This window comes from Polyodon spathula, chromosome 5, assembly GCF_017654505.1.
Source record: "Polyodon spathula isolate WHYD16114869_AA chromosome 5, ASM1765450v1, whole genome shotgun sequence".
NCBI classification, from domain to species: Eukaryota; Metazoa; Chordata; class Actinopteri; order Acipenseriformes; family Polyodontidae; genus Polyodon; species Polyodon spathula.
This window is the reverse complement of record NC_054538.1, coordinates 67,247,658-67,391,836: the sequence shown is the minus strand read 5'-3', so window position 1 is coordinate 67,391,836 and position 144,179 is coordinate 67,247,658. Positions and strand designations below refer to the sequence as shown.

Genomic DNA, 144,179 nt, shown 5'->3' with positions numbered 1-144,179 from the left:
TTACTGTGACTGTGTTCTCGTGTCAGTCATTCCTGATGGCTATGTACCCACCCACCCACAAATAATTTTTCCACAGCACTGGGCTACACCTTCAGCTTCCTTTCCTCCTCTGTGTACCACTGAGAAGTTAAATTATTAATATTGCACTCCAATCAAACAAAAAATGGATGAAAATTGATTTTTTTTTAAATGTGTTTGGATAGCAGAGTTTTGCTGTATTTGGGATTTAATATTGAATTTGTTAAATAAATACATTGTGGGGGGGGGGGGAGACAATGCATCTGACTGTCTTATTTGATGTTTCATTTATCCCAATAAAAAATGTGTTCCACCACTGAATGACAAATGAGAACACCAGCTATAAATACACTCCTGATAGCTTTGAAAAGTAAACTGCAGAGTTCTTTCTACTGCGCAAAATGCAAACGATTAGCTGACAGAGGACTATCGAAACAGCTGCACTGTCCAGGAAGAGGGTTTGTAAAGAGCACCGCACTGAGGTAGAGTTCCGTTAACTGCCGAATAAACTACAAAGTAGATAGGGTTCATGGTTTTTTTACCAGGTGTGACCTTACGTTACTCTTTTGGGTCGATGTAATATGTGAGGAATATCGAACCCTTTTATTACGTCTCTCCGTACTCAAGAAAATGACGCGTTTTACGTTACAGCCAGGGGATCAATAGATGCTATTACTCACACTTCATTGTAGTGCCGTCATCTTTGGGGAAATAGTTCAATCACAAATAGACCTGAGAGTGATTCCTATGAAGCCTGCAAACAAACAGGTCCATTGACAGCACAGCGACAGCGTCCTGTCGCCAAGACGAATGGCTTGGATAGTCAGGATTCATTAAAAAAACACAAGACCTCAATGTACTTGGGGGTGAGGGTGGAAACTACTTGGAAGTCTCCCATGCTAGTGTAACATCCTCGATTTCATCTTAGAAGACTCTTCTCCTCATTATCTAGATGTTCGCTGTAGTTAGTGCATAAGAAATTGCTCATTTCCAACAGAAGTGGGTTGACATGCTAGACCACTCACACCAATCAGTAAAAAGGTGCAGGAAATGCAACAAAATCAAGAATTAAAATCTTTAAGAAATAACTGCCTGTGGGTTGCTCGTAGAAAAGTGAAAGCCTGGAGGGGAGGAAGGAAACAAAAGACCAAATGTAGGTGCAGTTTGTGAGAGAATAATGTTGTTTTAAAGCCCTCCATGCCTACTCTTAACTTGATCAAAACAGCAGACAAAACAAGTGTGCTTTGTGTGCTGTGATGTAAGCCAGGGAGATCTTATGCCACACTGCACTGCCCCCTGGTGTAACAACTTGCAAATGCACTGCAGTTAAAAGCACTTAACCAGAATTCTAAAGAAAGAAAATTAATAAAATAAAAAGCAATGCTAATGTCTGAATGCTTTGCATTAAATACTAATCTAAAATATATATTTTTTCTCCACAAAAATAATTCCCAAATTAGTGCTAAAACCTGCACCTGATCTATTTTTCCCTACCCACTGTAATTCAGCCAATTTTTGCCAGTCTGCTTTCAGCCTCCAATTGCCTCCTGCAGCACTGCTTAAAAGTAGCGTCTAAGTTTCCAGCTCAGAAGTGGCTACAACAAGAAAACTCACAGCAGATCTACAGGAAAAAAAAAATGTATTTTTTAAAGTGATTAAATTAATTCTAGATGACCAGATGCAAGTTTGAAATGACCAGAAAGGGTACCAGGGTACCTGTTCTTTTTATTCTCTGCCATGCTGACCTCTACTAGATGTAGAAGTATGCAAGGATGCCTGTGTTTTGGGTGTTAAATATACCAGAAACCCCAATGTGTGTGGTGAGTTTCAATGATCGACTGGTTTTTACAACAAATGAGTGCACTGTTTGATCTTGCTATCAGTTTAATGTGACTAATACTAAACGTGTTTTGCTAATCGCACACTAAATCGATTCCCCTTCCTTCCAATAGGAACTGTTTTCACTCATATACTGATTACACAATTGAATTCTCTTTTTTCTTCTTTTTTTAGGCTATTATTCGGTTCACTGCCTCTCCAAGAGGTCTGCCGTTTCAATGGCTGCGCTGATAACAACGAGTGCATTATATTTTGTTCTGCCTGCTAGCTAAAGGACACCTCAGAGGGCTATTACCTGTTGTGTCATTAGAGAACACCTGGACTTTGTAATGAAATAGCATAAACCTCCAATATTAAAATCACCACTGCAGTACCAAGGGCCCATGAGTATCAAAGACACATGTATTTCATTTAAAGAAATCACATAGAACAAGCGCCTCTGGAAATAAAATACAGACGGAAAGTAGGATATCCTGTGTATGAACTGTATAAAATTACATACAAGTATTTTTCAGGTCAGGAGCAAATCAGAAAACCTCCATGTGAGAATTACATTTAGCGTAACAATATTGAATTTAGTGTAAACATGAAATGCAAATACATTCTATTGCCAACATACTGTTTATCAGTTATAACAAATTATTTACAAAAACATCAAATATTTGAAGATGAAATTAAACTTTGATCTAAGTTTTGAATAAGAGTACCTTCAAAAGAGTTGGGTGAGCTACTGTATGTTCTTTTTTTTCTTTTTTTTTTCTTTTTTTTTTTTAATGTTCATATTCTTAAACACCGTTTTTGGTTTTAAAACAAAATAAAAAAAAGATTTAAAAAAAACCATGACATGCAACATTTTTGTCATTGGCTGGGCACGGCAGTAACAACAGAAATATTTACCCTGCAGGCCGATTTGGCCCCGTGTTCAAGCAGACACTTCACAGCTGGTACACACAAGTTAGAAGCAGCAATGTGCATGACCGTGCCGAAATCAAAGTCACTGCAGGGACCATCAGCATCTGTTACATCAAAGAAACCAAAGAGCAAGCTGTACATGACACATGGCTCCTCCATGCACTTTATCTTTAAATGTAAAACAATGCACCATTCTCCCGATAACCTTTCTGCTTCAGCACAAAGTTTTAAACCCTCCTTTCAATTTGTACACCTCTATACTGTAATAGTCCCCAACTCTCCCTTAATCTGCACCTCTATATACTACAACTCTCCCTCAATCTGCACCTCTCTATACTACAACTCTCCCTCAATCTGAACCCCCCCCATACTGTAATAGTCCCCAGCTTTGCCTCAATCTACATCCCTCTATACTGTAATGGAGACCTTTATTCATGCTGCAATAAATGCAATCAGTTCAGTACAGATTTAGCAGGGGCCTGATTACTCGAGTATCTGGTACCTGGTAATTTCAGTTATATACTTATAAACGAAGGGGTATTCTCAAACCCAGAACTGGCTGCAAAACAGCTATGTTTTTAATCCTAATTTATGATAACTGTAATTTATGACAGTTTATTTATAAATATCATTATGACATCTAACCCCTGTAACCCCTCACCCATAAACCCTCTTTACCCTCTTTGTTTTTTGTTTTTTTTCGTAAGGCACTGTGACAGTGCTTTGCAGTGCAGTGATTCCATGACTTCCTACAGAGTCCTTTGACCCCCCTCAGTGATATCACTAAATCTGTATAGCAAATTAGACTGTATAAAGTAAATGGTATGACAACACTAATTAAACAGATTCCTCTAAGTATCAATCAAATAAACACGCAATAAAATCGCAGAGGTTCCACTTTCAAACATAGCAGGTTCAGTGAGAACGTCAAACTAAAAGGACACTACTGGTAGCCATGGAATTTCACGAATCAGTGAGGAAGTGCAACAGAAATGTGAAGTTTCTATGAGTTCCTGGGCTTTTCAGACCAGTTAAAAGCATGACCCCAGGTCATATGCAAAAAATAATAATAATATTCGAGCAGCTGCACTTTGAACGACCCAGAACGACTGTAAGAAATATGAAACTGTTAAAGTCGTTCAAAACTGCTTGCCCTTTTTTAATGTTCTTATGTAATACTAATCAGGATCAGGTAACTGGCTTATGAAACTAGCCCTGGTGAAGATTGTAGCAGTTTCTTATTATGAAGCTAGCCCTGGTGTAGATCATAGTGGTTTCTTATTATGGATTACATGGTAATCTTAACTCGGTGAGACCTACATTTTACTATTTGCTGCAGAAAAGGAATAATTCTACTGTGTCCCACAGTTTGCAGCAATCCACAAGCATGTTCCTCGGGGCAATGTTTGTTCCATATTTTTTTCGCCTGCATGTATATGCAGCTCTTAAGTCTTTGTTTCATTCCTGTAAGGCTTAACTAGAAGTATAAAGACATCAAACGTTTCAAGTTTGTGTCATGCATGACTTTTTCTTTATTCTTTTTCTGTGTTATCATGAATACCTCTGGCTATCACATATCAACAAGGATTCAAATCCATGTTCAATCTTAAATAGGTTAACTAACCATGTTTAAAAGGGCTCAGGCCTCAGGCCTCTGTGACTTCAAGATTTTTATTTTTTTTTTTCCTTTGAACACAATATCAGTAAAATGCTGACACCAAGTGGATACAAGGTGAAATGAAACCCTTTAACTGGCCACATTACAGCATGTGGAAATGCATTTCCAAATTTCAAAAGAATTTCAACACTGGCAGAGAACAAAAAAGACAACTTCAGTTATTGGATGGTTTAAATAAAGAGCACGTCAAGAACGTCAAACTGCAGAAAGGTTATCAGAAAAAACAGAGCTGAATGGAACAACAAACATTATTACTTCTCTTTCCTTCTGACAAGGGCCTAGAAGATGGGAATTTTGCCTAAAACAGACAGACAAAAATGAAAATACTTACTATTTTACTATTTACTTATTGCATAAATTAACTGACACATTGTTATGTTTTCTATACTGGATCCATCTTTTGATATTTACCACATTTCCTGCTAAACAACATTTTTGTCCGTCACTTGTAGGCAATGTTCTCATCTTACAACCCTTTGTTTTGTGTTTTTCCCCCGAGCCCCGAGCACTGCAGTCTGTTCTCATCGATCCCCTGTGCTCCAGCCTTGCAGGTGTAATGAATCAGGCTCATGTCGGTCAGCCCATCGCGATCGTTAAAATTGCAGCCGCACTTCAGGATCTCTGAAGAGAAGGAGCGACCCTAGCTCACTCATTGAAACATGCATTGTTTGAGTATACCTTTGATACTCCCATCGCATAGCAGATTGAGCCTTTCGAATGCTCAAGTAGTGATGAGACACAGCTATTGTACGGGTATCAATTAGGACTTGCGCTAGAACATGGATTGGCTTAAACTGCCACACAATGGGAGTCTTTATTATAACTTAAAACATAAATCCTTTTGAGTCTGTTGACTAAAATGTTCACAGTTTAGCCTCCTAACGATAGTCCAATTTTTTCACATTCCCCAAAGGTGATTTTCCCTCTATGCACACAAGCTTCCAATACATCAACCTGAGCCAAATGTGAATTCCACTGCAACTATTAACTACTGTATTAATTCGAGAAAAAAATTAATTCTGCCAATGGGAATGTGTTTGCTGCTGTTTTTTTTTTTTTTTTTTTTTTTTTTTTTCAAAACTTCAAGACTCCTGTGAAGCCCATGTACTGTAACAGTGCCAGGAGTTCACTCCCTGGGTTACAGGATATTGGACCACACCCCCTGATCTCACAGTTTTCTATGGGCAGTATGTAATTATTGTAACATAGTAAGTTAACCTAAAGCGCTGTACCAGAAATAAGATGCTTCAACAGAATAGAGGAAAACAAGATCAACAGGAAAAACACTGTTAATACCCATTTAACAAAAAGAAACGGAGCACAACTGAAAGGTAACTTTAACGTCTAAACATTAATTGCTAAACATTTAAAAGCCCTGTCTAAACAAATCAAAGCAACCTGTTCAAACAAAGACACATTTCAATGCAAAGGTAGACTCCATTTAGTATTTCTAGTCATCTGAAAATTTATTTTGTATTTACTACGTTTGTTTATTATGATTTTTACACCAGTATTAAAGTACAGTGGTTTACAATGCATCAAGACACTATAAATGATAAAGCTTTTTGAATAAAATGGAAATCAAAGCAGGATGTTTTTAGCTACATGTTTATCTAGGGGTGGTTCAACCTTTTCAGTTTCAGCTTTTTGTTTTATGTGTAATAAAAAATAAACACATATTTACCAGGCATATGTTATGAATTTTCGCATACTGTACTGTGAAAAAGGTACAAAAAGTGAAAACGGAGGAGAACTCTGAAATGAAAAGAGCAGTGGTTACCATGCAGCATTGCAGTTCTTTACACCGGCGACGTTAGAGGTACTTTCATTTCCCAAACGATTCAACTTTTAACATATTGTTTTTGTTTGCAGCTTATCAAACAAGTCATCATGATGAGATGACCTTCTTCTGTGCGAGACTACAGTACATGAAGACTACAGAGGGAAGGACACACAGAGAGTGGTGATGGTATGGAAGGAGCTACAGTACCTAGTCATGCTGTTAAGGCAGAATCACTTGGATCAACCCCCTTAACAGCATTTTGAGATTATCCAGCTACTAGGAACTGGATAGTTCAATCGATCCTAACAAGCACTACCATGTGTTATCAACGTCACTCAAAAGCCTGAAGAAATCCAGCTTCAAAAATAATAATACCGATTCCTGAGGTAACTTCAGGGCAATCATACAGCAACCTACCCGAGCAACCAATTATTATCATTAAATACCAGGACCAGAACATGAGGTCTGTTCAGTATGGGAGCCTTTGCAGTACAGTAACAAGATAACATAGAAAGTGGTCTAAACTACAGTAAATACAGCCCTTGTTTAAAGCATCAATACAATCTCTGACAGTGTGTGTGAGAGACTTTCTTTCTTTGTATTTAAAAAACAGTAAAATGACAGGTTTATCCCTATTTTAATTGCAGGTATTTTGGTCACTGTTTAGGTCAACGCAAGACGTCCCAACAGTAGCGGCCACCAATTCAGCTCATAAAATATATTATAAACCTGTTTGGAAAAATCCTGCTCTCTGAGCCAAAAGTACATGTAATTCAAAATTTCTTTAAAAGAAAAACGGCACAGTGAAATAACGGAACCAGAACTGAATCTACTCGAACTTGATCGAAACAAGAAAATAATTTTAAAAAAATGTAAAAAAAAAACACAATAAAAAACTTCTATGAGGGCTGTGAATATTCTACAAAACTGTCCCCAAGAAAAAGGTAGACTAACATTGAATGTACTTTCTAAGGACAAGTTGAACAGTCTCCCCTGTGAATTGTATGTCAGGTCCGTGAGGAATAAACATGGAGCATATCAAGCTTTATAAGTCTGCGAGCTGGTAGAGGTATCAATCGCTTTTTCAATGACCCACAATCCAGCACAAAAGTTCATTTAGCTAAAGACGTAGAAGTTAACAATGCTAAAAACATATCGTGGCGATCTGGGTTCCCGCAAGCAGGCGAATCACACAAGGTAAAGCAATGCACATACAGGCAGAGAGCGGGAGCGAACCCGGTTCCTTTTCCACTACACAGCATAGCTGCCGATACCGCTATACAAAACAGCGAGCTCCGCTGTAAGGAGTGTATATCGGGCTTATGTCTGTATGTGATTACGTCACCTACCATATATAAAAAAACAGAGACGGAGACCGGACACAAAACTACTTTATTAATTAAACGGTGTCCGTGTTTGGGTCAGGACCACACCATTAAATCAAGGACAGACAGGTGAAAGAGCGAGCGAGACAAGGTATGTGTCCGAGGTCGAGAAGTTAGGGGAGTGTGCGTCTCCTCGCCGGGCGATGACAGGTTCTCACCGTCTCGTTCCCGTAGATCGCTTAGCAGGCATCTTAGCTGACAAGGGTTGTAGCCGCACATCACACACACACACACACACACACACACACACACACACACACACACACACACACACCCTAAACTAGTGGTACGGTCCCACCCCCAAACAATACAGATAACGTGAATACACAGGACCAAATGAAACAAGTCGCTACAATATATTCAACTTATATTCATGAAGAGATATTATTTACATTTTTTTCGATAGCGAGCATGCCATTCCTGAGCTGTGTTCCTTGGCAATAATGGTAGTCCCTCGACCCTATTTAGTTCCATTAATACCTCAGTACACCACAGCAATGCCCTTATCACTTAAACATTACACAATTAATCCAAAAGCAATGTTATAAACAGGGGGCAGACAACTGGGCAGCAATGAGGAAGGAGTTTAATAAATCAGCCAAACCAGTCCAGTATATTGGCAATCTTCTATGGGATAGATATCATTTCTTTATTAACCACTATGTGGAAATATCTATAGTAGATTCATGTTTCTGATGATTGGGTTTTATGTAAGATTAACAGGGATTACACTTTTTCTGTGAAGTTTTTCAACCATAGACCTACAAGCTAGGATCTTCAAACTATTTAAATACAGTAATACCTTGCAATAGGAATTTAAAGCACTTTCCGTGAAACATTCCAGCGCTGTACATAATAAGAGATAAACAACGGGAAAGGTTGAAATGGCAAAAAAAAAAAAATCACATTGAGTTGTTTGCCAGTTTAAACATTTCTTCCTAATTGATACTTATTTGATAATGAGATTCAATTAATTGTTAATTTGGTAATTGGATTTGGTTTTTGCTCTGAGTACACTCAGTTCAAAACAGTTAAAATGTCAAATTCTCATACTGTGGGAATTTTGCTTCAAATTCCTCAGCGCTTGAGATTGAAATCTCACTTACACAGACAAAAGCATTTGATTAAGTGAATATAGTAGCAAGGACTATGTTTTATATGTAGATCATGAGCAAAATAAAAATGCAAAAAAACAAAAGAATGTGAAGCAGGAACAGAGACTAAAGTTATTGGTCGTGTCGCCAAAAGTGTAACAGATGAAGTTCTAAATATCACTGTTTTTAATCTAGATTTTTTTAAAAAATTGGCCCAGGTATGTTTCAGCAGAGAATGGTACAGTAACTCGCTACACAATCACAAATTATTTTGCATAGTTGCTTTGGTGATGATTTACAGAATAACAGATTCCTTTGAAAGCCCATCCTCTCATTTTGAGATTTTAGGCTCTGAGCACCCAAATAACACAAGAAGCCGACTAGGATCCACATTTATTTTCTGTTGAATGCTTTCTGTTCAAAAACCTTTTATATATATAATATATATTTATATTATATAGCTATGATATATGATATATATTTAGTAATATCTATATATATATATATATATATATATATATATATTCACTGGTTTGGAACACCCCAACAGGTGGTTTTGTAATTTCAGGGCAGAAAGCCAAAGCCTTTTGAATAGAAGCCTTCTGTCTGAATAGAAGCCTGATGGGATTTTTTTTCATTGTGTGGCAAATCCCCTTTCTTAATCATTATAGCTTTGGTATTGTACCTCAATTATTTAACACTTTGCTTTCTAGACTTCTACAGCAAGTGTTACACTATTCCTTTTTCACGGTTATGTTATAAAATTATATATATTACACAGGCTAACTTCACTATAACAAACCCTTCTTGTAACGAAAACCCTTTTTTAACGAACACAACAGCAAGAACCGATTTTTTTTTAATGCAAATTAGACCTATTAGAACGACCACGTACAGGAACAACCCCGACACAACAATGTCAGTCCTGGACGAGGTCAAGCATGTTAGTCTCACAGTGAAAACTACGGAGCGTCATTTGTGCCAAAACTATCCGGCCGTTAGTTTGTCAATTTTTTTGTAAATTCGTTTGTTAAGTCGTGAAGATGATAGACAAAGAGAAGGAGAAGTGATACATTTTATTGGTCTAACTACATAATAATTATTCACAAGCTTTCAAGACCTCACAGGTCTCTTCTCTTTGTCTATCATCTCTGGACTAATACGGCTACCATCTCATCAATTTGTTTGTCAATTTGTGAATTGGTCGATTTGTCAGGCAAATTCATCCATACATTTCTCAGTTCATATTGTAATTCATAAAAGTATTTGTTAATTCATCTAATAATTAATTAATTAATTTGTCAATTGATTAATTTTGTCAGTTGATTAATACCGTTTAAATGTAGATTAATGTGAATGAATCTTCATAAAAAATACTATATATTGATGTTCAATTCAAATTTGCCATTTTGTCATTACTCTCATACATAATAATGCCAAACCCTATAGTGAACACCCTGATATAACGAACATTACTCCAGGTCCCATAGGGGTTGGTTACAGTGAAGTTAGCCTGTGTGCAATATATATACAGCTCTGGAAAAAATTAACAGACCACTGCAAAATTATCAGTTTCTCTGGTTTTACTATTTATAGGTATGTGTTTGGGTAAAATGAACATTTTTGTTTTATTCTATAAACTACTGACAACATTTCTACCAAATTCCAAATAAAAATATTGTCATTTAGAGCATTTATTTGCAGAAAATGACAACTGGTCAAATAACAAAAAAGATGCAGTGTTGTCAGACCTCGAATAACGCAAAGAAAATAAGTTCATATTCATTTTTAAAAAACACAATACTAATGTTTTAACTTAGGAAGAGTTCAGAAATCAATATTTGGTGGAATAACCCTGATTTTCAATCATAGCTTTCATGCGTCTTGGCATGCTCTCCACCAGTCTTTCACATTGATGTTGAGTGACTTTATGCCACTCCTGGCGCAAAAATTCAAGCAGCTTGGCTTTGTTTGATGGCTTGTGACCATCCATCTTCCTCTTGATCACATTCCAGAGTTTTTCAATGGGGTTCAGGTCTGAAGATTGGGCTGGCCATGACAGGGTCTTGATCTGGTGATCCTCCATCCACACCTTGATTGACCTGGCTGTGTGGCATGGAGCATTGTCCTGCTGGAAAAATCAATCCTCAGAGTTGGGGAACATTGTCAGAGCAGAAGGAAGCAAGTTTTCTTCCAGGACAACCTTGTACTTGGCTTTCCAGCAGGACAATGCTCCATGCCACACAGCCAGGTCAATCAAGGTGTGGATGGAGGATCACCAGATCAAGACCCTGGTGGTCTCTTAATTTTTTCCAGAGCTGTATATATATATATATATATATAAGACTGAGTTTCATCGTTAACACTTAAAAAAATAGAAACAACATCCTCAAGCACACAAATGCCACCAGAAGAGGCTCCAGGACCTCCCAGCCAGGGCACTCACTCACCGCAGTCTGCAGGCATGGGAGGAGAAGCTACCTGGTGAACCACGGGTCTCTCAGAACCAGGGGACAGGCTCCTGTAACTATCCAGCACTGAATCTCCTTCTGAAACGAAGGAACAGATTACTTCGTTTCGACCCCTATTTATACCGTCACTCATGACCCCTTAGTAAACGGGTCGATGAGTTGAAGACTGAGAAGTGTCCCTTTTAATTATTTCTTAAGATATGTTAAGAGCTGTTCTTCTCATATTAACTGTCTTATTGTTCATTTATTTTTTAACTGCAGGACACAAAGAGTTGCAACAACTGAACACCAACACCTTGCAACATTTACAAGAAGGGTGTCAGCTAACCTCTGTGGAATGTCGATTGCTTAGATATTGTTATTCACAAATCAGGGCTCAGAAAATCAGCTGGGGAATAACATTGAAAAACACATTCCTCAACTATTACTCTAAACATAAACATTCCCTTCTGCAACAAAGCCGATTCTCGTGCTAGAACGAATGGCTATTGTGGGAAACTCATCTAAAAACAACAAGGAAGGAAATAAGATTCCTACTGCAGAGCGCTTTCACCCATTCCAGGTCAGTTTTAATACAAGCTTGATTCATCACAGTGTGCAATGGGAGTCTTATTTCCATCCCTGAACAATACAGTTAGTGATTTTCCAATGGCCTAGATTAATTACATAATTATCACAGACAGTATAATTAGTTGATAATAATAGACTACCAAGTTATTGATAAATCATAATTCTTTTTTCAACCGCATTAACTGGTTCTTTGAAAATAACAAGGAAGTACTCACTGGTTTCGTGACCCAGATTTGTTGAAAAGGACTCTGTAAATCCTCCATTCAAATAAACAAATGCTTCAAGTTTACCACCAGCAGCACTAACCTGGTTATACAATTTCCTGTACAATGCTTTCCTTGTTGCCTCCTAAATGAATTAGTTACTTAAACAAAAACAAAAAAACACAACAACATAAAACCTCAAGCTCATTCGCTCCTGGATTGTAATGCTGTGTCCCGAGACCCTGTCAGTCTATTTACAGAAACAGATCCTGCCAAAGCATTCAGGTGACTTCTCACTGCCTGCATTCACACAGGCCATGCAACTACAGTGTGACAGAGGACACCCCCCCTGTCTTCACTCCAAACTGCACTGAACATACATAACAAACTAAACACAATAGCATCTTGTCCTACATGTTAAACACTCATATCTACTCCACGAGAGGTCAGACGGGATACCCAGGAATGGCTATGCCACATGTGGGCTCACTTGCCATTGACCTTAAGTGGGTGAAAATTAGCTTGTAACTTACACAGCTCCATACTATTTGTGTATAATATATAGTAAAATAAGCATTATTAAATAGTGTAGCTGATCTTAGTGTGATATCATTTCCAGCTCATATGAAACTAGTATCCATAAAGAACTATTATCTATAAAAAAATCTATTCATAGATTTTATCATTTTTTAATAGAAAAAAGTGTGATAAACCATGTTATCCACCCATGTAAAAAGTCATCATATGAAAAAGTTACCATACCAATTTATAACGGTATAGTCTCACCTTATAAAGGGGAGACCTGTGTACAGTTATGGGGAGCCAGTTCAGATTTTATTAAATGATCATTTAAGAGTGGATTTTGCCATTTTTGCACCACCACTTAAATGGTTCTCTTTTCAAACACTATCGACCACCTTTTATGATAGAACACAATTCCCCCTGCCATTCCAGATTTCTTTGTTACACGTATAAATAATATTGTGTGGGTACAAAGGAAAGAAAAGTATTCAAAAGGCAGTATTTCAGGCATCAAATAGAAATGAAGGAAGGAGGAAGATAGTGTGCAACATGACTTGCTCTTATAGCATGATGTATAATACATGGCACCATTTTCATTTTCTGTTACTGTATGCATTTTTTTTTATTATACTGCTACAGCATGCTTTCGTATTTGTGGTTGCAGAGAACTTTGTAAAGCAAGGTTATGTGTTTTTTTTTTTTAAATAACATTTTTGGTTGCTTTTATTTCTATTGATTTTTTTTTATATTAATAAAAAAATCTAACAGTGTGACATTAATCTAAGTTGCAGTGCACTCCAAGTGATTGCAGTTAATTTGGAATGCTAATCTTTGAACTGGGAAATCGGGGCTGGGACATGTTACTTATTGTGTCTAATGTTCTGCAAACTGGCACTCTACACTGTTTCGTTTCCCCAGACTGAATTCCCCTGGTAGTGTAATTGCTGTGCATGTGTAGTGCAGACAGACCGGTTCAGAACTCACCCTGGCAGATTCATGGAAAAAGAATGCTTACAATGCACCTGCTGCAGAGCTTTACTCACACATTCTAAAACAAGGGGACTGCAACTACAGGACAGGAAGAATTTTCCACTGCAAAGAAAATGAATCAGGACACATATATTATACCAATAATAACCAACTGAACTCTGTACCATATTCATAAAGCATTTGCACAAGTTAACATCAGTTTCTTTTTTAACACTGATATTACAAAGCTTCAAATAAATACCTCAGTCAGTTCAATTAGAAGCGCCAGCATGCATCTTGGTTGTTTTATAATCCAAGATGTTTGATTTTTGCTTCACAAAAAAAATATATATATACAATCGTGCAGACCTTTGCTACGGTAGTTGTTTTATGAAACTGGCCCTTTTTCACAGTGCACTTTGAAATGCTAAATCCCTGCAAAACTACTTGTGGCAATGTTGCCTGCCCCTGTGTGTATTTCAATGTTATATGTTGCATGTTGTGTGTTAATGTTGGTGTATAGTCATTGGTACATGGGGATAGACACGAGGATTGCACATCACTTCATGTGCAGGTAAAATGTAACACTATGTAACACAATTTTTGTTCCTGGGTAGTAAGTGTTATTTTCTAATTGCTTATGCCTCAAAAGTATAGAAAATGGTGATTATTCCCCACAAACTTTGCTTTTGTGACCAGGACAGTGATATTTCACAATATCACTATTTCCAATGGGAAAATGGGCAAATGTGTGTCTTTTCGTTCACATAAAGTCAGAAAAAAACAACATATGAATCCAAATTAACATGTATTTATACTAAAGTAATACAAAAATGACTATAAAAGATTTAGAAGTGAGTAGTTTTTCGAGATTTATGATTATACTGTGTGGACTTTCCCCCTCTCTGAATGGCTGAGAGGCGAGTCTTGGGAGATTGTTAGCCCTATAAAATAATGATCTGCTGTTTCCTCAGGTCTGCCCTGTTAAACGTACCGAGAGTGCGGAAGCGCTGGTCCACGACGGAGAACCAGTCGGAGAGAACGAAACGGAGTTTCAGAGCGAGACAGTGAGGGCGGGGAACCTTTAGGCAGACCGCTGAATATTATAGCTGAGCAGGCTAGATAGCCGGCAGTGTAGGACGGTGATCCGGGTCGCACGAGTAGCGGCGACTGGGATATAGCTGTAGTGTGCCGGTATTGTGTACCACCGCTTGGTATTCCCGTGGTGCTGTTTACCATCGTTGGTAATCAGACCATGGAGCAACAGCGCAATCTGCGCGCTAAACGAAAAATAGCAACCCAAAATAAGTGGGCACCTGTGCAGTGTTGCCAAATCCATCTGTCTGTCTCCTGTGTCAGTGAATTATCCACCACCCTTCCACAGGGGGATACATCTATTATATGATAATGTATATGATCAATGTCACACACACCAGACAGGTGTAGTAAAATCAAGTATATACAGCCCCACCCCAGTCAAGGAATCTCATCTGGTCAGCATGTTTTCAAGAGAGCTTTCTTGTCAGTGGGTAAAGTGGGCTGGTATACACCAGTATGCATACTGGTAAGAAAAAAAACAATCTTGAACAAAAAAGAAATGACTTTAGTGTGCTGGACAACATGTAGTATATTCCCGTTTGGAAGCACCCCAAAATTTGAAAGCAGTTGACAGTAAAACATGTTTTCATTGTTTAACACTAAAACACTAACAAGTCATATAAAAAAGCTTAATAGTAACATATTGTAGATGGCATTTAAAAACGATACATAATCCATAGCTGGCTGAATGTGGTAAAATCATCCAGCCCCTATCATGGATGCCTTGGTGGTGACGTCACAGACCAGGAAATACACACGACAAGTACTGCAGGTGAGTCGCAAATGTGCTCATATTTATTAAATAATAAAACAAATAAACAAAAGACTTTCACAAACAAACGAAATAAAAGGGTATACAAAAACACACTAATACAGCATGAGACATGGACGTAAATACACCACAGCACAGAACACGAAACAAAGACCTTCACCAACGTTTTACTTTCACACCTGTGATCACCCTATACACACCTGTGGATGGGGCCTTAATTAATCATGTATTCAATTCCCAGCTCCAGCCACATTCCCATGTGTTTTTGCACGGAGGATTTTATCTCCCTCCCAGTACCCTAATACCACCCCCACACCCCCCCCCCCCCCCCCACACACACACACACCCCCATGCTTCAGCAGAGCTTTCACACTGCCACATCCACCCACATTTTTCTTTTTTTTTTGTGCATACTGGCTCCTTTTTCAAACCACTTAAAACGTAATTTTTGTAACATTATTAATACTCAATTCCCAATCAAGAAATAATTACAATAAAAATATTGATGTTAAATTCCCAATACCAATACTGGGAAACCCTGTAAATGAGAGGTTGGAAAGACCTCTGAGGCTTGACCTGTCAGTCCAAGCTACCAGCTACCGCGTCTTTTCCTGAGACTCTCATGCCACCTCTTTCTATCCCTAAGTAAAGTCTGAGCTGTGGCCATGGCTGCTTCCACTGAAAACACAGACCCCATGGACTGCCGAACCCTGTGCATGTATTTTTGTTCGTTGTTTGCCTCTTTTTTGAACAGCATGATGTAACATTTAGGGATGAGGTGGCAGCAAATGATCCCGTAATCCGAGGCCAAAATGGCAGATGCCTGAACCGCAGACCGCTGTTCGCTTTTGGTAACGTAGATCGGAATGAAGCAAATCCACACAAACAGGTAGACCAGCATGCTGAATATAATGTATCCAGTCTCGTTGTAAGCGTGAGGGATCTTCCTGCCTTTGAAAGCTAACACAAAGCAGATGAAGGCCAGCAGGCCTATATAGCTCAGCATGATCCCGAATCCCACATTCGAACCCTCGCTACACTGAATCAAAACCTCCATGGTCTGGCTGGTTGAAATCTCATCAACCTGCGGAGAATCAAAGATTAACCACATGGTGCAGATAACCCCTTGAATTACAGTGAAAAACAATATAATTAGGAGAGGCTTGTATATTTTCCTTAGTTTGGCCTGAACCTGTGAATTGTGTACAAATGCCAGAAAGGTCCTGAAAGATTTCACCAGGATACAGGAGACACAGACAGTGAAGCTAATGCCATACAAAGGCTGTCGTATCTGGCAGGTGTATTTATTGGGCTTTCCAATAAAGAGTCCGATGCTGCAGAAGCTGAGCATCAGAGAAGCGACAATGAGGTAACACAAGTTCCCACCTGCAGCTTTTACTGCCGGTGTTTTTAGGTTTACTGTGTAAATCACAGCTATGATGAAAAGCAATACAATCCCAAGGCTGCCAAAAGTAACTAGGACAATTGCATAGCCTTGATCCCACTGTAAATACATGTCTGTCTTGTTTCGGCACTGCGTTGATCCTGACAGAGACCAGGTCTTTCCAGAGCAGGATACACAGTCAGCCATGTCTACAGAAAAGAAAAGAAACATGGAAGAACATAAGGTATGTTACACGAATGCATGAACTGCTAAACTAAAACATCATGTATACTGTAAAAGCTATGGACTGGGTTATGGATTATGACACATTTCAGATGAGGGTAAAAGGTCTACAGCTTGTGCAAATAAATCTCTTGTGCAGTGGTTAGAGAGCAACTCAGTTCTGCTACTGCAGGGTTCAACATTAACCATGGCCCCGGCGGCCAGGGGCTGGTAGAAATCACAGTTTGGCTGGTAGTTATAAAGCACCACAGGCCCAACTGGGCCTGTAAATTGTTTTAACTGTATAATGTATAATATGGTGCACATGGCTTCCGTTTCATGAACGCAGGGAAATTTCCCGCCACATTTGCTGTACAGTCAGCATCTGAGACTAAAGTGCTGTTGGTTCTACTCGTTACCTCTTCATTACAGTTTTTTACAATTTGTTTGTTTGTTTGTTTTAACAACTAAGCAACCAACTGCACCAATAAGCCAAAAGTAAAGTGTTTAAATCAGTAATGATAAAGAAAGAAAAAAATTAAGACAAATATAGAGTGGAGTGGAAGAAAGACAATCTGGCTTCATGTTGACAGTGAAACAAATGTCAGTTACCCAGACTTGCAGATAAAACAGCAACTTCTTTGTTAGCAATTCAACATTTAGTTGCCCTCATATCCAGTCTCACAGTAATAGTTAACAGGTATAACAGGTGTTTGTCTGCTGCTGTGACTGCAGCGAAAAAAGATGCACCGATAAATACCCAGATACGCGCATGGAAGCTGAACAATGGGATCGAATTGTCAAACTTTTTGATTTGGGATACAATGTGTTCAGGTCAGAAATGCCATTCACAATCTTTACAGGATTTGTTCATATCAGCAGTAAGACTGGGGGTGACTTGGGAGAGGCTACAAGCGACAACAATCTGAGAACGATTATTTTTATTATGATTATTGTTTGAATAGTGTTTATTATTAGCATTAGTATAAATCTGTTAGCCTTTTAGCGTTGCTGTTACCATGGTAACAGCTCAGTTGCAGGTTTGCTTGTAAAAAAAAAAAAAAACGAGTGTCATTTGTACATATACATTTTCAAACCTTGAATACAGTATTTTCATTTTCAGACAAGCACACCAATGTGTGTATGTTAAATGGCTGAAATAATACAGTAGCATATATTGAAAGGCTTCGCTTAGCCGCTTTTTTATATTTAAGACGCGGGCTCTCTTTGGCTACCGTACACATTACTAAGCATATGGAAATGAAAAACCATTATGAAAGAATAAGCGTTCGAGCTAAAGGTTTATGTTTTTTATTTATTTATTCCCCCTTTCCATTTTTTTCAGGACCGAGTCTGTTGGTGTTCATTATGCAGTGTGCAAGTGCACTGGGCTCGTTTTTATGGTGTGTGAACCGGATGTTTACACTATCCTGCAAGGCATATTGAAAGATGGCAACTACTGATGTATTGTTCTGGTTTTCAGTGTAGCGTGTTTTAGAATCTTACGTATTGCTGTGGAAGAAAGCACTGGGGAACACTTCACTAATTTAATACAGTATCTGAATGCCTACAGTAGGAGAATGCACTTTACGAAATTGTGCTCGGTTCTCCTAATGTCGGCATTAAACAAATTAATTTGAGAAGATTGAATATAGTTTACTATTTTGTGAGTTTTGTCGAGTTCGGCAAGAATTTGGGGCCTGACCAAAATTTCGACCAGAACCTTTCATTTACTGATGCCGTAGCAACTCTGAAGCCAAAAATAACACTAGATAAAATAACACAATAATAGTTTAAAAATTAAATATTGTGTGAATTTATTTCAGATGATTACTCATTATTGTATTAATATATTGTCATATCATCAAAACATGTTAAATGTACAAAAAGGCAGATTTAAAAAAAAATAGATCAGCTATTATCAATTAAACATACTGTATGGTATACACATAATCATATTGGTTAAACAAATAATCCATAAGATTATTTTTTTTTATTTTTGAATGTCGTTAACATACAACCTAATACATTCCTCTGCTATTAACTTGGTGAGCAGGGTAATACAGTTTTGGGCCAGTTAAAATTGTATCCGGGCCAGTAAAAACACTACCTCAGTGGCCCAAGGGGCCAGTAGTAAAAAATCTAAATGTAGAGCCCTGTGTGAAATATCTTAATAAATATATTCTTCTTGTGATTTTAAATAATTTTGTATATCACTTTCTGTTCTAGTCATCTTGGTGACTAAGTTATAAAAGCTCGCTCCAGTGTCCTCAGCATGTCTCGTCTCTAAGTGTAGCTGGTAGACCAGAGTGTAACCATGACCTGTCCCCCTGCAACACTCTGCCCCTAGTGGAACTAAGAAATCTGTCCACAAGGAAACATCACTAGGGTGTTGCAGGGGAACAGGTTGATAATTACACTGTGGTGTACCTGATGTACTTTGAGATTAGACATTTCTGATAGCTCTGTTAATGTCACTGGGGTGCTTTAAAGATCTGTTTTAAAAAGCAGAATGTGGTCATCGGTTGGCGTCCAGCCTCCATCTCTACATACCAGGAGCATATTGAACAATCTTCAATATTTGAAGCTGTGCTGTACATGAAATACTCACCCCACTTATCGGAGTAGGTTCCCTCCAAACAATTTATGCAACTGTAGCAACAGGAGATGTTTGAGACCTTCTTTATTGTGCCTGGTTTACAGGACTCTGAACATCTGGACTCTGGAATCTACAGAGATAATTCAAAATAAATAACACTACAGGTAATGTTTAGTGCAATTAACTTTTCAGAATTGTTTTTTTTAAAGAATTTTAAAAAAATATATAAGCCTGTATATTTAATGATATGGTATTTAAAGAGTAATTAGATTCAAATGTCATTTGTACTGCTTATTTACGTTTCCCTTACTACAGTACATTATGGTATTTGCAGTCAGGCTTGGCAGTTGTGGGTTCTGTTGCTCACATACAGAGTTATTATCATGTTTCTTTAAATCTTCCTTTACTTGGCTTTGAGTTTGTCTGGAGAATCCAATGTGCCAAGACCGAACAACCTTCCTTATTCCATTCAAATCATGTGACAGTGTCACCTTTCAAGTCTGCCAAGCCCCACCTACTGTCCTATCTATATGAATGTAAATTCAACCCTGAATGTACATACAATGTGTTAAACTTACCACATCAGGGATAAACGATTCATCAACCTCCATACCGGGTTTATTTAGTTTGTATTTCCCAACAACTTTGAACTTGATCTGACCATTGACCATCGTCCAGTAGATCAAATCATACCCATTGGCAGAGTCGCCGTTCTTATCAAAATAAAACAGGCTATCATCTTGGGAAAAGTTGACCTCTTTAATTTCCTTCAGGAGCTGCAAAAAATAGTGTATTTAATGATTGTGGGTCCACTGATGAAGAAAGAACATAATTACAGAACATTTACGTACGAGAGGAGCCCATTCAGCCCATCTAAACTCGTCTGGTTCCTAGTAGCTGATTGAAGTCAAAATTTTGTCAAGGTGGGTCTTAAATTATCCAAGTGATTCTGCCTCAACTACAGGACTATGTAACCAAATTCCATACCCTCATCACTCTGTGTGAAGAAATGTCTCCTTTCCTCTGTCATAAGTCTATATCTACTTAATTTCCAACTGTGTCCTCTGGTCCTGGTTTCTGTACTGCTCTTAAAGTATTGGTTAGGTTTAACTGTGTCAACTTCTTTAGATTTTAAATACATCAATTGTGTCCCAACTAGTTCTTCTTTGTTCTATGCTAAATAGATTCAGCTCTTTCACCATATCTTTGTAGCTCTCTCCTTTAAGTACAAATTAAGTTTACAGGTACAACTTTTTTAAAAGTATTTTTGACAGCTAATTCACTCCATAAATCCAGCCTATTTTTGTAGTTCTGTCCTTTAAGCCCTGGGATTAGTCTAGTTGCTCTCTGTTGGGCTCTGTTCAGGGCCACAATGTCCCTTTAACACTGTGGTGACCAGAATTGGACACCGCACTCTAAGTTCAGTCTCATCGATGCATTCTACAACCTAATCATAACCTCACTGGATTTGTACTCAACACTTGGCTATAAACCCAAGCATTCTGCTTGCCTTTTCATAGAACAATACCCAAAACTGATTATATTTGGTAACTGCAATATTTGGTAGCATAACAAGCTTAGTTCACGTGATCATAATGTTAGGCTTTTCTTTCTGTCTCAAAGTGACTAATTCAACAGTCTGAATTATATTAGGAATTTGACAGTATTTACCTGCCATGGGGGAAAATCAACATCACCTTCACAAGCAGTATCGTTGCACTTTAGAAGTTTCCTCAAAGCATGTGCTACCACCCTCACTGCTAGGTGTGAACTGTATGTAACATCAATGTTTGAGAGCAGAAAGTCATCATTGGCTGAGGATGGATCTGTGTAATTACAAGCCATGGGGGACTTCAGCTTCAGCGAATCTGTGAGGGTGCAAGCTTCTTCTGAAGATGCAGTCACACATTGTGTGTAATTGACAAATTCATCTGTACATTCAAAGCGGAGTCTTTTGTATTCTTCAATAAAGTTATTTATCGCTGTGGGTCCTGGTCGCAGGTTTTTTAAGTACTCATCAAAACCCTGTATGTTGCCCAATTGAAAACTAATTCCGAAGATATTGCCCACTTTGTTAATATTGTACATTGAGGCCACATCTCTGGCAGCAGACCAACTGTCGCTGGCGATCCAGGTCTTAGAGACATTGCGTTCCAGCAGTTCTGTGAACAGTTTGATGACCAGTTCACTTTTCAGGAATCCAACAATAACATTTGCACTCGAATTTTGGATTTTATCAGCAACATTCTTGATTTTGTTAATGATGTCTGCGAGGCCGATGTACGCTGGAATTAGTTCTTGAAAGGCTATGCATATACCCAGCTTCTCCGCATTCGCCACAAAGCTTTGCACAGCAGACTTTCCATAATCATCATCGTTGGCGATCACTCCAACCCAATTCCACTTGAATCTGGCGACAAGTTCAGCTACAGCTTTAGTCTGGTGAACATCACTGGGAATGGTGCGCAAAAAAGAAGGATATCTTACTTTGTCGCTAAGAACTGAAGCAGATGACGTTGGGCTTATCTGTAAGAAAGAAAACCTTGTAAACATTTACCATAATGAAAGCAGAGCGGTGTAACAAAGCATGGTGAAAGCATGGTAAATCATAGGCATGCATTGTAAAGCCCGGAGAGGTATGGCAAAGCATTTTTAAAACATGGGAAACTATTCTAAACTGTTAGATGCATTGTATAACCACGGGGAAAAGCATGGGAAAACTGCAAAATGTATAAGGAGAAACATGTTCCAGCTTTTCTGATTTTTTGTGTGAAATAAAAAAATTAAAAAAAAATCCCCTCATGTGGTAATAAGTTATTCAACAAGATTATTAAACAGTTCTGTTCGTGTATTTGTGGTGAATTAAAACGAGAATCCACATCCAGTAGGAGCAAAAGGGAATTCCCTGGTTGTGGGTGTAAATATTCTGGAACACAAACAAAAAGGTTTTACTGTTCTTACCTGTGGGATCAAATGCAGATTGAAGAGTTTTGCAACTGCTATTGACTCTTCTGAGTACTGAGCTCCTATAACTGCCTTAACTGTTGGCACGCTGCGAGTGTAGCTGCATTTCACCTCTCTACTGCCGTTCTTGGAAAGGAGCAGGTCAGCGGACTGAATGGCTTTGGTGGCGTCAGAACATGTGTCACAGATCATGTACCCCAGCTTGATTCCTGGCAACACATTAGACTCGTTGATGGTCTCAATGGTGTAGATCATAGCAAGCATCCTAACAAACGACCGGACTCCAAATCTAAAAGGAGCAGAACATATCAGAAAATAAGAACTTTACAAACAAGAGGGGCCATTTAGCCTTTCAATGCCCCTCCAGTAACTGATTAATCTCAAAACTATGTTGGGTTGGTTCTTTAAAGGATCATAATGATTCAGCATCAACAACATGACTAGCAAACCCATTCTATACCTTCACCTCTCTCTGCATAAAGAAGTCTCTCTCCTACCTTCTGGTCGTGATATCTGTACTGTGCATAAAAGTTTGTCCTGTTCCTAACAGCTGATCGATCTCAAAAGTTTATAAATTTCGATCCCAAAAAGGATCCCAATGATTCAGCATCAACCAGGGGTGAAATTCTGTTGGCTCTCACCAGTACTTAATTGAATGCCGGTACTAGGTACTGTGGCTTATTATCTGCTTATCTACAGTCCAGCGTTCCAATCGGTCAGTCTTGTCTGCCTATGGGTTTATACGACTGATCAATAACTTTGTCAAAAATAATGTGCTGCCAGTACCCTCCCCTGATAGCGACTGCTAATTATTTTTAAAAAATGGAAAGACAGTTCTTCATTAAGTTTACTGTTATGAAAAGTTTCATTTAGTCTCCTGGACAATATTTAACTTTTTTTTTTTCTTTTAACCTTCGAAACAATGAATATGACGAAATTTATAAAATATAGCCATTTTCTGGGGCATGTGAAATGCAGTCAATTTCAGATATTTTGTATCAAGGCATTCTGGGATCTGCTCTACAGAGAGAAATAATATACAGTATACAGTATTACTTCAATTTGGCGTCGCCCTTGTATTAAAGACGTCCTCGTATTTATGCCGCAGTCATATCAGCTTTATACTAGCGGCCGTCCTCAAATAAAAGCCGTTGTCAATAAAGAAACTTTAAGGTGTTTTTTTTGTTTGTTTGTTTTGTTTTTTTGTTTGTTTGTTTTTTCTCTTCCTACTAAAAAAAACACACACACGGTAAACAAATGAACGTGCAACACTGACTATGTACATGTAATTTACGTACTAGATTGAAGCTCCCGAAAGGTCATAGACGGCGCGAGTGCAACTGGGGGTGGGGGGGGGGGGGGGTGATTTTGTTGTTATTTTTATCAATCTGGAGTGCCTCTGAATGCCTTTTAATTGGTTTGTTTTTTAAACCATTTCAATTAATTATATGTCCTGCGGTTGCCTTTAATTAATTTCTCCGCACGCACTACTCGTTTGTATGTGATGTAGAATGCGTGATTGCACAAGAACAGTCTGTTGTTGCCATGAGAACAATCTGTTGATTGACAGGTTTGAAAGTTGCATTCGCGCCGTCTCTTTGGCTGTGAGTGTATCACACCGGCATGATTGTGCAATTTCATGCTGTGTGAAAGAGTATTTTACACACTCGTTAAAACGTTGCAGAAACGGCACAGCAGCAGCATTTCTGTGTGAAAAAAAGATACATGCAGAGGGTACAAAGCTTACAGTATTTTCAGCTTCTTTGTTTATGGTGAATTTGTTATATTTTATCAGTTATTGTATAAGGTTTATTTTGTATTTTAAAAAATTTATTGTGTACCGATAGCTACATTTTAGAAGTATTTATTCATTGGCACTCAGATTGGCTCAATATTTTTAATGTTTACATCTGGCTGTGCATATGAGTACCAGCACTTTTTTGTTGAGAATTTGACCCCTGGCATCAACAACATGGCTACTCAACCCATTCCAAACCCTTACCATTCTGTATAAAGAAATTTCTACCAAGTGTCTGAGTGTCCTGGAGACAAGGAACTGAAACAAAAAATAGCAACACTTACTCTGAACACTGGAAGTTGTCAGGCTGAGTGCGGTTATCTAACATTCCCACATTTGAATGGCAAGGGTAGAGCCCTCCAAGAATGACATCTCCAGGGGCAAATGCCCCGCACACGTCTAAGGGGTAGTCACACGAGGCAACCAGGTTCATCAATAAAGCACAGCCAAGCACTAGCACGTGAAACTGAGAGCACATTATGTCCTTCTGGTATTATACGAACATCCCAATGAAAAGTTACCTGAATACTCAGTCTACAGTATCTCTGACTTGCCTTGAGTGCAAACAATCTCTGAATGCGGTAATAATGCCCTGATCTTATATACATTACATACCGTGATGCAAGCAAGTACAACCTGATTCCATTCGGTATGTGTTTCCTCGTTGCTGTAAATCTTTTGTGCATCATTGGTAAAATTGACAGTTCCTGGAAACAAAGACAGCAAGCATCATAACTACCAAGAAGAGTCAGTTTTCTTTGCACAAGCAGCTGTATATAAGTCTCATCTCATTTTTTTTTTTCCCCATACTTCAGTGCCTTTGCTATGTCGCATTACACTACACTTTTAATTAGGGCATACCACAGTAACAGGACAATTTTTCAATTGCTCATGAGCTAATTTTGCACTGCTCCACTTTTCAGAGATTTGCTCCAAAATACTCATTTTCAAACGCTTTTTTGTTTTGTTTTGTTTTGCTTAGTTTTTTTGTAACTCCGTGCAATACAACTTGATTATGACAGTCTTTTCAGGAAGTTATATTCCAATTAACAAAAGTGGTGACATGCTGGTTTTACTTTAAATCTTTCATTGTGGTAAACAATTGATTTAATTACAGCATTAATTAAATGGCACATTGAGTATCACACCCTTACAAATATTCAAGCATATATTACTTTAAAAGTCATTCATATAACATATTTGGCAAACTGAATATAAAGGTACAATAATAATAATAATAATAATAATAATAATAATAATAATACAGTTGCAGACAAAAGTATTTGGACAGTTAAAAAAAATGAGAAAACCTACAAAGAAAGTGATTACTATAATTTCTAATTGTTCTGTTGAAAGATATAAATTAAAGTAGAGATTCATATTTCTAATAAAACAATAAATTATTACATAACATGCATAAAGTGAAAAATAACATGCGCAAACTAATTTCATACATTGACAAAGGTACTTGGGCACCCTTACATTAGTATTTTGTGTGCCCACCGTTTGCTTCTGTGACGCACACGAAAAGTGAGAATTCATGCATGAAAAAGTATGGACACTTTATTTTTTTTACTTACCTGTACCTTTAAAATAGGAACACGTCAAGTCCTCCTTCAACCTAAAGGAAAAGCCTAGTAAACTGCACTATTCGATACGGCCACTAGGTAGAGCAGCCTAAATGCAGGACAGCGCTATCAGTTAGTGGTGATATCATGCTTTCTTTCAGTAGTAAAACCGAGAGACTGCAAGCAGCAATTGATTTAGTCCTGTCTTTACTTTTCCTATTTTAACAGGTTAGTAAGAGTCAATATAGCATTAAAATGCCATAAATCACAAGGTTAAATGCTATAGATTATTATTCTGTGGGTTTGGTGCATTATTTTGGTGGTTTAAATATGTATTTTTAATATGTAAAAGTGCACATTTATAATCGGCCATTATAGTGGAGATCACCACGTGGGGATAATAATACAGATAGTGTTAGTCAGTGAAGACAAGAAGGCCATTATGTTTTCAAAGTGAAACTAACTGGTTTAAAAGATATATAAAATGCTTGTGAAATATTACGGTTGAAGGTGTTCTGATAAGAAATTTAAGCCCATACTATCCTGATGCCAATAATCAATGTAAACTGATATTTCTGTGATGTTTGTTATTCTGTGTTTCGTTTTGCTAATTAATAAAAGGTAGAATTTAGGCATGGTATAACGTGATGTAAATGCATGTTTTGAATTACTGAAACTTATACCTTATTGTGAGTTGTATGTACCGTTATTAGTTCAGGATGCTTAGACTTGAATGATATTTGTAGTTGAACTGATGATTAATAATAGTGCAACAGTGCCATGGAAGTAGTCTGAACGTGTTAAAATAGTGATGCTAGTTATATAACGTATATGGAGAATGCATAACTATAGAAATGACACAGACTATCCATTGTGGAATGCTTCTTTGTTGTGATTGTCATGTTTTATTTTAATATACTACCGCTGAGATAGCGGTTGAATACCAATATGAAGACTATCTCAAAAGGCTTGTTATTGGTTATGTTCTATTGCTATTATTTTATTGTGATGATTATTATTGTTCTTCTCTGCACTTCTTCAATGAAGTGATGGATTGTTTTATGTTTTAAAACTTTCAGTAGTAAAACCGAGAGACTGCAAGCAACAACTGATTTAGTCCTGTCTTCACTTTTCCTATTTTAACAGATTAAACACTTTATCTTCTGTTGATGTTCTCTCTGCCCGAGACCCGTAACACTTCCTTTAAAAATGTCATGATATTTTGCAGCATTAATTGATCCTTCTACAATATAAAGTGCCTCAGGAAGAAAAACAAGCCCATGCCATCACACAACCTCTACCATGTTTAACTGTGGACACGATGAACTTTTCTTTAAAGTCTTCTCCTCTCTTCCACAAAACATATTGTTGCTTTCTTGTAGACTTGTAATCAAGTCCCAATTTTTGTCAAGTCACAGGGGGTTAAGACTCGTGTGGAGTCTTTGACATGCCAAGCTCAAGTCGAGTCTTTGACATGTCAAGCTCGAGTCAAGTCACAGGGGGTTAACACTCGAGTCGAGTATCTGACGTGCCAAGCTGGAGCCGAGTCGAGTCACAGAGTTTGCTCAAGTCAAGTCACCCATCTGGCTCGAGTCAATTTGAGTCATTAGTTCTGATAGTTCGAGACAGTTTGATTTGATCAGATTCATGTTACAGGAGATTAGCAATCTAGGAGTAAAAAGAAAAGAGCATTAAAAATACAAAATTGAGATGCACAGAAATTTTGCAAAGGAAATTTTGTGGCATTCAGTTTGATATTTGATATAGAGATCTTCTACGCTTAAAACAGCAGCTACAAAGGGAAACGGTCCAAGTAATGCAACTGAGGTGAAATCAGAGTTTTAAAACCATTGCATACTTGAACATGTATGTTCCAGTTCAAAATCAATGAACTCAACCTAATTTGTTTAATATTACAGAAAGAAATGTATCTTGAAAGGCTAAGAGTTTAGCATAATAATGTGTGTTTGTCTAAATAAAATCACCAATGTAGTTAAAATGCTCAAACATACAGTAATACTAAGAGGTCAATTGTATTTTAATAACCCTACTAATGTAAAAGACAGGTATTGTAGCTGCTGTTTCATATACACATGCAAAATACCCCAGCAGTGCAAACAAACACATTGTATTTTAACTTGTGTAATAATTGATCACCCACTATGATAAAATCCACAGACCTCTTCTTAAAAATTAATTGAAAACAATGCAATTCCATCCTCAGCCTCCTTTCGTCTGGCAATGTTGATTGTGCCTATTCCCAAAATCATGCTGCTGTGGTCTGGTCTGCCCATTTTTGTTTTTAACCAGAACACGTTTTTTTAACCAAACGAACTCTAAAACATCTATCCAGCATGCAAATTCAGATGTATTAAAAACACGTCTAGAGCTGATTAACTCAGTTTGGGAATTCTGGAAAACAAAGATGCCGCGACCCTCACCAGGAGAAGTGGAATGATAATGGATGAATGGATGGAAAACAAAGATGACCGTGCAGCAGCTTCATTGATCATCTGTACTGTGTGCTGCCAGTGGCTGTAGAAAAAAGGAGAGGCTACAGGAAAGTAAAAAAAGAAATACAACTATTAAAGCTCCAAAGGGTTATTTGTGTGTTCCTTTCTTGTACAGTCCATTATTACAGTACTTTAAGGTTTGTAAGCTTGTACATGACTTTGCAGTAATCTGTGGATTTTGCCGGGCTTCTCGAATGATTCTTCTTCCAGATTTTGCCAAAATCTTTCTTGGTCTTCCACACCTGGAGCTAAAAATAATAGCTCACAAAGTGTTTTTCGGTAGACCGCCTTTCTAGTAGTTTCTCGTTTTTTTGTTTAGTTGTATCACTGCTATTTTGAGATCGTTGCTGTACTCTTTAGTTTTAATAATTTTGTTGCTTTTTTTAATCACAAATTTCGATTTTATTTATTAGCACCTGATGATTATTTACTGTATTTATTGATTCTATAATTATCATCAGGTCATGATAATTGTCAATAATTAGCAATAAATAGGTTTCATACGAAATATGTTGACTGCCCAAATACCTTTGTCAAAGTATGAAATTAGTTTTTGCATGTTATTTTTCATTTTATCCGTGTTGTGTAATAATCTGTTGGTTTATTATAAAGCTGAACCTCTACTTTTAATTTTTATCTTTCAATAGATTAATTAGAAATTATAGAACTCACTTTCTTTGCGGTTTTTCTCATTTTTTTTTAAACTGCCCAAATACTTTTGTCTGCGTCTGTATATTCGAAGAGGGGTGAGACAGAAGGTTGTTTGGGAAATGATCGGTCTCAGCCCTGAAAATACCAGATTCACGTCAAGACATGATAAGATAAATCTGAATGGCATGCACACAATCCTACCTTACCAAACAAGCCTAAAAAAATTCAAGTTATGTTTTTATATGACTGTTGCGTGCAGTAAGCACAGAGAGAAAAATGCTGGGTGATTCCATAGGGATGCACGTGACTAATGGTTAATGGGTTTCAGGCTTTAATGTATCACACAATACAGGGCTTAATACTAGAATAATTATCATTTACAGTTAACAGCACGGTGATACTGGTGAGAGCAGGACAGACTCGCCATCCATGCATGACAGAGGTTGCCACACCTAAAATATGAAACTGAACAGTATTTATTATTTCACAGTGTCAAAAATCCTCAGTTAAAACAGCAAAATACAAAAGACTGCTGAACACTCAACAAGTATTAAACGTTAACAGTAAGGGGTGGGATGAGCACTGGAGAAATGTTTAGGACAAAAACAAAACACAGATCAGGTACAGCAGTTGTTTCTGTTTCTCTCACAGACTGAAAACATGAACCAAACACATAGTTACCCGGTGACCATTTTGTTTCTTGTTTTGTTTTTTTGTTTTGTTTTTCTTTTCTTGTTCAATGCAGCTTCATCTCTCTGTGAGAATTAGACTGCTGGCTTGAGGTTAAAAAGCCCCTTCTGTAATTATTTGCATACTTTATGTTCAAATACATCTGAGCACTGACTGTAATAGCAGGTATAGCAATACTATTGAAACACTGCTGGTTAACTCTATTGCAATGTGTGTTTGGTGGTTCCCTCTAACAAAGTTGAGAGTGTGTTTCTAGTTTGTGTCAGGTCTTTCATACAAAGTGCATGTTGTAAAATATTTTAATTAATTATAGGTGCATTCGTTAAATTTAAACAAAAAAAAATCTGACATTAAAGTAATTGATCTGTTTATATACAGTAGCACCTGTTATGGTTTAAATGTTTAGAATGTTTTGTGTGTATATATAATATATATATATATATATATATATATATATATATATATATATATATATTATAAGTTTGTTACAAAAACTGTACATAAGCCTCCGTTTTTAATCTACAAATATAAGATGTTTATATCGCTACAAATTACAAAAATGCCCTGCACTTATTTACTGCCTCACCGGGGCTCCATGTGATATGTGAGATTTAATATAAAAAAAAAAAAATTAAATAAAAAAAACACAGGATCAACACAGCAGCTTTCGAGCCTCTATTTAAAAGTTTTAGGCAGCAAAAAGTAAACAAACCAGATTTTGCGCGCGCATGCACAGTGACCTCTGTGGACAGCCAGCTCGATCAAAAATGCGTTGTGGTGCCTTAAAGCGAGTGAGACTCTCATGGGACAGAAAAAGGCAACCGTTCTGAAATTCCTTGCTTAAACAGTGCCCAACTTGCTGGAAGTGTTGTGGTTTTTATTTAGACTGTATAATATATTTTTTGTTGCGACATTCTGTTATGTGGAATGTAATAAACAAGAACCAAAACAGTGAGTTGTTCCCCCTTCATTTACGCCATTTCCATGTTTTTTTGGTTTTTTTTTTTTTTTTTTTTTTTTAAGTGTTTAAAGTAACATTTCTGCCCCTGCTGCAATGCTGTCAGCCTGCATTCTGAGCAATATAATCGCTTTTATTATGTTTTGAAAACAAATATCTGAACGAATATTTAAATTCTGAGTGAATATCTGAACATGAAATTCCACTGATTGTGTTCCCCACCACTATATATATATATATATATATATATATATATATATATATATATGTATATGTGTGTGTGTGTGTGTATATATATATGTATATATGTATATATATGTATATATATATATATATATATGTATGTATGTGTGTATATATATATATATATATATAAGGCTGACATTTTGTTTTCAATTTTAAAGAAAGCCTGAAAATCGCATATCTTTAGTGACCCATGACATGTCTGTTTATAATTGGGACTCCATAAGATTGACTGTAACGTTGTCTTTTCGTTTTGTCCTTTTAAAATATTTTTGTCGCCAAAAAAAATAAATTGTTCTCACGAAAAAAGCAGATCTTCTTATATTATATTGGAATATATTGTACTTTATTAATGATTCAAGGGAATAAACCAAAATTACACATTTCTCAAATTATAAATTACTTTCCAAAAAGATTGTGTCACAATTATTGGCACCCTTGTTTTCAGTACTTTGTGCACCCTCCCCTTGCAATGATAAACGGCACTTTTTCTATATTTTTTTATGAGATTGGAGAATACATTGGAAGGGATCTTAGGCCATTCCTCCATACAGAATCTTTCCAGATCCTTGATATCCTTCAGTCTGCGTTTATCAACTGTCCTCATCAATTCAAACCACAGGTTTTCAATGAGATTCAAGTCAGGAGACCGAGGTAGCCATTGCTAAATGTTGATATTGTGGTCAATTAACCATTTCTTTGTGGATTTTGATATGTGCTTGGGGTCATTGTCTTGCTGGAAGATCCACTTCAGGACTCGCACAATCGCTAGCCCGACGTTCCGGGACAACCAAAAAAAATCTGTTGGACAACGTGTTTTTTTTTTTGGCCACTTGCCCGACGGGCAACCCGATTTTTTACTCTACGAGAAGATAACGTTCTGTGCTTTAATCAAACAGCGGTTTCTCAATTGAGATTCCACTCACACATCATCCGGTCAAACACGTTTGGGATCAATGACAACTCAAGCAATCCTATCTAGTGACCGCGCTGGTATGTCACGTGACGTGTTTGTCAGTTTCTCAATACAATTCATACCTCAGAGTCGACTGTGTCTGGTCTGTGACGTCACACCACTCAGCCAGCCTGCCACATGGTTGCAATGCAATATGAGATTGGCCTGAAAACATAGTTTCCTTCTGTTCAGATGGAAGACGACAAAACTATTGTATTAATTTACTATTTTCTCAATTTGTAATTTTTTAAAATTATTTTAATCCCTCTTTTGTTTCCCCAATATATAATGCCCATCTTAAATGTTGCCTCACTGCTGCAGCCCACTTATCGATCAGGAGGACCTGTTATTAGCAGGTTTTTTTAAACTTGTTAAAAGGCCACTGACCCCAGGAGACCTGGTCCTAGTCTAGAAAGTCATCAGCTTGACCCTTCCACTGAAAACCTTTAAAAAAATCAATTTTATACTGAGACGCTTTCTGTTATAAGCATGACTTATTACAAATGTACCATTACACGTATGTCTGTAAAAGCAAGTGTGTGAGCTTACAAAACAATTATTTTTCCTTAATTGTATTGTCAGTCTTCCCATTGCTTTTACAATTTCTCTTTTTTTTTTTTTTTTTTTTTTTTTTTTTTTTTTTTTTTTTATCTGCCACTGGTTGCAGTTTCCAATACATGGCCTAGGGCTTCTTCTGTTGGAATTTGGACTTTCTTACTATGCTGCAGGTTTGTATTCATGGCATGTCAAACTTGTTCGACCAGAGAAACTTGCAGAGAAGCAAAATGGCTGTAGGTGTTTTGTAAAACAGGTGTTTTCCTCTTTTCAAAAACATAGTTCTTTGAAGGAAATACTTTAACAGTTGCAATCCACCCCAAGGCATTAAGAAAATGCCTTTCTTACTTCCTTATTTTTGTTTTGACTAAAGATGAAGGCACACAAAGCCACTTTTTCAGGTACAGTGGCTTGAAACGTGGTTCCAGGAAACTTAGCTTGAGGCAACTTTGCTGTATGAAACCCCAAGTCTCCCATGGTGTGCCATGTAGTGTCCTGAAACCTATAGCCTCCTGAAACCATAAATCATTAAAAGAGAACTTTGACACAACCAACATCTCTAATATTGAGTGTGAGTCTCTATCTTCTTTAACATGAAGTAAAATGACAGGTTTGGTCCTAATTTAATAACTAAACCTTAGCAATTATTTATATTAATTTTACTGACCAAGGTCTATTTTGCACATAGGAAACAATAGGCACTATTCACCAAAAAATTTAAGGACTTAAAAAAAAAAAACGTTTTGAATAATCAAATCAAGTTTGAGGGAGAATTGACGTGCATGGTGGGCTGCTTCACGGGAGCTTCCTCACAGTGTTTTTATTTATTGTATTTTATATTTTATAACAGGAAATTGACTGGTTTTATACACCTCTGTTTTGATATTGGAATTCCTTTCTTGTTTTCAGTGGAATGCTGCATTTTGTGTGTGTGTGTGTGTGGTTTTTTAAATATATATGTTTCCTTTTTGGACAGTTTCAATGGTTTTAATCCCATTTCTTTTCAATAAAGAATTATCTTTGATTAATCCTGTGTCTCTGTGCATGTGGTATTGGTGACTGATATAACTGTTCCGACCCCATTTGTAGAACTTCAAACTTGTGGGTCTAGCATTCAAATAATACATATAAAAGTAAACGAAGGGCAATACTGCCCTTTATCCAGTAAATGGTGTAGTCGCTGCATTTGGCTATATTTTGGAACACTTTCAAGGGTGCTGTTGACGTTGAGTGTTGCACGTTACAGCCCTGCGGACGACATGTGTATTACTTACTTTAAATACAATATATTCAGTTATTCTAAAGGAAAATACAACTGCCTGATTTCACCAAAAACCACATAAAATGACACATTTTTGTAATGATTCTTTGTCAAGCTGTTCCCTTGAAGACCTTAATGCACGGTTTTCATGACTGCTCTGTACTTTTGCGAGCTTTGTGGATGACGCAGGCAGTGGGGTTACGGTAGCTGCTCATGACGAGACAAAAGATACGTAAATATAATATGAATTTTAGACCTGCGCATATGCTGACTGCTGAGTCGTGTTTTTATTTTTCAAAGCTAGCTTGTTTCTCCTCAAGTCTGACCCAGGAGGATATTCAGTTGAAAATGGTTTGTGATTTCTTTCACACAGTAGGTTGTCCGCCTTGTGCTCAAATTGACGCAACCACACATCCGGCTTTCATTAGAGCTGATCGAAATATGCATGCGCAAGCGTGCGGTGTCGAAGGTCAAGGGACGAAATGTGCAGCGTGCAGGCTGAAGTAAACAGGAGAGAGAGAGAGAGAAGAAAGGATAATAAACACACATGAATACAGAGAACGCAAATAACAAACTTATTTATAGTTTTTCTTTTGGCTTTTGTCACACAGAATTTCAGAGTGTTTGGCTACCTCTAAACTATAATCTTTAGTGTATACCTCTGTTCTTAATAGCCTCTGCTGGAGTATGCCCATGACGTGTCCAGCTAATTCTAAAAACTGCATATTTGGATGCAGAGTTTTCTTGTAAAGGGTGGTGCAGGTGAAAAAGTTGCATACAGTCGGATTAAGTAATGAAATGTGCAGCACCATGACATTGTGGAACAAACTCATTCTGAAACGCTGTGTGAGTGAGTATTAATGTAAAACACCATTACACAATACACGATCTCTGTGGACTCTGGCTTCTCTTTAGAAAGCAGTCACCTCTGTGCTTTCGCATCTCATTCGGTGAGTTGGGCAGTTAATCCATTGCACTGACTATACCAGCAATTCAAAACAACAGGGAGGAGGGGGTTTGAAACCTGTGTGATCTGATTGAGATCAGCCTATTGAATGGGACGTTATCAAGCGAACATCAGCCCATATGAATGGGCCAGTAGGTACCTACAAGGCAACTAACCCCTTAATCTACCCCCTACACCTAAACCTAATCTCAACCCCTAAACATAACTGTGTTACTCGTAAAGTCATTTTACTATTCAACACCGCTTTTTAGCACCCTCTAGAGGCTATTATATCTAACGTCCATTAAAGCACTTAACCCTAACCCTACTCTACCTGTTTGGAGGCTAGTAGGCACCTACTGGCCCATTCCAATGGGATGAGTTTAGTTTGATAATGTCCCACTCAATCTACTGTACATGAAAAGATTCAGCTTCTTTCATGTAGGGTTGGTTAGCCAAATTTCAAACCAGGAGATGGTTATATATTAATAGAAATTATTGTTAATTGGTGCTGGGAATGAATTTTCAAAAGAACGTTGCACCACATGTATTCAATCGCAAAAATTCATGTTTGTGTCCGACAGAAACGTACATAGTTGACAGAAATGAAAAACATGTATCACAAGGTGTTTTGACTTTCACCACCTTGCCAGAACTTGCACAACAGTTTATAAAATGGAAAGTGGAAAAACTGTGTAATTAATATATTTAAAAAAAAACAGAGAATCAACACAGCTTGCTCCTGACCGCTTATGTAAAAAGTTTTTCAGCAGAAAACAGTTCAAATTAGGACACAACACACAGCCCAGCCCTACGTTATCTACCAGCTACCGGCTACGTTATCTACCGACTTGTTACCATGTTCACCATGTGTGTAACAGAGGGTCACATTTTGGTTCAGCATTTTGAACGAGGACTCGTCATCCTGGAACACATGTAAAAATGCCACGGAACTAGGCATAGCCCATATGAAATGTATACGTTGTACTGTACCACGGGAAATGCACAACAAAGTATTGTAAAGCAGAGTCACAGTAAAATAACAGTAGAGTGCAAGTAAGCGAATCACAAGCATGGCATGTTAAAGCATTGTAAAAAAACAAAAAAAAACAAAAGGGGTGACAATTTATTTTGTGACACCTTACAAAACTGCTATGACTCTGAAACCAAGACTTATGTTTAAGTAATCTTGCGTGTTCCTTTAGTAGTTTACCATGTTTACCTGAGACCGACAACTCGGACGTGCTGTGGTGTTTGTCTGCTGCATGTAGTAAACAATGTCCACTGTAAGCCAGCTGTCACTGTCTCAAGGTCACGCTACAGCTTGTCATTTCTTTCAGTTTCTTATCCTACTACTAGGGGAGCCAGTGTTAAACAACATCCTGCTTGCACAACTCAAATGCTTTGATTAGAGCTAAAAACGCCTGTCCCAGTCCGCTAAGCTTTAACTTGAGTTATGAACTGCATGCGAAAGCTTTTGGTGAGCATTAGGTTTAACTGCATTCTCTCCATTTCTAATTCACCTCGGAATGTTCAGAACATGTTTCAGACCTATTTTTATATGATCGAATCAGGGAGTTATTTAATTACCCAATCAAAAAAACAGCAGGGTCATGTAAATTTAGCTAGTTATATTTAAAAAGCTTAAATTATATACCCAACATGTTTATATCTATGTTGGAAACTTTTGAGTAATTTACAAAGTCAAAGTAACAGGAAAATGTAGTCTGAAACTCCACAGGTGCTAAATTATTATGTTCACGTTGTTAGCATCCATATGCTCAATAACAGCTCCTCTGTGTTTTTGACTTGCTGTAGAGTGCTGCATTTTCATGTGCTAAATGTTAATTGATGGGCCTGAGCAGAGCTTGTGTGGGATATAAAAAGCCAGCTGACTAAGAAGAGGGCTGATTACTCTGATGAGCTTAAGATCTAATTCTCCTTCGTGTGTGTGTGTGTGTGTGTGTGTGTGTGTGAGTCTTATTTTCTTTTTCTTTCACATGACATCTGCAAACACAGAAGCGAGGAAGAAAAGCCTCTTTAATCCTGTGAGGTAGCACGATCCCTTCAAGCTAGGAAATTGCTTGGAAGAGCTGCAGGAAAACAGAAAGCTATGCTGACCTGACATAACTAAAATCAACACGGAAATTCGTTATACAAATTGTACCACGAGAGCTACAAGTAGAGGGAGGTCAGCTGGAAGTTCTGAGAAAAAAATCAAACAAAGGACTTTCGAGGCTGAAGGACCTTTTGTTGTGGGGACATCAGAAAATGACAAGCACTTCAGGTGGATAAGTACCTCACGTCTCTTTATTATTGCTGTGTGACTGGAGGTTTTTCAGCTTCCATAAGTATTAACAGAGGGAAACGAGATGGGTTGCACTCCGTCTCAGAGCAGTTTAATACAGAACTTCTCTAAGAGTGGACCAGGGTCATTCAGAAAAGGCAGAACCCTGAAATCTCAGCTTGAGAGGATCGAGAGCCCGGTAGAGACTCAGTCCGAGGATGGAGGGGGCACAACCAGCCCTTGTGAAACGGACGGGGAGGCCTGGGACAGAGGAGGGGGAACCCCAAACCCTCCCAGACAGCGTCGACCCATCCTCCCAGAAAAAGCTTCCCTGAAGCCAGAGAGGAAGTCTTCCCTGCTAGAGGCAGCCAATTCAGAGTCTATCTGTCCTCAGAAGATTGGAATGCAGGAAATCCGGATTGACATAGCTCAAGCAGACGAGGAGAAGAAGGAGGGCACAGAGCAGCAGGAAGAGAAGCTAACAAAAAAGGGAGGACAGAGAAAACAGAGAAAAGGGAAGGCTGGAAACAAGGGCAAGCGGATAAAAGAGAGGAGAGCCTCCCAGGAGCAGAAAGTGGACTTCCCGGAGTTACTTGTCAAGGCACACCAGTCGGCCTATGCTTATCTGAACCCCAGCATCTCGAGATATGAGGCCCTGATGGGACTGCTTGACCAGGCAACCCAGACCCAGATCCAGCTGCAGCAAATGGTCAGTTTTCTGGCTCTGCGCTACGAGGAGGTGAACAAAGCACTGGAGGAAATCGCCAGTGATGGAGAAAAGCTGCTGAAAGAATCTGGGGAACACCTGGCATGGTCTTTAGGAAAAGGTGGTGCCCTGAGGACAGAACCCCCTCCTGATCTGCTCCAACAGCTTTTGCAGTACTCCGTTCAGAAGATGCAGTTGGTGGGTGGGGCTGTGGGTGTGGTTACAGACTCCGCCCTTGAGGAGGCAGTTGACTATTTTGGTACCGCCTCTGATTTGATGGCGGAGAAGTTAAAGATGAAGCGCGGGCTGGACAACAGGCTGGCCAGGGTCCTTGGGCGGATCGAAGCAGCCGCCGTAAGAAAACCAGGGCCCGAGGACACGACTCTGTACTCTGAAGACAGTGGAATTGGAGGGGAGAGCGAATCCCTGGTGGGCTTTGAGAGACACCAGCAACGCAGAGAAATCTGTGAGTCTGCTAGTGTTGAAAACAATAAAGCATCAGCCTCCCTTCCTCTCCCTGCTGTGCCAGGTGATGCAGAGGTTTCCAAAGCACCTGAAGACATTAAAATGCGTGCCAGCTTTTCCCTGAATTCTTTAGACTCTAACTGCAGCACTTTGGTAGCGTCCCTTGATGAGGATGACAATGATGAAGAGGATTTGGAAGATGAGGATGACTTAGAGGAGCAAGGCACTAATTCCTCTCCTGCAGACCCTTGCGCCCTTATCAGGCCAGCCCCAAAGAGGATAGAGAACCCTGAGAATGAAGAGATGAGCCTAAAAATGAAGGACGCCATCAGTGGCAGAATACGATTCGTCCCTTGCAAGCGTAATAGCAACTGCAGCAATGGCAGTACTGGAAGCAGTGCCCCTCAGTGGCCAGAGGAAGAAGAACACAAAGGGAAAAGGCCACAGACTACTGCAGCAGTGACTAGAGGGGAGAAGAAGGGAGGGACAGCCAAGCAGAAGCGCTCAAGGTCAGCTGAGTCGCTCCGCAGCCAAGGAGAGGACCCCACCCTTCTGGAGCTCCAAAGAACTCAGAAGGACCTGAGTCACAGGCTGCAGAAGATGTTAGAGGGAAAAACAGCAAATGACAAGTCAGCCAAGCCCAAGCTGGGTGGGGATCAGTCTTTGGTCAGCGTATCATCCAACAATCGCCTCCGCTCCTCTCTGGACAAAAACTTCAGCATACTACCAAGCCAGGACAGGACAGTCCTGCAAAAAAGCGGATCTGCGGAGCATGGGGAGGTGATGAAGAAACAGAAGAGAGGGGGAAGAGGGCCACTCAAAGCAACCCCGCCAAGTATCCCTCTGCCAAAAAATGAGAGGCAGTCTGTAAAGAGGTTGATCGACACTTTCAGTCAAGTTGAAGAGAACATTAATAACAGGGACCCTCTGAAGCCTCTAGCTCCACTCAAGGGGGTAAGGAAATGTGGGGTCCCCATTCTGCCCTCCATGGGCTACTGGGGACTGGCCCCCATTAACAGTAGAGTAAATGTAGGGGATTTAGAGGCTGAAGAAGAGGGTACTAAACCAGGGGACATTGACTTAGACAGCCTTCCACCACCCCCTCCTGAGGTCCTGATGGACAACTCCTTCCAGATCACTGATGGACCTCCAGCACCCAGTGAAACTTCCATCCCCTCTACAAATATCAGTAGCACCAGAGGAAGATCCTCAAATCCCCAAAGAACATCTGTATCCCAGAGGCTGAAGGCCTCTCTGAATTCTGTCAATGTGCTTCCCAGCAAAGGGAGTTTGCGGAGAGGTTCGGTTAGTGTCTCCCCCCAAAGGTCTGGCTCGCAGAATGCAGCTTCCAGGAGCAGCTCTGTGGAGTCCCAGCCCGAGATTGAACCTGACCCTGCAAAAGAGGAGGCAGCCAGCCTCTACAGGCAGGCAAGGAAGATCATCCACCTACGGCACTCAACTGAGTCCCCATCAGATGTCTCATTACTTCATGGGTCCTCAACTGAAAAGGGGCAAACAAGGACCATCTCCAACATCTCCACCAGGAAAGCTTGCCCATCTGTTGGAGCCACTGAGGCCCTCCCCAGCCCTCCATCCCTGCCTCAAAGACCCTGCAGCTCTCCATCTCCTTCAAGAACAGTCCCTCCAACTCCCCCACCCCTTTCAGGCACTCGCAAGCTGCCCACAACCCCCTCAAGCCACCCCACCCAGCACAGGAAACTGCCCAGTCCCCCTATACTGCGACGGCAGCCCTTCCCACCTTCATCAAGCCATCCAGCAACCCAGAAAGAACCCAGCCCGCCCACAGAAAGGAAGCGTCCTAGCCCCCCTTCTCTTCGGAGGCAATCAGATCCAACCAGTCAGGGTAGGTCCCAGGGCAAAATCGCCAGCCCTCCTGCCTACAGAAGGGACTACAGCCCATCTTCATATTGCAAAACACCGTCCCCTCCCTCCTCTCCACGAGTCGCCCACAACCGCCCCGCACAGGCCCGGAATAGCAATGATCTGGGGGACAAGCAGCCTGCCCCTGCTCATTACCTTGGTAACGTCCAATCCATCTTCTGTCCTGCCTCCTCCTCTCTCTTTGAAGCCCAGCCCCCTGTACCCCAGTTTTATCCCCTACCCAGCAGCTGTATTCTGCCTCGGCCCTGGGGAGAGCAGGCTGCCCACAGCAGTGCCACACGAAGTGCAGTCAGACACAGCCCCCAACCCTTCATCCGCCGCAGCTACTCAGACCGCCGGCCTGGCATCAGGCTCAGACTGCCCTTCTCCCCTGTCAGCTCCTCCAGCTCCGTGAGTGAGCCAGCTATCTGCAGCCAAGGGTGAGCAGGCAATCTCTTTGTACCTCTCTGTCTGTCTGTCTGTCTACCAGTCTCTGTGTACCCCTCTGTCTGTCTGTCTGTCTTGTCAGACCTATTTATTAGAAAGCATTTTGCCTGCTTAAAGTTTATGTATGTATGTATATATGTATGTATTGCAAAAAATAAAAGAAAGCCTATCTCTCTATATACCTCTCTGTCTGCCTGTTGGGATTTGTTTGCCTGTTTATCTTTTTACTTATCCTTGCTAAATAGGCTATGAAAATGCACAGTGCTCATTTCTAACTGCTAATATATGCAATTAACCCTGTAAAAAAAGCACAGTGGCTTGACTGGTGCTACATTGGACAATTGAGCTGGATGCCGGGATTTGAATGAGTTCAAAATGAGTTTGGTTTTCTCCAGTCATCACAAAACCACCACATAGAAGATAGCACAATAGGGTTCTGAGCAGACAGTCACTGAGACACTCAAGCCCATTTGTTCCTGTAGGTAAGACTAAGAGATGCTCATCAGACACTGGGCTTTATGCAGGGGCTCGTACTGTGCCTGTTCTGTGTATAGCATGCTTCAAGCAACTTGACTTTTTTGTCATGTCATTTAAACCATTCCTACTACATTCTGCACAATGTGCACTTTAGCAGCATTATACATTGGGGCAGCAGTTCAACCCTAAATTATTCTCTAAATGCGCTTACGGAAATGAAACATATGGATGCTATACTGGAAAACTGAATACAGTATATCTGAAAATATTTGTTCTAATATAGATTTTTGGTAAATATATTTTGATAATTTGATAATCACACTGCCATTTTAAGATATAAATATATTGACAATATGTTTTTAAAAAGATAAATTTGTTGGAAATACATTAATGTCAATATAATATAGTCAAAGTTTTGTCAGATAAATATATCTGTATATTTCTACATATATACGTATTTTTACATGTTCTTGTAAAGCTAAAAATAACTGTCAGTAAGATAATTGAACCAGTTCAGACCAGCTGTACTGCTTTCCGTTTTAGGAAGGCTGTGGAGAGAAGAGAGGGGGAGTAGGGGAAGGAGAGAGAGTGAGAGAGAGAGATAGAAACAATAGTGCAGAAAGCTATTCTGGGAAGTGTGTTGCTGGCCCACTGGGCGACTGCATCTGACATGGATTGAATCTTGCTTGGAGTTAGCCTGGACCTGTTCCAGCCATGTGTGTGGTGTTTTAAGTTCTGCATTTCTGTCTTGGAGGAAAATCCAGCAATCTCCTTTCTCCCTTAGCTTCACGGTCCTATTGTTAGATGCTTGGATAGTGCTTTCTGCCTCTGGTGGTTCTGTTGCTACATACTGTGGAGTGTTTAGTGAGATGCACACCCCAAGATGCTGATAGTATACCAAGCCTTGAAGCTTAGATCTGGGGAATACATAAATGATTGCAAGAAATGCAAAATACAATTAGCAGCATTTTCTAAAAGCACTGTTAATGTTATATAACTAGTATCACATAATACAGGCACCCTTTTAAATTGGCCTTACAAGTGGTTTGCTTGTTTTGTAAGATCAAGCAAATAGCATTTTAGTGTAAAGAGCTTACTAAACATAGCCCAGAGTATCATCCATTAGTTGTTCATTAGATTGAATTAAACATTTTTAAATTCATAAATCTACTTTTTTTTTTTTTTTTTTTTCATTTGCAGCCCGGTGTTAATACATGATTTAATTATGTACTTTGGTAAAAGTTCAAGTCAAGTAGTGCAAACAAATGATACAATGGTGTTATTAAAAGAACTTTAACTTTTTGAAAGATAAATAAATAAGCACATGTTTCTGATCTGATTCATGAAGTGCTGAGCTTCCACTGTTTAATTCCAGTAGTTTAGGTCACTTTAAACAAAGTTAAAATCTTAATCAGGGCAGGACTGCAACAACCAGTACAACCTCCTTCTTTAATCACAGGAACCTATATAAGGGGCTGCTATAGAGATGTTAATAATTCTGAACTGGTCATGAATTAAACTGTGGGGAATGGGCGCTAGTGGCTGGTAACAGCAACACAAAATGGAGCAACAAGTTTAAAAAGATTTTTGAAACAGGCTTGTGCTTTACTGTAGTCAGCTGACAGCTCCATTTCTACCTTCAAAATAAGCCAAAGAAATTAACTTATTACCTAGCAGATTCCCTAAGCAACATTCAGTGGCTAACGTTATAATAAACTAGACATGTCCTTAACCAATAATTGTGATCCTTTTTTGTAAAATAAATAAATAAAGACATAAAGACAAAGGTTTGCCCTTGCTGGGATTAAACTGGATAGTACTTAAATATTTCTTCATGAATGAATGTAGAAATATTAAAGGCGCACAGTTAATAAAAAAAATAATAATAATAATTAAAATCATATACCTTTATATTCAGAATTACAAGCCCAAAATGGTGTGGCTGACGTTTACAGAACATTGAGGTCTAAATAAAAACGTAGGACTTTCTATCTCCTACGTGGGACTTTTTAAAAAAAGTCTAAATAATAGTTAAAAAGTCCAACGTAGGAGATACAAAGTCCTAGGATTATTATTATTATTATTATTATTATTATTATTATTATTATTATTAGTATTATATTATTATTATTATTATTATTATTAATTGGCACTAGAACGTTTCCGTACAATCCTAAAATTCTAGGTAATGCAATAGTTAGATGGCCATAGTTGTTGATGTTTATTTTTCTAGCTGTTTTCCCATGTACAACTATCTATGTGTATACAATTCTGATGGTAACGCAATTGGTTTCAATTCAGGATAGAAACAACGATTTGATTTTACTCTACGGCAGGTCTAACGCTTACATTTTTAGGTTTAAAACAGGGTAACCCTGGATTTAGACAGGCAGGTAGTGTGGAAGGGCTAAACTAACCGTGGTGCACACTGTTATCAGCACAGCACAGTGTTAAACAATATAAAATAACACCGCAGAATGACAGATATATTGGAATTCCTGATAAAAATACAAAAAAGCTTTGCACTGTTGTAATTAGTTTGTGTTGCATAACAAGTGGTGTAGTCGAGCCGGAACAGCGTTCCGGTACTTGTTTCTTTAGGCAGAACCTTCACTTAAGAATAAACTTAAGAATATTTACCGATTTGTTATGAAAAGGCTTATATGGTGCCAAACCGGTCTAATTTCGGTGCCTGGTCACCAATGAAGATCTGTTTTCCGTGGGGAAATCAAATTAATCTTTCCATTGAACAGGCATTAAGATAAAAAAAAAAAATCAGCGTTCAATTTCCTACATGCTAGTTTTGATGGTGCACTCCAAATCAGAGTTTGATAACCGGTGCGTATTTTACAGACTAGTGGAATCACACACATCACTCGCACAATAGTCTGGTATCAGTCAGTCGTCCTTGTGGTGCAATAAAGAGAACATTAGGGACTTATATTACAAACTACAGTACTAAAGTTTAATGAGCCTAACGAAGAAGACAGCAAAGTACGTCCTACGAATGTAGCAATTAACACAGATTTAAAGCTGCTATACAGTATATCGGCCATTGCATAAAACCGGGGTTTGGAATAACTTTTAAGATGTAATATATATTACAAAAGCACAAGTGCTACACAACTATTAAAAAAAATGTCGACAGTCTTTAAAAATGCATTCAAAAACGATTCTAGTTGTACTGTTCTTAAACTTGTGACAAACAACTGACCGTTTGTGTGATTTGTAATTTTATTGTTTTGGGGGGGGGGGGGGGGGGTGTGATTTGTAATTTTATTGAATGCTGAGCTCCAGAAAAAAAGGACGGGGGGGGGGGGGGGGGGGGGGGGGGGGGGGGGGGGCGCGGGGGGGGGGGGGGGGGGGGGGGGGGTGATATACTATGGGGGGGATGCTTAACAGGTGCACGATATGTCCCTAGCACCACTACATGTCAAGACGCGACCACTACTGAAGTATTAGCTTTCTTTCTTTTTTATTTTATTAATACGTACTATCTTGATCGGTTTTTTTATTGGTTTTGGTGGTTTCTGTTGTAAACGAACGATCTACGAATGGATAATTTACAAAGGAGTTCAATTTACATGTTTATTTTACACTTAAACATATTAAATAAAATGTTTTTAGTTATAAAATTAACCCCAAGATCATGAAATTTCGTACTAGTATACTTTAAAGCATATATATATATATATATGTGTGTGTGTGTGTGTGTGTGTGTGTGTGTGTGTGTGTGTGTGTGTGTGTGTGTGTGTGTGTGTGTGTGTGCAAACAAACCTAGCAGTACTTTGAAAATTAAAAAAAATAATTTCCTACTTTCTGTCTTTATTTTATAGAAATTTGCAAAGACAGAATCGTTGCCTGGGTGATCTGAACAGCACTGGCGGTGTGAGAGACTGTGTTGGCTTTATTATTAATCCCACTGATACCCAGATTAGACCGGCAGCCTGGTTTGAAGTGACTGACATTTAAAGGGTTAACCTGCCCCATTTACTTTAAATAAACCTCTTCTTTCTATCCCTAATAATCCTTTCTATTTTGCAGGCCAGGGGAGGGTCTAGGCAAGGAGGAGGAGCCATGGAATAGCCAGCACCTATCAGAGCTCAGATCAGACAGTCGCTCTGCCTCCCACCCCGAGCTGTGCATCTTGGGCCAGTCTCTGCAGAAGGAGTGAGGAAATCAGCAGTTGAGGGTTATGTCTTCTTTCAAGGAGAAAGCAGCTCACTAACTGATGCCAAATCCTATTTCATAATTACACTTCTGAACTCTCAAGAAGTGCTAGTACCGGTGTGACGCGTTTTGCTTTTCTTGTTTGTTTCTGTGTTCCTATTATACATATTATTTATTGTGGAGTCGGCCAATACAGTATTTTGGATTTTTAATTCCTTTGATAAAAGGCAGATTTGGGTTATGTCACCCTTTTAAAAAAATATATAGATAATTATTTTTACATTTTTTTTAAAGTGTATTTTTCAAACTACTAAAAGTGAAATTCGGTATCAATTTTATACAAGCTTAAAGTTTCCCGGAGAACGCTAGCATCGATCTCAATAGACACCGTTTTTGATACTAATTCGTAGCTGACTGTTGCTCAACTCAGAATTTAAAACCTGTGTTCTGTTTTGCTCAGCAGAGTCATATTATTAATATTAAGCGTAATTCCATCTACATTTCTGTATTATATTCCTTACCTGTTTAATATGCACAGTCAGATGTGTTCTCTGTTGTTATTTATGCGTACAAAGTAATTTACCAAGTTTACAAACGAATGGCAAATTACAACCGCTGGGGTCTGACTCTGAAAAGTTGTGTTCCTGAACTGACGTGGTGATTAAGCTGTGCACCTGAGATTTTCCGTTATCTAAATGAAAGTTATCACAGTTGAATTTAGGAGGCAGACCTCGTAGTTTAAAAAAAAAAAAAAACATTAGTGTCGTCCTGGTCGCCGGTCTGGTCTGATCTTCGCTGGGAATTCCAGAGGGAGTGTCTCCATGGCTCTGCCGGTCCAGCGGGACAGTGTTAGTAAACCTATAAAAACAGCGCCAGAATGAATGACAGAGAACACACATAAACAGAAAATTGCAATATCCTCTTACAATCTCACTGGGCTTCATTCCCCTGTGAGCTATTGATAACTAAGACCCAAATAAATCAACAGCAATAGACAATAGAAACGGTTATAAAACCAAACGGAAATCAATGAATATTACAATGTGCACGGGATCGCAGGAGGATATAAAAGGTATCTCTTTAATGTATATACACGGCACCCTGACACACCATGGAGGGAACGAGCTACGAGGAACCCGAGATAAATGCTGATGCTCATGTAAGAAATCTGGTAAGTTTTCTCTGTTTGTTTGCCGTGTAATATAGATTTGGAAGCTGAATAGTAAATACCAAACAGTCATAAAAATACTGTCAGCTGTAGCTTGAAACCTGACCTCGGTAGTAGAATTTCAGTTTTGGTTATGGCCCTGCCTGACACCCTGTTAGTGATACCAAGGAAGGTTCATTTATATCAAACACTGACATTGAAACATATTGGTGATAATCGCCTCTCAATATCCCTGAAGTCGATCATTTTTATTCTTCTAAAGGGGGGGCACTTTCCTGTAGGGGGCAGTCAACCGTTTATTCAGGAATTGTTGGAGGGGGAAGGGTGAACTGAGGGAATCTGAGCAGCTCAGAACCCATGATGCTCTCTGTCCAGTGTTCCAACGCAGTAAAATGGTTTTGTGGTTCGTCATTTACGGATCGTTTTACATTTTAACCTGTATACGTGCTATCAGTATGTAGTTGGGCATCGTTGCACTGACAAAGGCATTGGCTGAAACGTCTGTCTGCTTGGATTTATTTAGAACACTGTTATAAACTAAGACACCCTAGGATTACATTAGTTGTGGCGCTGCCGCGCTCACAGCAGCTTTTAAAAAGTACCGAATAGAAACAGTGTGGTAACTATATTTTATGCCAACAATGCAGACAGTACCCTTATGTGTTAATCATCTTTCAAACAGTTTTTGTTTGTTTTGATATTTGGTGCTGTTTTGAACAAAATGTCTTTGTCAATACCTTCAGTCATCATCAGTTTCTGGGTTTGATTCCTAACATGAAAAGACAATGTAAGACTTTATATATAACACAGTATACAAAATGACACTAAATAAAAAAAAAAAAAAATCAATTGATCTAAACACATACTGTTATATAGACCCTATGATGTACAGAGACACCTTTTTTGTTGCTATCTGTGTTAGAGTCTGTACCTGATGTAAATGTGTCTCTTATTGTTTTTCTAGGAACTGTATGTGTCTGCTTGTTTTATACCTGTGTACTTAAGTCACAACATGGTGGCCAAATCTCTTTGATCTGACATCAGATAAATTCAGTGTCAAAGCTTTTTTTTTTTTAAATTATTGTATTGTATTTATATTATGTAACACTTTTTAAAATAGATTTTTCAACCGGATTGTCCATGTTTACTTAAGGCTGTGTTGAAAATGTAGATTAAAAGCAGTTGTAATTACTGAAAGGGAAAATAAAAGTTTAACCCTTTGTCCTGCCTTCTTATTATATAACAGTGGCAGATAGGGCACTATCAGGCTAATACCAGGCGTGATTGATTGCAGCAGCTAAGCAAAGCTGGGAAAAGCAAGGGCAGGGGCTGGAATATAGTGTAATAAACCAGTGGGCAGTTTGGCGATATGCTGCTACAGGGATTTCAGTGGCAGCTCCCCATTCAGAGATGCCTTGAACTGGACTGAAGACTGAAATTTCTTATTTACTTCTTATTTCTTATTTGATGGGACATACCTTGCGACTGATGTTGCATCTCAGTGGATATCTGCATAGAATGAAGCATTAGGGGGCACTGAACCGGGAGAGGATTATTTTGTCCCCTGAAAAGAGCATGGGGGATCTATTATTAAACCTGAATTTAGGTTGCTCCAATTTGGCATTGCTGAGTATTCACTTTCTCATTCTTAACTGCTAAGGCTGACTTTGACTCTGCCACTTAGCCTTGCAGTTCAGCTGTATTCATAACCTGGCCTTGCTGCTGCTTCTAATGTACCTTGTTTCAGATACCAATAGATCATCATTCAGAGCAATGCAGCATGGAATTCAAAAGTGTGTGGAAACAATGGGGAACAGTTTCTAAAGGGTTGCAGTGCTAGGCCAGTGTTGTGGAATATGATGCAAGGCACAATGGCCTTGGCTGTGAGAACTGAAGTTAACTAATACTTTAAGCACAACACAGAAACAAGGTCCAGAGAACACAGTTGGAAATTAAATGGCGATAGATTTAGCACAGAGGAGGCACTTCTTCAGAGTGGTGAGGGTACAGAATGGGCTACCTAATCATGGTGTTGATGCTGAATCACTGGAACCCTGCAAGACCAAACTTGACAAAGCTATAGATTTTATTGTAAAATCAGCTAGTATGGTCCAGAAAAGCACAGATGAGCCAAAAGGCCTACTCTCATTTGTCAATTTTCTCACAGTAAAAAAAAAAAAAAAAAACTTTTTTTAACATTCCACAGGAGGGATTATACATGCTGCAATTACACATTTAGCTCAAAATGCAGCACGGTGAAGCGCCACTTATACAGCATGTCAGGGCGACAAGCTTAAAATCACTTTCCTGCCCACATCAGGGGTCCCACCTCAAACCTCAACCACTCCAAGACTGACTGCAGAGGTGCTCCAAACTAAAGTTTAAGAATCACAGTGGTTTCCCAAGATGGGAGAAGACAGAACTATTGGGAACAGATCAAAAGAAACACACATTCCAGTGGAACTTCAGTTTACAGAATTATTATTTTTTGTTTAATTCTGCAGTAAGGTTTTTATTTCTTTACCAGAACAGCACTAAAACCTGCAGTATACAAACATTGTACTGTACAAATGATCAAGGTTTACACAGGGCTGGTTATGTAGAAAATAGATTGAATAAGCCTGGATGAACAGAGATGATCCTTGGATCCCTTCAGCTCCTTGCCATAAATTGGGGGTGAGGAGTGCCAGTCTTTAGTCTCTTGAACACAGGGATCCCCCATCTCCCCTGGTAAAGCAGTCACTCCTCCACTCCCCACATCAGAATAGTACCCTGCAAAGCCAGTCTTGGGCAGGAGCACCAGCAAGGACTCTTGTGTTGCTTGCTTTCTTTACTTTTTGTATAAAATTAAAATAAAAACAAAACAAAAAGTTATATATATTTATTTATTTCCTAATTTCTTTCCCTCTCTCATTCCTCCTCGCTCTCGTTGTCTGGTTCCAGGTCTGAATCTCCATTGAGTTTATTTTCCACATTCATCTCCTCGTCACTGTGCTCCTCTCCTTTATCTGACGGCTCTGTAACTTCCCTCATCTCCTCTTCCTCTTCCCAGTGCTGCAAGGAAGAAAACACATCAACCTTCACCTTGAGTACAACCTTTCTATTGGCCACCATTCAAACTAAAATCAACCCGACAATTTAAAAAAAAAAAAAAAAAAAAAAAAAAAATTGGCATTACTGCTAATTCACACATGTACAGTTGTGTAAAATGTTATCAAAACACCACAGCAAGATCTTCAAACTAAATGGTCAACTTACATCAGAGTCTTCCTCCTCAGCCAGCATCTCATCTCCTGTCCCCTCCTCTTCCTCATCCGAAGAATCTGGAGAATAAAAAATTATCATGGCGATCAGAATTTGGCATTGACAAAACACTTTCAGGGGATTTTTCTGCTCGGTTCTAATACCAGAAACGAACCAACCAATCCTCACCTTCCTCGTAGACGAGTTTGGCAGTCTGGTCCAAAGCTATGACACCTTGTGACTTGTCAGAAGCTGCAATCTGCAAGGGGAGAGATGAAGGACCAGAGTGATGTCAAGAGCAGAAGGTTCAGGAAAGACAAAACACCAAGACTCTCAAAGGGAATTGAAGACCCTGCAAAACAGAATCTCAGCTTCCTCAACATCATGCAACAGGTTCCCAAGATACAGCCTTCATCTGGGGGCAGGATCTTTAAAATTCAGTGTCTGGAATACCTTAACTAGGACTGGGGGGAGGCGAGGAGAGAAAGTACATCACCGTGACCTGTATTCCCTTTTGCAGAATAACTTGGAATGTCATGTAGACTTATAAAAGGTTCATTTTAAATGCAGAAGGTAAAAGTATTGTGTAAGCAGAATATTTCGATACCCTTAAAAAACATGCCAAGAAACAACTGGATAAGCAATTCAGATTTAAAATGCAAGTGCGACACGCATACTCCACTATATACATATGGATACACTTGTCAAGCACGGATGTACACGCATGACTATCCAAGACTTTGACCTAAACTCTGCTGGCCCTGCCTGCCGTCCCAATGCTTTGTATTCTTGGGTGTTTGCACGTCCTGTACACTATTGTTAACAGAGCAGTTTTATTTGCATAATAGGATCCAATTTTAATTTTAACAGATTGTGCAAGTTGCTAGATTTGCAGAATGTTTGATGAAAGTGAGAAGCCATTTGTGTGCACTTTAACACTGAGCTTGATGTGCCACATGGTTTTTCTGATAGGTCTGTACTCCTTAGAAAATGCAATAGGACTTTTTCTCAATCTTGACAATGCCCCTGCAGTCATTTAAACATTGCTGTTCAGTTTCAATGTAAAGCTGATGTTAGCGGTCCCTCACCTGTGTGATGAGCAGGTAGAGCTTCCCGTGCAGCCGGGACAGCTTGTGAAACATCTTGACTCTGCTCTCGATCATGTGATACAGCACTCCCAGCTGGGACACCAGGCTCGGCAACTGCAATGACAAGCAGTGCCGCTCAGTACAGTGACAATCCAGAGCGTGGCTTACAAACCAGACGTCCAGCTACTAAAACTGCGTAATACCGTTTCCAGCTAGATTTAATAGGGTGTGCAACAGGGATGGAAACAAGGCTCCCATTGCATAGCAGTTTGATCTAATCCTAGTCCTGGTTTTACTGCGACATACCTGAGCTTGTTACCTTTACACCGTGGGTAAATCGAGTCTTATTTCCATCCCTGTACAATATTAATACACCTCTCACATAAGCATTCATTATTCATGGGATTTGGTTTCCAATTCTTGACTAGTTTGTTTTTCATTACATCCTTGACACTTCATTTTATTTATTTTTTTAAGTTTGAGCTTTTTTTTTTTCTTCGTTACAGGGAAGCTCACACAGGTGCTGAAGACGAGACTAAATTAAATCAGTTTCACTCTTACTTTTAGACTCTCACACTATAATTGAAAAAGCCCTTGTGGGGAATGAACTACATGCACTTTGCAATGGTCTTCAATAGAGAACACAATGCTATGAACCTTGCTGAGCTCCAAGGAGTCAGACTAATACAGAAGGAGGAGAAAGACGGCAGACTCACCGTTGAGAGATAGGAAGCATGGAAAGTGAAGACAGCCTTCAACCATCGGACCATCAGCACCCCGCTATGAGACAGGAAACAGAGCCAGAGACCGCATCAGTATCAGAGGCACAGACCTCCTAACCCTGGAGTGTTTAAGTCCTAAAATATAATATACACTCACTCTCTATCTCCCTCCCTCCCTCTCTCTATATAGGACTTAAATAGCACAATCTCTTCAACACAGCATTATAAAGGGAGGCACACTAATAACACAAGCACATAAACAAAACTCACCTATAAGGGTGGCCTTGCATTCTCTTTGAGAGCTAAAATGAAAAAAACAACATTAATAAAACTCATATCAAGATAACTATTCCAGTGACAGGTACAAATTTAACAGAAATCATTTTGAAGTAAATGCGTGTGTATCTGGGGAATGAACTGCAAAGGTTTCTAAAGACGTAGCTGTTTTTATCTGCCAAAACAAGGTCACACGTAGGTCATCACGACCAGGCCGACCCTTAGTTTTCAGGTCCACCTCTTGTACACTACGATATTCTATATGTAGAACTGGAGGAGGTAGAGCTCTTACCTCCTGCACCAATGGCAGCACAGCAGGGATTGGTAACCTGGCAACCGTCTTCTTTATCAACACCTCCTTTCTCGTCTGAAACACTTTCTGTAATGGAGATGCACAGATTCGGGTTAGGCACAAATCAGTCCAAAAAAAAACAACTTTGGATTAATTTACAGATACTGTACAGTTTGCTCCCCCCAAAGGATCTATTTAAGAATCGTGTTGTATAACAATAGTTTCCTCTGCATCATGGTAGTCATTTATAAAACTGCTATATGAACAAACAAAAAGTAGTTTTTGCCACCGAATGCATTCAAGCAGAATATTTGTCCCTGTAGTATTAAGTCCATTAAACCCTTCTTTAAATCACTACTTTCATTGGATGTATGAAATAAAATTAATGCACTTTCACGGTTTGTCCTTCCTCTGTATAAATCCTTTAAGGCAGCTGTACAAAAGATAACTGTACACTTACGTTGAGGATGTTGCTGTCACTGCTTTCCAAGCCCTGAACCAGTAGCACTGCAAAGCTGTCTGTCTGGAGAGGGAGACCCCCCTTGTGGACCCCCTTGTGTCCTTCTGCTGGGGATAAATCAATCACACCCAGGCGTTCCTCAATGGACATCTGCAAGAGAGGGTCAGAAGGGGTTAGAACAGGTAGCAAAGAGAAGTCGAATTCCTGGATTTTGGTAATAAATGTGCTGTTTTTAGGTAAGAACTGCCTGTTTAATTCTCAGTGTAGTTGTTCTGACCAGAGTACATACTTCTTTGGTGTCGGAACCCGGTTTCCTCTTTGTTTCCAGAGGGGTAGATTTAGTAGGTGCACTGTGCCCAGGAAGTCCTGGCACCAGGAGCTTGGCATCAGCTTTGACTGTAGGAGTCTTCACCTGCAAGGGTAAAAGGGGAGCTTGGGTAAAGGAAATCCTGGAGCCCACATGAACACACCGCTCCAGTATTGAATATATACACAGCGTGGAAGCTGCTTTCAGAGCCTGTGCTGCTCCTTTTTACACAGTGGGCCTTTCCTTGAGTGGTCTAGTCCATCTTGTGATACCAAGTATATTACAACATAGTAACCAAAACTGTTAAACAAACCCCTTTTACTTGCAATAGTCAGAAAACTAAAAGGACATTGTAAATACAACTATTATATCATGTTTGTCCCTATCGTTTGTCTATACTGTGCAAGGCAATTAGGAGCTTATAAGAAAAGTTTGAAACCAAATAGAGGCAGCTATAAAAAGGCAAGTTGTACTAGGATTGTGTGTTTTAAACTCTGCAGTTGACTATGACCATACAAAAGTCAAAGTTGCGTGATCTATATGGTTTGGTAAAGAGACCAAGTTTGCTAAGGCAACAGACTTTTGGCATTTGGGTGTTCTGAAATATTTACCACAAGAAAGTCATTCAGTAGGTTGAAATTTTGCTGAAGGATTCAATGGGGGAGCTGCGTTACCTTGGTGACAGTGGTCTCTGTGCGGAGTGTCAGCGAGGTCTGGATATCCCTCACCAGACACACGTGAGTCTCGCCAGCATTCAGAGTCTGAAAAAGAAGAAAACACATGACAGATCCAGCACACACTCTTCAGTATGAAGCAGGGTGCCCGAACACCAGCAACGAAATGGTCCAGTTGGGGGACAATTAGGGGTTGCATGTTAAAACCTGGAATGGATGAAACTGCTGTGCAATAGTCCTATTTGCATCCCTCAGAAAGCTGTGCTTTCTAGCAAGGGACAATGACAGACATTTTGGCTACACACAATGCACCTCAATAATCTTGAGCTAAACTCCCACCCCACCCCTCCCTCCCATCCCATCAACAGTCCTCCGCTGAACAGACACTGGACAAAGAACCATATGTTCCCATAAGATATTAACTTCAGGTTTAAGAGAGTGAAACGATGCCCAACACTTTCTTTTTTTTGGAATCGGCAATTATTTTCTCATTTTCTCCCTAATTTGAAAGCCCAATTATTTTTATTGTTGGGGACGGTTGGGCGCACTGAGCCCTCTCTGCTTCTGCCTGTTTACGTAGGAGGCTTTTGCACCAAGCAGTCGGTAGGCGAAGAAAAGTGAGACGTCTGGACGGTACCTCGATGTTGCTGTCTCATTGAGTCCCGTCCCCGTTGAATGTCCGTCCGGGCGTCCGCGGTCAGATGACCTCCAACGACATACACGCGGGCAGGCTGGCGCCCGGCCAGACTACGTCGCTGGTGCGCGGTGAGCCAAGGACACCCTGGCCGACCTAAGCTCTCCCCACCGGGTGGCGCTCAGCCTCCTCCTGCGAAATCTTTTCATTTTATGATCTTTGCAATCTCCGAGTAGTTATTGCAATTACTCAAATATTGCTTGCCAGACACATAATGAAGGGCTGAACATACATCAGCCCAAGTAATGTTATTAGTACGTGCCAGCATCATGGCAGGCCACTGGAACTGAAGAGCAGCTCCTGAACTCAGATTAAAAGCACCTTAACGAAAAAAGAACATTTGAATGGTTATACATAAAAACCACTCAGAATAATTAAACTTCAGAAAAAGGTTAAAACAAACAGTAATACACTAATTTAAAAAACAAAGAACTAAGAAAATGTGAAACTACTGTACACAAAAGCTAGTTTAGCGCTGCGAGTACTCACAGTGCGTTCAATGACAGGCTGCAGGCCACTCCCGTAGGCCAGGAGCAGGGCCTGTTTGTCTACAGTCAGGGCGGCAGCCATGATAGGGACCGGCCAAGGAACACTGTCACCAACTGAACCGGGAGAGGCAACCTGGACTGAACACGAGGGGGAGAGGGGCTTCTTACAGTGACTGAGGAGAGAGAGAGACACACAGAGTCAGAGTCCAAGAGAGGAGATTCTTACAGTAACTGAGGAGCGAGAGAGACAAAGTCAGAGTCCGAGAGAGATTCTTACAGTCACAAGGAGACAGAGACAGAAGTCAGAGTCCGAGAGAGGAGATTCTTACAGTGACTGAGGAGAGAGAGACAGACAAAAAAAGTCAGGAGTCCGAGAGTGGAGATTCTTAGTGGGGGGGGGGGGGGGGGGGGGACAGTCAGAGGCTTCGTACAGTGACTGAGGAGAGGGGAGGGAGAAGGGTTTAGACAGAGTCAGAGAGAGAACCTGCACTGAGCAAGAGGGACAGTAACTAGGGGAGACAGTGAGAGAGAGGAGAGGGGGAGACAGAAGAGTGGGAAGAGGATCGCAAGAAGAGAGAAAGAGGAGATAAAAAATACCTGTATTGTAAAAAAGACATTGCATCTTCAGTGTGTAATCAAAAAATGTATTTTGTTATAACACACTAAGCTTTAAAAACAAGGCGCAAAGTCTGAAATCCAAATGAGAACACACAGCACTCACCCATTGAGGACGTGCTCAAAGAGGTGCATCTGGTTGTCCTTGCACACCACTGCAAGCTTCACTGCCTGAGAGAGAGGAGAGAAAAGAGGAGAGAGAAGCAGTTAAAAGGAGCTCTCACCCCCTTTCTGGTACAGGTTACAACTTCCTTGGTAAATAGGATTATTCAAGAACACAAATGCACAAAGCAGTCGCTTGCACTTCCAGACCCACCAGTATTTAAAGGAACCCCACTGGTAGAGCAATAGACTGGGGTCTCAAGCCCTTCAACATCCTGCCTCACCTCGTCTTTGCTCTGGGACATGGCCAGGTCCACATAGATGGGTTCGTCTGTCAGGGTGAAGGACAGCACGGCATTCTTATCCTTCCCGTCTGATCGCACCTGCCTACAGAGAGACAGAGAAAGAGACAGTGAGCCAGGCAGTGAGACGCAGTCTGCACAAGAGAACACCGCGCTGCACAGACAGGGAGACGTATTTTAAAAAGCCTTTACCACTACAGTGAGTTGGCATCCTATTTTTGTAAAATGAAAGTCAAACTGCTAGTTTAGTTACAAGAATCTTTACAAGATAATTGTTTTGCTTTTAGAAGAAAAAAAAAGTTTGAGCTTTTCCCAATTTAAAGTGGCCATCACAAGTGCACAGAAAACCCTCCGCTACAGACTGGGCAGGTCCTTACCAGACACTGAGCAAGCGGTCATGTGCTGCTCCAGACAGGAAGTACAGTCCCTCCATACCACGGGTCGTGGGTCTAGTGGTGGCGAAGCACAGCATGGACACTGCGGTGGCATGACCCGTGAACCGCTGGGAGGGGGAGAGAGAAGGAGGCACACCTGATTAAAAAACCCCACAATCACTTCAAGCTTTTCAAAAAACAGCACTGCTCACTACTCTCCTGTGGGCGGCGCTGCAGCTTGCAGAAGCCATTTCACAAAATTGTCTACTTTTTTTTTTCTCTGTTATTTTGGTTGTGGCTATGTTTAACACATGCACCACTGACAAAGCTACTGTGCCTCCCAGTGGCATGCATTCAAAAAGCACATCCTAGCACCATACTCCATTGGCAGTCTGGGCTCAAGCAGTCTTCCTCTGCATCAGAAACAGCAGTTTCCAGAACTTCAGTGCAGAGGCATTGCACATTCAAGGCCACCACTGTTAATGGTTTAAACGAAAATCAGTCTCAACATCTTTTGATGAAGCACATAGCCTGAGGACGACACCGTTTTCAGTCCACTAATTCAGCACTCACTTTCACAAAATGACTTCCAAAGTACAACAAATGAGGCAGTTCCAGTGATTTCTTATAACAGTGTTCCCCCCATTTCACAATCTGACTTACACATCAAACACTACTACAAACCCCCCCCACATACTACAGTAAAATACTGGATGTGTATAATGTATCATTAAACCGCCCCAACTCTGAATTACTGAATTGTGACATATAAAGACAGAACAGAGGTGGTGAACAAATGTGCTGTTCTGCGACAGGCTGTGTGGAGCTGTGACATGCCGGATAGGTAGGTAAGGAAGTCAGTGGGGTGGGGAGGTACTCACCCGGTACACCTCCTTGGTCTCCAGGTCCCACATCTTGATGGTCTGCCCAGCGGAGAGGAGCATCTTCCCATCAGGACTGAGGCACAGGCAGCTCACCGCACACTTGTCTGCCTTCCACTTACTGCAGCGCAGAGAGGAATCACAGCACAGCAGTCAGGACACTCCAGAGTCAATTTTTAAAGTAACTTATTTTTTCACATCAAACAATGCGTTACCACACTGTTACCGGTTTGAAACAGGAACCACTGCAGTTATAAATTACTGAAATGTAAGATTACACCTCAAAACTGCCCACTACCCACCAGCTGCTGGGGCACTGCTAGATTATTTCGATAATTTTACAGCCCTGTGGATTTAACCTCGACTGACTTATGCATCAGTGGTTTTCATTAAACAATACCTGGTACATTCAAGATTTGATTCTGGTACCGTAAAATCCTCAAATAAATAAATTTAAAAAATAAATAAATAAAGAATGATCATAAAGAGCTTGGGACATTTCTTAATGTAGCCCCCTTGGTTGCGGTCTATTTCTATACAGTCTTCATTGCTGTTTTAATACAAGCCCCTTTAACCACACTGCTCTTTCACTAGCTCTGGTTAACAGACTCACCATTTCACTTTGCCAGTCTGTAGGTCCCACTCCACTATGTGGGAGTCGTCGGAGCAGCTGTACAGACAGTTGTTCTCCGGGTGCCACCGGACACAGTTCACTTTACTGTCGTGACCACCATCCTCGAGAAGACAAAATAAAAGAAATGTTAACAGTGCTTGCAAGCAACTAGCTTATCTACTAAAGTGCCCTTCACAGTGCCAAGACAGTGGCTCCTACTCCCCCCTCGCAGTGCCAGGGCAGTGCCTCTTAATCCCTGCCTCCCGCACTGCCAGGACAGTGCCTCCTACTCCCCCCGCTCCTCGCAATGCCAGGACAGTGCCTCCTACTCCCCCCGCTCCTCGCAATGCCAGAACAGTGCCTCCTACTTCCCCCGCTCCTCACAATGCCAGGACAGTGCCTCCTACTCCCTGCCCCTCACAGTGTCAGGACAATGCCTCCTACTCCCTGCCCCTCACAGTACCAGGACAGTGCCTTCTACTCCTACTCCCTCCCCCTCGCAGTGCCAGGACAGTGCCTCCTACTCCCTGCCCCTCGCAGTACCAGGACAGTGCCTTCTACTCCTACTCCCTCCCCCTCGCAGTGCCAGGACAGTGCCTCCTACTCCCTCCCCCTCGCAGTGCCTCCTACTCCTACTCCCTCCCCCTCAGTGCCAGGGCAGTGGCTCCTACTCCCTGCCCCTCGCAGTGCCAGGGCAGTGCCTTCTACTCCTACTCCCTCCCCCTCGCAGTGCCAGGACAGTGCCTCCTACTCCCTCCCCCTCGCAGTGCCAGGACAGTGCCTCCTACTCCCTCCCCCTCGCAGTGCCAGGACAGTGCCTCCTACTCCCTCCCCCTCACAGTGCCAGGACAGTGCCTCCTACTCCCTGCCCCTCACAGTGCCAGGACAGTGGCTCCTACTCCCTGCCCCTCACAGTGCCAGGACAGTGGCTCCTAGTCCCGTCCCCCCGTCCTCTGCAACGACAGTGCCCTGATCTCTTACCAGCTTGCTGTGTAGTTGTCCCTTCACTGTGCTGTACAGGAGGACGGTGCCCGCCGCAGTGCCCATTGCCAGCAGGTCCAGCTGGCCGCCGTGCGGAGCCACTTCCGACTTCCTCTTCTTCCTCTGAGGGCCATCCTGAGAGAGTCGAGGGAGGAAAAGGGTTAACAAATCTTCAGACGATTCAGGATTGGAAGAAACGACAGGGAGGAAGCTGCTCTAAAAAATTGGATGGTTCACACTGCTAGAGCTTATCAGGAGTTTATTACTATCAAGAGATAAAGCAACAAATAAAACGCCCAGAAAATGTACTTATTAGAAAATCATGTCCGCTGTCAGAGGACTGAGGACACTGCTGTTGTGTAGTAACTATATTTCCGTCAAAAAGACTTTAAGAGGTTTACACTGAAGGAGCTGCATAAACTTAATGCTATTTAATTGAAAGTGTATGAAAGAGTTATGCTATTATCTATTTTGAGTTGTATGCACCTGCAGGTCTCATGCAGGTAGTCCAATAGGAAAACAGACATTCCAGAAACTTGTAATGACTGTTACACCAGTAAGTCGCAGTATCAGACTAGAGTGACATGACAATGTGTACAAGAGTATTTTTATTGCATCTTGTAAAGTGCTTTGTGACGGTGTTCCACTATGAAAGGCGCTATATAATATAAAGATTGATTTTAGACTGATCATCCAAATGTCATGGTCTTGCTAGTAGTTAAGACACTATTTAATACATATTTGCTCTACTGTATATTTTCAGGGAATAGCAATACAACTGGACCTATGCAATACACTTCAAGAGTACTTTTATAGTTGCCAAAATGTAATTTATAATCATAATTTAAAATGGACAATTCTGGTATTGAGTCCTGTGCCATGCAATACATGTATACGTGCATTTAGGGGCAAACTCGTATGGGCTACAATAAACACATTATATTATAAAATTAAACACTATACAATATCTACAATAAATCACTACCGCTTTTTATTTTACATTCATAAATTCAAGATCGACATAGTTTAAAGGGAGGTTTGTATTTGTGGTGTCTGTTTTATCGGGATTGAGATGAGATCGCCACCCAAATGCTGTTTCCATCAGGGGAGCTGCCCTCATCTCACGGGGCTGCTAGTACCATGTGGGGTCCACGCAGCGTGTGAAACTATTAACGCATTACGCCAAATTCTGTATTAAAAAACGGAAACATCCGACCGTTCGCATTATAAACAGTTAACCAAGCAATCCTGTGTCCGGATCGCACGATGGCAGGCTCTTAAATTCAATCAATAGAACCATTTTAAACAGAATTGAAGACTAGGCCCGAGTCGGGTACATCACCATCGCAGTACTTTACCTTGAATGTCCTGCATGGTCCCCAAGCTAAACAGGTACAAGTGGCACTCAAGTGGGCCGAAGGCACATATTCCTGGTACAGAGTGTTGCTTTGGGTGTCCCAGAGCCGGAGACTGCCGTCCTGCGTGGACAGGGCAAGGTACTGGTGCGACTTGGGAGAAAAAGCACAGGGAGAAACGAACACAGAACTTCCTCCGTCAGTCGCCATTGCTCTGGCGCTGAGTCTGCATGGGAAAGAGCGACGTGGGTAGAAGGAGACACGTGTTCTCCATCACGGAGCAGGCGCGTTGGAACTCGTAAAGGCCTGTCTTCTGATTGGCTACAGTCAGAGCAGGGAGGCGGGGTTATAACATTTATGACAGGGCATTGTGGTGACTGAAGTCCTGTGCAGATGACGACCACTTCATACTCATAAGGAGCATAATAAATAAAGTAAAATAAAAATTAAATAAATAACAAACATCATAAAAAAGCCAGACCGTCAAAGGCACTACGTACCAACAAGACGCTTTTAAAACAAAGCCAATTTGGCTGGACAGCTGCCAATCTGCCAGCGCTGTTACTTGAGAAAAATAGCACCGATCAGCAGCCTGCGAACACGTGTGTGTCTGCTTCATATTCGCAGAAACCGAGTCGCTTAATTGATGACGTACTCCCCCTCGCTGCTCAACTCGACAGCGCACAGCAAAGTCGCCAGGTTATCAAAGGAATGTGATCTACATGTTGTGACTATCAGCGTTACCTCCTTACTTACGGCTTACATACAGCGGAGTTTTTAAAACCATTTAAATTCTGCTGATTTTGACCTGCGTTTATTGCATTTAGTCAACACAGTCTGATCTGGTAAACACTATACAATGTTGTTACATCGTTAAAACGGTTCATCATAAACTGGGTATTTATTTTTAAATTTTCAGTACTATGCTTTGCGTATACGTTTGCGAGTTGTTTGTGTTATATTGCAAATCCCTCTTAGAATTCCGAAATACAACGGCATATTTTTGTTTGCAAATACAGATTGTTTTTCGTTGTGTTTTTTCAAGTTAGTTAAACCTGCAGCCTAAACCAGTCTGGCCAGTAACAGTATTATTACGCTTTGTTCATAATATTGTTATTACTACTTAGTGATCACAGTTAAAACTGATGCTGCTGACCAGACCCTCCCTTGTCCAAGCTCTGTGTCGTCACTTGTTGACCAAACGAGTGGACCAGTGTCTGACTGGGCAGCGTGCATCGGAAAGATGTGGACAGCATCTTCCCAGTTCTCAGCTGCTGGTTCCTTATGTAGTGAGGAGCTGGAGACACCTGTCTTCAGTTCCACCTGGGGAGAGCAGCCAAGTGGACCATGACAAAGGGACTCCCCAGAACTCTGAAACAGCACTGCAGGAGAACGGAGGTGTGCAGGGGGGGGGGAGGAGGAGGGCATGGGAGAGATCTCTGTCTCCCCTGGAGAGAATCGGCCAACTCCTGCCCCAGGACTCTCTGTCGGAGGACATTCTGCACCTGCGGGCGAAACCACAGAAGGAGCAGAATGATCAGGAGGGGTCCCTGACTTCCGAGGCTCACACTACTAAACCCAGTGGTGCTACCGATTTCTCTGAGCCACGTGGCCGCTCGACCTGTGGGGTGCCTTTCAAGTCAGGGGACCTGGTCCTTGCAGAGTTTCGCAGGAAGCACCGCGTGGAATTCAGGAAGATGTTCAGCCTGAGCTCAGAGGGGAAGCTGCACAGTAACTGGGGCCTGGTCCACCACCGGGACATTGTGGGCAGGCTGCCCGGCCAGGTGCTCCGGACCTCCACCGGTGTAAGATTACTGATGAGACGTCCTGCACTGGACGAATTCGTTCTGCTGATGAAGAGGGGGCCCACCATCTCATACCCCAAGGTCTGGACACATTCACCTGCAGTTTGAGCACATATACATCGCCCCATACGTATATCACCCACAGCTACAAAACACCCCATATTGATAAACTGAGAAATACTTAAAGAAACAAACTTTTCAAAGACACTGAAGACTTCTAGACCGAACTCTCATCTTATAGCTCCTACTCCTCGGAGATCCAACCTCCTGAGCTGATTTTATGAAAACAAGAAAACAATTTGTATATTAGGAGATCTGAGAAATCTGTTTTATTTTGCCTCATATTAAAGTACAATGAAAACTGAATTCACCTAACCAGTTCAACTGTTGTTTGATTCAACAGTTCAGGCCTGGTCACACGGGCAACTTTTGTCGACGGCAACAAGAGAAACACGTGTTGTTGCCTGCGTGTTGCTTTGTAGTTTGCAGTGGTCACACGAGAGACAAGCTTGCAGTCGCCAAGCTGGCAACACACAGGCAACAGTGTAATGCAACCCAATCATAATGCACGGTTTTGTCACAAGACGTAAACGTGCTGCGAAGGAAGGCTGCTGCTGCTGCTTTAATAGCAATGTTAGGTGAGGAAGAGAAGGAGCATAGAGAAAAAATAAAGTTTTCGGTTTGGCCCAGGGTTTTGAGACGTGAAGATATATTATTGTAATACTTGCACAAAAAACAAACCTAATGACATTTTTTTTGTAAACTTACAAAAATGCAACCATTACAACATTCTCATTTTTTTTTTATCTCATGAGCACAAAATAACTTTTTTTTTTTATTGTGTTTTGTGTTCATTTATTGTACAAAAAAAATGAAAACAAAGGAAACACAAAGTAACAGATGGCCTCCACAGGAACCTTTTACTTTCTATATGTAATTATTTCTCAGACCAATAAAAAATGCAAAATAATCTAAGCTTCACTTCTAAATCGTGTGTCCCCATCAACATTTTATTATCATGCGACAGTACTATCAAATAGAGGCAGGTGTGTTGCCGGGGTGTTGACCCATTGTTGCCGCCAACAAAAGTCGCCCGTCTGACCAGGCCTTAAGGGAGTTACCATTTTAGGAAACTTGTTAACAATACTTCTGTGTGTTAACCTCGTCTGGTAAAGGCGGTTTCCAGGTTACTGTTAATACAGGTTTCAGTGCACTCTGCTGAGGACGGACTGTGTGTATGATAACGGTGGGAGCTTCTCGGTGACCCGCCTGTCGGTGGTTGTTTTCCCTCAGGATGTGAACGCCATGCAGATGATGATGGATGTCAGTGAGGGAGACTGGGTGCTGGAGACGGGTTCGGGGTCTGGAGCCATGACACTCTTCCTGTCCAGAGCAGGTGAACGAGCTGCTGCTTCTGTGGCACTGAAGCAAAATTAGAGCTGTCCTGAAAATAGATGTCACCATGACATCCAGTGTATGTACGTGTAAAAATGTAACCGTGACAAAGGTATGGACAGGCCTTTCCAAATATCCCAGATTCCAATACTGCCAATAACCAAGCTTTATCATAATGGAAACAATGGTTATATCAGTGACTTTACATTAAGCAGCACCATCTAGTGCACAGCTGTGTATTGCCCACAAAACAAAAGGAAGCTTGATCCAAGTAGCAGGTAGCTTGATGGCACTGGCTTTTACTTCAGTAAAGACACAGTTCTAGACTGATACTTCTAGTCTATTGCAGGCAACTGAACTGAAGAGCAGCTCTGGATAAAGCGTTGCTGTACAGATGTAGGCATTTTTCTTTTCAACACATATTTAAGTAATTGCAGTAAGAACCACACATAATGATTACAAACATATTAAAATGTAAGGGACAGTAAAAATAAAAAAATAAAATGTATTAGTTTGAAAAAGTATCAGCTGTCTGCTTGTGGCTCCCCCTGGTGGTGGTGGTGGTGGGGTTGTTTCAGTGGGCTCGAGGGGGCGCGTGGTCAGTTTCGAGGTCCGCTCAGACCACCACGACAGGGCGGCGAGGAATTTCCAGCGCTGGCGGTCAGCCTGGGAGGTGGCTCACGGGGAGGAGTGGCCTGACAACGTGGCCTTCATCAACAAAGACGTGAGCAGCGCAGCCTCCGACATCGCAGAAGTCACCTTCGACTCGGTAAGGAACGCCAGGCAGCTGATGTACGCAAATAACTGAGCCGACAGAACTTAGTGGCAGGCATACTGTAATCATCTTAATAGAGACGTCCTGAATAGCTGGACCCTATTCACAAACCCGAAATGGACAGTGGCTTTGGAAAATGAGAAAAAAACAAAACATAAAACTGAATTTTGACTGATGAAGCTTATGTACTGTTTACTGTACCGTATCATAAAAAAACAGTATTTGTACAAGCATATACTACAAGGTGAAAATAAATTGAAACAAGTTGGGGTTGAGGTTGGGGGTTTAATTCAAGTACACACAGGTTCCGAAGCACTAATTCATGCAAACCCCATACAGTTTGTCATGTTAATGCTGCAAATTTTGTTTTCTGATTTAAAATGATCCATTACGAAAGAATCGATTTTGTGTGCATGTAACCATAGTAACTGAATTGGTATTTATTGTTCTCCCTCCCCAGGTAGCGCTTGACATGCTCAACCCCCAGGTGGCCCTGCCTCTGGTGCACCGGCACCTCAAACAGGGAGCAGTGTGCGCTGTGTACCTGGCAAAGTGAGTACACATTTACAGATACTGTCTGTAGTATACAGCTTACTTTAGGCACAATTCCTATAGAGACTCTTGTCTTATTGAGTGAGTGATGGCCTGCTATGACTGTCTCATCCCTCTCCTCTCCTCTCCCAGTATAACTCAGGTGGTGGACCTGTTGGAAGGGGTGCGGCACTATCAGCTACCCTTCTTCTGTGAGAAGGTGACGGAGGTGACGCACAGACACTGGCTGGTGGCTCCAGTTCTAAGGAAGGACGGGCGCAATGCACCCAGGGTACCGGCAGCAGGGGTCAGAGGTCAAGAGGGCAAGCCAGGGAGCAAAGATCAGGACCAGCCAGAGGACCCCAGCGACCAGGAGGAAGGTAACTAACTTTTCATTGCTACACAGGTGAGCATGCAGAGGCAGGTTTAATCAGCAAATGAACAGTGATCTAAGCCAGGGGTGCACAATTGGTCTTCTAGGTCTGGGGCCATGTTGGTCTTTGTTCCATCTGTACCCTGAATTATTTACTTGAACCACTTTAACCTTCCAGGTCTCAATCAGTTAATTATTTATTCCAATAAAACCTGGCGGACTTCGGACCTTGAGAACCAGATTTGCGCACCCCTGCTCTGGGCTTTATTGTAGACTTTCAGCCAATCAGAGCACACATTTGACAGAGAAACGTCTCACAGAGGAACCCAATTCGTGACATCAACGAGCCACTTTTATTTTTTACCTTGCTGCATTCTCCATATCATACTTGCTTTAAAAAATCATACCTGAGGCACCTCTCTGAATTCCATTTAAAACAGTGACATCACAATCAGCCACCTATACAGCTGGAGTTTTAACTTGTATATTAATAATAAAGCAGTATATAATAGTTATAGAACGGTGAGCATCTGTGTGTGGGTTATAGCACGACCTCAGTGTTCACACCTCTGCTGATATTCCACCATACAGACGTTCGCCATTCTATAACCCTATAATATAATTCTTCATTATTTATGGCTGGGAATAGTTAACTCCCTCCCATTTGTAAAAATCCATCGCATTATTATTACAGAAAGATTGCCTCAAGCATTTCAGAGGCCCTGTTGGTAGTGTGTGTGTTTCTGTGCATTTCAGAGCCCTAGTTGGTAGTGTGTGTGTGTTTCTGTGCATTTCAGAGGCCCTGTTGGTAGTGTGTGTGTTTCTGTGCATTTCAGAGGCCTAGTTGGTAGTGTGTGTGTTGCTGTGCATTTCAGAGGCCCTGTTGGTAGTGTGTGTGTGTTGCTGTGCATTTTAGAGGCCCTGTTGGTAGTGTGTGTGTTTCTATGCATTTCAGAGGCCCTGTTGATAGTGTGTGTGTTTCTATGCATTTCAGAGGCCCTGTTGGTAGTGTGTGTGTTGCTGTGCATTTCAGAGGCCCTGTTGGTAGTGTGTGTGTTGCTGTGCATTTCAGACGCCCTGTTGGCAGTGTGTGTGTTGCTGTGCATTTCAGAGGCCCTGTTGGTAGTGTGTATGTTGCTGTGCATTTCAGAGGCCCTGTTGGTAGTGTGTATGTTGCTGTGCATTTCAGAGGCCCTGTTGGTAGTGTGTGTGTTGCTGTGCATTTCAGAGGTCCTGTTGGTAGTATGGGTGTTTCTGTGCATTTTTGCAGGACTGTTGGAAACAGAGATGGGCAGACCCTTTGGAACAGTACCTTATATCGCCCGTCCTCATCACGAGCAGGGCAGCCACACAGGTACAGATAATCTCCTCAACTCCAGACTAATTCCATTTTGAGAGAGGCTGGTTTTACAGTCCCCCTACAGTAATGATAAATAAGTCCATGTTTAGTGCTAATCAGGGTCTGTGAAACTACCTGTACGTTTTAACTAGCTATTTGGACTATTTTCTCAGTCTGATGATGTGATGGGAGGTATTGATTCAAAAAGGATTACGTTTCAGTAAATCAGTATCACCCCAGTGCATTTAGTGGCACACTAATGCTTTATGAATACAGCTGTACATTATTAAACAATCAATACCTTACATCACAGTGAGAGCATAGTCCAAGTAGCCCAGGTATATAAATATGTTTTTTAGAAAAGTAAAAAATGGCTATGACAAGGTTACACCACCACTCACCTCAGCACACATTAATTCAAACTTCATGGAAAGATTTAACTTTACTGTGTGGTTCATATCAATAGTTAACTTTGCAAGAAAACGTTTCCCTTTTTTCATATTTCTAGCTTTCCTGGTCAAGCTGAGGAAATTCCTGCCTGTGCCGCATCTCCCCCACACACGTGAAGAGAAAGACTACAATGACAGTCAATAATAAAGATGCTGATGTTTCATATTTTGTAAAATGTGTTGTATATTTTTTGTATTAATAAATATGTCATATTTAAATATTTACCTATTTTTATGGGATTGGAAACACAAAATACTTCATTTTTAGTTTGTTTTAAAGCTAACACTTTTTCATTGAAGAGCTCCTTACAGTAAAGTTTGAGGCTAAGAAGTGTATATTTTCTAAGTCTGGCTTGGTTCAAGCTACAAACATGGAAAAACATTTTTTTTTTAATTATATTGTACTGTATGCATCAACACTAACACAATGGTAACCATATAATGAACCCTTTCTGGTTGATGTCCTAGCTGCGGACAGTTCCAGGCGATTCATGCAATGGCTATTATAAGATTGGAATCACTATGGCTTCCTAGAGGAGAATGCCCCCGTCTGTCCACAAATGAACACAAACGCATTACCTCCAGATATTCTCAAATATCCAACAGCCCTGAGTGATTGAAAGCTGCTGCAGAAGCTCCAGAAAGAAAGGGAGGATAACTCCTCTTCAGTGTGCTGTGCACGATGCAGAGCCGTGCTGAAAAGCACAGGGCTTTCATTATGGCTGTGTATTAGCCCATAACAGCCTGTTTATGATGTATTATAAATTCTATTTTAAATGGTCTTTATTTGCATGCAGTGGAAGTCGTTATTTTGAATGTGATCGAGGAATACTTAAATACTTCAATTAATTGAAGCACACTACTAGTGCAGACTTGAAATAAAAGTTTGACATGACTTTCAAAACACAAACTTCAACTCCATAATGACTGGGTATCTGTAACACAACTAATGAAAGGCAGTAAAAAGTTTGGTGAAATGTTTGCAAGTTATTTTATAGGAAAGCAATGTATAGGCCAGATTTCATTATTGTCTTGCAATGCAATCTTTGAATCACATATACGTTTCCTAGAACCAAATGCACCATAACTAGCAAACATTTGAGAACTAATGACTATTCCAGGGATGGCCAATTACAGTTCTGGAGGGCCATTCCACTCCAGGTTTAATGAGACTGAATGAGGTAAAATGAGATCATTAACTACTTCAGGGTCTGGATGGAGGTTTCATTGGCTCCACAGTTTATTACATGGTTGGAAGGGCCCGCTATGGCCACCCTTGCTGTATTCCGGTCTGCTTTCCCTGTCTGTGTACTGCCCATTCTAATTTGCTGGGTCAGACTGTACTGCAGTGGTGCTCTGACTCTCGGGATCCACTCCAGTCCTGGTCTTTATTCCAACCAGGTCCTAAATTAGTTAATTGCCTCTTAGCAGCTTCAATTAACTACATTAAAACCTGCTTGGAGTAAAAACCTTGACTGGATTAAAACTCAAGGGCCTACGTTGTGTACCACTGCTGTACTGTGTAAAATCCAAAAAATGTTATCACTCCCCTTTCCCTTTCCAACAAAACCCTACATTCCAGTTGAGAGTGGCGTTTCATATGTGACCCCCCCCCCCCCGCCTTGCAGAATTTGTGGTTTGGTTTGGTCATTCGTTGTCAAGTTGGATAAATATGGATTTACTCTTCATTAAACCAGTGTTTAGTAACTTAAAATCACAGCTCACAGGAAAACCTAGAATGGCTCAAACTGCTACACAATGGTAGACCTGAATTACAACAGCCAATTCAAAGACCCCCCCCCGCCTTCAAAACCACTACATTGAGGAGAAAAGCAAAACAGAAAGAGATTTGGGTAGACTGTCCATGCAGTTATTTTGTATTCATCAGTGAAAATGTATTTTTGGACCTGGCTGGGAAACAAAATCTTGTCTGATTGTGTAACCTTGTCAGTACAGCTATACGGCCACAAGATGGCATTATAAAAGAAAGAACTATTATCCTGTCAGATTACTAAAGTATACACTTTTTATTTTTTTAAGTGCCAACTATAACCCAGATTAAGTGGTGACTGCTATAGACAACTACCAGAATCTGAAAGGTGTTAAGGCTGAAGTTTACCATGGTAAATTTGCACATTCATTTTTCCCAGTCATTTCTATGCAGCTATACTATGCATTTACTGTACCACAGTTTTTTTTTTTAATATGCTGTACCATACCTCTGAGCTTTACAATGCTTACCGATGCTTTACCATGGTTTCAGTAAGGTTTATTACACTATGGTAAGCTTTGATAAGGGGCCACTGCCAGCCCCTGCAGAGCAGATACAATACCTCCTCACAGCAGCGGTGACTGACTGCAGCCCAGTGGCTGATGGGAGTCCACAGCTTGTCCCGCTGCTTGAGGAAGTTTGGGAACTGTTTCCTCCAAGTCTTGCCCAGAGCCCAGGGGAAAATCTTATATTTACTCTCCTCTTTATCCTCCTCCATTGTATTAGCCAACTGCCTGCAGGGAAGGGAGAGGAGAAGTGGAACCAGTTAAGCCCCATTACAAAAAGTTTACTATGGTAAACTGCCTTGTTTTTCTAACGGTGATTTTACAATTCGTTAAGCTATGTTGACATTAAATTGTCATGTGCTACACTTTACTGTACAAGGCTGCTTCAGACATTCTCAATATATAATGTTTTCTGATGTGTAAGTCAGATACTGAAATAAACAGGGAGCACTTCACAACTTTGCATTTACCACAATTTCCCTTACTTACTGTACCATGTATGCCTATGTTTTTTATACTAATTAACTGAGCCTTATTAGACAGAGACCTGACAACTTAGGCGTAAATTGATCCAATCAAGAGTGTGTGATTGAAGGGTAATAGGAATTTGAGGAAGGTTACTGTAGCACACACCTCTGTGTTTACTCAGCGGGTAGCTGGAATGGCAGGGTATTTTAATCTGAATTTTACATGCCTCTTTAGATTCCCTTGATTGGTCAATGTTGTGACATACTTCCCCCTTTGGGAAAGGGTTCAATAAACGGGGCAGCCAATGTGGGTTGGTTAAATGAACATGGAAAAGCTGTATCAGGAACAGCAGGGTTTTCAACCTGGGTTAAGTGGTGCGTGGAAATGAGATACATACATCAAGCCTTCCCTGGACTGCCGGTGAAGCAGCAGTTCATTTCCCATGGCCACCAAATCCCTCACCTCTCTTTTTGATATTACCTGCAGTGGTGGTTTTATAATGTGGATTACATTAAGGGCTAAACTGAGACTACCAAATCCATTTCACATGTTGTAGGGACAGGGGCATTGCATTGCATTGCATTAGCCTACAGTACTTCCCCCATGGGATACTCTGGTTGTCAAGGAATGTGTTTACTGGAAGGCTTCTCTATTCCAGAAATTTTATTTGCATAACAATTACAATAATAATAATAATAATAATAATAATAATGTCTACTTCCCATCTCCCTTCTACAGACAGTGTGGAGCAGCACCTACATGCCCATTTTTTGAGGATTCTGGCTGTGTCCCGGAACCCTTGTTTTGCGTTGCCGTGTTTGAGGAGGGGCTGTAACGAGGGGGAGTACAGAATCGGTGCTGTTGCTTCGTGGCGGTGGTGCGTGTTTAACTGGAGAGAGGCAGAGGCTGCGTTCACGATACTTCTTTGCTGGCTAGATTTCAGAGGGGCTCTGCGCCTGACATCACCAGTCTATGCAGACTGCGCTTGGTCAGTTTTGGGAGATTTATGCGTGCAGACCCGTGTCACTTGACGTAAGGCCTGCGCAGACTTTTATTATAGATAACTTGAACCACTCAGATTGGAGAGAAGGCAACGCAAGACGCAAGGCATAAAATGGCTTTAAACCTCACCATCAATTCCAACAACCCGCCTCTGGGTACGTACACAACTGTATATACTGAGCACAGGTCAAATGTTGCTATAATTGCAGTAGATATTTTGATCGAGGAACGAATACCAACTGTGCGGTGTTGGGTATATACTGCCCAAGTCGTGCCTGGCTTAATTTAAATGCCATTTAGTTAAACTAGTTTAGAAGCAGCACACAGTCGTAATGCAACGTAGCACATTGTTGCTTGTTGTCTGTCTGACACATACCGGCGTGCGCAGCGTGTTTCACGCAACGCTTACTCATTTATTTTATTTATTTTTAAAATATTGTTTATTGACTATTCCAGTCTCAAAAGTTTCGCTCTCTATATATAAGAATCCAGCTAGGTAGTACAAAAACTTTTTTTTTTTTTTTGCATTTGTAGTTTGTACAATAAATGACTATACCAGATTTTGTATTTTCTGGCGGCCTGGGCTTTGCGGGTAAAAGTATAGAGGTACTGATGGTTCTGTTCCTGCACTCCCTCCCCACTCATCCACTATTTAGACACGCTGGCTGATGCAAGCGTTGAGTCAGGCTTGGCTACTACAAAAATAGACTACATCAGAGCAGCCCTGCTTGCCTGCGATTTATGACAACATTCATCAGTATAATGTTTAGTCTCTTCTTTTTACATGCATATTCCGGCATACGGTGAATGCAGATCGTGATGCTTCGTTCTGTAGGGCGTTTGTATCGGCTTTGTTTTTCTTATATTTACTCCTATTATTGTGATGGAACTTGGTGCAGGCATTTTGAGGTTCATCGCCATTCGTGTCTTGTAATTGGACAAATGAACGCCAAGCCGTACGTATTTGGAAGACCGTTACATTTTGCAATGACATTTGTTTCAATCTAAGTGGTTGAGGCACAGTTTTGTGAACGGGTTGTATTGAATTCGCTATAATCCAATTTTCACATACCAACACGGAGTAGACATGCAAAGCTTCTACATTTCTGTTAAATTAATCTTTAAACATCAGCGAGAGGGGGCTCCCGAGATGCACATCCAGTAAAGGCGCTCTGCGTGGAGTGTGGGATGCACCCTATAGCCTGAAGGTCGCCGCGCACCAGCGACCCCTGTAGACTGGATGCTCTGGGTCGGCTGATGGCACACGCTAAGGACAGCTTGTGTTCCTCTTCACCGCTCCTGATTCAGCGCAGGGGTGGTAGCGGTGAGCTGAGCCTAAAAATACAATTGGACATTTCAAATTGGGAGAACAGTGGGGTAAAATCAATTGGTGATTACTAAATTAAAAAAAAAAAAAAAGTGAGAGAATTTCACAGTTAAACCTTGTTTCAGAAACAAAAAGTATCAGGTTTCGGATGGCACAAGACCCAAGGCTAGTCCAGAGAAGGCCTTAATCAAAACGCATTCCAGAGTATTGTGTAAAGCAAAATTACTAGTTGATATTTGGATGAGTTCCACTTCCACCACATGGCCAGTTACTTTGAAGACTTGCCTGACTGGTACTTGGATATTGTTTAGGAATTACCTCATCAGCCAGATTAATATGTTAGGGGTGTGCCAGTCATATTGCCTGACGACTGAGACAACAAGTTTTACCATTATACTTTGCCTGTCAGACAAGTCGTTTTTATTTATTTTTCCTATGTTTGTTCCTTTGCTAGAAAGACACCCCCTGTATATTTTGTAGAGAGTCACACAAGTTTCTGAAAACTGAATTTAGAATAGACACAAGCATTTTAAAAAGTATTTAAGTCCCACTCCTATCACTTCTGATTGGCTAGCTGTGGAAGAAGCTGATCTTCTATTATTTACAAAGAAACCCAGAAATGGCTGCCTGAGACTGAGCCTGCGTCAAGGCACAAACTAATATTTTAAACTTAAGGTATTTATGTTTTATTTATTTATTTATTTATTTGTAAATTAGCAAATGAGTGATACTGCTTTCTTAATACATTAACCTGACATTTAAATGCAGCTATCTAGTAAAGTTCCAACAACAAAAACACCAGTCATCGCTGATAAATTGACAGATTAGAAAGAAATCGTGTTTAATTTATAACACTTTGTGGTCAAGCGTGTACTTGTTGGAATGTTTAAAAGAAAGAAAAAAAAACCCCAAAACCTAAAGTTTACTGTTTAGAAGCATTTCAAACTTTTCCTGGCAATTTTTTTTTCTTTCAATTTTTCTATTTACCATATTTAAATATTTGTTTCGATTTAAACGCTATTTTTTTTACCACATTTGTACAGAAGCAATATTAGTTGTTTATGGACATGCGCTACCATCGATTTGTGAAACTATTAACACATGAAGATTGACTGTTTGTAATGATAGAAATGACTTGCTTATGAGATTATCTCCACTGTATATATATATATATATATATATAAATATATAATTTATAGTTTTTTCTTTTTAAATAAAATACAGATAAATCTCATGGCAGTGTGTTTATGTATTAATTCGTTGATATATTTGTTTCAGAGAGAGCAGTGCAGGGAAAGAATGTCTGTCCATCCTAGCCGGTGCACTTCTTTCAAAAGAATTCTAGTACTTGGATGAGACAACACTCTTAACAGCATCAGAAACCGATTGAGTGTGACCAGCCAATCAGCTTCCAGATCTGGCGCGCTTCTATTTTGCGTAGATGCCCGCTCGAACGTTGAAGTGCTTAACTGTGAATTATATTTTAAAATCAATCTGCACACAAATACCGGCTTTTTCCTGTAACATTCTAATCTACAACTAATCTGATAACATAAAAAGCTACTTAAAACATACTTTCTGACGCTGGTCTAGAGACACAAGGGAAATCATGTCTGTGACAGTACACCGTAACCATGGCTTAATTCGCAGCTACTGGACAGCTAATCAACAAGGAAGACATGATTGGTCCACAATTCTGTCATCGGGTGGATCCAAACAACACCCTCCCTCAAAACCAGCCAGTCAAACTCCCAACCCTGTTTCAGTTCTTTCATCACCAGCCAATCTACTCCCTGCCTGCTTGAATGATGCCCCGCCTCCAACAAGAAGTTTAGAGTCAGACTCAATACTACACGGACTCTTCAACAATAAATTATAATAAGAACGAGTAAGACCCCAATAAATAAATATGTTAGCAATAATAATAATAATAACAACGTTTTTCCTACCTGTATGTCATTTTTCTATTCTAATTATGTTAGGGACTATTTTCTTCAGCGGAATGTTAACTGGCAAAATATCAGAAGTTCAAGGTAAATATAGGTTTTAAAGTTTTTTTTAAAGAGTATATATATATATATATATATATATATATATATATATATATATATATATATATATATATATAAATCGTTTTCTAATAGCGGTAGAGCCTCTCGATGCGGGCTCTACCGTGTGGTAGATGACCTTGACTTCTGCTCGGGACGCATAACTCCAGTCATGGTCATCTACCACACGATAGAACCCGCATCGACAGGCTCTATTGCTTAATTAGAACCTCAAGGATCAACACAACATCACCGTAGCTTCAAACAGCTTGCAGTCCAGTACAAAACAAACATGTTAAGACAAGCACGTATGGAGGTGATGCACAGAGTGATTAATGAACCGGGTGTTCTATTAGTAGAAGTTTTTAAATGATTAAATGCGTCTTGTCTGTAGTGTGACACCCACATTTGTTTCTCAGTCCAAACCCAACTGTGCCCTATTGTTTGCATCACAGGAAGTGGATTCATGGCAGGATAAATAGGTTTTACCTAAGTCAAAGAATCTAAGAAAATTATGAACGAAAGGAGGCCATTCGGCCCACCTAATTTCATCCGGTACCTAGTAGCTGATTGATCTCAGAACTTTGTCACGCTGGGTCTCGAAGGATCCAAGTGATTCTGCCTCAACACGACTAGGTAGCCCAGTCCATACTCTCACCACTCTCTTGTGTGAACAATTGTCTCCTTGCCTGTGTGCTAAATCTGTCTCCACTTAATTTCCAGCAGTGTCCTCTTTTTATATGTAGCTCAGTCCTTTAAGTCCTGGGATCAGTCTGTTTCTCTGCTGTGGACTCTCTTCAGGCCCACGATATCCTTTTGGTGCTGAGGTGACCAGAATTAGACACAGCACTCGAGGTGCGGTCTCACCAGTGCATAAAGTGGAAATACAATCTGGAAACAAGTGTTATCTATGTGCCCCCTTCTCTCTGTGCCTCTGATTTCTCACTTGAATTGTGAATGTACTATTATTGAGGTATGAGATATCTCCGATGTTGTTCTATTGTCTCTCACCAGGAGTGCTGCTTGCTGCTGAGCACGTGAAGTCGTTTGTCAGCATATCTGTTGAAGAGGGCAAAGAAACCAGCCTGCGGGTCACCGAGTAAGTATGCCTGTTTCAGGGCTGCGTTAAGCACCAAGTACTGCAGTCCCCTAGGTGCTGGCCCAGTGGCTCCCAGACTTTCCTGGCTGAAGCCAACACCCCCCCCAAGTTATAATGCATACTAACTGAGAACCACCACCCAATGAATTAATAGAAATGTGAAATTGTTTGTCTTAAAGCGCCCCCGTTTGTTGTATATAGTAAACCTCACTGTTCCATTCAGACAGTCAGATTCCTTTATCCACTGTATTTAATGTATTATGCATTGTTTTATTTTTTATTACTGTATGTCATGTGTTATGCATTTCTCTGTATTTAAAGTATTATGGATTTTCTTGTTGTTGCTGCATCTTGTAAAGCGTTTTGTGATGGTGGTCCAGTATGAAAGGTGCTATATAGAATAAAGATTGATTGATTATCCTACAGGTAGATGCCTTCTAGAAGCTAACAGCCTAAAAAGATCCATGCCAAAATATAACCTAATAAAATGTCCTCATACACGAACATATGTTGAATTACTAATAGCATTAATGTCTTAAGCAGTGATCATTATCTGGAGATAATTTTTGAGAAGTGTCTTGGTTGTGGTTCGGAACACTTAAATGTAGCTGTGGTCAGTTATCTATCAGGTAATGACCGATGTGTAGGATATCAGAACAGGGCTTTTTACTTTATTGTACAATCTTAATAATTCATGTACAGTAACAGGACAGAAGATGTAAGAACCTGGTCAGAAGCTTGGCTGTTTGGTGATCTCTCTCTCTCTCTCTCTCTCGTGCTAAACTGGTTGTTCATTTCTCCCTGTTCCCATGACCATGCAGTAAGGTGCACTTCAGTGATGTGAACTCCATCGCTCGCTACCTGGCTCGGGTCACCCCGGCTCTCGGGCTCTACGGCTCCAACCTGCTGGAGCAGACTGAGGTAAGAGTCCACCAACCGCACTGCGCAGCCCAGTCCTCGCGTTGGATGGGTTTCTGACTGTGCCTTTGGGGCAGAGCCACTGCTAGTCAAGCCTAGTCCTCAGAGAGACAATCTCTCATTTCAAAACATTTTGAATTAAAATGTAATGCACCAATTCACTTCCTGTGTTACAAGTAGGGGGGTCCCACCTGCCCCACCAAATGTTAGCAGCATAGCAGAATGCAAGTGTAATGCCCAGGTTAACTGCGGCACAGGTGTTTTTTATGGTGTCACGGCAGGAAAGTCTGTACCTGAACCACAAGGGCTGGGGAAGTCTCTGTGATGAATTAATCCATCCCTTGCATGCAGTGCTTAGGGGTGGGATTTCTAAAAAAGTAGTTTTTTCATGAGTGCCCCTTCCATTCTTGTGGAGTGGTGTGCAAATAAATAAGTAAATTAATAACAGTACAGTACCTTGCGCTTACTGTAGCTTTTGATAAATGGCATTTTCAGTTTGCCCTTGGAGCCACCTGATCTCCAGGTAGTTTCCCCTTAGTGTGGAAGTGACTGGTCTCTGTGTTGCCTCAGTGCAGGACCTCACTGCCCTCCTGCAGCAGGACATGGTGGGCTACAGTGCACTTCTCTGTACCTCAAACCAGGCGTGCACAACTCTGGTCCTCAAGGTCTGTCATCAAATTATATTCTACCACAACATATCAGATTACAATTATAACATTATTATGAGAATTGAAATGAAATAAAATATAAGCATATAAAAATAAACAATGTGTAAGGTAGTGGGTTCATGCCACTTTATTACCAACAGTTAGTATTAATCATAGTGCATAGTGTAGACCCGCTTTATAAAATTGCAACAAGTATTCGACATATTAGTTTACAGTTAATAGTCAGTTTACAGAACAAAGGTATGTTTACTAAATTATTTTCCGGTCTCCCATCCCTGCCAAATTGAATGTTCTCTGTTGTACTGAGCACAATGCTCTGATTTTTACTGCTGCCTTATAGGGGCACTTTTGGGTGTGGTCTATGTTTCACTTTCCTCTCTCTCTACACCAGGGGTGTCAAACTCAGTTCCTACAGAGCTGCAGCGTCTTCTGGCTTTCGTTCCACGCAAACTCTCGATTAATTAATTGGTCAAATTATTTGATTAATTGGACAAATTTAACACTTCTTTCCAGACTTCAAAATGATTTATAGGTAGTGTACCCTGAATCAAGTGCAGCCCAAATTTACCACCCTCAATTTGAGGAAAAAAAAAATGCATTTACTCATATAAGAAAACGACACATGGAGGCAGTTTGCAGCCGTCTGCTGTCACACAGAGCATTACAGTTATGCTCTGCTGCTCATTTCCAATTGTGATTATTCACACATGTTAGTCTCCCTTTTTGTGAACTGTGGTATTGCTTGACAAGTAGAAAAATACGGTGGTATGATAAGAACTGAGTCTAATAATGAAACAGTGCTGCTGTGGTAAACAGGAAGGCTTGCCCGGAGCTGATCGAGAGTTCCTGATTGGCCTGTTTGTGTACTCGGGCAGTCACATCTTTTGTTGCTGATTTTTAATACATGCATCACTGTACTGTACTCACATTTAAGATACAGGCCATTTGTTAACATTTTTTTGGACATCGGCGGTTCGAGTCCAGGCTATTCCACAGCCGACCATGGCCCGGAGCTTCCAGGGGGCGGCGCACAATTGGCCGAGCGTAGCCCAGGGGGGAGGGTTTAGGTCAGTCAGGGTGTCCTCAGCTCACCACGCACCGGCGACCCCTGTAGCCTGGACGGGGCCCTGCAGGCTAGCCTGTAAGCTGCCCAAAAGCTGCGTTCTCCTCTGAAAAAAAAAAAGTGCATTTAAATTCAAAGGAATACGGTATGTCTAATTGAACAAATAATGAGATCAACACACGGCCCTCGAGGACTGGAGTTTGTTGCTGCAAGCTTACACAGAGTCACTCCCTTCCCCCAGCAATAAACAAACTATTCAAATGAGCTATACAAAGCAGGAATTACAAATATGCTCCCAGAATTTGACTGAAACGCAGCAGGTGGCACTGAACGCAAGTTTCACTCTGCTGCCTCCAGCCCAGTCATTATAAATTACAGCGGCACAGTGCCTTTATTTATTTATTTATGCTGTGAGGAGAAGCTTTCAGTTCAGTCGATTGAACGAGGGGGGATTGAATGCTGGGCATTTCAATAATATACAGTACTTAATCAAGTTTAATTGTGAGACCAAAGACTGGGTGAGGGACTAGTGCGCTACTGCAAGCTTCTAACCTTGCAGGGATCTCTGGTGTCAGTGTTGTTTGAGAAGTGAACGTGCAGCTGTCTGACCACATTGAGGGAGAGAGACTGAAAGACTCTCTTGCCTCCTGTTCATTTCAATAATTTACCTGATTACCAGTTTCATGTCAGAATTAATTTATAATGTAATGCTTCTGTCTGCAAGTGAGGGTTTAAACAGGGTGTATTTCAAAACAGGACATATTCTGTTTACTTTCCAAACACCTAGGAAAAATGTAAACTCTGAGCTATCAATCATCCGTCTAGTAGCTATGTGCATAGCTGCTAAAAAGTAAGAAAATAAATGTCTCTAGCTGGCTGCTTTATAATTCAAACTTTAATGGCTGGATTAGGAGACCCCGATGTAGTACTAGTCTTGGAATACTTTGCCTAAAATAACATTCGTTAGTCGGGGTCTGTGAAACGAACCATATGAGTTTACAGATGAATAAGGTTTTATGGCTACCATGGCAGATTTTACTGCGAGAGCAAAGAGTTTACTTCAGGATAAAAAGAATGAAAACTAATTGGAGAAAGTTCTTATTTTTTTCTTCCTTTAATTCAGTGTTTCTCTGTCTGTCCTGGCAGGTTGACCACTGGCTGGAGTTCAGTGTGAAGCGTCTGTCTGTCCCTGCCCAGCTGGACTCTGCAGTCCGGGAGCTTGACAGCGCCCTCTCTCTGCGAACTTTCCTGGTGGGGAACTCCCTGACCCTGGCTGACCTCTGTGCCTGGGCATCTCTCAAAGGTCAGGGGTCACAGAGAGCATACAGCACCCTCTTCCTTGGGGTACAGTTGGGCTGATCCATGATCAGAATAAACATCAATGATAAGCAGACAGGGCCAGTAGAAAGACCCATTACACTCCCTGAGGTTCCTGATTCCAGTCATGCACATGGATTTGCATATTGACTCTTAAATGTGTTCATGATTTTGAATTTCCACAAAACTGTTTAACATGTGTCACTTTCCTTTGCTCTCAGAGTCTCCATTATTTGCACAGGTTAAACTGTTTACTAACACAATCAGCCATTAAAAAATGGTACCGTATGAAACTTCTCTTTGTTGTAAAACTTAATTCTCAGCAAAAGTTGATTAGTACAGTATATTATATATATATAGATATGTGAGTGGTTGAGAATTCTAAATCACATCTATTGGGTGGTATATTGTTGCTGTGCAGGTATTTCCTGCATGTTCTATAAACTGGTCAATGTTAACCCTCAAGGGAAATATGTACCTGGAGCCTGCTGTTACCGTGCTATTTGTGTTTCGCCTTAACAAGAACACTAGTGTTAGTTTAATGGCATTATGGGGCAAACGAGAACCATGACCGCATCGCCTTATACCCTGTTCTGCAGTTTAACGTGCCGCCTTATAAATATATAATATATATATATATATATATATATATATATATATATATATATATATATATATATATATATATATATATATGAGATGTTGTTTATTAGATTAACTCTGACATAAAATAACTAACCTTAAAGAAAAGTCTTTTCTACGTTAATTTACACGTTTGCAGGTAGAGCTGTTCAGGTAATGGAGTGATATTACTGTTGAATTAGTTTTTAATAGAGCATGTCTCTAGCTGAGTGTTTCATGAGCAGCGTTTCACTGCAGTCCTGCTATAGCCAGTGCTTCATGCCCTCTTTACTGACTGGCATCCCTGGTCCAGACCTGACCAGCAGATTTTCTTAATCCTTAATTAAAGCTAAGCAGCAAATCCTGACCAGATTCTCAAGCCTCCTGTTCTTTTACATGACATTGTGGGCTATGTATTTAAGTGTTAACTCTAATCCAGTTTGATTAACTACTAGTTTTTGAAAGGAGAAAGAACTGTTGATTTTACAAAACTATAACCAAACAACTTGTGTCATTGTGTTGTAACAGAGGTATCTGGTTGTATTGTGACCAAAAAGCACAACATAGCTCATTGCAAAGTGATGACAATTGTTTGCATAATTTCTAAGCAGTTTGCCAAGTATTTTTGTACTAAATTACTTTTTGTCTTTAATTTCATGAAGCAGAAATGGTTATTAATAAGTAATTGATTGATTATGTTCACTGTTTAAGTCATATTCCACTTTTTGTGTGTGTGTTTTGTGCAACGGATAGGGGGCAAGTAGATTTTTCAGAAGGACAAGTAGATTTTTCTTGCATTTTGTCCCTTGGACAAGGCATTTATGTTAGTCTTCTCCATCTCTTCTCTCTAGGGAATGGAGCCTGGCAGCAGCAGCTTTCTCAGAAACAGACTCTGGGACATGTCAAGCGCTGGTACTGCTTCCTGGGAACGCAGGCTGCCTTCAAATCCGTGGGCAGTAAGTGGGCGACCACATCGACGCAGCAGAACGGAGTGGTGAGCAGGGGGGGGGAGGATTCCGTCTAACTTCCTCAGCGTTTAAACTGGAACTTTTTGGGAATTACTGTAACCAGTAAAAAAAGACCTGTGTAAGACTGTGCACAAGATGTGGAGGGCAGTGGGTTTGAGTAGCTCAGTGGCTAGATTGCTGGCTGCAGTGCGAAACGCAGTAGGTTTTTTTTCTCTCCTTCACTTTGTTTCTCTCTTTCTCAGCAGTCATCAGAGAAGAAGCAGGATGAGGGGAAGTTCGTTGAGCTGCCCGGAGCTGAGATGGGGAAGGTGGTGGTGCGATTCCCTCCAGAAGCCAGCGGGTGAGTGCCTCCAAGGTGCAGTATAACAGACTCGAGTATAAATTAACCATGTAATGTATATGAAACTACCATTGGACCTGTAAAACATGCACAGAGAGCAAGCTGATGATTTGCAGTAATGTTGTAGAATACATTGGTTCAGCTTAGAAGTTCAGAAATGCAGCAAACCTGTAACAAAGCACTACATGAAAACTGTTTAACCAAGGAGTCGAATCACTATTAGAATACTTGGACAAATATATGTTACTCTTTTATATAAAAGAAAAAAGAAAACATTTTTTTTACATTACTGTAGTAATTGATTCATTTGTAAAGTAACTGGCAGAAAACACATAAGGGATGGCTATTTATTTTGTGGGGGTGTACTTCTGCACAATACTTACACAAATTATTTGTGAGAGTTCAGCATGTCTGTCACTCCATAATGGAAGCACTTTTGATGAAGTTCCACTTGTTAGTCCTTATGGATCAGTTAGGTCATACTTTAATACGCAGTTGGAACAATGTTTAGTGAAAAGGTTGAGTGCACATGGATTTGGTCTCTTGCTCAGATGAGAAAACTGTTTACGTGACAGCTGTATTCATTACCCTAGCTGCTTGTGTCTGTGTGCATTGCATGCAAGGAGTATGCCTGTGTGAATGAGTGGCTCTTTTTGTTTTTATTTTGCTCCCTTAAGTGAATAGAGCTGCTCCTTTACAGAGTCCTGCAATGTCCGTGTCTCTCCCCCTGCAGCTATCTGCACATCGGCCATGCCAAAGCTGCCCTGCTGAACCAGCACTACCAGGTGAACTTCAAGGGCAAGCTGATCATGCGGTTTGACGACACCAACCCCGAGAAGGAGAAGGAAGACTTTGAGAAGGTCAGTGCGAACCCTCACTCCCTAACCCCCATATGCTCACTGCAACACCTGGTAGTGGGGAAACAGAAAGCTTGACAGTCCACGATTTACCAGTACTATTCAATACAGAAACTGCAGAGCAGAATGGTTTGGTATAGGCAGATGTGTTGTGCAGGTAACAAATAAGCTCTTGAGCTTCTTTAGACACTATGCTCTTTCAGGACAGCAGACAGCATGGTTAGTTACTTTGCATATCTTTCAACTCTAGAATGAACCAAAAGCACCCAGACCTATTTTTTTGTGAATCTGATTTATAACTCTGGGCTGGGGGGGGGGGGGGGGGGAGAGGAATGTTAGAAAAAGAATATCTGCAAAAAATTAGATTCAAAGAGGTGGGATGGTGTGAGAATGGAGGTTTTTCTCGGTAACTCCCCCCTGTTTGTCAACCCCCCGGCCTCCCCCCAACCCCTGTCCTTTGCAGGTTATCCTGGAGGACGTGTCTCTGCTGCAGATCCACCCTGACCAGTTCACCTATACCTCAGACCACTTCGACTCCATCCTCAAGCTGGCAGAAAAGATGCTGCGCGAGGACAAGGCCTACATTGACGACACGCCCCCCGAGCAGATGAAACAGGAGAGGGAGCAGAGGGTCGCGTCTCACAACCGCTCCAACTGTACATACTGCTCCCAGCTCACCTTTCACACAAGTAGCACTATGACCATCCCCCCCACACACACACACACACACACACACACACACACACACACACACACACACACACACACACACACACACACACACACACACACACACACACACACACACACACACACACACAGAGTACTGTATATACAGCCCTGGACTCAGCTCTCACACAATCCAGAACAACTTCACAGCTGCTGCCGTCCACACCTGCAGTACAGTTAGCATTGGCCAAACTTAACCAAACCTGTAAAACAGACTCATCCACATACATACTGCATACAACACAAATAGTACAAACATTTAAACCTTCACAAACTATGTATTGCCTGTGTTGTACATACTTGGAACGTGGCAAACACTGTTGCTCGAACTGCTGCTGCTTAAAGAAATCCGGTCTGCAGAGCCTTGCCGTGTCCTGTTGTACAGCCTCCTCCTCTGCCTGATGAGGTCAAATCTGGTACCTGTTTTATTTTCCGTCTCCTCAGCTGTGGAGAAGAACCTGCAGATGTGGGAGGAGATGAAGAAAGGCAGTGAGTACGGACAGACGTGCTGCATGAGGGCCAAGATTGATATGAGCTCCAACAACGGCTGCTTGAGAGACCCAACCATGTACCGCTGCAAGAATCAGCCACACCCGCGCACAGGCAGCGAGTACAAGTGAGTAGAGGCTAAACCTGCATTAGTCCTGCAAGAATCATACACTCAGCACCTGTGGGGACAAACCCACAGTGTGGCTGTTAGTGCTGCACAAAGTGATTATTGGGATTGAGCTCTCCACAGATCTCAGGTGCTGGTGAGGGTCATTGGTGTTCTGCCAATCAAAGTGAAATGAGTGAAGAAGCGAATGCTTGGATTTGTGATTGCTGCTTTTCTTACTCTGCGGAGAACAGCAATCCACACAAATCCAAGCAGCTGTTTCTTCTCTTGTTTTGCTTGGAATGGTAATTCCAATCAACATCAATAACCTCCACCTTTTGGTTAGCTTAACCAATATAATATCTTTGTGCAGCTTTAGTGCAAGTAGCTGTCAGCGTGAGTTCTTAAACTCAAACAAAATCTCTGACTAATAGCGTTCCCTTAGGACTGGATTGAGAATTGGGTTTGAACCTGAATACGACTTTGCTTCCCTTGCTGTCCCTCTACATCGTTCCCTCATTCTCAACTCCATCTCTGTCCTGTTTGTCCGTTTTCAGGGTGTACCCCACGTACGACTTCGCCTGCCCGATCGTGGACAGCGTGGAGGGAGTGACCCATGCACTGCGCACCACAGAGTACCACGACCGGGACGAGCAGTTCTATTGGTTCATCGAGGCCCTGGGAATCCGCAAGCCCTACATCTGGGAGTACGCCAGGCTCAACCTCAACAACACACTGCTCTCCAAGAGGAAGCTTGCATGGTTTGTGGACCAGGGCTTTGTGGAAGGCTGGTGAGGACTCCTTTAACTCTTTGTCTAAACCCCTCTAGTGTGTTGGGTCCTCACTAAAAAAAAAATGGGGACCCTTATGCGCTGAATGAGTCCATCTGTCAGTGTCACACTACACGGCAAACACATTAACTGCTTTAATTTTGTGCCAATCTTCTCCAAGCCATTGTCACACACTTGTAGCCTTCCATTTAAGATTGCATTTGGCTATAAGCTGATAAACTCTGGTGGAACTGCGGTGTCTGCTGTAGTTTCTACCTGCTGTTTCTCTGGCTTTATGGGACAATACCCTCCTGACTAGAGTTTGACTGCCGTAATGAATTGCTTCTGCAACCCCAACAAATGGCTTAAATTCAGAAAGCCTAGCTGCCAATCTTTAATGATCTGATGATAATGGTGATGATGTAAAGTACCCTCAAGATCCAGTCCTGGTCTTTACTCCAGGCGGGTCCCAAATTAGTTAATTGAACATGTTAAAGGTCGAGTAACTAATTTAGGAACACAATTGGAGCAAAAACCCGGACTGGAATGGATCTCGAGAGCCGAAGTTGTGCTCCACTGTATTAAATGATTTGTGGTTGTGTCTGGATGTGTGTAATGTGTCTGGATATATCTTAGGAGGTGTTTGTAATGTGTGGGAGTGTCTGAGTATGTCTTGGGGTGTGTGTAGGGGTACTGGGTATCTTTTGGTCTGTGTTTGTATTGTGTCTAGGTGTGTGTAGGAGAGGGGGGTATTGGGTATTTCAGGTGTGTTTGTATTGTTTGGGTGTGTATAATGTGTCTGATGGTGTATCGCGTATGTCTTGGGCTGTGTTTGTATTGTGCCTAGTTGTGTTGCACACGTCAGGGGGTGTTTGTATTGTCTGGGTGTGTGTAATGTGTCTGATGGCGTTTGGGTATGTCTTGGGCTGTGTTTGTATTGTGTCTAGGTGTGGGTGGGGGAGTATTGGATATGTCGGGTGTATTTTTATTGTCTGGGTGTGTGTAATGTGTCTGGGGTTCTGATTTCCTCACAGGGATGATCCTCGATTCCCCACAGTCAGAGGGGTACTCCGGAGAGGCATGACTGTCGAGGGGCTCAAGCAGTTCATCGCTGCCCAAGTGAGTTACCTGCAGATATATCATTCATAACTATACAACAGTCCGTAGTGTTTCACAGACCCCAATTACTATTAGTCTTGGACACCCTTACCCAAGGTGACATTAGGTGGGTAGTCCGAGATTAGTGCTAATTGAGTCCTGTACAAAATACTTCAGTGTGAAAATTGAGAAACTTTTAGTAAAGTTTCTAAATTTACCTCAAGGTGTACCTGTCCAGCACAGTTAACACACCTGTCTGTTAGGCTACTTTCTTAAAGCCCCTTTCACATTGGTACCCTACCCGGGTCCGTTCTGGTCACCTGGATCACAATCCCACATAGTGTGAAACCACGTACCTGGGTTGTACCCGGGTCCCAGTGACCCTCCTGTGGGTTGACACGCTGTGGGTTGAGCAACAAATAACAAACAGCCACGCCTGCGTGAAGGTTTCACTTTCGCAAGGAACATTTCTGTTTAGCCATGTTTTTGTTGATTGAGACACAGCATGACTCGGGTCACAGCAGGGATGAACAAACATTTGCTATGATCAACATTTGAGCCGATGGTTCAATCTAGAGAAGCTTGGATGGAAGTGTCTGTAACAAGCTGCTTCTTTTGTTAGTGTTACCTAGCAGGCCCCTGTGTCGGACATTAATGCTTAAACATACAGCCAGGGTTCAAGCTTGTGACTCTCTGTGTTTCAGGGTGGTTCCAGGTCTGTTGTCAACATGGAGTGGGACAAGATCTGGGCATTCAATAAGAAGGTAGGGGCTGCTGATTCCCAGCGCTGGCCCACACACAGGCACCGTGCTCTGACTGGCTGCCCCATCCTGGCTCCTTGAGTGTACCCAGCCCAGGGGCCTCTTCTTGCGCTGGAGACCACCCCCCGTTCAGGGAGTCCAGGGTTTAAAGAGCTTGCACAAACACACAGTGGTAAATGTTGAAAAGGCTAAATAGTCTGGATTCTGGGTGATTATACAGTGTGCTCGGTCACTGACGAATACCTTTTGAGACTTACACAAGACTACCATTTTTTTTTTTTTTTTTGTGGCATTGTACTCCACAAATTGACTGGAGTAACATGGCGTGCTTTATGTACTTCTGATTTTGTTAAACTGGGGATATGACTGCAGAGTTGCAACATCTTATTTAAGTGCAGGGATGGAAATAAGACTCCCATTGCATAGCAGTTTTATCCATTCCTGCTTTTTCTGTCTGGGTTTAATAAGACACACCTGAGCTTGCTACCTGTACACTCAGGCTAATCAGGCTCATTTTAAAACCTGGAATGGGGGAGGCAGGGAGCAGGCATTCATGTGTTGCAAAGCTATTGGCAGTAGGCACATTTTTATTTTTATCAATTGCCATTGATTGGTATTCAGTTGTATAGAAAGGCAGCTTTTCTTTATGCATCTGCACAGCCCATAAATAGACAGCAGGACAACCTTGTTGGTGTGTGTTGTGGAAGCCCTGAACTCAGGTGGTCTCTCCAGAAGCAGCAGAATTGGTCTCCTCCAGGTCGTGCCAGGGTGGGAGCGTGCGTGCAGGAACTTTGCAAAGCTGGAGCTGTGCACTGGGCTGTGATTGTGTGTGCACTGCAATGGGGAGCTTTCTTGCTGCAAATATACTTCAAGACAGAGCATTGTTATGGGGTTTACATTAATTAAAGCAATTTACACAAAGTTGTTAAGGTTTTTTCTTTTTTTGTGAAAATACTGTCCCAAATTCTCATATTGGTCTGGTGTCTTATAATATTAACTGACAAATCGCTACCTCCTCACCCCCCACCCTTTCTCTGTCCTCAACACCTACCTGTTTGTCTCTCTATCTCTCATCCTGTCACTGTCCTCTACCCCTCCTCTCCTCTACCTGTTTTTCTCTTGCCCTCACTCCTTTTTCCTAGTTTTTTTAATCTTTCTTTCTCTGTTGCATCTGTCAAGGTCCTGTCTTTAAGTTTTTCACTCTCTTCCCTAACCACCTCCCCTCTCTCACTCACATACTCTGAGATTTAGATGTGCAAAATGATGATTTGATGTTAAATCCTTATCAAGAAAAATCAAAGCTCTGGTTCTGAAGTATACTTTTTCTGAAACTTTTTGGTAACCCTCTTCTAAATTGTTGTTTGACATTAAACTGCATTTCATTTTTTTGTTTCTAAGCTGCCAATTAGCTGTTAAAAGGTACTCCCCTCTTCCTCCTCCCCCTCCCTCTTCTCTCCAGGAGCAGTAGCCACAGCAAGCCTTTCCCTGCACTGCACTCTGTCTGTCTGAGATTTCTCTCTACAGTGTACTGCAATCATGCATTACGTCTCGTTCGAAGGATGGAGCACAAGGAGGTTAACTGACTTGCTCAGGGTCACACACAGTTATTTAGTGGCTGAGCCGGAATTTGAACCAGGGACCTCCTGGTATCCAGCCCTTTTCTTTAACCACTGGACCACCAAGCCTGCCACCTTCATAGTCGCACAGTGTGTAACTATGTGTGTGGGGTATAGACAGGCTGGCTGCCCCCCCACCCCCAAGTTCTTCCTGCTTCAAGCGCTGCTCCCAGCCACCTAGAGTTTAGTGCTTGCGGTTTGCGTGGGCAGGGAGGGGGGACTGGGAATGCTTCCTCATGCAATTCACTGTCTGCAAAAAATGCATCAGTGCCTGCAAGAGGGAGCTGTTACTTGAAGACTAAGTAGCATTAAATATTGTTTTAGCTGCTCCTGTTAATTTTTTTTATCACTAAAACCATATTTGTACAGCTGGTTTCATAAGCACTGGCTTAGCAGTCTGTGAAACCAATCCAGGGTTTTTTTATTTTCCTATTTCCTTTTTGTGATGTTTGCAATCGTTCTGAGTGGGGTATTTTTCTAATTTTTAAAAAATTATTATAATCTGTGAAGGTGAAGATGAGTTTTAGGAGGTGCTCGTCAGTTCTAGATACCTACCATAGACCTATGTAATGTGTTCTTGATCAGCCAATGTTTTCATGTTAGTATGCACCAGTTGCGCCACCTAGTGCACAGAAAAACAAAATTAAATTTGTCCAAAGTGGCAGATGACAGGATGACACTGGCTTCAATAAAGACACTTTGTCTGATCTGGCCTGTATTACATGTGTCTATGGCAGGGAACAAGAACAGAAGAGCAGCTCCTTCACACCTATTCAAAGTGGCTTTAAAAACAACAGTAATATTTGAGCAGTTGATGTAAGAAGCACGCAGTAAGATCTCAAACATCAATGGCAAGGGGACAAACTTTTTTTTTTTTTTTAAAACAAATTAATCTTTAAAATTGCCGTCAGTGAAACTGAATCTTTTAAAGGCATCAAATGAGTGGAAAGCTTCTCACATGCTGTCTTCTGTTAAAATTGCACATCAAATACATTTCAAAATATCTGTCAGGAAACCCAGCCTGCCTAAAGTGTAACGGTAGATATACATGTATGTTTGTGTATACTACGTATAATTTGTACATGGCATCTTGTACATAATGTGGGTATTGTATATGTCTGTCTATATTGTCTAGCTGCTTTTTAGTGTTTTCAAAAGGCAGAGAAACGACTTCTATCTGTTGCTGCATTGGAGATCTGCTCTTTCATAGCAGGGCTGGGAAGAACGTGCATTTTTCGTGTCTGAATATTCTTTCAGAATTCAAAACCATTCAAATATTTGTTTCTTTTTGAATTGGCTGAATGTCCTTGGCATAAAATAAATAGTTACCTCTATCAAATTACCTTCTAAACAAAGGGTACAGTAGGATGTGTGTGAATTTTTTTAGACCTCATTGATGCATTGGTCTCCATTGCTTGATATCTTTTTTTAATTGAAACGAATATGAACATGAGCGTGTTTGCCTGTCTCTGAATACACAAACAGTATTTGTCGAATGTGTGTTCCAGCACTACCAACAGACTGTCCATCTGGCGTATATACATTACAGTTTACATCTTCATATTGCACATGAGACAGGCTTTGGTCAGACTGGCATTGGTTACCATTAGGGGTGTTAACATATGTTTTCATTTTACTAAACGTTTAAACTTCAGGAAAAAACACATTTGAACTTGGTGGGAATTCATCTGGATGAGACTACATGTGAATGGTGTATTTATGTAAGAAAAAGAGTATAGAATGAACATTGAATAAAGCACTTGAAAAACGTTGTAAGCTGTTACCATTCCTAGTTTTATGCTGACCATTAACTTGCAGAAGGTGGGCCCTGACGTTCAAGCCCTGCTAGTTTTGAGGTTTTCCGCGGTGTGTGATGCATGTGCTGACTGTGGCATTGCTGTCCCCAGGTGATCGACCCGGTGGCACCCCGTTACACAGCTCTGCTGAAAGATGAGGTCATCCCTGTCAACATCCCCGCGGCCACTGAGGAATACAAAGAGGTGGCCAAGCACCCCAAGGTATCCATCTCCCTCCACCCCTCCCTCAAATAACCATTAGTGACTGCATTGCAGTAATGATGAGGCATAGGTATTTCATTTAATAAGGTCAGCAAATGATGCTATAATCACACTTCGTGCAGTTATACCTGTTTCACATTTTAAGTGATTTAAACATTTTATTTCATAATGAATTCCCTTAAAGTAAGATATTTTACTTAAATGAAGTACATTCACTATGCGACTTAGAAAGGGGAAATAGAAAAATCCAGACAAGTGTCTCCAATGTGCCGGGCTCTTACTGCTTTTTAGTAATTCTTAAAAAAATACTGATTGAAAGCAAATTTCAGGTTATTTTATTTTTAAAGAGACTACTTCTCATGTTATGTTTTAGTTGCTTCTGATAAATTTCATCGTTGTACAAATTCTTACAGCTGGTTTCACTGACCCTGGTTTAGCACGAGTGTTGGTGAAACCAGTCTGGTATTTTTACTGTTCGTTGTTTGATCTCTTGACTCCATTGTGGAGAGATGTTGGTGTGATTGGCTGCTTTAATCTGTCATTCACAGCAATGTGAAAATCACTTCAGACGTAGAGCGAAGGACCTCATTTGATCAGTTTCTTTCTAAAGGCAGCAAGCAAGACCAGTTATCTGAAATGTAGCCTAGTGTAAAGGAGAGAAAGAGATGCAGTAGGATTGAAAAGAAATAGGCGATGCGTGGTGGAGCACAATAATTGTTGTGTTGTGTTGTGTTGCAGAACGCAGAGGTGGGGGTGAAGCCGGTGTGGTATGGGCCTCGTGTCCTGGTGGAGGGGGGCGATGCAGAGACCTTCAAAGAGGGAGAGACCGTTACCTTTATAAACTGGGGCAACATTGTCATCACAAAGATACACAGGTATGGACTAGAGCAGCCAACACTGACATTACCATGAGACACAGGTATGGGTGAAAGTTTTTCATCTAGAGATGGATTTCTGTCAGAATGGCGGGAAGCGGGATATATTTTTTTGTCGTGGAAAACTGTAAAATGTTTTCACATGTACATGATACATTTTTTTCTTCCATTGAACTGTAACTTGATTGAGACCAGGGGCGCCTAACCCATAGGGCAAAAACTATATATTTTGCCCCTCTACTTTTTTCACTCAGTGTATTCACACTATTATTCTATGTTTTGTTATGGTTTTGCCTTGAAACAGTTTACTTTTAAAGACACATACCTGAAGTCATTAGCTAATTAAAACATTTTTGCTTATTATTCTCCCCGTCGTTCTGCGCACTGTCAGCCCTTGTAAAAAGATAGAAATAAATACTATACCCGATCCGAAGCAAGTGTAAAATGTCCATTCAAAAGGGAATTTTTGGTGCAGCACTGTGCAGAGATGCCATTTGTACTGCTTTTGCCATTTAGTGCTACATGCATGTATTTGTAATGTAATGAATGCATGCTCAGTAAGTACATATTGAACATTTTATGCTGAAACACCTGTCCAGTTTTGTCGGTTTGCAATTACTAAAACCGTAACTTCACAACAGCAAGGTTTGCATGGTTTCTTTGAGCTTCTTAATTGTAAACAAAAAAATGTAAATAAATGCATTTACCTCTCTACACTCATCAGTTAGTCCTTCAGTTTGCCCCCACCGTTTAACAAAGATAGGCACCTATGATTGAGACACATTCTTGGCCTATTGCTTTTGACATTGATTAAAACACTGGATGCTTTTAGAAAGAAGCACTCACCTATAGGTACCAAAATTGACTCAGTGTTACTGAAATAAGAAATTGTACTGGTCTTGAGCATATCTGTACTAAAAGTGAGTATCCTTTTAAAAGTCCTTAATTTGTATCAGGAAAACTGTATCCCTGTGCATGACAACTGATTGAGTTAGGCAGAGATTGTATGTGATTTTTGCAGCTGAGGTTTTATAAAATTCATATTATGTGAATTGAGCATACAGTTGAGTGACTTGAGTAACATTTCAAAAACTGTGTTTGTTAACTAGCCTCATGTGATTTATCGGGTTGATCCATCTGGTAAAATGACAACTTGTAAGAGAAGTAATTTCTGAATTTATTTTTCTACAAAGTCAAGTTCAAATATGCTACTGAAAGTGGTCCAAATTTCTCAGAATGCATCTAAGAGCTTGTACAACCACAGAGCTTGTCAAAATGATCATTGGCCACTTTCACCTATGGGTGAAGCATATAGCACTGACATCACCAAGAAACCCAGTTACTGCATAGAGTGAAGCACATAGTACTGACATCACCAAGAGAAACAGGTACTGCATAGTGAAGCACATATCACTGACATCACCAAAAGACACAGGTACTGCATAGTGAAGTACATATCACTGACATCACCAAGAGACACAGGCACTACATACTGCACTGACACTCTGCCCTGGGTCTGACACTTTAATCTCATTTATGTGGACCTTGCACTATATTGTCTGCTTTTAAAAAGATGTGTAAGTTGAGATGGGCAGCTGGCCAAGGAAAACCTTCAGCCCTGGATCCTCCCTCCCTGACTCTCTCTCTTTGTGTGTGTGTGTGTGTGTGTGTGTGCAGAGATACGAGTGGGCACATTGTGTCCCTGGACGGTCAGCTGAATCTGGAGAACCGCGACTACAAGAAGACCACCAAGATCACATGGTTAACAGAGACCCCCCGAGCCCCACTGGTACCCACCGTGTGTGTCGTCTATGATCACCTCATCACCAAGCCTGTGCTGGGCAAAGAGGACAACTTCAAAGACTACATCAACAAGAACAGCAAGGTGGGGGACTGGGGAGAGGCAACTGGGGGGGGGGAGATGACGGGAAAGGAGGGTCTAAATCAATAAGAACAGCAAGGGAGGAGGGAATTGGGAAGGTGAGGTGAGAGGAGAAGGAACTGGAGAGAGTTAGGGAGAGGTGTGGGGCAAGGAGGAAACTTCAATGACTACATTAACAAGAACAGTGTTGTGAAAGCCAGACAGTGGGGAAGGGAGGAGAATGGGATATCTGTGTTACAGCCAGTGGGGGTGTGTCTGGTTGGTTGATTGCAGATAGAGGAGAGGATGCTGGGAGACCCATGCCTGAAGGATCTGAAGAAAGGTGATGTCATCCAGCTGCAAAGGAGGGGCTTCTACATCTGCGACCAGCCCTACGAGCCAATCAGGTATAATCGCTCGTGATCTGCACTGCGGATCCACAGTGAAGCCACCAGACCTACAGTGCTGGAGGACAACACAGATCTGAATGGCTCCACTACAGACCCACAGGGGTCGCTGGTGCGCAGTGAACCATGGATTTCCCTGCCGACCTAATCCCTCCCTACCACACTGGTGTATGGCCAATTGTGCGCAGCCCCCTGGGAACCCCCAGTCACGGTCGGCAATGAGATAGCCTGGATTTGAACCTGTGATCTCCAGGCTATAGGGCGCATCCTGCCTTTGCTGGATGTGCTGCTTGGGAGCCCTATTCACCCTTTCCTTGAAAAGTGTTCGCTGTATTGTGAGTTGTATGAGGGGTTATTGTGGGATTAGAAGAAGTTATTATGTAGGTTTTATAGACCTTTTAAGAGTTTTTGTGTTTTCTACTTTCCCAAAAAATTGAAGTATCATCTTAAATCATATTGGGTTGTCAAACGAGATGTGCCATTCTACATATTTGAGGTTCATCACTATTGGAATTGCTTTCAGCTATTAATTAAATATTTTGAGTTTTCTTGAGTGTTTCTTCTGAGCTTACAATGATCAAGAGCTGAGATTTCTCAAAATGTCACTATACATCTAGCTAATTGGGAGTTTCATGACCATGCTCTTACTAGTGTCTCCTGCTCCTCCTCCTCTCTCAGCCCATACAGCTGCAAGGAATCCCCATGCGTGCTGCTGTTCATCCCGGACGGACACACTAAGGAGATGCCCACTGCCGGCTCCAAGGAAAAGAGCAAAGCTGAGGCCAGCAAGAAAGGGGTGAGTAGCAAGCCTCGCCCACTTCTGTTACAGAATGACCACGCTAGGGGTGGGCATGTTTAATCATTCATTTGAGTAATTGATTAGAACATTGTTAAACATAAAAAAAAAAAAATACTGATTGGATCATTTACCTTTTATTGCAACAAATATAATAGTCTTACTTTGTATTGTAACCGTTCACAGTACTCAATACTTAGTAATGTAGCCGTTCACACTACTTTGCTAAATTGCAAACATTTAAAAAATGAGCAAAACAGAAAAAATAAGCACACAGTTACGAGTGGCACAAAACCCCAGAAATGTATTTCATGAAAGCGGAAGTTTATTCTTTTGTTCAATGTGCAACATGCTGGTAGATTACAGTCATAAAGCCAGCTGATGTAAACATTTGGAGACCTGCAGCTGCATTTTTCAGTGCCTGTCGGGTCATTGACCCAAATCCAGAAAAGTATCTCTGCATAGCTGAGAAAGTGTTTGAGGCAGTCCCACTGTTTGAAGACAGCTTGTTAGTGAAACGAAATGCAACAATGTTTACCGGTTCTGGCAAAACATGTAAATGAGATTCCCAGCTCTTGCTGTAATTGCTGTCAGGTGCTTGTCAGTACCAGTAAATAGCGTTGACGCAGAAAGATCATTTTCTGTGTATAAAATGCACTTCGGATGACAGGCTCTCCACAAAAGCATCAAACCTCTCAATGTACAACATGTTGTATCCGAATAAGATGTAAACAAACCAGAATGTAAAATAACTGCAAACTGTACCACAGCAGGTGCACACACAAAGACTCTTTTTGAACTTCAAAAATTATTTTTTAAAGGTATGTAAAAAATACTGTTTTTGTTTGCTGTACTGTAGAAAACTCACCAAATGTTATGTAAAACCAACATTTTTTATTTAGTATATGCTGTAACTCAATATGCGTCACAGGATTAAAACTTGAACCTGATGCTGTGAAAACCATAATAAGCAATACAAAAAATGGATTAACTTTCCTTTGCTTCCTACTTATGTAAACTAATTTTATTTGTTATGTAGGTATATTGTATTTAAAAAACTGATGTTCATCCCTGTGACGTGACACGTCATTTCAGCCTTGCTCCCTGATTTTAAGCACATTTATCATGATTGCTGTGTGATTTCTAGTACACGTTTGTGTGACAAATTATTATTTATACTTAAACTTGTGGTTAATATTAATAAGCAAGCCAGTACCAGACCGAACATGAACGAGATTGCATCCAATAAACAAAACAATTCCAGTCTGATTTCAAAAAAAATTTTGGGGACATTTTACCAAAGTAGACACTAAAAACAGTAAAATCCACACTTCGCAATAAAACTACATGAACACCATAGCGACACTAATAACCACCGATGATACAAGCATGTATCCACCTGCCTACAGAGCTTCGGGCTCTGTTGACTATGAGACTGAGAATATGCTTTGCACAAGCGGAACATGTGCCGTTACAGACGAATGCACTCCACAAAGGAGCAAATAATGAACTTAATGGTTGAATTGATTGCCAAAGGTAATGACTATAAGCACTGTTGAAGGAACAGGGTTAACTAAAATAAATTGTAGTTTTTACTCGTCTTTTTAGTTCATGGCATTTAATGCTGTAACGTCTGCTCTGTACTGCATTATTTATGAGGCTTCATGTAGCAGAACGTGTACCAGGACCGGGAGGTATGTACCGTTTTTAAAATGATACTTTACTTAATGTAAACATTTATTTAGATTTTATATTGTCCAGTGAAGACTTCATTTAATGATTCATTTATAATCTGTATGTCGTGTTGCCTTTAATTGCTGTTTGGAAATTCTGCATTAATTGGGTTTTATGCACACTGTACTTGTATTCCACTTCTTGTTAATAAGAGCTACTTAATGAAGCATTGTCAGATAGCAACGCGATTGTTATTTTTTTTTACATATTACTAAAATGTTATGTACAGTAAGCATTATTTTTAGCCAGTAGCACGTTGGTGTATTTCGTAAAGGTATAATAGTGTAATCATTAAATCATTTTGTAAATTCATTGTATTCGATTATTAAAATATATGGAAATGCCCAACCCTAGACCACACGAGTGGCTATTTGGGTTTTTGGACGCATGCCCTGGTTTAAGTCCAGGTGGCTTTTTTATTCCCTTTTTACATTCCCTGAACTGCTTTGTTCTGTTGCTCCCAATATTAATTATTTTCTGTGACTGTCTTGCTTTGAACTTGGGCGGAGAATCCTAAGTGAACAGCCTTTCTATTCCATTCGGATTCACTCTGACCACCTGGAGCTCAAAAGCAAAAACACTCGGTCCCTCACTCACTCGCTCCCTCCCTCGATCACTCACTCACTGGGGATAACCACTTTGATATCTTGTTTATAAGTGGCAGTGACACAAGCACACATTAGTATGAAGTCATACATTCCATCCAATATCAAATGCAGGAAATACAATGAATAATCACCTAATTGTTTTGTCTCAGATCTGAAGTACAGTGTGTGTTTGTTGGTGTGCAGGTGAAGGTACATGCACAGTCTCTGAGCAACCCAGCCCCGTCCACACTGCCCCAAGCTGGTCAGGAGGACCCTGCAGCTCTGCTCAACCAAGTCACAGCGCAGGGGGAGGCAGTCCGGGATCTCAAGGCCAAGAAAGCTCCCAAAGAGGAGATCGATGCTGCCGTCAAGCAGCTTCTGACTCTCAAGACGGAGTTCAAAAACAAGACTGGACTGGACTACAAGCCAGGCATGGCCCCTCCCAGCCCTGCCCTCTCACAGACAGTCCCTGCCCCCACACAGACCGTCCCTTCCTCCAGCCCCACCTCCTCCTGCCCCTACGAAACAGTGACTCAGCAGGGAGAGCTGGTCAGGAAACTCAAAGCAGAGAAGTCACCCAAGGTAACTGCTGCTGTTTTGCATAACGTTTGGGTTGTAAACATAATCTCTAATGGCATAGTAGATTGAGATAAGATGAAAAATGAGTTACAGGAATTTTAAATCGTGAGTTTCCAGACCACATTTCTTTTCAGCAATGTTAGTTTATTATTGAACAGAGAATATTAATTCAGATGTTGTAGATCCCACCAAAGTTTCCATACACCGTGTTGAATGTGATCCATGTGCTGCCATTGCTGATAGTGTCACATGAGCTGCTGGAATAAATAAATCCTGCTCACCTGCTGGGCATATCAACTTCAACCTCTGTCTCGATCTCCTATCTGTCACTCAGCAGCAAATGCATCCGCACGGCAGACGGCTGCCCTGTCACAGGTATTAATACCCTTCTAAACAAGGGATTTAGGGGAGCTCCCTAATAAAAGCTGAATCCCAAAACAGTAATTGTGTGAATATAGTAATTGTTACAGCTGTGTATAATGGTATTTAAAACAGGATGCATTTATCCACCTTTTTACATATCCACCCTTACTCTGCTCCCACCGCAGTCGGATACGCGAAAGATTACTGTACTTACTTTCTACTTAGTCTGTACTAATACGTCTTGTGTAGGGTGTTTATAAGAGTTGACACTGCAAAGCAAAGCTCGAACTGTGCAGAATGATTTCAGTTATAGCAAGACATCACAAAAACAAAGATTGTACTCAACTACAATTCAGTAAAGTTGGTGTTTTTTCCAGATTGAGATGTTTGCTCTAGGAAACGGATGACATATCATTATAACTGATTTTGATTTATCATATGTCGTTTATAAAATTCAGTAAAGTTAACAATATCCACCTGACAACGTATTTGTTGAATACATTGGCAAGCTGTGGTGTTTCTCTTAGATAATTCACTACAGAGGTACAGAGAGAAATCGGGAACCAAGTTCACCTTACCTACAGAATCAAAGTACAGTAAAAAAAAAAGTAAACATCTAGACCATGCTGCTTTGCTTCTGGCATAGTCTAATACGATAGGCAATCAATGTGAAAGGCAGCAGTTTCTTTAATTGTACTACATTGCAAGTTCTGGATTGGATGGCTATGTTGTGAAGGACACAAAGAGTGATTGAGCATAAACTAGGTGAGAAGTGAATGCCACGATAAAGGGGACAGTGTGTGAAAGCTAAACTGCTCTCTCCTCTTCACCAGGATCAGATTGATGCTGCAGTTAAGCAACTGCTGGCTCTGAAGGTGGAGTTCAAACAGAAGACTGGGTTGGACTACAAACCAGGCATGGCCCCTCCCAACCCTGCCCCTACACAGACAGCCCCCGCCTCCTCCAGCCCTGCCTCCTCCAGCCCCGCCTCCTCCAGCCCCGCCTCCTCCAGCCCCGCCTCCTGCCCCTACGAGTCAGTGGCTCAGCAGGGAGAGCTCGTCAGGAAGCTCAAGGCAGAGAAAGCTCCCAAGGTAACTCGCTGTTACTCTGTACTGGGTTAGGGTTACAATGGGGTGGCACAGTCATGAGGTCAGACTCACCCATTTACCTTGGATTGTTGCAAACTGATTTTAAACAAGCTTGTCTTCACATTGGGAAGGTATATATTCAATCTGGATTTGGTATCCACTAATAAAAAATAAAATATTAATTGTGGGGCAGTGACCGATACCACACGCACAGGCACTCGCAAGCACAAAATAACCCCACCTAACCAAGTACTGTGCTGGGGCTTCCAGCACTTGTAGCAATTGTTTTGTTTTTCGTGTTGCTTTGCTTCTTTCCAGTCTCACTGTCGTTCCTCCTCTCAAAAACCCCACCCGGAACAACACAAGCTGCTGGCTTGTGTACATGTGACCATCTCCGGATTAACACTGAATCAGACCGGAGATCAGGTCACATTCTGCACAAGTTTTTGTACGATGGGGCTTTTAACCTTTTCAGTGCTGCCACACAATAACAAAACCAACACTTTGCATTTTAAATAAACAAAAAATACATTTCTTTTAAATAATAATCCACCCATACATTTCACCCGTGATAAATAAACATAAACAATACATTTTACAGCAGTGCTTTGCCCCGCCCCCTTTTTATGTGCAGGACTTCCTTCTCCCTGCCACACTAATATTAAGACATCAGTATTCATGTACGTCTAGGAAGGATCAACAGTACCAAGGACAGGACTCTTTCCTCTCCTGCAACTAAACATTCATCATATCCCACTCTCAAAGATTGTATACCGCTGCTTAAACACTGTGTGTGACGAGTGATTGTAGCATTTTTGATAAGTATAAGATTTAAACATTTGTGCAATAGGTTTAAACATTTACTCCCTTAAATGTAGATGTATGGTCTTAGGGCTAAATTCTCAAAGCTGTTTCCATACATTTCATTTGTGCAAATTTCAGAAAGGAGAAACACACCTCAAAATGTCACCAAACCAGAAAAAAAACAACCCAGGCTTAATTTAGAGACTTAAGTAACCTTAAATTGTCTGTTTAGTTTTAGGAATTGCAATGTTGGTGTTTTCATTCAGAAAAAGTGCACTCGTAGTAATGTGGAGTAAAGCTTGAGTATCTATAGTCCTTAATCCCATTTGTCCCAATGTGTAATCATTCTCCCTTGAAGACTGACACCCTCCTTCCCTTCACCTCTCCAGGACCAGATTGACGCTGCTGTCAAGCAGCTTCTGGCTCTCAAGGTGGAGTTCAAACAGAAGACTGGGCTGGACTACAAACCAGACATGGCCTCTCCCAGCCCTGCCCCTACACAGATAGCCCCCGCCTCCTCCAGCCCCACCTCCTGTCCCTACGAGTCAGTGGCTCAGCAGGGAGAGCTGGTCAGGAAGCTCAAGGCAGAAAAAGCTCCCAAGGTAACTCGCTGTTACTCTGTACTGGGTTAGGGCTACAATGGCGTGCCACAGTCCAGACTCACCCATTTACCTTGGGGATTGTTGCAAACTGGTTTTAAACAAGCTTGTCTTCACATTGGGAAGGTGAATCTTCAATCTGGATTTGGTATCCACTAATAAAAAATAAATGAAAAGACAGGATAGCCGGGGCGGTGATGTCAGGCCAGCAACAGATACCACGATCACAAAATAACCCCACCTAAACAAATACTGTGCTGGGGCTTCCAGCACTTGTAGCAATTGTTTTGTTTTTCCTGTTGCTTTGCTTCTTTCCAGTCTCACTGTCGTTCCTCCTCTCAAAAACCCCACCCGGAACAACACAAGCTGCTGGCTTGTGTACATGTGACCATCTCCGGATTAACACTGAATCAGACCGGAGATCAGGTCACATTCTGCACAAGTTTTTGTATGATGATACATTTTAAATAAACACAAAATACATTTCTTTTAAATAATAATCCACCCATACATTTCACCCCTGATAAATAAACATAAAGAATGCATTTCATTACATATGTCCATACATTTCTTTAGTATAAATTTTCAGAAAGGAGAAACACACCTCAAAATGTCACCAAACTAGAAAAAAACAACGCAGGATTAATTTAGACACTTAAGTAACCTTAAATTGTCTGTTAGTTTTAGGAATTGCAATGTTCTTGTTTTTGTTTTCACTCAGAAAAAGTGCGCTCATAGTAATGTGGAGTAAAACTTGAGTATCTATAGTCCTTAATCCCATTTATCCCTTGAAAGACTGACACCCTCCTTCCCTTCACCTCCCCAGGACCAGATTGACGCTGCCGTCAAGCAGCTTCTGGCTCTCAAGGTGGAGTTCAAACAGAAGACTGGGCTGGACTACAAACCAGGCATGGCCCCTCCCAGCCCTGCCCCTACACAGACAGCCCCCGCCTCCTCCAGCCCTGCCTCCTCCAGCCCCGCCTCCTGCCCCTACGAGACAGTGGCTCAGCAGGGAGAGCTCGTCAGGAAGCTCAAGGCAGAGAAAGCACCCAAGGTAACTCGCTGTTACTCTGTACTGGGTTACAACTGCCATAATACAATGGGGTGCCACAGTCATGATGGTCAGACTTGCCCATTTACCTTGGATTGTTGCAAACTGATTTTAAACAAGCTTGTGTTCACCCACCCTAAAAGGTCACCAAACTAGAAAAAACAGCCCAGACTTTTAATTTAGTGAATTCTGAGTTGTGGCTCCTCAGTGTGTTATCATTCTCCCTTGAAAGACTGACACCCTCCTTCCCTTCACCTCTCCAGGATCAGATTGACGCTGCCGTCAAGCAGCTTCTGGCTCTCAAGGTGGAGTTCAAACAGAAGACTGGGCTGGACTACAAACCAGACATGGCCCCTCCCAGCCCTGCCCCTACACAGGCAGCCCCCGCCTCCTCCTCCAGCCCCTCCTCCTGCCCCTACGAGACAGTGGCTCAGCAGGGTGAGCTGGTCAGGAAGCTGAAGGCAGAGAAAGCACCCAAGGTAACTGCCACTGGGGAAAGGGGTTGCATAGTCTGCTAGTACTTCTTACTGCTATAAGCCAATACATCATTCATTGATATAGGAGTCGTCATCTTCTACAGTTTGGCGCAGTGTTGTACTCAAATCACAAAAATTGGGATTCGAGTCGAGTCACTGGAGGGTAAGATTCGAGTCTAATCTTGACATGCCAAGCTTGAGTCAAATCACCTGTCTGGCTCGAGTCATTAGTTCTGACAGTTCGAAACAGTTCGACTTAATCAGATGTATTTTACAGGAGATTAGCAATCTAGGAGTAAAAAGAAAAGAACATTTCAATTAAAAATACAAATTGAGATGTGCTCGTACTTGCCCCTTTGATGTTCACCATTACAGATCCACGATTTCTGCCTTGTGTTTTGTCACTCCATTTCAGTGAATTCATTTGCCTATTTATAAGCAGATTTTGTTATTGACCACACAGACATCCTTTTACCTATACTCAGTTGGGTTGGATGTACAGTAATGGATACCACAAAACAGAAGAATGTATTGAACCATTTATTTACAATGTTACTGAGACCAGTGTTTTTCACTTTCTCTCAACTGTGAAACTCCCTGATATTTTTTTTTCAGATACCTTAACCATATGAAAGGAAGTGCATTTCATTTGATATAGAGATCTTGCTTAAAACACAGAAGCTACAAAGGGAAACAGTCCAAGTAATGCAACTGAGGCGAAATCAGAGTTTTAAAACCATTGCATACTCAAACATGTTTGCTCTAGTTCAAAATCAACAAACTCAACCTAATTTTCTTAATATTACAGAAAGAAATGTATCTTGACAGGCTAAGAGTTTAGAATCATAAAGTTTTGCCCCCCCCCCCCAGAAACCACTACTTTAAAAATTAATTGAAAACAATGCAGTTCCATCCTCAACCTTCTTTCATCTGGCAATGTTGATTGTGCCTGTTCTGAAAATCATGCTGCTGTGGTTTGATCTGCCCCTTTTCATTTTTTGGAATGTATGAATTAAAAAAGCAAAAAGTTTTTAACCAGACTAACTCTAAACATCTATCCAGGATGCTAACCCTGATGCATTAAATGATCAAACACGTCTAGAGCTGAGTAACTCAGTTCGGCAGCGACCCCCTGTAGTCTGGTCGGGCGCCTAGTGGCTTGCCTGTAAGCTGCATGGTGAATCCACAGTGTGTAAAGAAGCGGTCGGCTGACGGCACACGCTTCGGAGGACAGCGTGTGTTCATTTTCGCCGCTCCCGAGTCAGCGCAGGGGTGGTAGCGGTGAGCTGATCCTAAATAATAATTGGGCATTTCAAATTGGGAGAAAATAATTGTGTTTTTTATTAATAATAGCAACAACTACATGTTTAAATATATATATAATATATATATATATATATATATAATATATATATATATATATATATATATATTATATAATAATAAAGTGCATACGTAATGATATATTCCGGCAATCACCACATGGGTCAGCCACAACATTTGCTTCTCCACATGCTTGAATCAAATTGACATCCTCACGTTGCAGGAACAAACGAAGAGGCTTTGTGAGGTGCAGGATTTACACATATCAGACAAGGAAGATACACTTTTTTTCTGCATCGTAGTCAAACTACTAAAAAGAAAAAAATGGACTACTAAAGCAGAGCGACTAGAGTACTCCTCGCAATACTGTCTTGGTGCCAACGCTATCTCACCCATCTCTGCATAAACTTAGACATTCTAACATGGCTGCAAATGTCTAGTTTTAAACAAAGTATGTGGGAGTCTTTCAAAGTAAAACTTTCAAAACTTTCTATTGAAAGTGTTGTACACACTTGCTTACACTGCGTATGCCTGGCTATGCCACTGCAATCCAGGAATTCTGGAAAGCAAAGATGACCATGCAACATCTTCATTGATCATCTGTACCGTGTGCCACAGTGCCAGTGGCTGTAGCCTACGGGAATGTAAAAAAAAAAGTAATACAATTATTAAAGCTCCAGAGGGCTGTTTGTGTGTTCATTTCTGGTACAGTGCAGCATTACGTAACATTTCGCATACAATTTTTTTTTTTTTTTAATAAGCTTTTAAGCTTGTACATGAGTTTGGATTCGCAAGTGCTGGTTTGGATTTTAAAAATACTTAGTTTTAGCAAAATATCGCTTTTTCGCCAGTTCTTTTGTTTTCTAAAACAACGTTTTTTTTTAAAACCTAGTATAACGGCAGCTCAATAAACATTCAACCAGACAACAAACATTGAACCCCTTTTCTACCGTATTTAAGCTTAAGTAAATAAAAATCTATTGATTGACCAACAATAATAAAAAAAGACAAAAACAATTTCAGTTATTTTAGACACAGTATTTTAGTTTGGCATTTCTCAGTGCTGGCAGGATGAAGTCTGCTTATTTCTCTCCCTGTCTACTCCATAGTTCTTGTGAACTCGACGAGCACAGGTACTCTAGATTCACCTTCCATGCTGCTGACTCTCTTCTCTATGTTGTCATGTGTTCCTCTCAGAGGCAGGGCTTGTACGTATCAGAAGAAGGGCTGTGGTTATTGAAAACGAACTGATCGTGTAATTTATTTTATCATAAAGACTATGACTCAAGTCAAGTGGTGACTTGTGGTGTGGGAATTGAGTCGAGTCACTGACTATTAAGATAACTGTCACTGGAGACCCAGCACGGGGCCTATATAGAGTATAGTTTCTTAAATCATACAGAGAAGGTTTTATATGCTTTAGAATTTCACTAAGGGCATCTGATGTACAAACATCCTGTTTTGTCAGTGGAGAGAACCGTGTGTGCCCCTTTGCTCTCCAGGACCAAATTGACGCTGCCATCAAGCAGCTGCTGGTTATGAAGGCAGAGTTCAAACAGAAGACTGGTCTGGACTACAAACCAGGCATGGCTCCTCCCACACAGACAACGCCCACTCCCAGCCCCGCCCCTTCACAGACAGCCCCCGCCTCCAAAGGGAGCCCGGCCGACACCCCCGAAGCCCAGGCTCTCTTCAGCAAGATAGCTGAGCAGGGGGAGCAGGTCAGGAAGCTCAAGGCAGAGAAGTCACCAAAGGTAACTACAATGGGAGACAACAGGTGTTCAGTGGCTGCCTCTAATCCTGTTAAATGTATTTCTCACATACTCTTTGCAGCGTCTTGGTCTGTTCTACAAAGATTGTAAGAGAAAATACACACTGATTAGAGATAGTCACCAAACACTTACAAACGTGTTAAGTCATTACATATAATCATCATGACAAAATATTAATGTAATGACAATCTGTTCATATTGACCTCTACACCCTCTGCAAAAGTGTAGTTGCTGCTAATATATTCTAATTGGGGCATGACCGATGGTGCTGTAGTGCAGTAGATGTTTGAGATGAACCCAAGATAAGCAGGGAATGGGGCCATGTTGATGCGAAGACCAAACTTGAGAATGATTTGAGATCAATCGGCACCTTGAAACCAGAAAAGCGTTGCTGAGTTGAAAGGACTCATTGTTTGATTTTCTTACGTTGTGTTCTGCGGGTCTGTTTCTATACAATTTGACACATCACTCTGTACAGCAGACTGCACACTTTGACACATCTGTACAGCAGGGAGATGATTTGTGCAGCACATTTCTTGTTATGCATGGCTGCGTTTTGACCGTTTTCTCTCGTGTTCCAGGACCAGGTGGATGCTGCAGTGAAGTCCCTTCTCGACCTGAAGGCTCACTATAAGACTCTGAGTGGGGCCGAGTACAAGCCAGCCCCCGGGGCTGGCGGGGCAGACAAGAAGAGGAAAGAGAAGGAGAACCAGTCTGAGAAACAGAGCAAGAAGCAAGGAGGAGAGGCACGGCGAAGCAAAGAGCCATCGAGGGAGCAGGACAAGAGCACAGAGTCTGGGAGAGCAGGGGAGGGACAGGGCCCTAAGAAACAGACACGGTGAGTCTGCACTGTCACTACACAATGTAACGAGCATGCATCAACCAACTAAGGCTCAATAAAAAAGCCCTGGGGGCTCCCGAGTTGGTAAAGGTGCTCCGCGTGGAGTGCAGGATGCACCCTATGGTCTGGACGTTGCCAGTTCGAGTCCAGGCTATTCCACTGCCAACCACGGATGGGAGTTCCCAGGGGGTGGCGCACAATTGGCCGAGCCCCGCTTGGACAGCGTGTGTTCATCTTCGCCGCTCCGAAAAAATGATAAAAAACAATTGCAGACTACTAAATGTAAAAATAAATAAATAAATAAACAAGCCCTGTGCCTCTAAAATACTTCTAACAAATACCACTACTGCATATATTTTATACAGTGGAACCTCTGTATTAAGGCCAAATGACCAACAAATCGTGGCCTAAATAATGGCATGCCCTTGAAGTCAGTACAATTGTGACTGTGAAACATGGCCTTAATTGCTGGGTTGGCTTTGTACCGAGGTGGCCTTTAAGAGAGGTTTAATGCATGTTTATATACATATAAGAGGAGGCTGAATGCCACTCAAATGTGGGGCTATATGTCCTTTAAATGAGAGAGAGATATATGGCAAATCAGTTTCCTTGATTCATTATAAATGTGTTTCATATTACTCATTTTTTGCAGTAGTAGTAGTTTTAGTAGGAATTTACTGCAGAAATACAGGATCTCACTACAGTCTGCTGTAGCTCAGTTATTGTGCATCTCATCTGATTGCACAAGACATTGGTTGACTAGGTTTCTTTAAGTTTTTTCCTTGTGTGCAGTCATCTTCATGTCCCCGTGCTCCCTCTGTAGAATAATAAACACGTCTTGTTTTAAAATGAGGTTTGGTTTCCTCATGCAGGTTGGGTCTGGAGTTTAAGAAGGAGGAGAATCTGGCAGACTGGTACTCGCAGGTATGTTTGTTTCAAATACATTCTCCAGAAACTCCCCATTCGAGAAAAAGAAACAGCTTGTGACATATTCCAGTGTTGCTGTAATCATTCACACAACACATACATAGAAACAAACATGCCGATAGGCTACCTTGGACTATCGGGTATATAATTGTCCTTCACTTTGGTAGATGCCCTCCAAAAGCTAACGGGACTTTAGAATCTTGAAACTTGCTTTGAACCACAACATACACTTCAAGCATCCCAAGCGATTCAGACCAAAATATAGCCTTACATTTTGGCTGTGGACACCTTACTGTCGCCTCATCCAGCCGGTAATGGCCACTGTGCCGGATCTTAATCCTAAAGTGTTTGCTGGACCGCAGGTGATCACCAAGGCGGAGATGATTGAGTACTATGACGTGAGTGGCTGCTACGTGCTGCGGCCCTGGGCCTTCGCCATCTGGGAGGCCATCAAGAGCTTCATCGACACGGGGATCAAGAAGCTGGGTGTGGAAAACTGCTACTTCCCCATGTTCGTTTCTCAGGCCGCTCTGGAGAAGGAGAAATCACACATCGCTGACTTCGCACCCGAGGTACACCCACAGTGAGGCTTGGGAGTGGGGTTTGACAATTTGCTGTATGTCCATAAATTTGTGATGCATTCTTCACGTGACGTATCATATCATACAGAGGTATGGGTCGTTGGTGTTGTGATACAAGACCAAAAGCATCACGTAGCTCAATTGTAGTTGACCAAATGGTTCTCTAATGAAGAATAAGTGTATTTTTTATAGTTTAAAAAAATATGTACTGTCCCTGTCATTTTAATTTTCATCTTTTTAACAATAGTCCATCATTAAATTATCTATCAGGACTACCACATGATACACATTGTACTTCCACCTGCATGTCATGGTTTGTATTTTGCGACGCGTACACATTTTTCAGGGATTGCATAGCAGTTAGATGCAATCCTGGTTTGCCTGTGAGTTTTAGAAGACACACCTGAGCTTGTTGTCTATACACTGTGGCTAATCAAGCTTGTATTAATCCTTTCTGTCCGTCTAGGTTGCCTGGGTAACTAGATCTGGAAAAACTGAGCTGGCAGAACCCATTGCTGTCCGCCCCACGAGTGAAACGGGTAAGAGAAATAGTGAGACTGCTGCTTGTTTCTGTTAATATTCCATATCAAATAACATAACAATTGAATAAAACAAGGCGTCTCCATCTGATTGCTTGTGCTCAAATTACAACCCCCCCTTGCCACCCCTGTATACTGTTCTAATTATTTAGTTATGCCTCTGTTCTAACTCCAGCTGTTTTGCAGTCATGTACCCAGCCTATGCCAAGTGGGTGCAGTCCCACAGAGATCTACCAATCAAATTGAACCAGTGGTGTAACGTGGTGGTAGGTATTCACACACACACCCCCCCCCCCCCTTACTGATACTTTCAGATGAAGAAATAATAGCACTAAATACAAATCCAACTCTAATAATAAATAATGATGATAAATTACAACGATTGTATTGATGAGGTAAATTATAATAATGCTTTTGTCTTTTTAATTTTGTCGTCTTGTTGCGTTTATAGCCCCTGTCGCCTCTTATCTATCACAGACAGTGCTGTTGTGCAGCCCAGACACATAAGCGCCATGTCCTGAGATCTCCCCTTTCCTGTGATAGCCCCCTCCCGAGTTTTAGGCATGATGAGTGGTAGTGGGCATCGGCACTAATGAAAAAGAAAACAAGTGTCTGTAGTTGTGATACGTTTAGCAGTAGATGTAAAAAATGTACATTTCGTCTGTTTTTTTTATGAAGTAACTCATCAGTGAATAAGCTTTATTGACATACAAGATCGTTTTTGTCAAAGCAATTACAGTTAACATAAGCTAATGAGTTCTCTCCCTCCTTCTCCTCTGCTCTTTCCTCTCTTGGCAGCGGTGGGAGTTCAAGCACCCCCAGCCGTTCCTGCGCACCCGGGAGTTCCTGTGGCAGGAGGGGCACACCGCCTTTGCCACGCAAGAGGAGGCTGCTGAGGAGGTGAGTGTGACCAGGGCTGGGCAGCGTGTATTCTTAATACACATTGGGCTGGATCCAAGATTCTCAAACTGGGGTCTGCAGGGTCCCCAGGAAATTCTGAAAATGTTCCTTTTGTATCACAACATACATATTTACTCAACAGAAAAAAATTACCATTCAGGTGAAAGAAAGGCAGGCCTTGTGATACTTGCAGAATTCCTAAGATTAACTCTTGCCTTTTGTAGGACTTCCAGGATGTAATACACAAAGAGTTTCTTTAGCCCTTGCGTTGCTATCTGCGCTCTCCCCTCTCTAAGAGCTAGGGGGGTGGTACCTGGTGCAGTATCTGACCCCATCTCACGTTCCCTCCAGGTGCTTCTGATCCTGGAACTGTACGCTCAGGTGTACGAGGAGCTAATGGCCATTCCGGTGGTGAGGGGCCGCAAGACGGAGAAGGAAAAGTTTGCCGGGGGAGATTACACCACCACAGTGGAGGCCTTCATTTCTGCCAGCGGCAGAGCCATCCAGGTGCAGAGGAAGGGGGAACCGAAAGATATCGTGGGCATGGGTTTTATGTTTTAAAGTCTGCAATGTTTAAACCTTAGGATTAAACACATTTTTTCTTTCTTTTTTTTTTTTATATAAATTACAAGTTTAGTACATGGTTAACATTTAAAACTTTATACTCTACAGCCTCAGTCAATATCTAGCCCAGACTAACTAACACGCTGATCTAACTGTTCCTTCTCTCTTGCTCTCTCTCCAGGGCGCCACCTCTCACCACTTGGGTCAGAACTTCTCCAAGATGTTTGACATCACATTTGAGGACCCAAAGCGGCCAGGAGAGAAGCAGTTTGTCTTCCAGAACTCATGGGGGCTGACGACCCGCACCATCGGGGTGCTCACTATGGTGCACGGGGACAACATGGGTCTGGTGTTGCCGCCCAGGGTGGCCTGTTTGCAGGTGAGAGAGGGAGAGGGAGTCAGAGCACTGTAGCCATACAAGATGGTTGGGTGCAAACGGCTTACCATAAACTCTCGTTGGTTTTAAAAGATTTTGTTCTCATGGTCGCATGCACTAAAGCCTTAAAACAAAGCTGTCTGTTCAGAACTAAATGTTTAAATGCTACAAAATGCTAGCATTTTCTGTTCACATAGTAAAACAACATGCAGATCAATCACCGATCACCAATCGCTTTATCAGCCTATTGATGCATCCATGACATCACTAAATGATTTCTCTGAGTTTAACACTAATCCCCCTCTCTCCTCTTTCCTATCCCGGGACAGATCATTATCATCCCCTGTGGGATCACTGCCTCCCTCCCCGAGGAGGAACGGGACACACTCCTCGTTAAATGCTCTCAGTATCTGGACAGACTCCAGAAGATCGGGATCCGGGCCAAGGCTGACCTCCGAGACAACTACTCTCCCGGCTGGAAGTTCAATCATTGGGAGCTCAAGGTACTTTACGCACTCTCAGACAGTGACTCTCGCATGCGAATGCTCTTTCATCCACACTCTCGGGCAGCTACAGTCTCCACTCCTCCCTATCACTCTCTACTTCAACACTTCCTATGATACAGTATAACACGAGGCCTCAATGCTCTCCACTCCTCCTCCTCCTCACTCTCCCTGCCTTTCTGCTCTTACACTGTCTCTGATATAGTAAAGTACAAGGCTGTTATTTGTGCTTGCCCATCGTTCTGCTTACTCTTTGTTATGTCTTGAGCTTTGCTGTTCTCTTGCCCACCCAAAGTGCTCATGAGAAGACACTGTTATACCATTAAGACAGTCAGCTGTACATATTAGCTTCTTTATAAGTCAAGTTTTAATTAAAATAAATAAACAACACATAAGTAATGTCTTTATCCATGTCTTTACAATTTCCGTCGGCTGGTTTACCAAGCCAGACAACACTTATGGCAAAATATGATGTACTAGAATGTTCTGAGAGTGACTTCTTGATTTATAATATTAAACATGTATTTTATTAGACAGCGCATGTTAGTCTGTGACGGTAACTGCCCTCTGTGCATCTTTCTCAGGGTGTCCCGGTGCGTGTGGAGGTAGGACCTCGTGATATGAAGGGAGGTCAGTTTGTGGCGGTGCGCAGAGACACAGGAGACAAGCTGACCATCAAGGAGGATGAGGCAGAGAACAGGATAGGAGACCTGCTGGAGGAGATCCAGACTAACCTGTACACCAGGTACACACTGCCGCACTGACACACTAACATGCAGCACTGTGTACAGGAACTGATAGAGAGAAGGAGGGGACACAGCACACACAGCAGCAGTTGGTCTGTTTAAATTAGTTTGATTCCAGGAAGCGCTCTACACAGAAACTAGTAAATCATTGCCAATCTTTTTAAAGTTTCATATTTTACTACCTAATGCCTATTGGTGTTTGTGTTAAAGTTTATAGCATGAGAACATTTACAAACAAGAGGAAGCCATTCCTAGAATCTGGTTCCTAGAAGCTGATTGATCTCAGAACTTTGTCAAGTCAGGTCTTAAAGAATCTAAGTGATTCTGCCTCAACAACATGACTATGCAGCTCATTCCATACCCTCGCCACAGTGTATAGAAGAGTCTCCTTCTCTCTGTCCCAAGTCTATCTCCACTTAATTTCCAACTGTGTGTTCTGTTCCTGAATTTTGTCCACCCTGATTCTTCTTTATTCTATGTAAATAGATTCAATTATTTTAGCCTCTATTCGTAGCTCAATCCTTTAAGCCCTGGCTACTGTATGTGAGTTCTGATGCTGCTGTCTGTACTGTCCTACAGACTCTTGAACGAGAATTAATTTCAGTCGCCCCCCCTCCTGCTGTTGACATGGTTTCCAAAAAGAAAACCGATAAGCTTGTCAATGCGCCGATGAGATATGTATAATAGATGGGTTGCGCAGCAGGCTGCAGACATGATGTCTGGAGTTTTATTGAGCGGTAAGCTACACTGCACGTCATGACTTCAGAGACTTATATCTGCGAGAATGCATAGTGTGCTGGTTGACCTCATTATCTCGAGAAAAACAAAGTGGATCCTCCAGCAATAGCTCTCTAATCAGCCAAATGACCCTTATCAAGCTGCTGCTTGTATTGGAGCTGAGGGTCTGGGAGGCAGGCAGTTTTGTCTAGTGGTTAGACCTGAGGCACAGGCTAGAGAGGGAGTGTGGTCTAGTGGTCAAAGCTGAGGGACTGGGAGGGAGGTAGTGTGTTCTCATGATTAGAGCAGACGTTGATGGTTTTTAATTTATTCAGGTATTGATTTGACTCTTAATTCCCTTTCTCTGCTCCCTCCTCTCAGGGCGTCCAATGACCTGAAGAAACACATGGTTGTTGCCGACTCGATGGAGCTGTTTCAGAAAGAACTGGACCAGGGCAAGGTGAGGGGCTAGGGGTTGCTGGAGACCAATATCGCTTTCAACACTGCACTGCAATGTATGTTTCAAAGTGTTCACTGGCTACCACTAATCAAGTTGTATTTCTTCTACACTCTTTGCTGTATCCACGAAACAATGATCAAAATTTACACAAGAGATTTGCCTTGCTTTGTAATAATATTGCTGAAAATTCACTGAATATCATATTGGGTTTGATTTCACAGCAGTGAGTTGTGGAGTGATCTTTATGGACTGCAGTTATTTTTTTCTTTCCCGCAGATTGTTCAGATTCCGTTCTGCGGTGGGATTGAGTGTGAGGATTGGATCAAGAAGACCACTGCAAAGTAAGTAAAGAGGAAGGAGGGTCCGTAGAGGGGAAGCAAGTGCATTATCAAAACCTGACGAAGAACCTGTTCCAATAGCTTTGTATGACAAAGATGGAAATGACACTGCTGATGCATAGACACTACAGCTTTACTTTGAGTTTAATTTGACACATATACAGGGAGCAAGCTAATTGGCTTATCAATAAAAATCTATCTCTGATGATTCCGTAGATTTATCTTTGAAATCCAAAATGGGCAATGTCTTATGCTCCCCAAAGTGACGCTCATAGTCTTTGAAACGCCCGTTCACTGTAGTTACACAGCGCTTCCTCTATTTCACTAATTTAGGTTTATACACTGTTAGTCTGTGATGACAGTAATTTGAACATGTGCCATATTTTGCTTGGGGGAAAACTAAGCATTCTGATTGGTTGCTAGTGGTCACATGGCCTTGGAGGAATTTTTGCACTAGCGGGCAGGTCTTAAAACTAAAATTGACTGCATAAAAATCTGAGTGCTTGGGTCAGCACCTTTTTTTAAAGTGAATTTCACAGCCATTACAGGTGGCTAAGAACTACAGGCCATTTACATGTTCAGCTTGTTCTAATTATACATGTTTACAGAAAGTAAACAATCTTATGAATTTTAAATGTTAGTCCATTTCCTTGGATGTGTGTATTTCTTTAAATCTTTAACCCTTGATCTGGTCAGCCACGAAGAGTACATCCTTGTTGAATGCCCTGGTAGTGAGTACAGTCATTTTATAAGTGCAATAACACACTCCAGGGTGTGCTGTAGTTTTAAATTGACTGCTTGCACTTGGCTTTTCATTGTGCCTCATAACACACCCAGGGCGTGTGATAATTAACTACTGTACTGTCGTCGTGTGTTATTGTTTACATATAATCCACTTTCACTGTTTTTTTTTTGTTTTTTTTTGTTTTTTTCTCTCTTCTTTGCCCTACTTCAAGGATATTCAGTAGCTCAAGATCATGTAATTGAATTGATAGTTCCTCTTTTGGTTGTAGGGACCAAGATCTGGAGCCTGGAGCACCCTCTATGGGAGCCAAGAGTCTCTGCATCCCCTTCAAACCCCTGCAGGAGCTGAAGGCTGGACAGATGTGTGTGAGTGGCAAGGAGCCTGCCAAGTACTACACGCTGTTCGGACGCAGCTACTGAGGAGACAGCAAGCCCTACTGAGACAGACCAGTCCAGTCCTCACTCTGGTTCACTAATGTCAGATACGCACTAGTCCTGCACCCAGGCCTGTTTTTTTACAGCTCCCCTTGAATTTAAGCAATCAGTCCTCCTGTTAAACCTGTCCCAGACTGACTACACTTCATCATAGTGCATGAATAAGTCTCATCAGAGTAAGTTTACTAATAGAAGTTGTTCCTGTAGCTGTATTTAAAAAGGGGTGTGGTTGCTCTGATTAGTTTTAATAATACACTTCATTGAGGGTAGCTCTGAAACCCAGGACAGGGTGGAAGGCTAGCGTGGGTTTCAAATCTTGCCATTGTTAATATTATTATTGTTGTTTTAGGGGGCAGATCCCAGGGCTCAGCAATATTTATGTAACCCTAGTGTTAACATTCCTGACCCAAGGAGAAGTAGCTCTACAATAGCAACACATTGGTGTGTTTTAATGGACAAACCCGCTCTCTGCTAAATCTCTTGTGTAGACCCTAACCCACCCCTCTTCAAACTGGTTGCTAAAGCAGAACGCGAACAGGTGTTTTATCAGTCAGTTTAAGCTCAATAATAAAGAAGTGATTATAAAATACAGTTGTGTCTGTGTTTTATTTATCAGTAGTTGCTTATTAGTATGGCATGATTATTTTATCATCTTGTTGACCTTCATTTCGCTGACATGCTAAACCCTGGGTTTCTAACAAACCTGTGAATTTCTAACAAATAAATCTGTTTGAATCTTTATTTTTTTTTTATTTAAACTTGCCGATTTCAACATTTACCTAACAGATACATCTGAAGAAAACATTATTCTTCAGCACAATGAGGTAGCTAGTCATGAAAAGAAAAGACTGTCTCTTTGCTCCTTTTGTGGAGATGAAATAAAGTAAATAAAACACAAAGAAATGGAGTATAGGTGACATCACACACTAAAACAAAGGAAACAGTCCGGGGAATACCACTGGCTTGTTGAACAGCTAATGTGATTTTATTATTATTATTATTATTATTATTATTGGTCAATGTTATTAAAACAAAGAATCATCATTTACAGAAATACGAAACCAGTGTGTGGCGCTCTTCCTCACTTTGACTAAAATTAAGGTGAAATAAAGAGAGAGAGATACCATCAATTTCCAGTTGTTCTGCTACTTCATGCCATGTGGCATCCTTTTTATTGTCTTTATAACCATGGACACTGGCATCATGAAGAACATTATATTTTTTGATTTTAATAGGTAAAGTCTCATTGATATCAACTTTTTTTTATTATTTCTGTGTTAATCTGTGCGTGAGCTAAACCATGACAGTCTGACAGCCACTACCTTTGACCTTATTTCTGATTGGTCCATTGCACCGCGGCAATTTAGCACTGTATGCTGCAGAGTTGCACTTACACTCCAACGTTTGTTAACATTGATGTATTTAGCTAAATCTGGACATTTCTTTTGGTTAAATCTAGGGAAAAATACACAATTTACATTAAATCCGGGAAAAAATACCTGTTGAAACATTAGTCCTTTTTTTTTTTTAACCACTTGTCGCCCCTGTTCACTGCCGTTTCACTGACACACTCACCACTTCAAACATTAATTTCTCTGGTTGTACAAGTCCTAGAGTGATCGTCAACAGCTCGTTTGAAAAGTTAGAAACTGGACTAATTAGCTGTAATTTATGTACTTATTTAAAATGTTTTATCCTTTAAAAAAGTCAAATCAACACCCCCCCCCCCCCCCCCCCCCTTATTGACTCTCCATGCCCCCCACTTTGCACACCACTGGTATTAACCCTTGCCCTACTTGACACAAATGAGAAACTAACAATTGAGCAAGTAAAGATAACAGAGCTGGGTCCAGTGAATTATCAGTAACTGACCCACCCACCATCACCCCCTTTTGGCCTGGCCAATACTCATCAGTACACTGACCAACGTCCGTAAGAGCCTCACCTTTGGACTGCCAGACTACAGTCTTCTCTCAGCCTTTTGACTTGGCTCAGTACTGGCCTGCACAGCCAGCTGGTGGACTCTTCACCACTCCCTTGGCGTTACACAGTCCTGTCCGTTCTGCTGTTGCAGAAATTTGGTTGTCTTGCTGATTTTTTGATGGTAGTCGTGGTCAGAACTATTACAGAGAGAGAGAGAGGTAAACAGTGGCAAAGAGAGGTTGACATTGGAAGATATCTGACTGAGAGGAGAAGCAAGAGGCTCTGGGGGGGGTTGTGAAGAGATTCTGAAACCGTTAGAGTAGTATTATTAATCAGGCAAGGGCCTGGGACTGTGTTGGAGGTGTAAAGTAACTGCTGAAAAGAGCAGGAGTGAGAGATTGTGAAGGGATGGGTCGCTACGTTAGGAACTCATGCTGTTTGATCGTCATGTTGACCGTGGCCCTGTTCCTGGCGGAGCTGGTGATCGCTTACGTGGGGAAATTTGTGACCCTCACCTCAGACGCCTTCAGCGTGTTCTCCTATCTGCTCTCCCTGATAGACGGCTTCTCTGAGGCGTGGCGCAGCAGAGAGCACCCCATCGCAGGTTCACCTTTGGACTATTGATAAGCTCTCCCAGGCTACAGTCTTCCCTCAGCCTTTTGACTCACCACTACTTAATGCTGGACTCACCACTCCCCTGGCTTCACAGTCCTGTCCGTTCTGCCGTACCTGAGGTTGGTGATTGGATTGCCTGCTGATTATCGGCTGCATTGTGACTAGAAGGATTTCTCAGGGTGTGGTGTTTTGACTAGTCGTGGTCAGAACTGTTGTTACGAAGAGAGAGAGACCGGTAAACAGCATGGCAAAGAAAGGGTGATGCAAGAAGATATCTGACCAAGGAGAAGAGAGAATTGGGGCGAGACAGGAGAAATAAGAAGCCCTGAGGGGGTTGTGAAGAGAGATTGGAGTTTAAAAAGAGTAATATTGTTAACCAGACAAGAGCCTGGGTCTGTTTGGAGGAGTAAAGTAACTGCTGAAAGTGCAGGAGTGAGAGATTGTGAAGGATGGGTCGCTATACTGGCAATTCATGCCGTTTGATCGTCATCTCAACCCTGACCCTGGCCTTGTTCCTGGCAGAACTGGTGATCGGCTACATGGGGAATGCTGTGACACTCACCTCGGACTCCTTTAATGTGTTCTCCCACCTGCTCTCAATAATAGTTGGCTTCTTTGGGGTGCAGCTGAGCCACGTGCACCGCCATCGTAGGTTCACCTTTGGGTTGACACGTGGCGAGGTGCTGGGCGCCTTCTGCAATGCCGTCCTGGCCACTGCGTTCATGTTCACTGTGCTGGTGGCATCCTGCATCCGGCTGGTGAGGGCACGGAGCATGAACAATGTGGGTCTGGTCCTCATCATGGGCATCGTGGGGCTGGTGTGCAACATCATCTCCTATATCGTCTTCATGGACTGTTGCTCGTCCAGTAAGAACCAGCATCCAGGGAGCCGGGATTCAAGCATTGCGGTGCCACAGGGAACAGGTCTGTCAAGCCATGAAACAGCATCTCATATCATAGGTTAATATGTAGTTTTGATCTTCAGGTCTGAAAGGACTATGTTCTCCCTACCCAGTTTGCTATGGCTAGTCAGTTCTGTCTCAATATCTTTTCTGAACCCATTCAGTCTTTAATAAGATTGTCTTTTTTTCTCATGAATGTAAGTTAATGCTATAAAGTTGACCCTTGCACTACTGAAGCAGCTTCAAATAACATTTTCATGTTTTTTTTTGGTTTTGTCTTATTGTCCCCTTACTCTTTTATTATGTTTGCGATGTCTCTGAGGGGTTCTTATTGGAAGGGGTGTTTGTTGAGGTCATCTTTCTGCTCAGAGCTTTTATTAGAAGGAGTCTTTGTTGAGGTCATCGTTCTGTGGAAGGCAATGGGTTTGAGTACATCAGTAGGGTTCTGGGTTGCAATGTGGAAGGTAGTGGGTGCCAGTATATTGTATACAAGGCATTGAACTATTGTACACTTGGCAGATTGATATTTAATAATGTAGACAATATTAAACTGCCTCTGTTGGATTATTTTACTATGTGTCTAATTGTTTTACAATGTTTTGTCAGAGAAATTGTTTTATTATTATAATACCGTGTAACAATTTTGTTCCTGGGTAGTAAGTGTTATTTCCTAATTGCTTATGCCTCAAAAGTATAGAAAATGGCTATTATTCCCCACAAACTTTGCTTTTGTGACCAGGACAGGTAAATTTCAAAATATCACTATTTCCAATGGGAAAACGGGCGAATTTGTGTCTTTTCGTTCACATAAAGTCAGAAAAAAACAACATATGAATCCAAATTAATATGTATTTATACTAAAGTAATACAAAAGATTTAGAAGTGAGGTTTTATTTCTTGAAATTGCTCTTTTATACCGTTAAAACTGCATGTATTTCTATTATTTATTTATTTATTGCAAAAGCGGGGTCATACTGATGAGACCCAAGTCACTTCAAAGGTGCCCCAGCTAGACCAAGTTAAATATATAAATAAGCAGGCAAATACTATGTCAAATGCATGGGAAATATTAGGGGGGAAAGCCAGATAAACTATAAACTTTGTGTAAGGATTTTATTTTGGTCGTCTGATCTGCTTTAGACATATTAACCATATAAACGTTCCCCTGCAATGAGAATAAAGAAATACCCTGGAGTCCCTTTTGGCGCTGCCCTGGGGCGACTTAGTTCAATATTAAATGCCGCTGTTATCTTAACCAATGTATTATTCAAAGTACAGGCTGTTAATAGCTAAACCCAGTGTACCAGTCAGCTCTAGAGAGAGAAGCGTGATTTTACAGAGGCGCTTTGTGTTTAAAAACAAAAAATAATTATATATAACTTGAGATCTAGCCCTTGAGATGCACCGCCTTGTTTACATGGAGGTCCTGGGGGGATTGCACACACAACCCCCGCAGCCCACCCCTAAAACAGCAGTAAAATACGTGAATAGACCCGTAGAACGTTTACCTCATGCATTCATATAAAGCAAATCATATCACAATATACTACGCTCAAATGAAACTGCTTGACTTTGTCACATACAAAAAACTAAATAAAATGCCTACATCTGCTTTCGGAAAAAAAAAAAAAAAAAAAAAAACATGAACGATTACAAACCCACATTCGTTAGCCCACTGCCCTATACAAAAAAAAAAAAACACTCTTACACTGGATTCATGACAAAAACTTTAATAAGACTCATCGCGCTTAAAACGTCGTTTTTATTTTGTTTGTAGAACTATAATACATCCAAACAACGTATATCATTATTAAAGGCGGCAACTTTCCTTAATGGAATATTTTACTAGAAAACACTCGACCTGTTGCAGAATAAAGTTCTTCAAAAGGGATCAAATAAGATACATGTATATAACACGACATAATTCGGGGCCTGTGAAATGATTAAAAACAATAAACAGAATGTGCAGTTAATTGAAAAATGAAATATAGACTGTTACCTACATTTCAAGTTTTACATTAGGATGTGTTTCGTGTGTAAACTAGTGAATAATACACTATTCTTTAAATACTGGGATAGCACCACTACTTCTTCAGATATTTAATAAGTCCCAATAGTTTAAATTCACACTAAATAGTTACATCCATGACTCCATGCACTCAAGTCAAATATTTTCTCAAAACTAAAGAAACTTATCAAGTAACTGTATTGTTCACAGAGGTAGCCATTTACAACACGCACGCTCTTTGCAGCTAACCAATCACATATCACTTATTGATGTACTCTGTATGATTTGATAGAGGTGTTTAAGCGACAAAATTCAGGGGATGTGATGTCGTCTCTTACAAACACTTGGATATGGCATTCATTATTATGTTATATTTATTGTTACATTTTTGCTGCATTTATTTACTGCTAGATTTTATTCCACTGGTTGCAGTGAGTTTTACTGGGGGCATCTGAGTGACTGACCGCTGCAGCTGAGTACAGTAGAGGGTTGAGGAGGAGCGACAAGAAGTCTGTTTAACGCTGCTCTGTTTGGAATGTGGAAATCCGTTCGTTTTCATTTCAAAACTACATATAGTTGTCTGTCTTTTTTTTCAGATGATAAAATATCAGACTTCAGGTCATCAAGCGTTGTGTTTTTTTCTCTCCTATTTCTCTTTTTAAAAATCAAAGCCTTAAATCATGCGATCTTCGGATAGGTATATATACAACTGTCTAGTTGTGCACCATAAAGGGAAAGGAATGGGAAGAAAAGGCGTTGGTGGAAAGCAAGGTATTTTTTCAGAGAACTGCTGACAGAAATAATAACGATAAAATCACACCTGTCGCCAAAAGTTGGTCAAAGAGGAATATTGCAGTTAACATCGTGAAGAGAGTAACTCTGATATAGGGAGCAGAACGCTTAGGACTCCCAACGAGACGAATTGTTTCTACAACGCTTAAAACAATGCATAGGTATAGACTGGATCACCTTTTAGCAGGTATAGCCAGCTACGTTCTGCAAAGCAACGATATTTAATCTTTCACAACTGCTGTTACAGCACTAACAGAAGAGAGCCTATACCGAGGGAGAAAACAGCAACGTGCTGGCGCTGTGGACAGACTAACAGGTGATTTTCAGATTTCAAACCAACACAGCATACTTATCTGTTTATTTATTCTGTTACTGTTGTGACTGTAAATGAGAAATGCGCGCTTGTTTTGAAACCCTTCTCGTACCATGAAGGGGCAGTGTGTGTGATAAGAGAAGGGCTGGTTGGGTATGGTTATAGTTACCACACTCAAAACATCTAGAATGGACATGAGTGTGTGTACCGGTATTTATTTATTTATACAGGTTTACATGATTAAAAACATGTTTTATTTTTCCAGAAGTCTTTCAACGCGTTAGTTTATTTATTTATTTATTTATTGTAACCATTATGAAAATCTCTTAGCAACTGATAGCACTGTTTTATGTTCGTTAGAGCTGCTGTTTTTTCAGCTGGCCCTGTTGGTTCAGGAGACTTGGTGCTGGTTAAACTGGTCAGAGAAAAAATAAAATTAAAGTTCTTTACTGTAAATCTCTAAAGTTGTTTGTTGCCTGCACTCCTAAATGAATACATTTCGGTGACCCTCATCTGGGATTGTAGAGACCTGCTCGGTGTCCAGTAGAGACCAGTCATCATTCCCAGCGCTTAGCTGCTCATCTGGAATTTCCAGCAGTGATGTAAACTCTTGCCAGTATAACAAAAGTTAAACGGTAAAGATGGGAACAATGTTTGATCAGCTGCATCGAATGTCTTGTTTTCAAGTGGTGTAGGGACCAGTCGCCTGCTACACATCAATCAAACCGCTGCAATCCGGCAGGGGGCTAGGATGAATATACATTTCAGATGTAATGTAAAGCTAGGATGAATATACATCTCAGATGTAATGTAGGCTAATTTGACACAGCCAAATATTTGAGAAAATAAGTCAAATAGGTCGACTAGTCGCCAAAATATTATAAATCACGCACTTGATAATGTCTGGAGCTTGCGTTCTTTTTTGTAGCACTCTATTTTAAAACGGCTTTGATTTTAAAAAAGTATTTATTAATGTTCTATAATGTGATTTATATGCTAATGGATTGCAACAGTGAATGTTACTGCCACGTGACTTGCGATTATTCCGTTACCAGTTTCTGAGGCTTTTCTATTGGACTGAGGCTTTTTCATTTGGTGTGTTTTTTTTTAGCAGCTACTGGTTTCAAAATGATAATTTGGCTTGTAAGACTGTGATACTTATGGCTGTGGCTTGTTCTATGGTGCGAAAGATTGCTCTAGGAATGAAAAGAATCTGCTCATTATTGTTTTAAAACTAGAAGTAAACAGCTGAGTGCTTTGTAAGAGGTACATTCCTTACATTTATGTCTGCTTCAAACTTTTCCCTGGGACAAAAGTAAAAAAAAAAAAAAAAAAAAAAAGCTAAAGCGCTCAAAAATAATATTCTAATTCAAATTACTATAGTTTGTATAAACAGACCTTAAGTAAATGCTATTTCACTTTGTATGAACTCATCTGCATTTTTCAAACTTTGAACAAAGGTACAGTGAAGGTATTCACACATTGTGCTATTGAAGGCTATATCTTGGGACCTGCTAGTCTGATTTTGCGTAAACTATGCATGGAAATGTGCTATTCGATATGACGGGGTTGAAGGTCATGGTATCCTACCACCTCATGGAACCGATTGATAGTTTGCTCTTGTTCAGCAGGTACATCAGAACAGCTTCATTACAAAGTCCTCTCCATTATACTAATCGGGGAGATTGCTGATTGTCTATTTCTGCTTGAGCAGAATAACTGATATTTTACACTCGGTAATCATACAGAATGAATGTGATGATGAGCGCATTAACATTCCTGTCAGACCTGTTACAGTAACAAAGTCCTTTGAATATATGACGATTATCACGCAGAATCAACTTGAATTAGCCTCTGCCACACATTGCTGCAAATTGAACATTAATTTTTTTAAAATTTAGAAACTGAACCAAATACAATGAAAGATTTTTGAAAGCCTGGCCCTGCCTGCCTGTCTGTCTGACCGTCAGTCTGGATGTCCATCTGTGTAGCTGTCTGTCTCTCTAACTGCCTGTCCAATACATAATCTCTTGTTGGTATGCAGGTCCCGCAGTGCTGAGCAACAGTGCCTCACACAATCCCGAAAAGAAGAGGCAGAGCCAGGCTACGGCGCTCAATATCAGAGGTGAGTATGAGACGGGGATTCCATTTGTATTCCAGGATCTAACTACGGTTCTAGCAGCCTCTGAGAAGACTATCATTCCCTCTCTCCCTTTCCTTTCTCACTCTCCTCTCCCCTCCCGCTCTCACACACTCGTCCCTCTCCTCTTCCTCTCTCAAGGCGCCTCCTCCATGTCACAGACGATGCTCTTGGGTTGGTGGTGGTGGTGTTGTCTCTCTCACACTCTGCTTCTTCTCTCCTTCTCCCCTCTCTTTCTCTTACCTCTCCTCCACTCTCCCCTGCTTTTCCTCTCACACCCTCCCTCTCACGCCATGTTGCATCCCTCCTCTCTCTCCAGGTGTTCTCCTCCATGTCATGGGGATGCCCTGGGCTCGGTGGAGGTGTTGTCTCTCCCTCTCTCTCCTCCCCCCTCTCTCCCTCATGTTGCCTCCCTCCTCTCTCTCCAGGTGTTCTCCTCCATGTCATGGGGGATGCCCTGGGCTCGGTGGTGGTGGTGGTGGCTGCCTCTATCTTCTACGCCCTGCCCCTCCCCCCGGACACCCCTTGTAACTGGCAGTGCTACGTGGACCCCAGCCTTACCATCATCATGGTGATCATCATCCTGTCCTCCGCATTCCCACTCATTAAGGAGACCACCGCCATCCTGCTGCAGATGGTGCCCCGTGGTCTGCGAGTAGATCACATCAGTGAGTACACACTCACACACACATCAAGGAGTGCATACTCACACACACATCAGGGAGTGCACACTCACGCACACACGCGTGAGTACATTCTTACACTCAGATGCATCAGTGAAAACACTTACATATACACACAACATTGAGTTCACACTCACACTTCAGTGAGTATACACAGGGAGACACATACACACACTATCACTTCAGAGATTACACACACACTGTAATATTAACTTTGAAAGTGAAAAAATGAGCCCACAGTGAAACCTGGAACGGCTCAAACTGCTTTGCAATGCGGGTCTGCAGTGACCCTGAAACATAGGGAGCTGTCAGGCAGCTGTTGAAACAACTTGTGGAGGGTAACTTGCTGGAGCTGGTGGTCTCCAGACCTCCCCCAAGATATCCGGCAGCGAAACTGCTGTGGGGGAAGGTGGTCTCCTGACCTCTCCCCCCTTTATAGCCAGCAGCTCCCTCTGAGGGGATTCCAGCCCCCAGAACTCCTGCAGCGAAATTGCTGTGGAGAAAGGTGGTCTCCTGACCTCTCCCCCCTTTTTCATAGCTCCTGCTGCTCTGCGCCTGCCGGTGGAGGTGGCGGAGGCGTGTAGTCTCCTGGCGATGGAGGTGGGAACGGCGTGTAGTGTCCTGGCAAAAGAGGTGGGAGCGGCGTGTAGTCTACCCTTATTACAGGGGACTGGTGCGGCTCTCCCTCACTTGCAGGGGAAGGTGATGGAGGCAGAGGAAGCACCTGCTCCTCTCCCCAGGTGATGACGGTAGGGGAAGTGATACTAGCAGGCACTCACCTTCTGCTGGTGGAGATGGGGTCAGCAGGCATTCTTCCTCTGCTGGCGGAGGTGGCAACAGTAGTCTCTCGGGCTTTGGTTTCCCCGCAGTCCCCCCGTCTGGGCGCTGGATAGTCACGGCCCCCTTGTCCAGGTGCTGGACTCTCACAGTCCCCCCATCTGGGCGTTGGACGCACTGGCTCCTCCCACACAGGCATTACTGCCACCTCTGTATATTGCATGGGGCAGATGGCCAACATGTGCCCATACGCCCCACAGCCGGAGCACAGCTCAGCCGCGAGGTTCTTTAAAAAAACCTCCCAACTGTCATCCCGACATCCTCCTGCTGTTGCTGCAGCTGCTGCTGCTGCAGATTTTTTCTGTCCCTCCTTCTCCTCACCTTCCTCTCCTGGGCTAGTTCCTCCTCCTCCTCTTGGAAGGGGCAGACAGCCACTTCGTGCCAGTACACCCCCCATGCAAGGCACCAGCCTTGGTCCTCCAGACCACTGAGGAGCTCTGTGCAGCCATCTCTCCAGCCTTCCATTTTTGTTGGTTTTTTTTTGTGTGTGTTTTTTTTTCAAAAAAACACAGTGGTTCCCTCTCTGGTCTGCGTCTAGCAGGCGTTGGTAATCCCACGATGACACCACGTGTCACAAAGACGGCTGTAGTGGGTGACGTCAGACCAGAAACCAGGAACCACGAAATAAACAACAGAGGTGTGGAGTTTTGGGGAAGCTGAGCACTTGCTTGCACTCAGCATTTAATGAATGAACAGACAGTAAATAAAAAAGTTGTAACAAAAACAGCACACAGCACGTGAGGCCAAAATAAACAGACAAACAAAACGGACTATACAGACAAACACGGTGAGATGATATTTTAACTATTATTATTATTATTATTATTATTATTATTATTATTATTATTATTATTATTATTATTATTATTATTACCTCCGTCTCCAATCCCGTTCTCCACTCGCCGAACACACAGCCATGAGTGAGTGAAATGCGACTTTTATGCAGCCGTACAGAGACTCGATTGCTAATCAATCATTCAATTGGAGTCGCGGTACAACTGCACGTGAATTAATAAAGTACAATTCCCGTGCTCACATATTATTACATTTTACTTGCATGTGAAGTGCTGTGCAATCCTCATGCCTAAATACAAATATACATTTTAAACACTTGTGTTACACAGACCCGTTTATATCCCGTGTACCAATAACTATACACCAACATTAACACACAACATACAACACAAAATATATACAGGGGTGGGCACTTTGCCACACTTGCCCACCAAAGTAGTCAAAGCAAGAAAGGAACTTTCTATTTTATTGCACAGGAAAAAAGTCTCCCCTGCAACTAGTTGCTTATAAAAAGAGTCTTTCTTGGTTATCCTGTAAAATAAAAAAATAAAAAAACATTTGCATGAAATTAACATATATATGTTGGAGAGTCTGTGTCCTTAGTTATGTTCTCGCAGCGCGTAAACACATATCTGCTTTCAGCCTTGGTCAGTTCACTTCTACTCAAGCTGATCTTCCCTCATGCACAGACATCTGGAGTCCTCTAACCCTGTATTATATCAAGCTGTACTGATGACCTTTACTGTGGAACAATTCCTCAGTTGTGAAGATGCTTGCCTGAGCTGGCAGTCTCTGTGTCTCTGTGTTACAGGGGAGGCTCTGGCCCAGGTTCCAGGTGTGCTCAGTATCCACGAGCTGCACATCTGGGAGCTGGCAGCGGGCCGAAACATTGCCACAGTGCACCTGAAGTGCGGCGACTCAGAGGTCTTCCAAGGGGTGTCCCGGCAGGTGCGAGAGATCTTCCATAATGCAGGGTTGCACGCCGTCACCATCCAGCCCGAATACACTAAAGAGGACCAGGACCTCCTGATCTGCAACGCCCCCTGCCTGTCGGAGGACTGCCGGACTCTGGGCTGCTGCAACACCACTCACCTCAGCACTAATGCAGAGAGGAGTGACGTGCTGGGCATCACCATCCTGCCAGAGCACTGCCCCTCGCAGTACAGCAGAGACAATGCGGTGCTCAAGGTCACACAGTTGTAGACCAACTATAGTGCTGGCCTTTATGACCAGCACCTGACAATATGACTGTGACACTGAGAGAGTTGGCAGTGGTGGCAAGGACAATGACAATGATGTGAAGTCTCTGTTCTCCCCTACACTTCTCCCTGGCTTAATGGAGAGGCTACAAAGGGAAGTCTAAAGCCTTCCTTTGATCTACCAGCTCAAGCAGAGAAAAAAAAAATGTTATCGCTGTATATTTGCACAGTAATTTCGCTGTTGAGATAATGGAGATACAGTCAGCACTCACATGTTAGACCCTATACAATTTTGACTTCAGTTACAGTTAAACACGAGTGTGACGCATATCTGATTATTTCCTCTGATTTGACGTGTATTTAGGTGTGAGCTACACCTAACAACCCCCAGCCCTGCGCGTGTACACACACACACACACACACTCTCTCTCTCTCTCTCTCTCTCTCTCTCTCTCTCTCTCTCTCTCTCTCTCTCTCTCTCTCTCTCTCTCTCTCTCTTTCTCTCTCTCTCGCACACTCACATTTCGTACAGAAAGAAAAAAATATGACTTGGGTTTGAGGAAGGGAGAAATGTATTGCAGCGCGTATTTTCCTTCCGTTTTGTTTTTCATCCAGGAGGGGTCTTTCATTGAAATTTCTTAGTGCACGAGTTGGGGGAATAGAACAGCAGTAAAAGACAAAAACTTGTCAGTTTTTTCAGCAAACACAAAAAAAGATACAATGTCAAAAATACATAGCTGAAAGGACTGTTTTAAAATAAGTAGGCTTCCGTTTAAATTTACTGTAGTTAGTTTTGTTGGTACAGTAATATATTTTCAACAGAAGTATTTTAATTCAGAACGATGTGGTTCTGAAAATATCACTTGCCAAAAGAAACAACACGTGGACTGTAATTCTAACCATACTTTCAAATCCAGTACTTATTGTAGCATCATGTAAAATTCCCTATTAAAGACCCAACAGCAAAATTAAATCCAAATGTTACCCATGCATGGAACTGCCTAAATGTAATATGTAAAAATGTAAATGTAAAAGCAATGCAATTTAGCAAAAGATTAAAAAAAACACCCGTTTCCAGAATTAAAACAGTATCCAAAGCCACTATTCAAAATTGCAGAATATAATACAGTGCTCGATAAGGCCCTAATGTCACAGTACACTTGCAAATGAAAATGCACAAACGCAACTAAAGAGCACAGATTTAAAAAAATAAAATAAAAATAAAATACATCACAGTATCTAAAACGCTTTAATGATTAACTGTTTTACATTGCAGTAGCTTGTCTCGTTCGCTTTGGTTGCATTTTCGTCAGTTGTGTGCACAACAAAGACAGACAGCGCGTGCAAAAAAAAAACGAGGGTTGCGACGGATAATTAAATTAATTGTACCCCTGAAGAGATGTGTTGTGTTTCAGAAAAATGGTGACGGTATCGGATCTTTGCGTGTGACGTAATCCTGTAATGGGGATTAATTTTATTAATACAAGGGCATTAAAATGTGACTGACGTGTATCTGGGTAACGAATATCCGAGTGCTGACTGTATCATGTTTTAAAATGATTATAACAAATGTTATATTTAACCAAAGAGGGTACATAATGTGTTTATACACACACACACACACACACACACACAGCCTTGCAAAAGTATTCAGACTCGTGATCAATTCTCTCATGTTACTGAATTACAAATGGTACATTGAAATTTCGTTCTGTTCGATATTTTTTTTAAAAAAACACTTAAACTCAAAATCAATTATTGTAAGGTGACATTGGTTTAATGTTGGGAAATATTTTTAAGAAAAATAAAAAACTGAAATATCTTGCTTGCATAAGTATTCAACCCCCACACATTAATATTTGGTAGAGCCACCTATCGCTGCAATAACAGCTTTAAGTCTTTTGGGGTAAGTATGTACCAGCTTTGCACACAGTGTCGGAGTGATTTTGGCCCATTCTTCTTGGCATATTTGTTCCAGGTTGTTCAGGTTGGTTGGACAATGCTTGTGGACCACAATTTTCAAATAGTGCCACAGATTCTCAATGGGATTGAGATCAGGACTTTGACTGGGCCACTGTAGGACATTCACCTTTTTGTTCTGCAGCCACCCCAATGTTGCTTTGGCCTTGTGCTTGGGATCATTATCCTGCTGAAAGGTAAATTTCCTCCCAAGCTTCAGTTTTTTTGCGGACTGAAGCAGATTCTCTTGCAGTATTTTCCTGTATTTTGCTCCATCCATTCTTCCTTCAATTGTAACAAGATGCCCAGTCCCTGCTGATGAGAAGCATCCCCACAGCATGATGCTGCCACCACCATACTTCATTGTAGGAATGGTGTGTCTTGAGGCATGGGCAGTGTTAGGTTTGCGCCACACATAGCACTTTGAGTTTTTTGCCAAAAAGCTCTATCTTGGTCTCATCTGACCACAAAAACTTTTCCCACATCGCAGCTGGATGACTCTGCTGCTTTCTTGCAAACTCCAGACGTGCTTTCAGATGGTACTTTTTGAGTAACGGCTTCTTTCTTACCACCCTCCCATACAGGCCAGTGTTATGCAGAGCTCTTGATATGGTTGACTGGTGCACCATTACTCCACTCCCAGCCACTGAACTCTGTAGCTCCTTCAAAGTGATCGTTGGCCTCTCTGTGGCTTCTCTCACAAGTCTCCTTCTTGTTTGAGCGCTGACTTTTGAGGGACAGCCTTTTCTTGGCAGTGCCTGGGTGGTGTGATGCAGCTTCCACTTCCTGATTATTGATCCAACTGTGCTCACTGGGATATTATTTTGTACCCTTTCCCTAATCTATGCATTTGTATTACTTTATCTCTAACTTCTATAGCATGCTCTTTGGTCTTCATTTTCCTTCAGATTCACAGCCTTACCAATGATCCTTCAACAGTGGGGTTTTTATCCAGAAAATGTGACAGCAACTTTAATGGTTCACAGGTGGAGGCCAATGGTAAGGTAATTGTGTCCTCGTTAGGGCAATTTCTTTCATTGGTGCAAACTGGGAGCTTCCACAGCACAGGGGTTGAATACTTATGCAAACAAGATATTTCAGGTTTTTTTTATTTTTCTTAAAAATATTTCCCAACCTAAAACCAATGTCACCTTACAATAATTGATTCTAAGTTTCAGTGTTTAAAAATAAAATATCAAACAGATCTAAATTTCAATGTACCATTTGTAATTTGGTAAAATGAGACAATTGATCAGGGGTCTGAATACTTTTGCAAGGCACTGTATATATATATATATATATATATATATATATATATATATATATTATATATATATATATTCTGACGCATTTAGGAGTTTTTTTTAAAACATTCATTTGTTGGTTGTTATCCTTCTGTTTCTTATCAGTTTCTGATTATTCTGTACAAGTGCTGATTTCAGTAAAAAAAAAAAATCAGTTTTGCATTCCAAATACTTTATTTGTTTATTATTTATAATTCTTTATTTTAAACTATATTACTGTTTAGTGTCCTGTGATTAGATTGGCTACATCTGTTATACGGAGCTATGTGTTAAATGTGGTTGCATTTTACCAATTAGACAGTTTCTCTGTGCAGTGTGTACTGGGTAACTGGGGAGTCACATTTGTGTTGTGTAATTCTCAAGTGTACCATGAAGTTATTTCTCACCAAGTATCTGCACAGCCTTGTATACAGTACGTAAAATAAGATAGATCACAATAAATGTACTTATTTAAAAAGAAGTATGGATTACACTGTGCCTGATCGAGATAGGTTTATAGAGCCAGCATGAAAATCCAGGTCTATTTTTAGGCTGTGTCCTTTGAATCGTAATTCTGTATGGTTAAAAAAACAGCTCAATGCCCAAAATTGGGAACGTAGTGCCTCCTTTTCAACCCCCTGGATCATTGTCAGAGCCATTATCGGATAGAAACCTGCAGAATCATAAAAACAAACATCTAGTGCATGTCAGTAACATAAATAATCACGTGACGAACAGAAGTAAGATTTCCAAAAAAAAAGTTATAGCCCTACTTCTGTATTTTTTCTATCACAGCCAGGAAAATCAACTTCCAATCAACTTTAAATTCCTATTACGTTTTTGAATTTTATTTTACTGGCCTGCATAGATTAATATTCCTCAGATAAGTAAAAACAAAGTCTGGTTTTCGCCAAATTCAAGTTGCATGAAAGACACTAGACAGATTTCAAGTTGAAGGTGTTCCGTTTAGTTTCGCATTACAGCAGTGGTTCCGAACTGCTATCACTTTGAGAACTGTCAATGGTTATCGAAACAGACAGCAACAGTTTTACGGCAGTTGTGAATGAGCGAACAGACATGTTGGTCTGCGTATAAAACACAATAAAAATTCAGTCTTGAATTAGTCTGTCTTGTCCTGTGAGTATACTACAGAACGCAGTTAGAACCGCCGTTTATTTCCAGGTCTTTTAGAATATGATCTGTAGCTCCTGGCAAATGGGTAGTAGCTCCCACATTCACACAGTGCTGGAAGGGCGTGCTGTGCTCTCTCACTCTGCCCGGATGGTCGCTCTGTGGAAAGGTGTGTAAAACGCAGTCTACCACACAGTCAGCAGCAGTAGTGTGGGTGTCTCTGTCTCTCTCTCTCTGTATTTAAGGTATTTTTTCTTCAGTTATTTATACTTTAATGAAGGCAAAACTGGCCGAAACGTCGGAGTACTCTACTTTTTTTTTATGTAACAATTTTTAATGAAAATTAAATGTAACAATCCTTTATATCATGAGTGTTGCGCTTTTCTTGTCAGTCTTATATGTATTTCCAGCAGTCATTTCTAATCACTAATTATTATTATTATTATTATTATTTATTATTATTATTATTATTATTATTATTATTATTATTATTATTATGCTGTTTTGTTATTTTAATTGTAATATCTGTGCTTTATAAATAAAAGTTCATTTGCCATCAAACTGCTTACAATGTTTGGAATCATATTTGTATCTCAGGGTAAAGACATGTTTATGTAGGCTATACATATATATAAGATCAAAAAAACGTGTTGAGGAGCACCGGACAGTTATGGTAATTCAACTTAAATAACATCATATGCAGGGGTCGGCACAGATATGTTACATGATGGACACTGCAACATATTGACCTCACTAGGACATGATCATATATCATGTCTGTTGTTATTATGTACATTTAATTATAATGTAAAATAAACATACCTCACATTGCTGTGATAGCATTGCTGATGCTCTGTATGATACAATTATCTGTACTGGATCATTATTTTGTTAATTTTCCAAACAACTGAAGATGGAAAAACCAGAAATGACACCAGCATTTGGGTAATGTGAGAGGACAGATGGAACAAGGTTCAGCAATGAGCAACAGACCAGAGAAAAACTATGTTAATATTTCTAAAGTCACCTACCTTGACCTGAAGCATGAAGCAAAGCTCCTGAACTTAGTTGGGAAGAAGTGTATAGTGCATTGTATATATAGTGTACATTATATCCAGAACTTTTCTCATCTTACCAAGCATTTATATGAGTTGTTGTGATTGTCAGTGAATGCCAAGATAGCAGTAGAGCCAAAGCAACAGAAGCATGTTTCATCAGAGAGACAAGGCCAAGTATCAAGCCAAACTCCCATCAAGTGGAGATGTAGCTGCACTGCTGAGAGAGTGGGAAAGGTTGTGCATCGACCAGGATGAAACTTTGTTCCGAAAGACAGCATACCAAAGATAGCAGTAGAGCCAAAGCAACAGAAGCATGTTTCATCAGAGAGACAAGGCCAAGTATCAAGCCAAACTCCCATCAAGTGGAGATGTAGCTGCACTGCTGAGAGAGTGGGAAAGGTTGTGCGTCGACCAGGATGGAACTTTGTTCCGAAAGACAGCATACCAAAGTCAGTTAGTCCTCCCCAAAAAATACAAGCCATCGGCTTATAAAGAGCTGCATCAGGACATGCAACATCTGGGGGTGGAAAAAAAATGAACCTCAACCAGGATAGATTCTATTTACCCAGAATGCAGCAGGAGGTGGAACATTTTGTGACTAGGGAATGTGAGTGTTTGAGAAAGAGAAAACCAAACAGGCCAGCTCATGCACCATTGTCAAGCATTAAGACCACATACCCCTTTGAGATGGTATCAGTCGAGTTCCTCCTCTTGAAACCTCAAGCAAGGCTATCAGTATATATTGGTAGTAATGGACCACTTCACCAGGTTTGCACAAGCCTATCCCACAACCAACAAATCCACTAAAACAGTAGCAGAGAAGATCTTTGGGGACTATGTTTTTAAATTAGTTTTCCCCACAAAAATACACCATGATATGGGAAAATAATTTGAAAACCAATTAATGGCTAGACTGAAGGAACAGTGATGAATCAAAGGCTCACACACCACACCCTATCACCCCCAGGGTGACGGACAAGTTGAGAGGTTTAACAGAACACTGCTGGGAATGCTGAGGACCCTTACCGAAGAACAAAAGACGGACTGGAAGACTTCTCTGGCAGAAGTGTTGCAAGCGTACAATGGTACAAAACATGAAGCTACCAGGTTTTCACTATTTTACTTGTTGTTCAGACAGTCCCCAAGTCTGCCAATAGATCTTTTGTTTGACTTGAGACCTGAGGGTGAGCAAGGGACTTATCAAGACTATGTGGACAAATTGAGGGATTGCATGATGGAGGCCTACTGGATAGCATCGAAGTCAGCTAATCAGGAAGTGGCAATAGGTAAAGGATATTATGATTGCAAGATATATGGTGCAGAGTTACATCCCAGAGGACGTGTACTGATTCGGAACCTGGAGAGATGGAATCCAGGCAAGATTCATCCATATTGGGAAGATAAAGTCTACGTGCTGGAAAGAAGTATAAGGACAGCCCCATTTTTGAGGTGAGACTAGAAGATGATAGAGACCCAACAAGAATAATGCACCATAATTTACTCTTGCCATGTGACTTTTTACCTATCAATCAGCCCATAGGCATTCAGGCCCAAAAGGACCAGAGGGAACCAAAAACAGAAAGGATCCGCACACTCAAAGGTTAAGACACAAAGACAACAGCCACAAGCTCAAGCTGACAGTGACACAGAGTGGTATGAAGAGTTGAAAGGTGCTCATGTTGTTTACCCAAGGAGTCAATTTCCAAACAACACAGAATTGCATCCAAATGCAGAAATCTTCTACCCACCACGTGCAGAATAAATTACATCAGCAGACATGTTCGAGGCCACCACGGACTTTGACTTACAATACTCTGGGAAGGCCAACTGTGGTTAGTAGAGACCTTTCAGCACACAAAGTTCAACCGATGGCACATGCGAACACTAGTTCAGATAGCTTTTGGAGACCATGGAGTTAAGCAGACAACTAGACATTTGTTAGCGCTTTGATTAAAGAGTGATACAAAGACAGTGGGATTTTGGACAATGTAATTGTTATGCTGTCAAAGACGGATACAAAGACGTTGGGAAAATGTGATTGTGTTTTGTAAATAGTCATGGGTAAAAAAAAATGTCAGGATGATGTTGATTTTGAGGGGGAGAGTCTGGCACATGGGAAATAACAGATTTAGGTAAAAGGACACCCCCAGAAAAAAATAAAATACTTTTCAGTCTGTGCCTTGCTATATTAATAACTGATGTGGTTACAGCTTCCCGGCACTAGAGTGCGACAGCGCCACCACACAGTACGTGAGCTTGAAATGCACTCACACTGGTTAAACAGTTAACAGAGTGAGTACAGGGTAATTGCATTGCTGTTTGACTGTGTGGAGTTGGGAGTTTCACAATAACTTTTCTCTTTTTACTTTGTAGAAAAATAAATATGGCCCCCATGAGTGAATATTTTCAGTGATTCATTTCAAGTGTGTAACATATGCACGAGTGACCACAGGATCAGATGTAATGGATTGCTTGACAAATGATCGGTTGGATATGTTATGATTGGCCATGTAGTTAAAAGAAAAGAATACAAATTAAAGGAGGTTATGATGAGATTGTGCAATGCTGTGTGTACAATATTGGTCACCACTTTAGGGTACGTGTAACTTAAAGACACAGAAAAGAAAGTGGTCATTATACACATAACAGAAAGTATTGTTCTTAAAGGTAACTATTGGTAATGAATGGCAAATACCATATCTAAAACAGAAAGCACTGTTTTTACAAGTTTTATTCACAATTAGTTATTATAATACACAGAACAGAAAGTGCAGTTCTTAAAGGTACCAGTAAGTATAGTACTCAGGGATGGAAATAAGACACTCATTGCATAGCAGCTTAATGCAATCCTGTTTTTTTGCTATGAGTTTAATAAGACACATCTGAGCTTGTTAATTAAGCCCCTTTCACACTGGCACTCCTACCCCGGTCCACATCCGGGGCCTGGCTAACCGGGTCACAATCCCGCGTAGTGTGAAACCAAGTACCTGGTTTGGACCCGGGTTAACCTCACAAAATGCTTGACGGCTGTTCGTGAGCCAACTAATTAACAGTCATGCCTGCAGGAAGGTTTCACTCTATCAAGATAAGTTTCTGTTTATTCTGTTTAGCCATATTTTTGTTGCTTGAGACACACCATATGCCAGATTGCAGCAGGGATGAAGAAACATTTGCTCTAATCAACATTTGGGCCGACGGTTCAATCCGGAGAAGCTTGGATGGAAGCGTCAGTAACAAGCTGCTTCCACGGCATTGATACGTGCATTGTTCACTTGTGTCTGTCACCCAGGTTAACTCTACTTTATCAAAAGCCACGTGAAATCGCGTACCCGACCCCGCATGACACCGTAAAACAATTAGCATTCATTCTATCAGCAAGATACTGTCGTTTATTCAAAACATCTTTAGTCATATTAGTGCTGCATTCAGAATAAAAACAGGGGGCAGGCACAGAGCTACATAGACATAGACTCAAGGTTCAGTTCAAGGTCAAGGTTCTATGATTGCATTGTCAGCAAGTCGGCTAGTCAGGTTTCCTTTATCTGCTTATTTACAACAGCAAAGGACAAAGATCCCCCCCCCAACAACCCAATTTTACCCAACCCAACACTTCAGTGGCTTATTTCATTAACCAATAACATCCCCTATTGACAGACATGCTTTGACCAAGAAAACACTGCTGAGGTAAAATGTCCTTGGAGAATGGAAGCTTAGCCATTTTCTAAATCTAATATAGTACCAGCTCTCATGTTTTAAAATGAAACTACATGTTTCCTATGTGAAATAATTGTTTCTTTTGAAACTGCGCATTTGAGAACTATGTAGGTAATGGAATTATTTTGTTAGCAAGAACCACTTAAATTATCCAAGTGATTCTGCTTCAACAGCATTGAGAGATAGCCCATTCCATAGCCTCACACTCTCTGTGTAAAGTGTATCCTTCCCTCTGTTCTAAGTCGATCTCCTCTCAATTTCCAACTGTGTCCTCCGGTGCTGATTTCTGTACAGCTCTTAAAGTATTGGTTTGGGTTAACTGTGTTAACTCATTTTAGGATAGGGGATCCCAAATGGCACATCTGGTAAAGACACTCTGCCCGAAGTGCAGGATGCGCCCTATAGCTTGGAGATTGGTTCGAACCCAAGCTATGCCACTGCAGACTGTGGACGGGAGTTCCCAGGTGCACAATTGCCCAAGCGCTGCCCAGACAGGGCAGGGGTTAGGTTGGCTGGGGAGTGCTTGGCTCACCCCACACCAGCAACCCCTGTGGCTGGCCATGCACCTGCAGGTCAGCCTGTACACAGTTTAGAACTGTTTGGTCCTCTGACGCTATAAGTTCTGTGCTGTAAAATATGGCTGCATGACAGGCTTGCAGTGTGAAAAAAAGCTGATGGCACTAATTTTGGAGGACGTGAATGCATGTCTTCATCTCTCCCAAGTTAGTTCGGGGGTTGCAGCAGTGGGTCAGGTTGAATAATAATTGGACATTCCAAAAATTGGGATAAAAATTGTAACATTTAATTTAATAAATTGTTTTTAAAAATCCTTTTAGGATTAAAGATTCCTAATTCTTCTTTGTTTGACTTAACTAAATCAGACTCTTCAATCTTCTAAATGCTGGCTGCTTATACCACAAACTAGATCTGCAACCAAAGTCATGCAAATAGACACTGCACTGAATCCAGGATTCGTACTTTACCTTTGACCACCTTTTTCCAAAGAAGTTACCAGTATTTATTATGATACAAAATCTGTATCAAAGTGATTATGACATTCTAAAACTTTATGAAATACTGTACAGTATTGGCTTTCTATTTGCATATGAACTGAAAATGTATTGCTATTATATTGTAAAAGAAAATGTGAAAGCTATTTTTAACATGGAAAATAATATTTTATTAAAATCTTTTGTTGTCAGCTTTAAAAGAAACAAACCAAAAAGACAACTAATAATATAACTGTAACAATTTATGTGTTCTATTGTGCATTCATTCAAAATAATAGTAGTTCCACTACACATCCTTTGGCTTTGAGCAAAAACATTTACATTTTGAGAAATACTCTGCCATCCGGTGTCAGAAACTGTAAAGTGCAATACAACTGAAGAAGTCAGAAGAACAAGAGATGTAAACAATTCACAAGCTGGGGAAACTCAGTTATTATCATGTGTTTTACGGTGTTAAGACCCCCTCTGTGTGAAGTAGACACTACTTCACACAGAGGGTGCTGTGGGGATGGAATGAGTTACACACAGCTATGACCAGAGGTGTTGCATCGCCCTGTAGAATGAACTCATTTTGCTTCATAAAGAAATTAAACCTGCTGAGTAATCTTACACACAATGAATTACATACAGCTTTGTAGTTTTCCACACACTTAATGAAAAACTGACACAAATTTAAAAATGTGACATTTTGAAATTGAACATGAAATCCAATATTACTATTATGGCTTCCGATAGACTTTTGTGATATATACTGTATTGTTTTGCTTTGTTTTGTTTTTTTTAAATGATGTTTCTCAATCCTAAAATTCTAGGTGATGTAAAGTTTTAAGCCCAGATCCTTGCTTTTTTCTCTCACTACATGGAAGATTTTTTGTTAAACAAGCAAGCTCACCCATGAGAAAAATAGGATTGAGATGTGTCTGTATTAATGTGACTTTGAACCATCTACAACTGGGGTGCTCAGTGGTTAATATGGGTGAGGATTGGTAACTCCTGTCTCAAGTAAATCTGACTAATTCAAGATTAAACCAGTGTGGAGTACAGACTCTAAAATCTGGAATAGATGTGTGGTCATGATCACTGACTCCCATTCATGTACTAATGTTATGACGGGTTGTAGATATTGCAGTGCAGAAACCTGCTTCCAGGGATGCGTTGCAATGAAACCCGCCCAAGACCAATGTAACATACAATGGTGGAATTGATTAAGCAAATAGAAACATAAGTAAGTCTGTGGTTTATGGCAATGCAGCGCTAGCCAGTGGAGTGTTTAATTGGGTCATCTTTTCACCAGGACAATTATATTACAAGTTCTTATGTCTTGTGTAGGGTGTCTCTTTCTATTACAAGAGATGTCATCTAGAGAGTTCTGCCTGCTCAAACCGTGCACAAAGTGATGTCTGTTATTATAAGAGACACCCTACATGCTTCTCATTGACTTATTGTAAATCACAAAAAAATGTTCTCATGTACAAGAGGGATAGTTCTTAACTTTAGGATATGCCATATGTTCTGTGTATGGAATGCCATCAGTACGCAGGATAAGACACACTGGGATTTTCACAAACCCTTAACCGTTGATTTCTCATAAGTGATTTATACTGATTTCAATACAGCCACTCAACCCACACTATATTTGAATTGTATTTGGTCAGTGATTTTAATAAAGACGTGTTAAATCACCCTTGGGGAAAACACCGGCCGGCTCAATAAAGAATTAAAGGGTGTCAGATTTAGATTCCCACAAAAACGTGGACTTCCAGGGCTCAACTTGCATGAAAACTGTGAACTTCCAGGGCTCAACTTGCATGAAAACTGAGAACTTCCAGGGCTCAACTTGCATGAAAACTGAGAACTTCCAGGACTCAACTTGCATGAAAACTGTGAACTTCCAGGACTCAACTTGCATGCAAACCCTGAACTTCCAGGGCTCAACTTGCATGAAAACCGTGAACTTCCAGGACTCAACTTGCATGCAAACTGAGAACTTCCAAGACTCAACTTGCATGCAAACCCTGAACTTCCAGGGCTCAACTTGCATGAAAACCGTGAACTTCCAGGACTCAACTTGCATGCAAACTGAGAACTTCCAAGACTCAACTTGCATGCAAACCCTGAACTTCCAGGACTCAATTTGCATGCAAAGCTGTATTACTGTTTGACTTGAAGAACTGCTGTGTCTTACTATAAACTGTGTCTTTATTTATTTATTTATTTTAATCTGCCTGTTAATTTACAGGCAGTTATCATATTTGATATTTGTTTTTCTCAAAACCCAGTTGAAATTGTTATTGTTATTTTTTTCATTGATCTAAAATAGCTTTTAATATAAACTCTAATTTTTAATATAAAGTAATTGTTCTATAAGTTAATAAGTGAAACAGTGCAGTTTCAAGGGATTTCTTCTGTTATTTTTTATTTAAAGGATGCACATACCATATCAGCAGTTTTAATGTACATGCTGTTTAGAACCATTTGTAAACAACAGAAACGCGCTTTTTTTCATGGCACACATAATAGGTAATATGGACAGCCACAAGGTGGCGCCAAACACTCCCACCAGAGAATTACGATTAATCTTTCTCCTGCTTCCACGACATTGAAGATAAAACAGTGCGCTCTTGTGGAAGTAAAGCCTAAATACAATACATTCTGGAGCTATATGGTTAAATGCACATTGCATTCCTCCAATTACTTGGTGGCTTGCTAACCATTAATATTGACAGCCAGTGCTAGGAAATATTGTTGTGCAGGTCACAACATGACAAGCAGGATCAATGGAAAGACCACTGCAGTCTCCACAGCGCTGCACCCCTTCTCTGTTTTGTAAAGTAAATGCAGTTTTAGATCTGTGCTTTGTGTAGGGATTAACGTATAAGATGATGTATGATATTGTAGCGAGCTGTACTAAGTGTTGTGTGTTGTATCGCTGTTCCGTGTTTTGTCTGTATGTCCTGAGTGCCTGTGCATGTCAACGAGTGCAGCTGTGGGGCGGGGTGAAAGCGTAATCGAGTCCTGACCCCCGTGTGTTTGGGAATGTTGTCCAATTGTGTTGTGTTTGTGCCTCGTTTGATTAGTGGGGTCCAATAACGTGCCTTGTTGTGTCTACATTGTAAATCTGATTATGCCTAAATGTTCCATGTTTTCACTGGGTTTTTTTCTGTACAAAGTAGAGATGAGCGATACCACTGATTTTCTTTTCGATCCGATACCAAGTAATACCAAGGCTAGTATCCCAATACCAATATCGATACCGATACTTTTAAAAGTCTTCTTATGTACATAAAAATGGGAAGTATTTGTGATTTCTACAGTGAAAATTGGTAAATGCAGACATCAAAAATTATATTTGAAAGCCTTTGCATTAGTATTAAATAAACTACCAATGATCAGACTTCTCTTTTTGTGTTCTGTTTAATAACAGCAATTCTAAAACACATGTTCAATAACGTTCAACAAATGTTCAATTATATTATTACCCTTTTCAGGTGTTATTCTTCACACCACTTCAACTGAAAATTTGGGCTAATCAGATACCCTGAAGTAAAATCAACAACATAAAATAAAAATCTCTTAAGATGAAAAGACGAATAAATGCTGCTCTGATTTCTAGGAACACATACATTTAGCTTTTCATTTTTAACACATAAACTTCTTACAGCACCAGGCAGGATGCACTTGAGGTCAACACCTGAAATGTAGGCTGCATAAAGTAAATGTCAACCTCTACCTTGATTCTTTCCCCATGTATAGGTTTTTGTTTAGAAACAACTGCATGTTGACATTTCCCCCCCTTCAGTCTGTTTCTTCTTTGGCTCACTAACTCTCCTGCCTTTGAAAAAATTCTTTCTGAGGGTACGGATGAAGCAATGAATCCCAGGTATTTTGCTGCAAGTCTGCTTAGGGATGGGAATGTTTGCTCATGCTCTTGCCACCAATGTAATGGGTCCTGGTCCCGAGGAATTAACTTTTCCTCTAAGTAACGGCTCATTTCAATGAGTGCATCAGTACCTGTTGAGCGGTGCTGTTGGGCAGACAGAACTTGAATGTCAAAATCCGCCCATATCCCTCCTTTTGCTGTAGCTGGGGCAGAGCCTGGGGTAGATGCAGGAGTCACTGGTGAGGCAAATCTTGGGATAGGTGCTGAGATAGAGCCTGGCGGTGGCGACTCTGAAGTGGGCATTCGCTTTTTCATAGTTTCCACATTGTCTCTGTCACAAAATGCAAGGTTTTTAAACCTTATGTCCAAGAACGTGCTGGCAGCGAGACTGTGAAAGGTTTCAATCCCTCGGAATCTGCGTTGACATTGCAGTGCCAGTTCTGTGTCAAGGGAGCTACCTTGACGCTCAGTGGCTGCAGCTGCTCTGAGAAGTAGTGACACAAGAGGAATCACTTTTGAGACAGAAACATGTTTTCGGCTGAAACTTCCCGCGTTGCCTCTTCGAAGGGTCTCAGGGCCTCAATGGTAAGGTGGATCATGGATAGCTCTTCATTGCTTAAGCATAGGGTGTTCTTCCCAAGTAGACAGAGGGCTGTGGTAACTGCTTCCCTCTGCTCATGGAGTCTCTCCAACATGTAGAATACAGAATTCCACCTTGTTTCTACTGACTGAATCAGTTTATGCTCTGCCACATTCAGTTGCTTTTATATTTGTTTGAGCTTCTGTAGCAGCCAGTAATGTAATAACTACCATTAATGTAATAACTGCCAATAACGTAATACATTTTCCATTCTCAATGTAATAAAAGTCATGTAATAACTTACCAATAATGTAATAACATTTCTGAACCAATAACGTAATAACTTTTTGCCCATAATGTAATAAGTTCTTACATTATTTGCTGGCTATTACATTATTGGCTGGGCTAATAAAAAATAATAAAAATTGTAATAATTGGAGCCGATAATGTAATAATATACTTATATCACTGTGTGTTTAAGTTTTATTTATTATTAAGTGTCACACTTACCCTTACTGTTGCTTCTTTCAAATAGCTGCTCAAAAACCTGACCCCTGAATCTTAGTCCTAACTCTGAGAAAACACACACACACACACACTCTCTCTCTCTCTCTCTCTCTCTCTCTCTCTCTCTCTCTCTCTCTCTCTCTCTCTCTCTCTCTCTCTCTCTCTCTCTCTCTCTCTCTCTCTCTCTCTCTAGGAATTAAGACTATTTATTTGTTTGTAGACTTATCTCCAGCCTTGCCTTCTACTCCTTAACCATTTGAGTACCAAATGAAGTACGAGCACACATCTTGGCAAACACAGACAATAACTCTTATGTCATATAATATGAAATCTAAACCTCTTTGAGATGCTTTGTCCTCGAATACAAAGACTACCATTTCTTTTCATGAAAAAATGTCATCTTTAATTAAACATTTTTAGATAACTTTTTCAAGCAAACTGTTTCAACCACACAATTATAGCTATTCAGTCCTCTCCCTCTCTCTCTCTCTCTGTGTACTGTATTTATACCAAACCTGACTCCTGAAAAGTTACATGAAAATGTATTTCCAAATCAGAATGCTTGCCCTATATACATCCCTGGCTATTTGAATACAGCCATTACAAGCTCGACAAAGAATCTAAAACTGAAGAAAATGATATCTGCAGTTCATTCTTGAAAACGTGTATTTTCTTTTGCAGTACCCATAATTGACCACTAGATGGCCATTGCTTGACAAGTTATCATCATGTGACTCTGACATTAGGCTTTCTTCAGTTGTTTGCAAACTTATGTCGCCCTTTTCACATATGTTGAAAGGTAATTAGTGATCTAATTTAAGTTAGTAAATAAAGTTCATTTAGTTGAGATTCATGCACATACATTAACATCATATATTTAGTGCAAGAGGATATAGAAATTAGTGAGATCATTCTAATTAAAGTTAAATGACTATAGCTAACTGTAGGCTAATTATTAGCTATCTATGACAATTTGATTATACCAGTGACATCGTGTACAATGCAGATCTCAACCCTGGTCCTTCAGAGCTTGTGTGGAAAACTTCCAAATTAACACAGTTATATGTTTCGTAAACCATTGTGTAAGAGCCAAGTGTTGGAAATATTGTTGTTAATATCAATTAGAGATTGATAATATGTTTATGTAACACACCTGTGTATTGCCCTTTAATTGAAACTCTCTGTTATACATGAGCTTATATTGTATGTTAGGTCATGTAATGTCCTCAGTTTAGAGTTTATAGAAGGAAATAATGTACCTCAAAGGGTTGTAGAATGTTTGGTGCCACTTTCCAATCAGTACACATCAATTCCATACAAACTTGAATGTCTCTTAAAATCCATAGTGCTCATGTCTGATTGGACTAGAGGGCATTTACCTTCTGTAGTTTTTCAGGACCAGGGTTTGACACTGCAGCACCTCAGTAGTGATAAAAAAGATGAGGCTTACTATTTAACACCATTTCATGTATTTGACAGATATGGAACAATGAGAATACTGCAAACAATCTTTCTCCTGTCCTGTATCATCTGGGTATGTGCAGGACATGGACAGAGAGCAATGTCAGATGAGACCTATGATGTGATACTCAAGGCACTTAAGGGGGAATTTAATGTCCCTGTAGCACAGAGATCAATGACCCAGCGTGCTGCTCTTGTTGGACTGTGGCGGAATAGGCAACTTTACGCCCTCAGTGAGGCTAGCCAGGCAATTACATTTGCTGGAAAATTAGTAGCTAAGAAGTCAACTATCCCTACACTTGTGAACAGGGTTCTTGATGAAACAAAAGGCTCTGGTGCAAGAAAGGTGAACATACACCTTAGAGAAGAATACTCTGGCATCAGTCAAGCTAGTGTACAAGACACATTGGACAGTACAAGACACATTGGACAGGTCAAGACGCTACCATCTTTATAAGACGATATTTGGAAACAAACCCATTCCAAAATCCATTAAAGCCAGAGCAGTTCAAGATCACCACCAGATTGACTTTCTTGACATGAGCAAATGGAGAGTTGCGCATCCAAGCGACATATAGGTATATCCTGACTATAGTAGATGTATTTAGCAGATACATATGGCTAAGACCATTGAAGAGTAAACACAGCGCTGAGATTGCCAAACATCTTGAGGACATTTACTCTGAGCATGGTCCACCAAAGATTTTACAACATGATCAAGGAAAGGAATTCAAAGATGCAGTACAAAAACTCATGGAATCCCTTCAGGTGAAAATAATTCAGAGCTCACCATATCATCCCCAGAGCCAGGGTAAAGTTGAGAGGAGCCACCATGTACTGAGGAAAAAGATTATGTATGACCTAGTTAACTATCAACAAGGAGGAGTCAACTGGGTCAAGCATTTACCAATTTATGCCAGGATAATGAGTGAAGACCCAAAGGAGGTTTTAAGTTGGATGTCTCCTTTTCAGGTGTACTATGGAAGAAAAAGTCATAAAAAGTCATAGACCTGTTCCCTAGCTCAAGTTCATGAAGAACACTGCCTACCCAAAAGCATAGGCTTTTGTTTGAGGATAACCAAATGAAGATTAGGAGAAGGGCACAAAAGGCAACACAACGCTGCACAAGACGAATGACTTTGTCTGGAAGTCATAAAGCCTCTATATACAGGGTAAATGACAATGTGTTGGTCAGGGTGAAGAGCGGTAATCGTAGAGTTTCACAAAGGCACTATGTATTACCAGGTTTAGTTGTGAAAAGAAACCTAAAGTTGCACAAATATAAGGTTCAGTTCCATATGCCCAATAGCCCCACTCCAGCACAAAAGTGGTTTTCAGTTTCTGATGTGACCAGTGTCACAAGACTGGAGGAAAAGCAGCGCCAAAAGTCTCAGTCCAAAACAGTTCAGCAAACCCACCTGCTAATTCCTTACACACATGAGGAGAGATTGGAGTCTTTTGAATCATCAAACCTGAACATTCGTTTAGACCCGATTCCAGGTGGCAGTTGCCAATTTGCTGCTGTTGCTGACCAATTGGAGATCATTGGAATATTCCATTCTGCATCAACTTTGCGAGAAGAAATTGTGGTTGATCTAACATTTCATCTGCATGGAGTGGATGGGATGCCTCTTTCTGAGTATGTGGAGGGGACAGGGGGGGGATCATTTACAGAGGATGGCACAACATGGCACATATGGTGACCACATAACTCTTCAAAGAGACTCCCAGATATTCAATGTTCAGTTTGTTGTTGTGTCAACTCTTGGTTTGGATGCAACCCCTGTTATCTCACCATCCGGTTGTTATTGTGAAAGCTGGCCTCTTTTGGTTCTTGGACATTTTGCTGAGGGACACGGGGAACATTATGTAAGTTTAAATGGACCAATTTTTCCTTATATTCAGATCATTCAGGAGGCAGAGAGGAATAGACTGTCTTTCAGAAAACCAGATCGAACACCTACTGGAGTTGACCCTGAACCTGGCCCTCTGGCTGACCCTGAACCTGGCATTCTGGCTGACCCTGAACTTGGCCTTCTGGCTGACCCTGAACCTGGGCCTCTGGCTAACCCTGAAGTTCAGTCTATGGCTAACCCTTTGGTTGACATGGTAGTGAATCCTGACAATGAGCATGGAGCTCAATACCTACCATCAGAAATCTTATCAAAAATTATTGAGTTATTTCTCAATATAGATATGTCAGTGCTGGGGACATTCAATAGAGTCTCACTCTTATTCCTTGAACTATCTAGACCATATCATCCCAACCTGTACATAAGAGAGGCACTTGCAGATAGTTTGGAACTGGACAAAGAGAATGACTGTTCCATTAGTGTTATGAAGCTATACAAGGCTGCTGGACGCAGCTGTGGTCTCAGCACACGTATAAAAGAGTTATTTGGTAAGGACAAATGATGGATGAGAGCCTGGATTCTGCTCAGTCACATAGCCTTCGGACAGTACAAAGATAAGGACATCTACTGGAAGATGTAATGACCATTTTTTTTGTTGGTGTTTTTTTTCCGGTCAGCAGATAATTTCATTTTGATTCTCTCGAGTTCTTTTTTATATTTGTAAATGAGTGGAAGTAACTTTTCATTTGAGATTGAACTTTACCTCCAGTACCTTACCTCCATTTTGTTAAAGGTACAGTACAGTATCAGAGAGTTTAGTTCTTTAAAAAGGGACCTTAAACCGTCCTTTATCATTATAAAGCTGAAAGATGTGTTACTAAAGTTATATTTGTAGGTCATGTTATGCTATATTTTATAGTTTAGAATTTTGCATTAAGAGGTTGAAAGTTAAGCACAAGGGATAATAGTGCCAGTTTGGTTCAATAAGTATATTCAAAGAGGCATAGATTTCATATTATACAACATAAGAGTAATTGTCTGTGTTTGCAAACATGTGTGCTCCCACTTAATTTGGTACTCAAATGGCTAAGGAGTAGAAGGCAAGGCTGGAGATAAGTCTACAAACAAATAAATAGTCTTAATTCTGAGAGAGAGAGAGAGAGAGAGAGAGAGAGAGAGAGAGAGAGAGAGAGAGAGAGAGAGAGAGAGAGAGAGAGAGAGTGAGTGTGTGTGTGTGTGCGTTTTCTCAGAGTTAGGACTAAGATTCAGGGGTCAGGTTTTTGAGCAGCTATTTGAAAGAAGCAACAGTAAGGGTAAGTGTGACACTTAATAATAAATAAAACTTAAACACACAGTGATATAAGTATATTATTACATTATCGGCTCCAATTATTACAATTTGTATTATTTTTTATTAACCCAGCCAATAATGTAATAGCCAGCAAATAATGTAAGAACTTATTACATTATGGGCAAAAAGTTATTACGTTATTGGTTCAGAAATGTTATTACATTATTGGTAAGTTATTACATTATCAACTTTTATTACATTAAGAACTGAAAATTTATTACATTATTGGCAGTTATTACATTAACGGTAGTTATTACATTATTGGCTGCTACAGCTTCTCTGT

General features: G+C 41.0%; 6 protein-coding genes across 12 annotated transcripts; 4 read left to right on the top strand and 2 right to left on the bottom strand.

The window, feature by feature from the left end:
- Positions 1 to 15,644: 15,644 nt before the first annotated feature.
- Positions 15,645 to 24,840, bottom strand: LOC121316208 (G-protein coupled receptor family C group 6 member A). The gene is made up of 6 exons (XM_041251109.1): positions 24,566 to 24,840; positions 22,481 to 22,772; positions 21,191 to 22,045; positions 20,098 to 20,295; positions 19,532 to 19,649; positions 15,645 to 16,907 (listed from the first exon to the last, which is right to left on the bottom strand). The coding sequence occupies exons 1-6, from the start codon at positions 24,757 to 24,759 to the stop codon at positions 15,904 to 15,906; spliced, it is 2,661 nt and encodes an 886-aa protein (XP_041107043.1). The 5' UTR covers positions 24,760 to 24,840; the 3' UTR covers positions 15,645 to 15,903.
- Positions 24,841 to 36,897: 12,057 nt separating this feature from the next.
- LOC121316205 (photoreceptor cilium actin regulator-like) lies at positions 36,898 to 51,263 on the top strand. Its single transcript, XM_041251106.1, has 3 exons — positions 36,898 to 40,400; positions 44,929 to 46,225; positions 51,060 to 51,263. The coding sequence occupies exons 1-2, from the start codon at positions 36,994 to 36,996 to the stop codon at positions 45,056 to 45,058; spliced, it is 3,537 nt and encodes a 1,178-aa protein (XP_041107040.1). The 5' UTR covers positions 36,898 to 36,993; the 3' UTR covers positions 45,059 to 46,225; positions 51,060 to 51,263.
- LOC121316206 (WD repeat-containing protein 43-like) lies at positions 48,687 to 59,937 on the bottom strand. The gene is made up of 18 exons (XM_041251107.1): positions 59,693 to 59,937; positions 58,335 to 58,469; positions 57,354 to 57,475; positions 56,741 to 56,861; positions 55,863 to 55,987; positions 55,468 to 55,570; positions 55,188 to 55,252; positions 54,468 to 54,639; positions 53,285 to 53,371; positions 52,593 to 52,715; positions 52,304 to 52,453; positions 51,844 to 51,930; positions 51,546 to 51,577; positions 51,270 to 51,333; positions 50,554 to 50,667; positions 49,655 to 49,724; positions 49,481 to 49,545; positions 48,687 to 49,276 (listed from the first exon to the last, which is right to left on the bottom strand). The coding sequence occupies exons 1-18, from the start codon at positions 59,897 to 59,899 to the stop codon at positions 49,133 to 49,135; spliced, it is 1,986 nt and encodes a 661-aa protein (XP_041107041.1). The 5' UTR covers positions 59,900 to 59,937; the 3' UTR covers positions 48,687 to 49,132.
- Positions 59,938 to 60,034: 97 nt separating this feature from the next.
- On the top strand, positions 60,035 to 66,575 carry LOC121316207 (tRNA (adenine(58)-N(1))-methyltransferase, mitochondrial-like). The gene is made up of 7 exons (XM_041251108.1): positions 60,035 to 61,575; positions 62,788 to 62,890; positions 63,468 to 63,658; positions 64,125 to 64,216; positions 64,349 to 64,575; positions 65,839 to 65,922; positions 66,416 to 66,575. Exons 1-7 carry the CDS (start codon positions 60,835 to 60,837, stop codon positions 66,499 to 66,501), a joined length of 1,524 nt encoding a protein of 507 aa, XP_041107042.1. The 5' UTR covers positions 60,035 to 60,834; the 3' UTR covers positions 66,502 to 66,575.
- Positions 66,576 to 69,945: 3,370 nt separating this feature from the next.
- LOC121316204 (bifunctional glutamate/proline--tRNA ligase-like) lies at positions 69,946 to 112,493 on the top strand. 7 transcript variants are annotated; one of them, XM_041251102.1, is made up of 36 exons: positions 69,946 to 70,258; positions 74,493 to 74,577; positions 75,399 to 75,498; positions 78,373 to 78,529; positions 80,016 to 80,158; positions 80,375 to 80,472; positions 81,206 to 81,332; positions 81,793 to 81,985; positions 82,503 to 82,674; positions 83,211 to 83,444; positions 84,458 to 84,542; positions 85,226 to 85,285; positions 88,806 to 88,916; positions 89,655 to 89,791; positions 91,469 to 91,676; positions 91,947 to 92,059; positions 92,738 to 92,855; positions 95,381 to 95,758; positions 96,952 to 97,209; positions 98,400 to 98,612; positions 99,436 to 99,517; positions 100,006 to 100,139; positions 102,962 to 103,213; positions 103,813 to 104,069; positions 104,945 to 104,996; positions 105,362 to 105,571; positions 106,047 to 106,119; positions 106,306 to 106,385; positions 106,918 to 107,019; positions 107,371 to 107,526; positions 107,765 to 107,962; positions 108,289 to 108,462; positions 109,047 to 109,207; positions 110,307 to 110,385; positions 110,662 to 110,726; positions 111,737 to 112,493. In XM_041251102.1, exons 1-36 carry the CDS (start codon positions 70,216 to 70,218, stop codon positions 111,885 to 111,887), a joined length of 5,259 nt encoding a protein of 1,752 aa, XP_041107036.1. In that variant the 5' UTR covers positions 69,946 to 70,215; the 3' UTR covers positions 111,888 to 112,493. The 7 variants fall into 7 exon arrangements, with proteins under 7 accessions (XP_041107036.1, XP_041107038.1, XP_041107037.1 ...); XM_041251099.1 differs by having other exon boundaries at positions 69,947 to 70,258; positions 80,378 to 80,472; positions 99,436 to 99,663; positions 99,924 to 100,139; XM_041251098.1 differs by having other exon boundaries at positions 69,947 to 70,258; positions 99,436 to 99,663; positions 99,924 to 100,139.
- Positions 112,494 to 114,889: 2,396 nt separating this feature from the next.
- LOC121316440 (zinc transporter 10-like) lies at positions 114,890 to 124,113 on the top strand. The gene is made up of 6 exons (XM_041251510.1): positions 114,890 to 115,307; positions 116,343 to 116,360; positions 118,596 to 118,636; positions 120,532 to 120,580; positions 121,024 to 121,263; positions 123,722 to 124,113. Exons 1-6 carry the CDS (start codon positions 114,890 to 114,892, stop codon positions 124,111 to 124,113), a joined length of 1,158 nt encoding a protein of 385 aa, XP_041107444.1.
- The last annotated feature ends 20,066 nt before the right edge of the window (positions 124,114 to 144,179 follow it).

What these genes read in the sequence shown, in the direction of transcription:
- LOC121316208 (XM_041251109.1), bottom strand. Translation starts at nt 24,759, where the DNA reads ATGTGCTCTCAGTTTCACGTGCTAGTGCTTGGCTGTGCTTTATTGATG. An exon ending in ATCTGCATTTGATCCCACAG is followed by an intron (nt 22,046 to 22,480) that starts GTAAGAACAGTA and finishes TCTTTCTTACAG; the next exon opens with ATAAGCCCAACGTCATCTGC. An exon ending in AATCGTTTATCCCTGATGTG is followed by an intron (nt 19,650 to 20,097) that starts GTAAGTTTAACA and finishes TTATCTCTGTAG; the next exon opens with ATTCCAGAGTCCAGATGTTC.
- LOC121316205 (XM_041251106.1), top strand. Translation starts at nt 36,994, where the DNA reads ATGGGTTGCACTCCGTCTCAGAGCAGTTTAATACAGAACTTCTCTAAG. An exon ending in CCAGCTATCTGCAGCCAAGG is followed by an intron (nt 40,401 to 44,928) that starts GTGAGCAGGCAA and finishes TCTATTTTGCAG; the next exon opens with GCCAGGGGAGGGTCTAGGCA.
- LOC121316206 (XM_041251107.1), bottom strand. Translation starts at nt 59,899, where the DNA reads ATGGCGACTGACGGAGGAAGTTCTGTGTTCGTTTCTCCCTGTGCTTTT. An exon ending in AGACCAAGGAGGTGTACCGG is followed by an intron (nt 55,988 to 56,740) that starts GTGAGTACCTCC and finishes TCCCCCTCCCAG; the next exon opens with CGGTTCACGGGTCATGCCAC. An exon ending in TTTGAGCACGTCCTCAATGG is followed by an intron (nt 54,640 to 55,187) that starts GTGAGTGCTGTG and finishes CTCTCTCCTCAG; the next exon opens with TCACTGTAAGAAGCCCCTCT.
- LOC121316207 (XM_041251108.1), top strand. Translation starts at nt 60,835, where the DNA reads ATGCTGCTGACCAGACCCTCCCTTGTCCAAGCTCTGTGTCGTCACTTG. An exon ending in ACTCTTCCTGTCCAGAGCAG is followed by an intron (nt 62,891 to 63,467) that starts GTGAACGAGCTG and finishes GGGTTGTTTCAG; the next exon opens with TGGGCTCGAGGGGGCGCGTG. An exon ending in CGAGCAGGGCAGCCACACAG is followed by an intron (nt 65,923 to 66,415) that starts GTACAGATAATC and finishes TCATATTTCTAG; the next exon opens with CTTTCCTGGTCAAGCTGAGG.
- LOC121316204 (XM_041251098.1), top strand. Translation starts at nt 70,216, where the DNA reads ATGGCTTTAAACCTCACCATCAATTCCAACAACCCGCCTCTGG. An exon ending in TTCCAACAACCCGCCTCTGG is followed by an intron (nt 70,259 to 74,492) that starts GTACGTACACAA and finishes GTCTCTCACCAG; the next exon opens with GAGTGCTGCTTGCTGCTGAG. An exon ending in AGGCAGAGAAAGCTCCCAAG is followed by an intron (nt 97,210 to 98,399) that starts GTAACTCGCTGT and finishes TCACCTCTCCAG; the next exon opens with GACCAGATTGACGCTGCTGT.
- LOC121316440 (XM_041251510.1), top strand. Translation starts at nt 114,890, where the DNA reads ATGGGTCGCTATACTGGCAATTCATGCCGTTTGATCGTCATCTCAACC. An exon ending in ATAGTTACCACACTCAAAAC is followed by an intron (nt 118,637 to 120,531) that starts ATCTAGAATGGA and finishes AGTGCCTCACAC; the next exon opens with AATCCCGAAAAGAAGAGGCA. An exon ending in TCTGCGAGTAGATCACATCA is followed by an intron (nt 121,264 to 123,721) that starts GTGAGTACACAC and finishes TCTGTGTTACAG; the next exon opens with GGGAGGCTCTGGCCCAGGTT.